The sequence below is a fragment of the Microtus oregoni genome, unplaced genomic scaffold, assembly GCF_018167655.1.
Source record: "Microtus oregoni isolate MIOR12 unplaced genomic scaffold, Mior012 000011F_ref0000422, whole genome shotgun sequence".
Lineage (NCBI taxonomy): Eukaryota > Metazoa > Chordata > Mammalia > Rodentia > Cricetidae > Microtus > Microtus oregoni.
In genome coordinates, this window is record NW_024543070.1 from 41,688,623 (window position 1) to 41,832,801 (window position 144,179).

Genomic DNA, 144,179 nt, shown 5'->3' on the forward strand with positions numbered 1-144,179 from the left:
GTGGAGAAAGGGGTACACTCATCCATTGCTGGTGGGAATGCAAACTTGTGCAACCACTCTGGAAAGCAGTGTGGCGGTTTCTCAGGAAATTTGGGATCAACCTACCCCTGGACCCAGCAATACCACTCTTGGGAATATACCCAAGAGAGGCCCTATCATACAACAAAAGTATATGCTCAACTATGTTCATAGCAGCATTGTTTGTAATAGCCAGAACCTGGAAACAACCTAAATGCCCTTCAATGAATCGTGGAAGCTAAACAACTCTGTACTAAATAACTACTGGGTCAAGACAGAAATAAAGAAAAAACCAAAGACTTCCCAGAACTCAGTGAAATGAAGGTACAGTACACCCTAGCTTACGGGACACAATGACAGTGGAAATAGGAGGAAAGTTCATAGTACCAAGTGTCTATATTTAAAACAACAACAACAACAACAGCTGGGTGCTGGAGCAATGACTCAGTGGTTAAGAGCACCATCTGCTCTTCCAGATGTCCTGAGTTCTCTCTAAGTTTGAGGACAGTCTGGTTTACAAAATAAGTTCCAGGATAATCAGGGCTGTTTCATAGAGAAACCTTGTTTCAAAACACCAAAAAAAAATTATAGCATCAAAGATTTATTTGTGGAAAGATGGCTCAGTGGTTAAGAGTACTGACTCTCTTGCAGAGGTCCCCAGCAACCACATGGTGGCTCACAACCATCTATGATGGAATCTGATGCCCTCCTCTGGCATAAAGGTGTACATGCAAATAGAATACTCATAAACATAGCATAAGTAAATAACTTTTAAAAAATAAAAAATGGAGAGATCTCATGCTAACAAGTTACCAGCACACCTGAAAGTTCTAGAACAAAAAGATGCAAGCACATCCAAGAGGGATAGAAGACAGGAAATAATCAAGCTGAGGGCTGAAATCAATAAAATAGAAGCAAAAGGAACAATAAAAGAATCAATGAAACAAAGAGTTAGTTCTTTGAGAAAATTAACAAGATAGACGAACCTTTATCCTTAACTAAAAGATAAAGAGAGACTATCCAAATTAACAAAATCAAAAACAAAAAGGGAGGCATAACAACAGACATTGAGGAAATTCAGAGAATCACCAGGTCATACTTTAAAAGCTCCAGAAAACTGGAAAAATCTAAAGGAAATGGATAATTGTTTCTATATATACCACCTACCAAAATTAAAGATCAGATTAAAAAATAACCAAAATAAAGCCAAGCAATGGTGGTGCACACCTTTAATTCCAGGAGTAAGGAAGCAGAAGTAGGTTAATCTCTGAGTTCTAGACCAGTCTGGTCTATAGAGTGAGTTCCAGGGAAGTCAGGGATACACAGAGAAACCTTGTCAAGAAAAACAAAAACCAAAAAAAAAAAACATAAATAGATCTATAACCCCTATAAAAATAGAAACAATCATTTATAGTCTCCCAAAAAAGAGAGAAAGAAAGAAAGAGAAAAAAGCCTATAGCCAGACAGTTTTGCACAGAATTCTACCATATTTTACAAGAAGAGTTAATGCCAATACTCCTCAAATTATTCCACAAAATAGAAATGGAACATTGGCAACTCATTTTATGAAGCCACAGTCACCCTGACACTCAAACCACATAAAGATTCAACAAAGAAGAGAATTACAGACCAATTTCCCTTATGAATACAAATGTAGAAATATCCAACAAAACACTTGAAAACCAAATCCAAGAACATGACAAAAAGATCATCCACCATGATCAAGTGAGCTTCATCTCAGAGGTGCAGGAATGATTCAACAAAGAAAATCAGTCAATGTAATTCACCATATAAACAAACTGAAAGAAAGAAACTCATATAATCATCTTACTGGATGCTGAAAAAGCCTTTGACAAAATCCAGTACCCCTTCATGATAAAGGTCTTACTGAGATTAGAGTTGCAAGTGGCATAACTAAGCATAATAAAGGTAATTTACAGCAAGCAAATAACCAACATCCAATTAAATGAAGAGAAACTCAAAACCATTTCACAAAAATCAGGAGCAAGACAAGGCTGTTCACTCTTCAATATAGTACTTGAAGCTTTAGCTAGAGCAATAAGACAACTGAAAGATATCAAGGGGATGTAAATTGGAAAAGAATATTTCAAAGTATCTATTATTTGCAGATGATATGATAGTATGCATAAGTGACCCCAAAAATCTACCAGAAAACTCCTACAGCTGATAAACACCTTCAGTGATACGGCTGGATACAAGAATAACTCAAAAAAAAAAAAAAAGCAGTAACCCTCTTACATACAAATGACATACTGAGAAAGAAACCCTTCACAATAGCCACATACAGTATAAAATATCTTGGGTAACCCTAACCAATTAAATGAAAGACCTGTATAACTAGAACTTCAAGTCTTTCAAGAAAGAAATTGAAGACCATATCAGAAGATGGAAAGATCTCATATGCTCATCGATCAATAGAATTAACATAGTAAAAATGCCAATCCTACCAAAAGCAGTCTATAGATTCAATGCAATCCCCATTAAAATTCCCACATGATTCTTTACAGATCCTGAAAGGACAATACTCAATTTCATATGGAAAAAAAAGCAGGGTAGTTAAAAAACATCCTGAACAATATAACAACTTCCAGAAGTATCACCATCCCTGACTTCAAGCTGTACTAAAGAGCTATAGTATTAAAAACTGCATGGTACTGGCATAAAAAAACAGACATGTAGACTGACAGAATCTAATTGAAGACCCAGACACAAGCCCACACACCTACATCTGATTTGAAAAAAAAAATTAAAGAAATAAGAAATATACAGTGGGAAAAAGAAAACATCTTCAACAAATGGCGTGGGTCCAACTGGATGTCTTCATGTAGAAGAATGCAACTAGACTCATATTTATCACTCTACATAAAACTCAAGTACAAGTGGATCAAATACCTCAGCATTAAACCAGACATGCTGAACCTGACAGAAAAGAAAGTAGAGAGTAGCCTTGAATGCACTGGCACAGGAGACAGTGATCTAAAGAGAACATGGATAGCACAACTGGCAATTAATAAATGGGACCTCATGAAACTGTAAAGCTTCTGTAAGGCAAAGGATACTGTCAAGAGGACAAAATAGAAGCCTACAGAATGGAAAATATTTTCACCAAATCCACATCCAATAGAAGGCTAATATCCAAAAACAAAAACCCAAAAAACTCAAGAAACTAGGAATAAAAAAACAAACAAAACAGTTAAAAATGGGGTACAAATATAAACAGAGAATTTTCAGTTGAGGAATCTTAAATAGCTGAGAAACACTTAAAGACATGCTCAACATCCTTAGTCATCTGGTAAATGCAAATCAAAACAACTTTGAGATTCCATCTTAGATCTGTCAGAAAGGCCAAGACTCCTAACAGAAGTGACAGTTCATGCTGGCAAGGATGTGGAACAAGGGGAGTACTCCTTTATTGCTGGTGGGAGTGCAAACTTGTAAGTCACTTTGGAAATCAATATGGTGGTTCCTCAGAAAACTGGCATTCAATCTACCTCAAGACTAAATTCTATCATGATGTGGAATGTGTCCTTTTATATGTGTTGCTTTTTAGTAGTTGATGAATAAAGCTATTTTAGCCAATAACTTATCAGAGTAAAGTCAGGCAGGAAATCCGAACAGAGATGGAGAAAGAGAGTAGGCAGAATCAAAGAGACACCATGTAACCACCAAAGGAGAAAGATGCTAGAACATTACTGGTAAGTCACAGCCTCGTGGCCATACATAGATTAATAGGGATTGGTTCATTTAAGATGTAAGAGCTAGGAATGTTGGCCAAACAACATTGTAATTAATATAGTTTCTTTGTGATGACTGGGACCTGGGCAGCCAGGAAATGAAAACTTGGTCTCTGTTTACACTACCACTCTTGGGTATATAAAAGATGCTCTGTTCTACCACAAGGACACTTGCTCAACTATGATCACAGTGGCTTTATTCATAATAGACAGAACCTGGAAAGAACCTAGATGCCCCTCAACTGAAAATGGATAAAAAAAAAATGTGATATATTTACACAGTGGAGTGGTATAGGAGGTTCTTCTGTTCATGTGTTGCTTTCATTGGTTAATGAATAAAGAAAGTGCTTTGGACCTGATAGGGCAGAACTTAGGGAGGCAGAGAAGACAGAACTGAATGCTGGGAAGAAGGGCAGAGTCGAGGAAGCCATGGATCCTCCTTTCTGAGATGAAGGCCAGTTAGAATCTTGCCAGTAAGGATGGCAATACACAGATTAATAAAAGTGGGTTAAATTAAGATGTAAGAGTTAACCAATAAGAAGTTAGAGCTAATGGCCAAGCAGTATTTTAATTAATACAATTTCTGTGTGGTTATTTTGGGTGTAAGCTAGCCAGGCGGCCAAGAAAAACAAGCGGGCCCTCTCTCCTTGCAACAGTGGAGTTGTTAGAAAAAAATGACAACATGACATTTACAGGCAAATGGATGGAACTAGGAAAAACATCATCCTGAGTGAGGGAACCCAGGCCCAGAAAGATAAACATAACATGTACTCACTCACTATAATCCTCAGACCCCAAAGGTTAAGTCACAAGGAGCACTCTAGGGATCTCCCTGGGAAGGAGAAACAGACTAGATCTTTCAGGTAAGGATAGAAAGAGGAGGATCGGGTGGTGGAGGGAGGTACAGAGGGAGAGTAAAGGGGAAACAGCTGGAAGAGGGGTCATTTAGGGGGCAATGTGGAAACCTACTTCAGTGGGAACTTCCCAGAAACCATGAAGCTGACCCTAGTAATAGAGGATATGGAGCCTGAACCAGTCATCTTCAGCTACTTGGCAATGCTCTCAGTGGTAGAACTGGGACACCAACCCAGCCACAAAACCTTAAATCTATACCTGTCCTGACCACAAGATATGCTGGGGCAATGGTGACACAGAGCATGTAAGAGTGGCCAACTGAGGACTGGCCTAACCTGAGACCCAAACCACAAGAGGAAGGCCATGTTCAACACAGCCTGAATAGCCAGAAACCAGAAGTTGGATGGTTCAGAGACCTAGGGTAGAGCCAAATATGACTGACCAAAAAAAAATCAGTAAAATGATTTCTAATGATATTCTGCTATACTCATAGATCTGTACTGAGCTTAATAGACATCAGAGGGGCTCCTTTCAGAGAGTGATGGGAGCAGATGCAGAGACCCACACGCATTAGGTGGAGCTCTGGGAACAAACAAGAGGAAGGAGGAAGAACTGTAAAAGCCAGAGGGGTCAAGGACACCACTACGCAGAGCTAACAGGTCACAGAGACTGAAGTGGCACACAAAGCCTACGTGGGTCTACTGCAGGTTCTCTGCATACATGCTGCAGTTGTTTAGCTTAGTGTTTTTGTAGGGAGAGGGGCTGTCTTTGACTCTTTGAGCTGCTCTTAGGGCTCTTTTCCTCCTACTGGGTTGCCTTGTCTCCAACCTTGATATGAGGATTTGTGCCTAGTCTTGTTGGAATTTGTTATGTCTTTTTGGTTGATATCCCTGGGAGGTCTGCTCTATTCTAAAGGGAAAAAGAGAGACTGTGGATCTTGAAAAGACTCCGGAGAGGTGACATGCTGGGAGATGTGGAAGATGAGGAGGCTGCAGTAGGGATGTATTGTGTCAGAGAATACATTTTTAAAAAGAAAAGAAAGCCAAGCAGTGGTGGCGCACCCCTTTAATTCTAGCACTAAGGAGTCAGAGGCAAGCAGAGCTCTGTGAGTTCAAGGCCAGTCTGGTCTACAAGAGCTAGTTCCAGGACAGGCTCCAAAGCTACAGAGAAACTCTGTCTCAATAAAGAAAGAAAGGAAGAAAGGAAGAAAAGAAAGAAAGAAAGAAAGAAAGAAAAGACAAAAAGAACAGACAGACTGGGGAAAAGGACACAAGAATTCAGAATGCTTCTGTAATATAATCTAGTATATCAATGAATAAGAAGGTGGTATGGTGGGTAGTTGGGAACACGGATAGCACCTGTAATCCTAGGCTGAGCCAGAAGTGCTGTGAGTTCAAGGGCTAGGCTACATAGCACAACTCTGCTTCAAAAAGTGAAAGAGGGGGTTGGACAGACGGCTCAGTAGTTAAGAGCACTGGTTGCTTTTCCACCAGACCAAAGTTCAATCCCCAGCACGCAAAAGGTGGCTCACAACCAACTCTAACTCCAGTTTCAGAGGACCTAACACCCTCTTCTGACCTCTGCAGGCATATACATGATGCACAGACATGCAGACAAAACATGCATACACATAAAATAAAAACTGCTTTTTAAAAGAAAATGACAAGGAAGAAATCAGTATGAAATTGAGAAGTATTATACAACCAGAAAGAAACTTAACCAGAATCACACATAAGATTTGTATTGGAAAAAAATTATGCATACCCTTAATTTCAGTATTAGCAGGAAGGAGATAATTCTGGGGCCATGAGGTTGCCTTTTGGGAAAACATGTGGTTGAATTAATACATCTTCTACATGGTATAGCAAAAATTTCACATACAAAAAAATACAAATCACAAAACTAAAATCCTCAGGAGCCTAGGAGATGGGTCCGCTGGGAGGAGCTTTTGTGCCAGAGGCTTGTCACTCAACCCATGTCAACACACCAAACTGGTGGTGTGCATCTGTAATCCCAGCACTCTTCCTACGAAATGAGAGTAGAGACAGGAGAGCTGCCTGGAAGCCTTCTGGCCAGCTAGCCTGGAGCACAAAACACAGCAGCAGCAGAAGAATGCCCCCAGAACAAGGCAGGACAGCAACAGCCAAAGAGTGTCCTTGTCGACATGTGCATGTTTGTCCTCTCCCTCTCACCCCCCCCCCTCTCTCTCTCTCTCTCACACACACACACACACACACACACAATTAATTAATTATTAAAAATAAGTAAGAAGAAAAATACAAAAAAAGCACATGTTTTTCACATGTTTTTAAACCAGTCTTTAAAAATCTTTATTATATTTACTTATTTTTTGCGTGTAGCATGGGGTGCATGTGTGGACAATTCAAGTTCTTAACTTGGCAGCAGGTACCTTTACTCAATGGGTTACCTCACAGCCCTTAGGAAGGATCTTAGTAGTAAGGAAGCTCTTTATAACCGCTGTACAAAACTCTATCACAGCGGTTCTCAAACTTCCTAAGCTTCTATCGACCCTTTAATACAGTTCCTCATGCTGTGGTGACCCCCAAACCATAACATTTTTGTTGCTACTTCATGACTGTAATTTTGCTACTGCTCGGAGTTGTAAATATCTGTGTTTTTGTGGTCTTGGCAATCTGCTCAACCTCCAAGGGGTGCAAAAGCCACAGGTTGAGAACCTACTGCTCTAAAGTCTTAAGCACCAATGAATTGAACTTTTTAAAAAATAAAAAATCTATTGTGTGGAACAATTTGAGGAGTATTAGTATTAGCTCTTCTTTGAAAATCTTATAGAATTTTGAGCTGAAACCATCTGGCCCTGGGCTTCTTTTGGTTGGAAGACTTTCGATGACTGTTTCTATTTCTTCAGCAGCTATAGATCTGTTTAATTTGTTTATCTGGTCTTGGTTTAATTTTTTTAGGTATTATTTATCCAGAAAGTTCTCCATTTCCTTTGAGTTTTCCAATTTTGTGGAGTACAGGTTTTCAAAATATGACCTGATGATTCCATGTATTTCCTCCATTTCTGTTGTTATGTCCCCTTTTTCATTTCTGATTTTGTTAATTTGGATATTCTCTGTCTGCTTTTTGGTTAGTTTGGATAAAGGTTTGTCTATTTTGTTGGTTTTCTTGAAGAAACAACTCTTTGTCTCATTGATTTTTTATATTGTTTTCTTTGTTTCTATTTTTAAAATGGCAATCTTAGCAAAAACAGTATACAGATTCAATGCAATGCCCATCAAAATACCAGCAAAATTCTTCACAGACCTAGAAAGAACGGTACTCAACTTCATATGGAAAAGCAAAAAACCCAGGATAGCCAAAACAATCCTGGGCAATAAAAGAACTTCTGGAGACATCACAGTCCCTGACTTCAAACTCTGCTACAGAGCTACAGTAATGAAAACAGCCTGGTATTGGCATAAGAACAGACAAGAGGACCAATGGAACAGAATAGAAGACCCGGATATTAATCCACACACCTTCGAACACCCGATTTTTAACAAAAAAGCAAAAAATATCAAATGGAACAAAGAAAGCATATTTAACAAATGGTGCTGGTATAACTGGATATCAACATGTAAAAGAATGAAAATTGGATCCATATCTATCACCATGCACAAAACTCAAGTCCAAATGGATCAAAGACCTCACTATAAGTACACTTGATTGTATTGGCACAGGAGACCACTTCCTAAATAGAACCCCAGTATCAAAGACACTGACAGAAACACTTAATAAATGGGACCTCCTGAAACTGAAAAGCTTCTGTAAAGCAAAGGACATGGTCAACAAGATAAAATGACAGCCTACAGAACGGGAAAAGATCTTCACTAACCCCACATCAGACAGAGGTCTGATCTCCAAAATATACAAAGAACAACAGAGGAATCTCAAATGGCTGAAAGACACTTAAGGAAATGTTCAACATCCTTAGTTATCAGAGAAATGCAAATCAAAACTACTCTGAGATTCCATCTTACACCTGTAAGAATGGCCAAGATCTTTTTGATCTTGTTGATCTGACAACAATTTATGCTGGAGAGGTTGTGGGATAAAGGGAACACTCCTGCATTGCTGGTGGGAATGCAAGCTGGTACAGCCCCTTTGGATGTCAGTGTGGTGATTTCTCAAAAAATTAGGAAACAACCTTCCTCAAGACCTAGCAATACCACTTTTGGGTATATATCCAAAGGATGCTCAATCATACCACAAGGACATGTGTTCAACTATGTTCATAGCAGCATTGTTTGTCATGGCCAGAACCTAGAAACAACCTAAATGTCCCTCAACTGAAGAATAGATAAGGAAAATGTGGTACATTTACACAACAGAGTACTACACAGCAGAAAAAAATAATGACATCTTAAATTTTGCAGGCAAATGGATGGGGCCAGAAAACATTATTTTGAGTGAGGTAACCTAGACACAGAAAGACAGTTATCACATGTACTCACTCACAGGTGGGTTTTAAACATAAAGCAAAGAAAACCAGTCCATAAATCACAATCCAACAGAACCTAGAAAGCAATGAGGACCCTAAGAGAGACATACATAGATCTAATCTATGGGAAGTATCTAATCTACATGGGAAGTAGAAAAAGAAAGAAAGAAAGAAAGAAAGAAAGAAAGAAAGAAAGAAGGGAGGGAGGAAGAGACAGGAGTAGTGGAGAAGCAGAGGGGAGGGGAGGGGAAGGCATGGGAGGAAAGAGGGAAGGTCCAGGCTCTGGGTGTGATTTTATAATAAGACACCTGCTATCGATTTTATCCCCAGCACTGTAGAAAGAGAAAGGAAAGATTATCTGGATATGTGTGCTCACATCTGTAATCCCTGCTACATTCAGGAGGTAGGAGCAAAAGGATCACTATACATTTGAGGCCCACCTGGTCTGCCTAGGAAGTTCAAGTTCCAGGCCAGACAGCACAAATGGGGTCACTGTAACAATAACAGTGCCATGAAAGGCTCCTTAATCACTCTTAATCACAAGACAAAAGCAAAACAAAACTCCAAGACCCTAGAGATTAGATGAGAATGTTTGATAGCAGGCTCATTGGACGAGAAGACAGATATTAGCACACACTGCCCTGGGAGTCTGAACTGGGATAGCCTCTGGATGAGCAACTTGGCAGAGCCAGGAACGGAAAAGTCTGACTGGGGTGTGGCTCAGTTGGCACAGTGCCATCCCCAACAGTGCATTAACAGGGTACAACCATACACACCTGACAGAGACAGGCAGATCTCTGTGAGTTCAAGGACTGCCTGGGCTACAGAACAAGTTCCAGGAGAGCCAGGGCTAAATAGAAAGACCCCATCTGAAAGGAAGGAAGGAAGGGAAGGAAGGAAGGAAGGAAGGAAGGAAGGAAGGAGTAAGAGGGCCTGCTTGTTCTTCCCAGCCGCCCAGCTAGCTTAGCCCCGAAATAACCACACAGAAACTATATTAATAACTGCTTGGCCCATTAGCTCTAGTTTCTTATTGGCTAATTCTTACATCTTAATTTAGTCCACTTCTATTAATCTATGTATTGCCACATGCAGTGGTTTACCAGGTAAAATTCCCAGCGTCTGTCTCTGGCAGATCCATGGCATCTCTCCCTGACTCTGCCTCCTTTCTCCCAGCATGCCATTTAGTTTTCCCCACCTACTTAAGTTCTGCCCTATCAACAGGCCCAAAGAAGTTTGTTTATTAACCAATGAAAGCAACACAGACAGAAAGACCTCCTACACCAAGAAAGAAACAAAAAGCTAATGAACACGAAGGCCAAAACATGTCACTTCCTTAGCCTTACACACAACCTGTGTGTCCAAACACTGGGGAGTGAGCCGGACACAAGGGTCAGTGCAATTCTTACAAGTACTGTGTATAATGCTCATGCATGCAGCATTTCTGGCAATGCAGTTATTGAAGTAATAATGGCAACAATGATGTAAACTGCAACAGTCACTCACCAAGAAGTCAGAGCCCAAAACACCATTGCCAAGATCTTGCAGACTGTTCCAGGGGAAAAATGACACAACAAAGCTCAGAGACACTGAACCAGTGGGGTATTCTTTATGCTCTCTGGTGTTTAGGTTTTGGGGTTGTTTTAGGTCTGGGGATTTGTTTTTAGGGTTGATTGTTTGGGGTCTGGGGATTTGTTTTCATTTAGTGTAGTTTGGGTTTTTTTGAAGCAGAATCTCATATAGATCATATTAGCTTCAAACTTGAGAAGGTTGACCTTGAATTCTTGATCCTCCTGTCTCAACCTCCCAAATGCCTGGATTACAAGCCAAGCCTGCCCCAGCATAGCCAGCATGGTGCCTTTAAGTGGAAATGGAAAGATACATGCTTCAAATTAAAAGGAGGGATATGGAGCCAGACTGTAGCCTTTGTGAGTCACCCCCTTGCCTGTTCCTCAGCAGGCTCATTTGTAAACAGGGGGTCGTAGCCTAGTTTATTTAGTCTGAGACACACTGGTTTCTGGGCAGCACTTGGTACAGGAATCAGCACATAAGTTGCAGAGGCAGTTCACTTGGTAAGATGCTGGCTATAGCTGGGCAGTGGTGGTGCTCACCTTTAATCCCAGCACTCAGGAGGCAGAGGCAGGTGGATTTCTGTGATTTAGAAGCCAGCCTGGTCTTCAAGAGCTAGTTCCAGGATAGCTTCCAAAGTTACAGAGAAATCCTGTCTCGAAAAACACAAAAAGATGCTGGTTATGCAAGCAAGAGAATCTGAGTTCGGGTCCCATAAAAGCTCAGGTGTTTGTGTTTGAACCCAGCATGAATGAGGCAGAGGCAGGAAGATCCAGAGGCTTGCTGGCTGGTAAATTTCAGGTTCCATGAGAGGTTCTGCCTCTAAATTAGGTGGTTTTATAAAGACATTCCCTAACAATAAAAGAAATTGTCTAAAGTTGCTCTGCAGACTCCACACATGTGCACAGCAGCCGTTGTGCTCCACACACACACACACACACACACACACACACACACACACACACAAAGTAATCCTCACTTCAAAAGTGCCACGTGAATTTACTATTTCCTCAGGTTGGTCTTAGAATGTTAAAAAGAATTCACAAAAATATAGTTAAATATGCTGGGGATGCATGTCAGCAGGCAAAGTGCACAGCTCCTGTGTTTGATCCGGAAAGCAGCAAGCTGGATTTGGTGGCGCAAACCTGCTAATCCCAGCATTCAGGAGACAGAGGCAGAAGCATCTGCTCAAGGCCAGCCTCTGCTATGTAGGCAATTTCCAACAATGAGAATGTGTCAAAAATAATTCTATTTCTACAGCTATACATAAGTGCATAAAGTGCAGTACTCTGTGTAGAAAATGGGATCCAGCAAGCGTTATCTGAGCAGAATTGTTTTGTCAGTCTAATAAAAGAACAACAGTCACAAAAATATGGACCAAGCTTGTAGTCAGAGGTGGGGAGACAGAGGAAACTCTGTAATAGCTAAGGAGGCACCAAAGGGAAACAATGAAGAATTAATTGTTTCTAAGAAATGAAAAACTCACTAAGACACTAAAGAGATGAGCCAAGCCAAGAAAAGCTGTTTTTTCCTACTCTGCAGACCCAGCGGCTGCCAGACTTTTCCATTTTCCGGTCTGGGTCCATATGGATGTGTGAATTTTCTGTGAAGGGTGAGTACCAGTGGCCAGTCTACCAACCCATAAGATCCATTCTTCCAGGACGCCAAAGACCGAAGCCCTGGGTGAGGAGAAAGGACAGTCTAACAATGGTCCAGTTCCATCAGCTTCCCTGTTTGGAGGAACCACAGACAGGGCTATAGGCCCACTACTGCCTCGGCTATTCTAGCAGTGGGACAGTGGGACACAAATGCAGATGGAAACAGTTCATTCTAAAGCTGTAAGATGCCCGGATCTTAAGAGAGATGGCCATTAATAATAGAAATGGAAGGATTTCTGTTAAGCTAACAGTTTCTTTAATTGCTATAGTTTAGCCATTTTTGCAATATTACTTTAAGAAAATAAAAGCCAAACTAATTAAAAATCTCTTCTAAATTAAAGACATCAGCCCTGTGACCACTGAGAAGATTCAGCTCACTGTGACACTGTGCTCTAGGGGTCATCAACCAAGATCCATTTATTCTGAGTCCCTATGAACTTGTCTTCCAAAAGTTTGTGCTGCTGAACCAACCAGAACATTACATCCTGTTGCGTGGCCCACAGTGTCTAGTGCCTTCTTATACCTGATTATAACCACCCAGGGGTCACAAAGTTGCCTGCTCACAGGTCAGCTGCTGAACACTCCCCTGCACAATCCATCCAGAAGCGTCAAGCAGATAAGAGTTGTAGGTGCCAAACTTTGACTGCCAGACTGTTTGAGAGATTTGAGTTGGGTCTGGTGTTACAGGCTTGTAACCTCAGCCTCTTGGTGGCAGGAAGATTGCAAGTTCAACAACACCCCCACACACACTGCTTCCGGGGCAACTTAGTGACGTGCTTTGAGATTCTGTGGCACTTTGCAGAAGTGAGGCTAAGAAGTGTCCTGACCTGGAGCCCCAGAGTGCATTCATTCTCAAGGAACGTTAGGGCTGGCTACGAGTCTGTCCTAAGGACCAAGCAGTGGTCCTAAGCAGGAGGCTCACAATCTCGGGCAAGGCCATCTGCCGACCTAAATAGAAGTGCTAACTCACTATTGTGGGCCAAGGTGCACGACAGCTCCCATAGGACAATTCTTTGAAATAAAGGCCTCACGGCAGGTCACAAGCAACACATGCTCTTCATTTTATGTGACAAGTCACAGACACACAGCAGCAAAACTAAGGAAAGGAAGAAACTCACTGTGAAGAACGCAAAACAATACCCTTTTTATTTCTTTAAAACTCTGGTGAAATAGGTTTCCATATGACATCCCATTAAAAAAAAATAATGTAAACCAACCTGTGGGTTAGTCACACGGTACAGACTTCAAGAGTGCTTATAGATGCGTAGAATATTTACAAATGCTATTCTTTAGGTAGTAAAGGTTTGTTGCAATCTCCAGCACTTTTTCCTCAGTAAAAGAAAGGGGGTTGTGTTGGTGTTGTTGTATAAAAATCCATAAATGGAGAAAAGGCAATTTTCCTGAGAGAAGATTTGTTCTTGAAACCTTTTTTTGGTTGGTATTTTTTAAAAACAATTGGGAATACAGAAATGGGCTGTTGGTGTAAGAAGCATGTCTAAGTTAACTTTTTTTTAAATTATTTTAAGTACCATTAAGTTAAAATGTTTACATTCATTATAAAAATGCTGTTAAATCTTAAGCAAATGATTTAACACTGATTGCTGCAACGCAAATTGCACTTAAAAATTATTGTGTACATGGAAGAAAAATATCTTGTTTGCTACCCTGTTTACAAATTCCAAGTGACCTCAGATCAGCCACGTGACAGTGAACGCTGAGAAACGTCAGTCAGCATCTGTCCGTTACAATTCGGTCTCGTCGCGGTCCCAGGACCGCACTCCGTCTCCGGGATGTACCAAATGGCTTCAATGCTCCTCTCCACGAATGCTTGTGAAACGTGCATGCCCATGAGCTATGAAGAAATTCTGGGATAACCAAGGTTGATCACAAGAAGCACGTGATTTGGGGCTATACGCATATAACATTTTTTTTTTAATCTCTCAATCTTCCTTAGCACGCAAAGCCCCAGTCATTGCTGCAGTTTCTGCCACAGGCGTGGGGCAGACCCAGAGGCGGGCTGGCTGGAGGTGGCCCGGGCTGATGGGAGCCCGGGCTGATGGGAGCAGGCCACTTGCCTGCTGTGCTGGTCCCTCTTGCAGGAGCCATCTCTTCTTACTTCAACAAGCTTCTTGGGAAATATATCTCTTTCAAAACAAAGGCACAGAAATCATGCATCGAAGGAATGTTAATGTCTGCATTTTTGTTGCCATCTGGACTGCCACACAAATTCAGACAAGTGGCGTGAGGTTCTCAGAGCCCCCTTGCCTCTTGTCAGCTCCAGCTTAGGCCAGAGCCAGAGCACACCAAGAATCCTGCCTTACGGAGGATGTGACTTCAGCGGGAGAGGACAGGCTGACGCCTATGTAGAGACCGTCTTGACCTGTGTACTTGAGGTCACTGTTCTCAGAGCTCGTGCCTTCTCCCACTGCAGACATCACCGGGGCACCTGCCTGATAGAAGACAAGAACAGACAGGGAGGAGAGGCAGTTAGTATAGCATCGCTCATTAGCTGACCCAATCCTCCTGCCTCAGCATCTGGAAACAAATGGCATGGTTGGCACAACTAAGGCCAGAGTTGCCCCGGAGACCAACTCAGGAGGAATAAAGCCAAGTTTGCTCTTCCTTGTCCAAAGCAAGGGCATCCACTGCACTGAGCACTGCCAGCCAGTGCCAGTGACCCGATCTGACAACACAGAAGATCCATGCTGTTACCTACAGTGACCACCTGGCAAGATGCAGGTGACAGGGGAAGGGAGCCTGACGGACTCCAATTTGTCAAAGCCACCGATGAAAACGAGCCACACTGGAGAGCTAAGCCACCTTGTGGATCTAGGTCAGATGCCACCAGGGCATCGACATTCACATCACAAAATGCTGTGGCATCAAACCCAGATAACTGGAATCCACTTAGACTACATCTTGAGAGACCAGCCACCTTTGACAGAGTTTCTCAAAACTCCAGCCACACCACGAACTCTCTAGACACACCTTTTCTCTCCCCAAATCTCAGGCACCCTAAGCTCTTCCAAGCTCAGGGCTCTATCCCTGTTTGAAACACATGATTCCTTAAAACTTTTCAAATATTTTTGGAAATACCACACCTTAAATTCCTCAAGCAGCCACACTGACGTTCTGACCATTTCTCGGCGACCTGTGACAGGTGCAGCTGTGTTGGATGGGCATGTGCAGAGCTGTGAGGCCCCAACACAGCACGGTCCAGAGAAACCCTTTCCACAGCAGGATCCACATTGTTCTCTAGCCCACATATACCAGCCTGGAGCTAGTCCAGTCATGTGACCTGCCCCTCCACACCCAAACTTTCCAACAGGACAGACCAAACCCACTGTCCACATCTCCATCTTTCTCTTTCCCAGCAAAACTCCAGGTGGACAAATAAATATGCAGCGAGAAGTTGGTCTGGAAACTGAGGCAGGAGGACTGAGAGCTCAAGACCTGGAGCCAGGCATGGCAGTGGATGTCTGTAACCCCAGCACCCATGAGACAGAAGGAGGGAGATTACTGTGAGTCTGAGGCAAGCCAGGGTAGCATGTCCTAGGTCAGCCCAGACTATAAAATAAGACCCAGAGAAAGGGGAGGAGTGGGGAGACACAATGATGCAGTTACTTCAAGGCTAATCTTGACAACTTAGCAATATCCAAAATCAAATGTAAATGTGAACAAGAAAAGAATGAAAAAGAGGGAAGGAGGGAGGGAGGGAGGCAGAGAGGGAAGGAGGGAGGGAGGCAGGGAGGGAAGGAGGGAGGCAGGGAGGGAGGGAGGCAGAGAGGGACGGAGGGAGGCAGGGAGGGAAGAAGGGAGGGAAGGAGGGAGGGAGGAAGGGAGGGAGGGAGGGAGACAAAAGACATTTTGCGATGTGTACATAGATGCTCTGGAAGCCTTTAACATAGATACACATGCATCAAGAAGATGGGGGGGGGGTGAGAAGCAAACTTCAAAGTTGTTGAGATGTCAAAATTTTTGTTTTATTTTTATTTTGTGCTGTTTGTTTTGTTTTGTTGTTGTCGGCTGTGTAGCCCTGGCTGTCTCTTGTAGACCAGGCTGACCTCCACCTCACAGAGATCTGTCTGCCTCTGCCTCCCAAGTGCTGGGACTAAAGGCATATGCCACATGCCCAGCTTGAAATACCCAGAATACAGATTCTTGTGAAATTGTTGAAATAACAGCAATAATGCTGTCAAACAACTGGATGTTGCAGAGAGCATAACACTTGTCAGGCTGGGAAGTAACTTCAGACCTTAATTCCAGAAACTCCAAAAATGTTACAAGCAAATCCAGGGCAGACCCACATTTCAGTCCCTGAATGATACAAAACTGAGACCCAATAAAAGAATCTATTGTGTTAGAAAGGCTCCACGATGGTAGATGACAGAGAGAGATTTCTGTCACACCCAGCTTTGCGCCAGTCCGCTTATTCCAAAAGCAGCGAATCTGCAGATTTCTGACCGTGTTTGGGTCTTGTGCAGCAAGTGTTATTTCTGAGAAATACAGAGGGTGCATGAATTGCTGGGACAGAGCTCAGTGCATCATGGCACTCCACAAAAGAGCATCATTAGCAAGGCTCCTATTGGGGCTGGGGCTAGGAGCATCCAGGAGTCAGGACGTCAGACAAGCCAGCAAGCAGCTCACCCGCCTGCCCTAGTTGACAGCTTAAAACACGTGGTAGGATGAGAGCCAAAGGCTGCTGCGTTAGGACCTACGTTAGCCTGCCTGGTCAAAGTTCTGGGTGGGACAGCTAGAGGGTGCAGTCACCTCCTGCCATCTCCTCTGTATACTGTTCTCCTGGCTCAGACATGGCTCAGGAGGTCATGACTGTAATCGCAAGGTGCCTTACTATGTGAGCATTCCACAGGGCGAGCTGTGCTCTTTATATGCAGTATTCATTTATTGATGTGTGCATGTACACATGTATGCAAATGGACGTGCTCACCACAGTATCTGTATAGAGATCAGAGAGCAGTTTACATGAGTCAATCTCCTCCACCACCCTGGGCTTCTCCTCGCTCAGCCATATCGCCCACCCACCGCTGTTAGGAGTGAGACAAGGATCTTCCAAAGAACGGGGTCTGCACCAGATCAGAAGCCTGCTGAAATCGGAGATGTGGCTGGAGGGCAAACAAGAAGGCTGATATCAAATGCCCTGTGCCTGTCTCCATCTATAAAATAGATATTTGGGGTTAGAGAGATGGCTCTGTGGTTGAGAACACCAGCTGCCCTTCCAGAGGACCCAGGGTTCAAGACACAGCATCCGCAAGGCAGATCACAACTATCTGTAACTCCAGTTCCAAGGGATTCAACACTCTCACACAGATAACACACACGAGCAAAACACCAACACACATAAAAGACAGACAGATTATAGATAGATAGATAGATAGATAGATAGATAGATAGATAGACAGACAGACAGACAGACAGGGCAGTTAGTGCAGGCCCATCTTAGAGTTCGAGGCCAGCCTGGTCTATGGAGTGAGTGTCAGGCCAGCCAGAACTAACATTGCTTTTGTTCCCAGACAGTGTTTGCTGTAGTCAGGGATAGAACTGAAGAGACAATAAATGGGGGAGAGCATTGTAACAATAGCTTAATAACAGAACTTTCTGTGTGTATAGCCTTTACTCTGGTTGGGTACCTACTATAGAGACTTTATATACAGTTGTGTAAACCAATAACAACAGTAACAGGTGCATTTAGATATTCATTTTATTTTATGTCATTTTGGTTTTTCCAGACAGGGTTTCTCTGGGTAGCCCTGACTGTCATGGAACTCACTTTGTAGACAAGGCTGGCCTCGGCAAAAAGAGCGGGAGTAAAAGCCAAGGGTCAGGCTATGTGTTTTTCTGCCTGCCTGCCTGCCCGTCTGCCTGTCTGTCTGCCCGTCTGCCTGTCTGCCTGCCTGCCTGCCTGCCTGCCTGCCCGTCTGCCTGCCTGTCTGCCCGTCTGCCTGCCTGCCTGTCTGCCTGCCTGTCTGCCTGCCTGCCTGCCTGCCTGCCTGTCTGCCCGTCTGCCTGCCTGTCTGCCTGTCTGTCTGCCTGCCTGCCTGCCTGCCCGTCTGCCTGCCTGCCTGTCTGTCTGCCTATCTGTCTGCCTGCCTGTCTGCCTGCCTGCCCGTCTGCCTGCCTGCCTGCCTGCCTGCCTGTCTGCCTGCCTGCCTGTCTGCCTGCCCGTCTGCCTTCCTGCCTGTCTGCCTGCCCATCTGCCTGTCTACCTGCCTGCCTGTCTGCCTGCCCGTCTGCCTGCCTGTCTGCCTGTCTGTCTGCCTGCCTGTCTGCCTGTCTGTCTGAGAAAGGGTCTTACTCCGCAGTCGTGACTGACCTGTAATTCACTGTTCGGATCAGGCTGATCTCGGATTTACAGAGCTCCATCTGCCCCTGTATCTGCCTCTCAAATGCTATGCATTTTGATTTTAGTGACAGCTCTTCACAAAGAGAAATACAAGACACTCAATAGCCACTTAAAATGACCCTTTGCTCCTAGCATTTTTGAAAATAAGTCATGTTTTAAAAGAAACTTTTTTGAGCTGGGCACAGCTCTTAGGAGGCTGAGGCTGAAGGGTACTGTGGGGTGGAGACCAGTTAAGGTTGCCTAGTGGAGTCCAGACAACCTGAAATACAGATGAGATCCTTTCTCAGAGGAGGAGGGAGGGAGGGGGAAGAGAGAGAGTCAAGTGTGTTGCCTCTAAGCCCAGCAGAGGAAGGCTCAAGCTCTCCCATGCACTAAAATCCACACATGCAACATGCAAACGCACATGAACACACACCACACACTGAATGCATCCCCAGCTCCAAAAATGGTCGTTAGTGTTGTTCTCACATCTGAACAATGATTCCAAGTTTCTGAGTAGTAACTGTCTTCTATATGGATATTAGGCATAGAGACAAGACCACAGTGCTAGAAAGGACCAAACCCCCAAATGCAGGATGTATGCACCTGAGAACCATCAGCCCTGTGGGAACCAAAAGCAACAGCTGGGTCTCTTGGAAAACACAAGAGAACTTTGTGCCCAATTCTTCATAACTTTTAAATATGAGTGTGCATGAGTGTGAGTGTGTGTGAGAGAGAGAAAGAGAGATAGACGAGGAGAGATTAGGGGTGCACAGGTACCACTCCATGTATGTGTGCAGATAATTTCATGGAATCATTTTTTCCTCTTTCTCCTTCCAACTTTATATGCTTTCTAGGAATAGAACTCAGGACACCAGGCTTATACTACAAGTATCTGTAGCCTCTAAGCCATCGTGCCAGCCCTAAGAAATTATATTTAAACATGAAACACAACACAAGAAGTCTAGGCGTGCTCCAGCACTATATTCTTGGGTGATGCTGGCAGCCTGGACTTCCTCTGTCAGTGGGCAATGACATCTTTATGGCACTACGAAAGGCTAGTAAACATGCCTGTCCCATCTGTGGCCCACGATGCTACATTTTGGTTTCGACAAAAGGCAATTAACATTGGTGTCCAAGGCCACTGAGAAGTTTATGCCCTGCTGAACTCAGAAATTTCACTTCCCGAAAGTGTATTACAAGGAAATAATTCAAAAGAAAGCAAAGGTGTTATAAAGGAAGGCTTTCATTACTGGGGTACTCAAAATAGATGCAGTCCTGGGAATAGTCTAATATGGAATTGTCTGGAAAAGCTGGGTCATCTGCTCCATGAACTATTATGCAATTATTAAAAATAATAAGATCATGTAGCAAGCTGGAAAAAATCCCGCCGCAATGGTGAGTCAGAAACAGCAGGACATGGCTTCTATGTCCCCCTGGGCATACTAAGCTCGAGTGTGACAAGGAAACCTGGATGGAGCAGGGCACAGCTGAGAGGACTGGCCAGCTGCTCCTTTCTCCGAGTATGTTCCTTTAACTGCTGTACTGGAGCAAAAGAGAACAAAAGCTACCAGCTTCAGAAAGCAGAGGCAGACGTTAAAGGCCCAGGTAGTAGAATAAGAGCACTAAATAAATGAAGAGTGAAAGAGAGTGAGGACACTAACATGGGAGGGGCCACCAAAGGGGTCCAGGGCATCCCCCAAACCATCTCCATGCCTGGGAGAAACACATCGCTCGACTCCAGTCCTGGAGCACCTGCGCACTGGTTAGAATATTCCCACAGCTGCATTTAATTGCAGAAAGAGTTACTAACTCTCCTGCAGAAACCTAGTTCTTCACTGTTCATCTTAAATCCTTTCCCTTCATAAGTCTTATTCATGGACCGTCTGAGGAGAAAAAGATCAGAAAGCATTAATGGTAACTTTGGAACCAGTGTGTGCACATAGTGACCAGGTATGGGACATGCCAGGGATCGCCACATTCTGGAAATGGAGGCAAAGGATAGAGACTGTGAGGCCAGCATGGACTGTATAGTAAGACCCAGCCTCTCTCTCTGTCATAGGCATGGTATCCCACACCTATAATTGCTGTACTCAAGAAGCTAAGGCAAAGATCAGCCTGGGTCTCAAGAAATGAGGAAAAGGAGAGCTGGGCACAGTGGTGAACCTCTGCAATCCCAGCACTCCGGAGGTAGGCAGAGGACAGGGGCTCGAGGCCATCCTCCCCAACTACATACTGGATTGGAGGCTAATCTGGGTAATGAGACACTGTCTCACAAAAAAAAATTCAGAACAAAAACAAAAAGTAACAACAACAATTATCTGGTAGGAAATTTAGTGGTGACATATGCCTTTAGTCCCAGCCCGAGAGGCCAGCCTGGTTAGGTCCATTGTTACAGGCCATTGAGACCCAACATCATAACAAACGAATCAAAGAATTTCCATGAGTTAACATTTTCCCATATCTAATTAAGCCCTTTAAAGGACTTTATCAATGGTGGGTCTCTCCGTATAGCAGAAGGCTCTTTCTGGACCCAAAACAAATGTTCCTGAGGGGAAGCAGAGAAGAACAGTTAGGATACCCAGAGCCTAACCATCCTTTCTCCCTTCCACAGCAGACAGCAGCTCAAGCCAGGCAGAAGTCGTGTGTCGGTGCCTCCCCCCCCCCCCCCCCGTGCCTCCCCCCCCCCACGTCTCTCCCAGATCAAAGTGCAATGAGGGTGGGGTAGAAATCTGTTCTGTGTTTCCATTCACTGCTTATCTGCCCTCCACCCTCCCACAGACAACTGAAAATGGAGGCACTTCCTGCTGAAAGAACCTGTTATCAGTGCCAGACTCGGCCTGGCTTAGCACAGCACGCAGGCCAGGGTAGGTGGGAGACAGTAGCTCCGCCAGGCCGGAAAATGCCCCTGGAAAGAAGTGCTTCCAGGGATAAGGGAGTGTGGAAACGTCCATTTGCTGTGAGACAGGCGCAGTTCACCTCGCCCTGTTGCTTCCTTTGGAAATGAACTCTGTCTCTGGACACCACTGGAAATGTTAGTAAAGACTTCAGATGGGACGCACTCAGGTGCTCATGGCACTAACACTCGTCCCTCCTGCCCCTGCCTTGCCCCTTCCACTGACAGAGAACTGGGAGAGCCTCCATGGGAACACAACAGAGAAAAGAGACTGCCGAGCAAGCCCGATGACCTACACTCATATTATAAACTCATGGGAAAGGAGAAAACAGCTCCTGAAAGCTGTCCGCTCCAGGGGTGGAGGAGGAGAGATTGGGAGAGCTTCCCAAGCAGGCAAGAAACTCCGAGTTCAGCCCCTCTTCCGCATAACCTAGCTGGGAAGGGTGGTGCTGCCTGTAATCCTAGCACGGGGAATAGTAAAGGTCAGAGGGATGAGGCCAGCACCAGTGGACCTCAAGGTCCGTGTGTCAGACCAGCAGCAGAGGGCTCAGCTGGAGGGCCACCACTCTCTGCTTGTGCCTAGGCAAGTTGTAGGGCATGTGGGCATGCTCGGAAGGAATCTCTGATGGGGATCACTCTAACTTCAAGACCCTGATCTGCCTCCCTGTGCAGCTGAGTGAGTGTGGTCCCCCTGTGAGGGGAATTCAGTCTCTCCCCAACCCTCACAAAGCTGTGGAATCCAACTCCCTTCTGCAAATCAAAAACCCAAAAACTAACGTGTGCATCCCAGGGAAGGGAAATCCTTGCTTGGAAACCTTCGCCTCCTCTTGAAAGCAAGGATGATTTTGTTTCAGATGGAGGGAAAACGGGACAAAACTCAGAAGTCAATAAGTTTCCAAGGCGCCATGTTAAAGGTACAGGAACACATGCCCCATGAGGATATCTGAGAACTGCCCCTCACAAGATAGTTCTCGAATTCTCCCCTCCCAAGGAGCTAGTCCTTCGGCCGCTGCCCTGACTCGGGGCTGCAAATTCCATCCTGGAATTTCACTGCTTGCCCCGGGGTCCAGGTTGTATCATCCTTGCTGTGGCCCATGACCCTTTTCTAGAGAGGAAACAGTTCTGTAGCCACAGTCCATCCAGGGCAAAGGAGAACGTGCTCTCTTGTGTGCCTGAGTTCCCGCTCTAAACAGGGTCATGAAGTGGGGAGGGAGCCGTGTGGGACTGCGCTGATAGGCAAGTGGACGCTGCCTCGGTCCATCCCTTCACTTGAAATCAGTCTGGAAACATTCTTGTGAAATCAGAAAGGGTCATTCTATTTCAGTCATCAAATGAAGCTGTCCAGGACCCTGAGGCAAACATTTTAAACCCTGTGAGTCATCATCATCATGGGCTTTTCAGGATCTGGGTGAGGATCCTAAACTCTGGGCTTCAGTGAGAAAACAAAAGTGAGATCAGAAGACCAGACATGTGGCCACTGTGCCAGGAACTAAGGAAACACGCACTGTAAAAAAAGGCTGTCAAAGAAATAAAAATCTTCAAACTATGGCTACTTCATATAATGCAGGAACCCTCCATTTTTACATTTCCCTTCTAGAAAGTAAAGATTTATTTCCAGTGTCTTGGGGGTGGGGCCCCATGAAAACGCTCTACTATCAACATTCAAGCATCTACTAAGTGTTTCTATTCTTCGTGGGCTTCAAAGCAATCTGTGGCACCTCTGCGATACAGTGCTCCGGAGCAGATGGGAGGAAATGCTCTTGCTCTTGTAGGAGGACAAGACTGTGGGCTCGGCGATCTGCAGCTATCTCTTGGCTACCTGAACCTACTTCCCTCCCAGCAGCTAATTCATGAACCCCAAAATAAATTTCAGATCATATTCAGGCTTCACTACAAATCAAGCACTAAATTTAATTATGGCATTGGTGCTTGATATAATAAAATACAGCTTGTAACACTGGTGAAAACTCCCGTAACTATGGAGAAAGCTGGCCATGCTGATAATCAGACGGGCAGCAGGCCGCAGAGTTGATCTCCCAGAAACACCAGATACTGTCTTGGAATTCTGTTTATCACATGATGTGCCTGTGGTGGCAGATTCTTGTCATGGCTGCCTCGGTCCGTAGGAGGTGGAGTTCCTGGCCAGCCTCAGCTACACAGCAAGTCTGAGGCCAGCCTGGGCTATATAAGATTCTGTTACAAACAGACTCACAAATTGAGTACTGGGCAATCCTAAAGTCAGATATGACGGTGGCTGAATTCCAAGTCTCTAAGCCTGACAGCGCCTGTCTGTAAGGTCCCTAGAAAGTGTTGGTATTTCAGAGAAAACAGGAACCCCGCGCACCAGCGGGGCTGCCAGATTGCATCTAATCCAGCCCCACTACAGGTAACCCTAAACATGAACAGGGCCGCCAGACTGCATCTAATCCAGCCCCACTGCAGGTAACCCTAAACATGAGCAGGGCCACCAGACTGCATCTAATCCAGCCCCACTGCAGGTAACCCTAAACATGAGCAGGGCCGCCAGACTGCATCTAATCCAGCCCCACTGCAGGTAACCCTAAACACCAGCAGGGCCGCCAGACTGTGTCTAATTTAAACCCATTAAGTCTTCATTTTGCTGGTAACCCTTTTGGCAGACACCCATGAAATACATAATAAATTACTTCGATTCCAGTAAAGGAATTCATTTTCTTCAAAGATTCATTTAGCAATAACATCTCAGACCACCCTAAGTCAGATTTCTTGTGTTTAGCCTTGTTTTCCCGTAACATTAGTTCATGTTTTCTGCCAATTTTGTTTATTTTTATGGAGGCAGGGATTTAAAAAAAAAAAAACAGGTGAAGAATCTTTAATTTGGATTAAAATCTTTCGTTTTAATCATCAATCATCAAAGATTAAATTACCAAATTAAAGATTAAAGATTTTTAATTTGAAAAGTCAAATAACAACTGTCTGTACTTGTGCTCTACCTAAGTCTGGTTTGGAGCTGAGCAGCAAGGGTCAGTTATTAAGTGACCTCAATTGGTGGTAACTTGGGTGGGTACACTCACAACAGGCTCTGGAAGTGCTGGCATTAGACCTGTTTTCTAATGTACATTCAAGGCCTTCAAGGCCACGGATAAGGACATAGCGGATGTTCTTATTGCTGCACGTGTGCGTGTGCGTGTGTGTGTGTAGTGCACGCACACACACACATACATACACATGTGCGCTAAGTTTAGAAAATGAAAGTCCAATTATTGAACATTCTCTGCTAGGGTGACTTTCTGTGAAGGCCTGTGTGTTTGAATAGGATTATACGTTACTAGAAAGGCTTAGGGCAGAGAGAGAGGGGGGTGCCTGGTACTTAGGGAATGTGAAGATAAAATGCTAACAAAATATATATGCTCATGGTTTGTAGCGTGTGGCAAGTGAGATATTAATAACTGAGTTGATTGGCCAACTCCCTGGGAGAGCAAAGGGCCTGACTCAGGAGACGGGAGACGTTGGTTCCAGTCCCCGCCTCAGCACCAGCTTGGTCTGTGACCTCATCCAGTCAGCATCCTGCTTTATAAATGAGGCCACGACAGTGCCCAAGCCCAGGGCTCATGACCTGTGAGAGGTTAACAATTTTTGACTCTTTTTTCATTCTTTACACAAGAGTGTTTGGGAGTATAAACGCTGAAACTAAAAATGGGCACTTACCTACTGGAAAATGTCTGATTAATGATTTCATAAAACTGAGGAGGTCTGGCTCAGGGCTCAGTGGGAAAAGACACTTGTTACCAACCCTGAGGAGCTGACTTCAATCTGTGGCTTCTGCACGGCGGGTACGAGGACTCTCACAAATTGTCCTTGACCCTCATACACGTGCAAGCCGTGGTCACGTGCACATGCTCATGCATATTGCCGTAAGAATCCGAAACAATAATTATTATTAAAGGCAATCTGCTGTTTGATAACATTAATTTTACTTTTACAAATAACAAAATAATTTCTACCTTATATCTTCCTGTTATACTCTACTATAAATTTTTATTGTCTATGTATAGTGTTGGATTAAATTTAGATTAAGAGGATGTGTTCATTGGTAAAGTCCTTACTTAACATTCACACAGTCTTGGGTTCAATCCCAAGTACAGAACAAAAGCAGCAGCAAAGGTTCTGGATGCATGCGTGCAGTCGTAGCACTGGAGAGGGAGAGCGCTTGCTGCTACGTCATGAGAACCAGAGTTACAATCCCAGAACCTCATTAGAACCTAACACCTGTAACTCCAGGCCCAGGGCCTCTAGAGGTTGCACATGCACACCTATGTATCCACACACAAGCAGACATCTGACATGTTATAACATCGTAGACCACACATGCACACCTATGCATACACAGGCAGACATGTCTTCACATTAATAACCGTTTTAGATGGCACGTGTACACCTATGTGTTCACACAAGCAGGCACGTCTGTACATGTAATAACATTCTAGAGAAATGGCTCGTTGATTAAAAGCACATACTGACTTCTCTTGCAGAAGAGTTGAGTTTGGTTCCCAGGACCTAAATTGTGCTGCTCACAAATGTTTGATGCTTTCTTCTGGCTTCCATGGATACTTGCAGTCACATGCGTGCTCACACATACACCCAGCAAAGACCAAACACATACTCCCAATTCCCGGGGAGGCAGAGGAAGATGGCGCTCTGTGAGTTTAGGATCATATTAGTCTCCAAAGCAAGTTTCTGGTCATCCAGGGTCACCTAAGCTGGACTTAGCTGTACACAGGCACACACATGGTCATGATTTCCCCCATATATATATATTGGTTTTTCGAGACAGGGTTTCTCTGTAGCTTTGGTGCCAGTCCCGGAACTAGCTCTCACAAACCAGGCTGGCCTCGAACTCACAGAGATCCACCTGCCTCTGCCTCCCAAGTGCTGGGATTAAAGGCGTGCGCCACCACCGCCCGGCTCCCCCATATATTTTAATGGAAAGATATTTGATTCTTAAATTACTCATTAAGACCAGTCAAATGTAAGAGAACATTATTTCCTTGGTCTGAAGATTTTGAAGAAATCAATGTTGTATTCTGGCCCAGGCCAGACCTGGTCCCAAGTCAAATTCATGACCATTACACTTGCCACATTGTCTTGGACCTCTTCCTTGCCTTTGTGCCCCACTCAGATGGAAACTAAACTCTTCCCCTTACATCCGCTAACTTGTAACTGAGAAAACAGCTGATAAACTATAAGGCTGGAGAAACGGCTGCTTTTGCGGAGGTTTTATTCAACACACAGATGGTGGTGCACAAACACCTACAACTCCAGTTCCAGGGGAGCTCCTGGGTACCAGGCACACGAGTGGTAAACAGACGTACATTCAGGCAAACCACCCACATGCAAAATAAAGAATAATAAACAGCTTTACTTCCCAATGAAGCAGCAGAGATCCAAGCTGGGAAAGGTGGTTCACGCGTGTAATCCACACCAGGGGGGCTGAGGTAGAATTCCCGTGACTTTCAGACCAGCACATACATACATACACGCATACATGCAGGCAGGCAGGCAGAGCACTATGGATGGATAGGAGTCATGTGACTTTTCCACTGTCTAGTTCCCAACTCCCAACACCCACATCAGTTAGCTCAGCAGCACCTGCAGCTCCAGAGGATGACGCCCTCTTCTGGCCTCCATCAGCATTACATGTGTGGTACACTTACAACCACACACACATAGACACAACAATTAAAAACACATGTATAGCAGGCCTAGCATTGTAGTCCAGGTTATAATGTAAGTACTTGCCGGGCATCCTCTAAACCGAGTCTGGTCCCCAACACCAAGGGGGATCAGAGGATGGTAAAAGTGGGAAAAATGATACTTTTCTGGCCCAGGGCCAGCAAAAAATAAGTCACACTGTTTGTACAGGCTAAGGCCTTTTGGACTGTTAGTTTGTGCCCTACAATAACATCTTGGTAAACCAAAATAATTCCAACACAGCAGAGAAAAATCTTCTAATGAAAATATAAAACTTCACATGGTAATCCCAGCACTCAGGAGGCAGAGGCAGGTGGGTCTCTGAGTTTCAAGGACAGCCTGGTCTATAGAGTAAGTTCCAGGATGACCAGTGCTATATGGAGAAACCCTGTCTTGAAAAACAAAAGAAAAGAAAACCACTTCTCAGCTAAGAAGTGAATCACTAAGGAATATGTTTCCTGATTTTCACGACAGGCTGCAAATGTCATACAGAACTTTTACCCGACAGGAGGAGGAGTTCAAGACCAGTGTCAGAAGAGTTTTAGGTCAGCCTGGACTACATAAGGCCATGTCACAAGAACAGTCAGGGGCTACAGAGATGGTTCAGCAGTTAAGAGCACTTGTTGCTCTTCCAGGGGACCTGGGGTTCAATTCCCAGAACCCACATGGTGACTCAGTGCCATCCATAACTCCAACTGAAGGGGACCCAAACCCTTTTCAATTTTTTAAGGCACCAAGCATGCGCGCGCGCGCGCGCACACACACACACACACAGGCAAAATATTCAGACACATAAATCTTTTCTCAAATGTCCATGGAAAGAACCTCAAGTAGAGTAACACACGCTCTCTTCTGAAGGCTTTAAAGCTTATTCTGGTCCGTCTTAAAAGGTGCCTGTGTCCCTAAGTCACTGCTGCTGATGAAAAACATGTACACAGCTCAGGGCTGTCTACAGCAGGGAAGGGGGGCCAGTGAGGCACAGAGCAGCCCAGGAGTACCAGAGAGAGAGCAGCTTGGACACCTATGAATATCCCAGAACTGATCCAAGAGGGGAGACCACCATGACTCAAACAGTGTTGAATGAGATTCAGGCTCTTCCGCCTCTTTGTGTGTGTCACCAACAAGAAGCACAAATGAGGAAACCTGTCCCCCAACATGCCAGTCCTCCCCGTCAAGCCTGAGGTTTAGAAATTACAACGTAAGGTGCTGGTTCCAGGGGAGAAGGAGAACAAGCAGCACAGCAGGCAAGCGCGGCTGCTGGCGTTGTTTGTTTACTTCAGTTACCAGATACTACCAACCGAATACAGGAGTCTAACGTATAGACACAGAAAACAACACACCTCTCATGGAGCCAGGGTTAGCAAAAGTTCATAACTCACAAATGAGCATTGTTTGAGCCCTTCTTACTGTTCATTTGAGGGGGATCTGAAATATTTTTAAAAAATCTACTTTGAGCTTTTTTTCCCCCTTCAAAAAACCTGATTCGTATTCCTGATGTCACGCCAAATCCAAACAATAGACCTTTGGTGCCATGATTGCTTTTTTAATTTATTGGGAGGATTGCTTGCATGTGAATGCCATTTCATTCATGTGGATATCAGGACAACTGTTGTAGGTTCTGTCTTCCCATGACCACCTGCATCCCTGGGACTGAATTCAAATTCAGCCTAGACTATAAGCACCTTTACTGAATAGCCAATCTCACCAGCTTTCCATTCCTGCAAATACCATACCCAACTAGGGTAGGGGATACATGAACAAAACTCTCAAAGAACTAATTTTTTTTTAATAAGAAAAATAATCCTAGCTAACTAGTGAGGCATAGTGGCTATAATCCCAGCACTGGGAAGGTACAAGTAGACATCAGCAGGAGTTCAGGTCATCACTGTCTACAGAGGATGACCTATGTGAAAGATGGCTCAGAACCCAGGGGCACTGACTGCTGTTCTGGAGGACCCAGGATTCCCTACAGCCTCATGGTGGAACACAACAGTCTACAACTCCATTGCTAGGAGGTCCCACCCTCTTCTGCCTCCTCAGGACTCCTTGGGCACCAGGCACACACATACAAGTCAAACACACAGCCATATGCAAAATAAAATCTGCCCAATCCATAAAGCCTTTCCAGCTCTGCAAGCACAGCTGACTGCTCCCTCCTTTGGCCCCTCTACTACTTTGCTTGTCATGGCACTTTCAAATCTGACCACAGAGAAGACCATGTATGTGGATATCTGCCACGCACCACCACCTCCACGTTAACATACAATCCCAGGTGTGGGACCTTTTCCTCTCCTGTACCTCTCATACAGCAATACTTCCTGACAACGTCCAGCAAAGCAGAAGGCAACTAAGAAACTTACCAATGACAGAGTGCAGTGTTACAGGTTTAATGATGCCTGTAATATTATAGTTTCAATATACTCAAGTCTTTAAGCAATTACTGATACTATTTTTAGGCCGCAAAATACATTCATTGCTCACACATTAACTCTCTCTATAACCCAAGCAGGCCTTAACCTGGATATTCCCGTCTCAACTTCTGAAGTTCTGAGATTACAGATATGGGTCACTCACTTTAGGCAGATGAGTGTCATAAGCACACAGACACGCATGCACGCACGCGCGTACACACACAGTATTTTCCAGTGTTAGCATTTTAAGTCAGAGGGAGAAAAGACCACACTGAAACTGAATATGTTAACATTTTACCCCAGCCGAGTGGTGGTGGCGCACACCTTTAATCCCAGCACTCAGGAGGCAGACAGAGGCAGGCTACAGAGAACCCCCCTTCTCGAAAAACCAAGAGAGAGAAAGAAAGAGAGAGAGAGAATCTACACAACTCGTCAACAACTGGAATTTTGTTTTTTGTTTTTGTTTTGTGTTGTTTTGTTTTGGGGGTTTGTTGTTGTTGTTGTTTGGGTTTTTAAAAGCAAGATTTCTCCGTGTAGTTCTAGATGTCCAAGAACTCACTCTGTAGATGAGGCTGGCCTCGAACTCAGAGATACACCAGATGCAAGGTGTGCACTCCTACACCTAGCCACAACAAATTGTTAAGATACGTCCTTGCTATGTACCCCCAGGAGACCAGGAACTCTCTGTAGATTAGAGCTGCCTTGAATTCAGAGGTCAGCATCAATGCTGAGATTAAAGGCAAGTACCACCATGTCCAGCAAATTTTAGTATTTTAGTATTCCATGGAGAATAAATGTCAAATTCTGTTGTAAATTTGGGTCAATTAAATGTTTTCTCCAGGCAGTAGTGGTACATGCCTTTATAATCCCAACACTTGTGAGGCAGAGGCAAGTGGATTTCTATGAGTTCGAAGCCAGCCTAGTCTACAAGAGCTAGTTCCAGGACAGGCCCCAAAGTTATACAGAGAAACTGTCTTGAAAAACAAAAAAAAAAAAAAATGTTTTTCAATAAACCTACAAATAAAAAAATGTAACCATAGTAAGACAGACCGTTGTCATGAAAATTAATCATAGTATATTTGGTAGCAAATGCAAGGAAGAAACTGTGCTTCTTCATCAATGCCAGGCTGCATACCAGGGAGTCTCCAATGCCAGTAGGAGAACACTACCTCCCTTCTTCCTGCAGTCCAGGCACCCCACACCAGTATAGCATACAGCTTCCCACAAGGAGAAACTGAGTCATGAAGTGACCAGGTTATGACTGAATGACTCACCAAAAGTCTCTTATTCTCCCAGACAAAGGGCTCTTTTCTTGTTTTTCAAGACAAGGTTTCTCTGTAGCTTTGGAGCCTGTCCCGCAACTAACTCTTGTAAACTAGGCTGACCTTGAACTCACAGAGTTCCATCTGCTTCTGCACCACCATTGCCCAATTGACAAAGGGCTCATTAAAACATAAATCAGAAAGTGAACCAACAAAATGAACCATTGGAGCATGGCAGAAGATAGATCTGGCCTAGTCAGGAATGGTGGCACGCAGAAGGCTCTCCTGGGATATGTGTAGAGTTCAGGGCCAGCCTTGCAACTTAGTAAGATTCCAAAATTTAAGCACATTTTAAAGACCAGACATGGTGATCCATACCTTTAATTCCAGCACTTGGAAAGTAGAGGCAGGTGGATCTTGGCTTGTATAAGACCATCCCACTCTACAGAAGGAATTCCAGGACAGCCAGGGCTACACCATGAGGCCCTGCCTCAGTAAAAAATAAAAATTTGTAAAAACTAACTACCAACTACATTTTAAAAGAGTTGGGGACATAACACTTGCCTAGCATCCACAAGGGTACCAGAAAATAGTACAACGTGTAAAGGATGGGCAGTAAGACGGCCAGCTGGAAAACCACCTAGTGTGATCCCAAGAATCCACAGTGGAGAGCACTGACTTCCCAAAGCTGTGCTCTGCCCACGGTGGCCTATGCACACACACAACAGAAATACACACGAACAATAAATTAAATAGCACAGAAAGACTGAGAGGACTCCTTCCCACACCCAGTGCCGCTGGGAAAGGATCTGGGATCTGGCTCATGCTTACAGCAGTAGACAAGACGGTCTCACTGTCCCTTGAGTCCCTTGGTCCCAGGATTCTTTGGCCAAGAGAACCCAGGAACCTGGGGCTCGTGTAAATGGTCCACAGGCAAGAAGCCAGCTAGAAATGCCACCAGTTCTGCCACCACTGGTTTCCTAAAGGGAGCCGGAGGAGAAGATGGGGTGGGTGGAGGTGCTGCAGCCCGGGGCAGTGTTTGACTTCCTGGTAGCTCATAGGCACTAAAGAAAGGCAGATGCGTCCTTTCCACCTCTCAGGACAGTGTCTGTGGCTCCAGCTCCCCCGTCTATGGAGATGGCACCTGAGATCGCCCTCCATTTCAGTCCAGTTGTTTCATCACCCCTACCGCCAGCACACAGCGAATCTTACTACTCAAATGACCACAGGCAGCAATGGAAAATCAGTGGGGGTCACCCACTCTTCGGAGATTTGGACCCTAAGCCAGTGAAGACATCGTTTGTAACGCCAAACATCCTTATACAGGAATCTCACGTTTTCTTCAACTAAAGTATTTCATAGACTGGAGGTAACCGCTCACCAGCAGGCACTGTGGCCCAGAAGGGGTTAGACACATTTCTGTCAGCACAGCTCCCTGCCAGTTGCTCACACCTGCCTCCCAGCATCCTCTACACAGCTGTCACACTGACAACTCACTCTGCACAGAGGTTCAGCACAGCCAGAGAAGGAACTGGAAAGTGCTGAGGAACCTAGAGGCCAGAACGAGCCCTCCTCACAGTCAAGTCAGGAGCAACTTATGGGGACAGCTATGGTGGGGTTGCCACGCAAAAAAAAAAAAAAAAAAAAAAAAAAAAAGCCTGCTCATCTAGATGGCAGCTTGGTACTCTCCCAAGGATTCGGGAGTGAGGAAGCAAGGCCACCAGGGGCAGATGGTAGGTGGCGCCAAGCAGCTCCCCCACAGGGAGGTTTCGGGGGCTCAAAGCTTGCAAGTCTACAGCCTTGTAAAAGGCCTCTCCAGAGCCCCCATTACAAACCCTTGCTGCTCAGCCTCCTGGTCTCTAGTCTGATGCTGATCTCTCCCTGAAGGGCCCAAGGCACTAACAGCAAGCCTAGAACCAGCCCACAGTTCCTGGGATCCTCACCCAGACACATTAGGCTCCTTTTCCAGTTTCTTGTTCTTTCCAACAGATTGGATTTATTAAGAACAATTTAGAATTTTTACATCACAGAAGCACAAGAACAAACCTGACTCCATTTACAGTAGCACCATTCCCCAGGCAAACACAGAAGCCTCCACATTAACATTGAGACTGGACACTGTCTTCACAGTAGCCTGTGGTTGATGGAGACAAGACACAGACAGGGGCCCCAAACCTGGCTGCTCCTTTATACCCCCGAAAAACCAAAGCATCATTTTACCTCATTTAGCTACAGGACTGGGGTAGTAAGGAGTGGAAATAATCTTAACCTGTCATTTCCCCCCCAAAAAAAAAAATAATAACACAATCTAATTAATTACCACTTCAGATGTTTAAAGTTGCATACAACACTCCAATTTAATTTATACAGGAGCCAGAGATAGTTCCGCAGAAAAAAGGTGCCTGCTGAGAGCCTGGCTACCTGAATTCTACCCTCTAACCCACATGAAAAAGAACAAACAGACTCCGCTGTCTTCTGATTTCCACTTGTGTATGGTAGCATACATACATCTGGACACATGAATATTCTACACATATATCAGGCATACATGCAATACTAGAGACACACACAAAGGCATGCATTCATGCACACAGGCATGTGCACACATTACCGTTCATACTGACAAGGGTTCAAAATAGTTTTTAACCTAACATTTGCAATAAACAGAACCTACTAGAAGGCTGAGCAGCACTGGTGCCTGCCTGTGTTCCCAACACAGGCAGAAGCAAGTGCACCACTTTGATGAAGCTTGGTTCTGTGCCACACAGGTCTGAGACCCAACCTCAAATATAAACAATGTAAAAGCTTCCGCAGCTCAGTGTCAGCACCGCATTCATTCGGCAGACATTTCTAGGAATGCATCACGTGCCAGTTACAACTTTCCTAATCTCTGACAATCTCATAGAAAAATGGTCATTTAAATCTGTTTTCATTAAAGGAATTTGGTCCAGAGAAATGATATGGAGTACTGTCTTAAATATGTTAATTTGGGCTTGAGACAGAAGGCCTGTTTGCTGTTCCTAAGCCCTCCAGGGCAGCACTTTCGGTTTGGCCTCCAGCTATTGTATGGAAACACAAATTCCTAGGCCCCACACCCAGAAATTTTGACTAAAAAAACTCCAGGGTGTGGCTTAGAAATCTGTAGTATTTTGAAGTACCCTAAACAACCCAGGGCCAAATTAAATATAGCCAATAATTACTAGCTAAACAAGATCCTAGTCTAGTCTAGGGAAGAATCTTGGCTGTGCACAACTGTAGGGTCCTGCCTTAGGGCTGGGGGTGTATCTCAACTGTGATGGCAATCACCTAGTGTATCTTGCCTGAGGGCGGGGGGGGGGGGATCTTTGGTGGAACTCAGGCTGAGGGAGGCCAGAAAGACATTAAAGTGGGGAAATGCTCTAGATAAAACCAAGTTCTCACCACAATGAGAGAACCCAGCAAGCATCATGTCACGATGCTGAAATAACCCTTCAGAATCAGTGACCACTGGGAGGTGGCAAGGACTCCCTGGATGAGGGAACCGGTTACAGGAAGGACAGTGGGAACAATAGCCGCGACCTTTGCTTTGTGCACATCTGAGAAAGCAAAACTGGAGCCAATAGACAGACGTCCCTGTAGATTTTTCTAATTCACCTTCGGAATACATAGTGACTCTGGCTGGGGGAAGAGGGAGGAAGGAAGGAAAGAGGGAGGAAGGGAGGAAGAAAGAAAATATAGCTGGGCGGTGGAGGTACACACCTTAAATCCCAGCACTCAGGAGGTAAAGGCAAGTAGATCTGAGTTCGAGGCCAACTGGTCTACAAAGAGTTCCAGGACAGTGGGGGGGGGGGGGGGGCTGTCTCAAACACAAAGCTGTGGGAGCGGGGAGGTAAATACAATCTGAATCTTTTGTAAAGTTTGCCATTTTGTTGACATTTAAATATAATTTCCTCTAAAAACTATTCTTATGTAGCAATTCACTAAACTGTTGGTTCAGATTATTATACTGCTGATAAGATAAAATTTAAAACAATCTGAGACAGAGCAGTCTTCTCAGGCAGCCCCAGCAGCTCACACTTACCCCTGAGGCAGTCGGTTGTGCTGAAGGAGAAGTGGTTTTGGTGCAGTCGTCTGAATTAGAAGAGGAAGAAGTTGGAGTCATAGGGACAGAGTTACTGCTGTTACCTGCAAGAGACGAGCTGTGAGTACATCTACCTCTGCTGTCTAAGCTGGAAAACACTTTCCAGATAAAATGGAATTTTATTACACTCACCGGAGCAAGCTTTGGACTTATTTATGTTTTTAGGTTTTCGTTTCCTGGTTTGAATTCCTTCTTTTTTCATAGCAAGTGGTCGAGGCACCTGAAAAATGTCCACAGAAATACCTAAGTATCACACTGAATGAAACAGACAAGATATGATTTTGGTACTCAAAGCCTTTACTCGAAAGTGGCAGAATGGGTTCCATCTCCAATCCCACCGGACGTGAGTCGTCCATTTCTCAGTACTGCGAACTCAGTACTGCTAAGAAAGCACACGGAGCCACATTATCCAGCTTTAAACGAATTAAAGACTTTGGTGTAAATTTCATCCGAACTAGATATGTAGATATTTATTAATACTTATAAATATTATATCTATTCTAAATGCATAGAGATTTACCCTTTTCCCCCAAAATAAAGATTCTTTCAGGGGAAAATAATGTAGTTTACCATGGACAATTTAATCTTTTCAACCTTATGGTTATTATCTGAAAAAACATTTTAATTTTAGAGACAATTATTTATTGTATGAATATTTACTTTTAATATCTTTTAAATAAAGAGATCAAATACCTTCTCCCTAAAACACAGGTTATTGCCTTTGTAAGACTGAACCATTATTAGCCAGACTGCTGGCTGATGTGGGGGACACCGGCATTCAGAAGGCTAAGGCAGGGGATGCAGCGCCCTGGGCTTTGAGTTTGAGGTCAGCCTAGGCTATAGAATGAGACCTTGTCTCAAAAACAAGCCAAAAATTGAGATTTATAAAAACCTCTACAGTCCTTTAATGAAGTATAGACTCTAACTGAAGATATCAAAGATAACTTCTTCAGACAAAAGTCTCTGTCAAATTTCTTAAAACTGAAGGTCTACAGTGATCATTATTTTGTTGTCAATTTTACATTTCTGTTTTTTCTTCTGGGTATGAGGCTTGTCTGTGTGGCCCTGGCCGTCTGGGTTGAAGGCACGCGTTACCACACCTGGCTCATGCTGACATTTCTAAAATCGGATGTTTTCACCAAAAATGTCAGTGTCAGATTAGTTGTGTTATCTCTTGGCCCTCCGTGGCTGAAACAAGTAGCTCAGTGCGGTGCACACACAATGCGCTCAGTTTTTCACTTTCAGATCTTTTTAACCCTTTTTTAGTTTGCTCATAAACAGAGCACACGGCATACCCCATGGAGCTTCATGTAGAGTCCGCAGGCATTGCACACGGGCTCGCCTTCGGCGTTTCTGCGCCACAAGGTGGTGGTTGTGGTGTGACAGTTGGCACAGGACAGTCCGAGCCGCCGCGATGAGGGCTAGAAAACAGCATGGAAGACACTAAGCAGAGAAATACGATTTTGCATATTTTAATGCTCCTATCTTAAATAAAAAACAAAAATCATATTTCCAGTTAGTTATACATGAAATGTCCCTTCAGAACAAAATCTGAAGTGTAATGAGGCAGACATTTCTGGACCAGAAATCTTGAGGTCTGCAGAGTGTGCTTGATCCCACAGGTGAGTCTCTCTCCCCTCGCCTGCTACCAAGAGTTGTCAGATAACCTTGAAGCAACTGGACGTTGTCCATGCAAAGTTATCCCAGCATCACACGTGTTCCCATGGTGGCTGCTCCTCCAAGAATTCAGGTTTCCACGTACTATTGCTGACAAATTAGATTTCCTGAAAATTGCCCCAAACAGAGCTAAATTCTAGAACACACCAAAAAATACAACCCCCTGCAGCCTGCTCGGTTGTCACAATATGAGATGTGAGTCACAAAACACAACCAGAGCCAGTGTGCTCAATGGCATTGGTCGTCTAAGAACTGGTGATAGCTACACCTATTTTCCAGGCACATGTAGAGAAAAATCAACCAGAAACCATAAAAAGATGAGTGAGAACCAGGCCGGTGGCAGAGCACAGCTTTAATCCCAGCACCGGGGAAGCAGAGGCAGTCTCCGAGCTGTAGGCCAGCCTGGGCTACACAGAGAAACCCTGTCTAGAGAAAAAAAAATCGAAAGAAAGAAAAAAAATAGGAACAATAGAAAAAAAGAAGAGCGAGAAAGAAAAGCTGAGGATCTTTACCTGTAACTGTCGTTCTGGTGCCTGAATTGTGTCTGTTTCACAGGGTCAAGCACTTCTGACAGCATTCTTTTAATATTAACGCTCTTTTCATATAAATAGTTAACTGGTATCGCCAGCCCCCCCGCCCCCCGGCTAATGCTACCCTTTATGTCCCTAACATTCTTGAAGAAATATATTTCCTCCATACCTTACATAAGCTTGTGAAAGGGATGAAAACAATGGAACCCTCTCTCAGAAAGACAAAATATGATTTTTTAGATTACCCAGTATAAATTGTTTAAAATTATGAAAAACAGGTTGTACCAATACCACATCTTATACATAATTAATATATATTAGTATATATATATGCTTATCTATACTAAGCAAAAATGTGGGAATCAAAGCAAATTTTAGGTGACAGAACTCCAAAGGTTCCCAGGTTCGGTTCATTTTAGAAAAATAACAATCCATTTTATAAAGAATAAAGATGTTGGGTATGCATTGGATATTCATGGGTCAGAGAATCAGGATTCCAAGTTTTTTTTTAAGATAAATAAAATTGATAAAACAGGATTTTGCATCTGTAGCTCACACCTATTCTATAAAATCAGAGGCACTTCATTCCTAAGAACTCGGAGCTACTAATTCTCAGAATTGAGAATACTTGGCTGATAGAACTACTTGACAAAGAGCTTTGCTAAAACAACAACAAAAATATTAGCAAAACCTTACACTCCGGCAGAGACTTTTCTCTCCCCCTTCTTTGGGGTTTCTCTACATAAACATGAAATTAGTGAAGGAGGCAGGATGACTGCTCTATGAACAGGTCATTTATGACAGTTTCCAGTGGAATTTAGAGCCAGCATGGAGCAAATTGTTATCAGAATTTGCCATTCCAACAAAGAGCTTTATGATCGTCAACTGCAGATCACAAGTGAAGGCAGTCTCCATAAAGATGTGAAATGAAGGTGGGTGAGCTATAAACCGCCTGCTAACAGCAACCTCGGTTCTGTTCTTCACTGACAAGGAATTCAGGCTACACCATAAACCTCTTATTACAAGTTCAAATTCACGGTGATTGGGTGACTGGCTCTGTACTGCTGGTTTAACAAACTGGAGTTCAATACTCTGTTTCTGAGAACTAAGCCAGAGCTACCAAAGCTATAAGCCCACAAGGAGAACTAATTGATAGTGACACGCCCTACAATTGGTATCATTTATAACTCATTCCCAAAGCCTATTGACTGACCTTGGTTACTGCCAAGACACCTGCCACAGAAAGAAAACTAATTGATTCACAGACATTTAAATTGTTTTTCTTGTGGATAACAAGTTTTACTGGTAAGTGCATGAAATAAATGGCGCTATCGAAATACAGTGCCTAGTTGATCAAATTTGTAATTCAACAAGAACCTAAAAAGCTACTACTCGTCCACCAAGTTTTTGCCCAGTTTTGAAAAACAATGTTACCTTTCAGAGCTCAGCTAGAGCTCCCCAAGAATAAAGATTTCCCTCCAGAAAGTTTCATTGTTCATGCTTTAAATGAAAGCAAGAGCTTCCACGGAATAGTTCCTGGCTACTTTCTTTTTAATTGAATACATAAGGATTAGAAAAGTTGGTGAATTGGTCACACTCTGAATTTAAGGATACCCTTTAAAGAAAACCCTAAACTGGAGAAATTGTACCACGTAAAGCACATTCCACTTAAATTAACCTTAGCTACTTTATTTTAAATGCATTAAAAACAAAACAATCATAAAACTAATTGCCTCTTCTTAAGGTGTCAGACTTAGGTTATGACGCAATTTTGCTCTAATCTAGTTAACACAAACAACATGTATAGCATTTGTTCTGCTAATTAGAGTATAACAATTAAATAAATTACCTGGGTCCTTAAGATGTCTGGCATCTAATTGCAAAGCATCTACTTTAAATGGCATTTAGAACACCGTCAGTTGGGACTAGAAAAGGTTAGTATTAAGGTGCAGCTCAAGAAAGTTTTCTTTTTCATTTCAGCTTTAAATGTCCTAACAAATGACTACTACACAACCTTAATCGCAGAAAAATTGAGAAATCCCCATACTTATTTTAAAAGATGGTAAATGTTTGAGTTGGTGAACGTTTTTACAATTTGAGACGTTCAAGTTCTGTGCTGTTCTCTGCAATAGTCAGATTTCAAAATAACTAATGTTCGCCATACTCAGGGCAATTTAAAAGTCAACAGGGCTCTCCAAGGAAAAGCAGCTGCCCCAGAGAGGTAGGCTGTGCTGACCGCGGAAGAGTGGGGCTTCCGTCCGACCATTTAGGCACTGAAATCAGCCCTGAGGACACAGAGCCAATCTTCCCTTGTCTACGTTTGCTGAGGACGTTACCTGCAGCCACAGTTTGAGTACCCATTATGTACACTGGCTAAAAGTATCTCAAGGTAAATATGTATCTGTACTTTTTAAAAATTATAAAACAAAAAGAGGCAGCACAGCAGCTGAAGATGAGATTCAGCAGCAGACACTAGTTTGCCTTGTGTTTTTCATTCAATACCTGGTACAGGGAGGGAGCGGAAGGGAGACGGCTACCAGCCACGCTTCTTTTTTGCCCCTGGGAAAGACCTGTCTTCCTGAAAGGAGTTCTGGCGAGAGGGCCTGGGGAGGGGTGCGGAGAGGGGGAAAGTGGAGGTGTAGCAGGTCTGCGCCCTGCGGTGACACTCACCACGCGCTTCTGCGGCTTGATGAGGGGCCGACTGAGGCCGTTCATCTTGCTGTAAAGGCCGCACGCATTGCACAGGTAGTGGCCTGTACCATCTCGCCGCCACAGCGGCGTCTGGATGGAGCCGCAGTTCACGCACTCGCGACTTTCGGACAAATCCTCCAGCAGATCTGTGGGGAGATCGAGAACCAGAGACCAGTGAGGTCGCCCGCCCCAGATGGGTGATCAGAAGTTTGAGGTGTACCCCAGGCTCCCCAAGGCACCAAGTTCTGGCCTTGGTCGCCTAGGATCAGCTGACCACTGTCCCACACTCCAGGGTCCGTCCCGACCACCACACACGGTGGGGCCAGTAGAAACCCCAGTGAAGTCAGAGGCCCTGAGAATGAGGTGACCGGGAGAAGATCACTTGGGTCGCCTTACTGCTCTTCCCGGACTGTCTAAGGTAAAACTGAGGTCGTCCTAATTATAAAATGCAACTTATCAAACCCAAGTGAGCAACAATCACTGATTGCTGACCTCCCCTAAAACCCACAAATAACCAGGACTCACTGCCCGTTTATTGTTATCAAGCAATTTTGAAGTATTTTTGTGCCCATCACACTTCGTCTTACATGTCTTTTCTTCCATTATAAAACGTATTTAAAATACTGTTATTAGCACTTATATTATTAATTATAATTATAAATAAGAAAATAAAGGCTTTTCTTGGGGAGAGGAGAGGCAGGTTATTAAGCACAGAGAATACATTTTCTTTTCATGCCATGAGGATCTAACTGAAATATTCTGATTTCTATCTAAAATCTATTTTAAATATGGTTCTATAGTTCTTCTTAGCAGACTGCATATTTTAAACATGTATTTTAAATATAGGTTTCCATCTTTTCAGATCATGTGGTTACTTTTGGAATTTGAAATTAAGCTAAGGCTAATTAAAAACAAATTGAAATAATCTTAATTAACAGAAATGATAGCATCTGCTATTCTCAAGGGGGTGAAGCGTGAAAGAACTTCAGTTCTCTAAAGCTGAACGCTACCACACGTAGACTGTGTAAGAACGGATATGGCTATGTGGATCCCTTTCTGCTACAGGGCTTGGACATTCTCCGAGAAGCAGTTGGGTCTTCTAAAGGTGAATAAACACTGTGCTTTGGCCTTTTATTTGAAGAGTATCCTGCCCGCATAGCACTATGCCCCCCACTCCCCTGATGTTCATAGTTTGTCTACGGTCAGTAATGTGGTAGGGATACCTAAATATGGTTTTAGCATTAAAATGCTTTTACCATTAATTTCGACCTTACCAAAAAAAGAGTGTCCTTCATTTCTAGAGTTATATCTTAGATGTAAAGGAAACTAACATCCCACACAAGTGAGTTCAAAGTTATCCTGGGGACACTGGAACTTAAAACACATCACAAAGATTTATTCTTCTCCGCCCTAAAAGCCACTATTGACCACGGTAATCAGTAAAATACTCAGGACTTCAAGGACACTGAAGTTAAACAAGGCATTTGTCTTTGCTGTTGACTTTAAAATGTTACCTATAAGAGAGCCAGCCCCTCTTCTAGAGTGGGGCATTCCCTGGAAAAACCTGGCCCTAGGTCTGGCCTCATTCACTGGGCTAGGAACAATAAAAAGGCTCCCTAGAGACTGTGTGGATGCCCTAGGTAGAACATAGTCCTCTGGAGACCCAGAGATAAAATTTCAAGTTCTAGGAATTTAACTAAATAATAAAAAAAAAAATCTAGTTCCTTTTCTGCCTCTCAGCAAGGCCCAGACAGCAATAATTCTAAAATGAAAGAAAATACACTGTAACCATAAAACCTGATTGCAGTGGAGGTTGGCACCTCTATCCTAAGTGGTCCCTTGGGGAACTCCTGGGAAGTGACAGACTCTAATCAGGTGTGGTGACTGGACTCACCAAGGAATGGCGCTCAGTAGGAGCTTAAAGAAGTCCAGGGATGGGGCTGGGAGGACCTCGGCTCATCTCAGTGTGAACTACTTCAGATCTATCCGCCAGGCAAAGGGTACAAAGCAGGCATGCAAGAAAACTCAACTGCGAGTCTGACAACAGAGTCTACCTCCAAATGTGGATGATGGTGATATTATTATTATTATTATTATTATTAATGTGGAGACAGGAAGATGGCAGCAAATTCAAGGCCAGCCAGCCAAGAGCTACACAGGGAGATCTTGGCAGAGGGTGATCAAGGTGAAGACACAGCAATGCCTGTGTGATCAAAAAATTGAGGCCACCCTTCTATCTAGCACTGCCTTGGTTGCTGCTTCTTTTCTCATGTCGGCCTTCACTCCAACCCTTTCTTAAGAACTGCTTAAGTCTACAGATTTTTCCCTACTCTGCAATGCTCAGAGACGGGTGGCGGAGTAATCTGGGAAAATATAGTCTAATTTCGAAGCCAAGACACTTCTATGTGCCTGTGACTGCATTTCTCAAAGGGGCTCAACTGCTCTCAACATCTAGAGATAGGGCTCTGTCTCTGTGCAAGCCATCTCAGTCAAGTGAGGTGGCACAGGCCCAGAGAAAAGGAATTTATAGAGAATGTTAAGGTGTGTTCAAACAACAGGCAGGGCAGAGGGGTGGCCTCAAACAGAAGGCACCCAGTCCCCACAAACTCACCCCTGACAAAAGCGCCACACCCAAGTCACAACTCCCTTCTCATTCTTTGAAAAATTTTAGTTTCCCAGTCTCTACCCTCGGGAGCTAAACACCCCAAGCCACAAGGGCACAGAAACAGGATCCTCCCTAAGGCTCTTCTCTAGCCAGGCAGGAAAGGCGCGCGAGTAAGGGGGTGGGGGGCTGAAATACCCTTTTCTCTTGGCCTTTCCCAATGTGACCACTGAGGCCCCATTCAGATCAGGTTCTCCTTTGGGAGCCAAGCTGAGAAACCCCCATTCAGTCTAACACATGAGGTGCCCTGAAAGGACTGTCCCTAAACCAAAGTGGAGAGGGGCTCCCAGAAGGCAAAGATTCTGTGGACCAGTATCCTCCGTTCCTCCTAAGACCGACTATCTGCCCTCAAAAACATTGCATTTTTTTTTCTGACAGAAAAAGTAGTTAAGTGAGTGAAAGCCCGGGAGGAGGATTTATGGGTGAACTCAGGGCTTTAAAAAGGGGTGGCCGAGGAAGAAAACAAGCCGGCCTCGTACCTGCCCTTGCTAACAGCGGGACCATTTTCAAAATAAGGTCTTTCTAAGGTAGTTGACGATAGTCCCTGGCACTGAAGAGGGTGGTGTAACTCGGCCCATCTGGCCAAAAGGAGCTGCATACCCAGTCCCACCCAGCAGATGCCAAGTCTGCACCAACTATCCTTAGGAATAATATCAAGGCTTACTGACCTAGGTCTCTTCTCATCTCCCCCTCCCCTCCCCCGTTGCTTGAGAGAACCGAGGCCTAGATCTTGAGGCTTTGGGAGTCCTATTTAAATACTCTCGTCTAAAGAAGCTCCTCAGCAGGCACTGAATAATGAATAGACTACCTAATCAAGAACCCGATATTCCAAACGCTACCCCTGGAATCTCACTCACCCAAACCAGACAGGATATATGTGGAGCTCTGACCTCACAGATCTCTCAAACTAAAGGGCATGTTTTCTCAATTGTCCGTCTTTACTCAAGAAGCTTCCCCCGCCCCGTGCACACCATCCCACCCCCAAGGCCTGAGATAATAGATGTGCATTCACTCTTTCCTGAACAAAAGTATCCCCACACCGTCAACTGCTAACCTGAGTATGCTGCCACTGATTTATAAAATCTTTGCTGGGGCCAGGTGGACCTCTGGTAAACAGCTGTTTCATACGCCCCTGCGCCCCACGTCCCTGGCCCGCTCTCCCACACCTCGGCGCGATCCTTACCTGCGCTGGGGCCTCGCGGTACCGGAAGCGGGGCTCCGGCGCGGCTCTGTAAGCTGTGCAGCACCGGAGTTTCAAAGGGTCCAGCTGGCCAGGCGGGCGTCAGCGGTGCACCCATGTAGGGCGAGTAAGTCGGGTGGTGGTGATGATGGTGATGGTACGTCCCGTTCAGCGGCCGCGCCGCGGACAGCGAGCTGTACTGGTGCTCCCGGCCGCCCATGGCCGCCAGGCTGCTGCTGCCACCACTCACGCTGCCCGTGCCCGCGCTGCCCCCAGCCACGTAGCCCCCTGGGTCCCGCGCGGCGCCGTTGGTTATGGGCGGGCTGGGCGAGTAGGGGAAGCGCGCCGAGGCGTGCGCGGTGGCCGAGCTCGCACCTCCTGGCCCCGCCGTCCCGCCGCCGGCTGTGCCGCCCCCGCCATACGGGGGACTGTCGGCGGAGGCCTGGGGCCAGCCCGGGTGAGCTCCCGCACCGCCCGCGTGGTTGCTGGGCCCGCTTCCCGCTCCCTGCAGGTATGGCAGGCCGGGCAGCATGGATCCCACTCGCGTGGTGGGGACGTAGACCGGAGAGCTGGCCGCAGCCGCCGCCGCCGCCGCGGCAGCCGCAGAATGCACGAATCCGCCGGGCGCGCCGTCGTAAGCGGCCGGCCCCTGGCTGGACAGGGCGGCGAGGGTCTGGTACATTTCCTCGGGTTGCTCGGTCGCGAAGGGGCTCAGCTTGGCGCCCCGACTGGACCACAACAGCTTGCTGGCGGTAGCGGCCTGGTCGAGGTCAGTGAAGAGCAACAAGTCCTCCCAACTCGACAGGGCGTTCCCGGGGCCAGGGACCCCGGGCGCCGAAGGTCCGTGGGCAGCCGCGAAGGGGTGCGAGGCGTAGGGGCTGAGCAACAGCGAGCGGCCCGGAGGTCCCGCCACCGCCTCGGTGTCGAGCTGCGGCGTCCTGCAGTTGCTGGCGCCGCAGGGACCACGATCCCCGCCCCGGGAGCAGGAGGAGGACGAGGAAGAGATCGGGGATGGCGGGGAGGAGGGCTCCCGCGCTGGAAAGGCCCCAGAGTCGCCGACGTCCGCAGCAGCGGCCCCGAAACGCTTTGGCAGGCACCAGCCGCCGTCAGTCAAGGCCATCCACTGTCCGGCGCTGCTCCAATCTGACTTTTGGTTCCTGAGGTGGGATTGAGGAACAAGACAGGAAGACTATAGATAAAGTGGGTTTACCAAAAGCGTGGACGGTCTACCAACACGCTCCACTCCCTCTCCCAGCTTAGGGCATCCCTTAATGATTCTGCATCTGCCCCGTGTTTGAGGGGGTTAGAAAACGGGAAACAAAATCTGCGTAGCAGCCACTGGGTTCTCGACGACCAATGTGCCCTCCTCCGTCACCCAGGACGCCTGTCCCCGCGCCCTCCCAGCCCACCACTCGATAGCATCCTTCCTCTGTAAGGCGCGCCACAACCCGGGAGTAACCACGAAGCTGACCGAGGTTTTCCTTCTGCCCCAGCTTGGCTAACTCTTGACCAATGACACGAAAAAATTTCATGTGTGTCAATGCTGTCTCATCCCGCCTTCTGGTGGGTGCCCCTCTCCTAGGACGCCTGTGAAAGAGTTCCGCGCTTGAAAATAGCTAGCAAAGGCAACCTGTCCCCGAAAACGAAACCGCCGCTTTTTCTCAGAGCTTCCCGGACCTCGCTGACCAAATCCAACGCGAGCTCTAGAAAAAGCCACCAGTCCAGAGAACGTGGGACGCCAAGGCAGACGCAGGAGCCCGGAAGGTAGTGTGGGAAACCCACCCGGCAAAGCCTCATACCCAACCGCGTCCAGGCCGACCGACCGCACACCTTAGACACGGACCGCGTCACTACCACCAGCCCGAGCACTCACGCCGGCCAGGCCACCCCCGGCCCACCCCGTGGTCAACCAGAGGGGAAAAGCCAAACCGTTCCGGAATTGGACATAGCAGGGTGGAGCAGAGCGCAGAGAAAAGGAGGGGGGAAACACAGGAGGGGAGGGGGTGAGACCGCCCCAAAGCCGTGGCCACCCCTAAGGGGAGAGCAGGAAGAATGACAAGGAGACTGAAGGGGGTGGGAAGCCAGGCCGGCCTCTACCCAGCTGCTTTTCCAAATCACTTCGGCTCATCGGAGATAACCACACTAAAATTAATGCCCACGCACAGACTCGGGCAAGATAGCAAGAAAGAAGTTTCTCTGCCCACTGGACTACGGGCTCCCGCCCCTTGGCGCTGAGATAACTCGGGAGATAAGGCTGCGGGCAGATAAGCACTGGGGGGAGGGGGTGCCTGGTCCGCGGTATCCCGGGAACCTGGGAGTCCCGGCAAACCTCCGGGAGTCAAGGAGGGGAACACCCTCGGAGGCGAGCAAGGCCAGAGAAAAGCCGGGAGTGCTGGAGGCCCTAGGGCCTGCGACTGGTAGGGTTGGAAGGAAGAGGGGGTAAACAAAAGAGGAAGCAGCCGAACCTCGGGCGAGCGACGTGCGTGAAGAACAGCAGCGGTGGAGAGTGCTCCCGAGCGCGGAAAGAGGCTGAGGGCGCCGGCGGGAGAGCGCGAGTCCGGGGTCTGCGAGTGGTTGCTGGCGAATAAAAAGGAGAGAGGAGGCGCCTCTTACTGCTCCTGCCGGAAAACTGCAGCCTGCGTTCCTGATTGGACTCACCGAGCTCTAAACAAACAGCGCTCGCCGAAGGGTGCCAGGCAGTGTGTGGGTCGGACCTGCTCTCTACGAGCGGCTGGGTGTGGAGGTGAAGAGAGGGAGGAGGGATCGGGGGGGGGGGGGGGAGGAGAAAAAAGCTGGTGGGGAGGGGACGGGGAGGAGGAGGGGAGTGCGCAGCCCTAAGCAGACAATAAGTGCTAGGCAGCCTGCGGGCGTGGACTGAGCAACTAGCCCAGTCCCCAGAGCGAGGCAAGTCCACCAAGGGGGCGCCCAGCTCTGGGACACCAGCGGGTGGTGAAGGCAACTGCACGCCCAACTTGACCGGCGACCCATATTCATTCAGCGGTGGAACACATCCTCGGGTCCCCAGTTTTACACACACACACACACACACACACACACACACGGGTCACACCCGGGGCAGAAGGGGGAGGAAAACTAGGCATGGGAGGAGCTGAGTCTTTGTAGCCCCTCACTGACCGCCGCTGCTGACAGGCAGGCGCGCCACCTCCTAGGTCAGCGCGCCCCTAAAGTCTGTGGGGAAAGTGCCCAACTGGCCTTCCTATCTCCCGCTTCCAAATTAAACCCCTCCTCCCTGCGCATAGTCGTTAGTGACCAACCTTAAACTTTCCCGACCCTATTTCGGGATGCTCGTGTAGTGGGGACCGTTTGGGATCCAGGGTGTCATCTGGGAAAGGTGACCTTGTGCACACTCCTACCTCGCCCCTGTCTTAAAACACACACTAAATTCCTGGGAGGTTTCGTAGAGTTCAGGACGACCTTCTCCAGCTAACCTTTGGGTCGTGTTGCACCGAAAGGTTAAATCTATGAGGTGCGGGGACCGCCATGGGATGAAAACACTGTCGTGTCCAGGAACACCAGAGTGGTTATCGCGTTCGCTCTGAGTTTTCCCTGGATTTGAGGTTACTCAAAGACAACACGTTGGGAAGGAGCAGGGTACCTTTCTGGGACCCAGAGAGAAACACCGTTTCTCCACCCCCAAGTCTCTCTCACACACACCCCTTAGTAGCTACCTCCAAACGGTTATCACAACTGTGTACAAACTGATACGGCCCTTAGCGGGCCAAGGACTGGAAACGAACGCTGGCGGGGTTATCAGTGTGGATCTGTCAGCAGCGAGTCACGCACTGTTCGTCCCCAGGCAGCAGCCTTGATAAACGTCTTGTTCCTTCGGGCTCACAAAAAGGATTTCTTCCGGCAAGCTGGACACCGGAAGATTGTGGAAAGGGAATTGGACAGGAGGAGCTCCCTTATGAAAATGGATTTTTATACACACTCACAAAAAGGATTTCTTCCGACAAGCTGGACACTGGAAGATTGTGGAAAGGGAATTGGACAGGAGGAGCTCCCTTATGGAAATGGATTTTTACACACACACCCCAGGTAAATCAAAGTAAACGCTTTCTATAGATCTCTCTGAAAGCGTTTGAACTGTTTTTGTTTTTGTCGTTTTAGTTTCATTTGATATTTATTTTCGTTATTTTTCCGATTAGAGAAAGGAGAGGGGTCCAAGCAGAGCTGAACATCGAGTCACGGGTGCGCTGTGAAATACGATTTCGAGAGGGTGTAAGACCTCGTTGGGAAGGGGTTCTTTCCTTGAACTGTACCCGTGGCTCTAGCAGAGAAGGGTCAGGGTCAGAACTTGCTGGGGAGGGGGAGGAGAACTCCTAATCCAGGAAGTTAACGAGAATTTTGCGTTTTCATTTCTTACTGAAAATTTCGGCCAAACACTTCCGAATTTTAAATCTGCTAGCGACCGTTCTCGTCTAACTGCGTCACTTTTTGCCCCCCCCCCCCCCCACTCCCCGTTACTGGGACTAAAAGGCTGAGAGATAGAAAACTCTTGAATGGAGACGCTAGCGGCTGGACTAGGACTTGGAGGTTTTGAATGTTAACCCGCACGGGGTCGAAAGGTACTACCACAAGAGACTGGCAAGGCATGGCCCAAATCCCACCACAGGTTCCAGAGGCTTGCTTTGGGTTGTTCGGTAAATTCTGAGCAAATTTTAAAGCGGACTGGGTTCTACGAAGCTCATTTGTAAGCTATTCATTAACTCTGGACAGCCTTTTTCCTTTGAGTTCAGCTGTTCAGAAATAACGTCTCAAGTTTGCTCTTCCATGCAATTTTTACAATTCATTTTTGCTAAAAATAATGATTTATCTAAGTAAATTTGGCGTTGTGGCTATGAACGGCCTTCAGGGCTAAGTGAGACCGAGTCACTTAGAGTGGGCGCAAGCTTGATTCCCTTGTCCCGGGTTTTATTTTATTTTATATTTTTATTTGAAAGTTCGGGGTTGCCCTGCGTAAATTTTCTAGTACAATGTAACACACACACACACACACACACACACACACACACACACACACTGATTTGCTTTCCGGAAAGCCGCTAGGCAGCTGAGCCTAGGGAGCACACTGCCCCTGGCGCCTCTGGGACAGAGGTGAAGGGCCCGGACCATATTGACAGATTCGACCACGTTCAGGTTCTAGGGGCTCGGGTACTGTCCCTCAATTCTATCCTCCACATTTCCAAACATTTTAGTAGTGTCCCCAAACAAAGGAGGAAGATAGATCATTGTTTTTCCTCTCATGGCCACAAAATTCACTTTCGAAAAAAAGAAAGAAAGAAAAAGAAAAGAGAAAGAAAGAAACACAGAAAAATAAAAACTGGCTTTCCGAACGAGAAATAGGTTAGAGAAATAATTTCTCATGTCAGCTAATGTAAAAATCAAACTGTTTAACCCGTTCGGCTGGCTAAAACAAGACCTGAGCTGTCTGGAAACTCACTCCAGTTTGCTACTTTCGGACTCCTGGACTCTGGCAACGACACCCTCGCGGAAAAGGCACGATTCAAAACCGTCCCCCCCTGGCCTCAGGCTAGCGGCTCCTGGGGAATGGAAGGCCAGCAGGATCCAGGGTGCTGAGGGAACAGAAAGCACCCCAAACTAGGGGGAATCCCAAGGTCTGGAGATGATCCCCATCATGTCCCAAATAACTCCTAGAAGTTTAAGTGTTTTTATGTTTTTTTGCTTTGTTATGTTTTGTTTCTCTTTCTTTTCCATTTTCTTTTGCCTCTCCTGTCTTCCCTTCCCAGTTTTGCTAATCTTCAACGAAACCTTTTCGCACAGAACTATTTCGCCCTGAGGAGCAAGCCCTCCAGGCGAACCTTATTCCTACCTCCGAAAGAGAGCAGGCTCTGGGGCATTGCCTTCCCCCCCCCCCCCCCCCCCCGCTCATTTATCTGGGCCGGGACACCCCACCAGTCGCCTTTCAAATCTAGCAAGAACGCAGCAGCCAATTGGGCAGGGGGCGGGGGCTCTGTAGCTGAAACGGAAGGGGTGTTTGGGGACTTGGTGGCGCTTGGCTTCCGGGGGCACCACAGACCTGGGCCTGGACGCGCGTCGCCATACACCTTTGGCCTGCAAACTCAAGCTTGTCATTTTACGAAGATTGTCTCTGTTTCAACGTCGATTCAGAAAGGAGAGAAAATATGCATGCAATTTCTGTCTTAAACAAGGTTTGGATTTTAGATATAAAAATATTAGGCTGAGGCTATAATTCACTGGAAAGTTACTTATTGTGCAAAGATGCAAGTTCGATTCCCACGCACTCCAAAATGAGAAGGAAATACACGTGTATTAAAAGAGCCTTGTCGATTATACCACATTTCTTACTGTCCTGGGGACTCTTCCACCCAACGATACAGGTCACCTTGGCTCTCCCCCATTCTCCCCAGTGTCCCAGTCCAGTAAAAGGGTGGATTGTGTCCCCATATGGAACACCAGAATACTCTTAGGCTTGCTTTTCCTTCCCTCCCTCTCTCCCTTCCGATGCTTCCTTCTTTTTCCTTTCTTTTAATCCCGCTTCTCCCCTTTCCTTCCTCCCCTTTATTCTTAATTTCCCATAAACAAACAAAACCGCTCCAGACGTGATCAGGTGGCGGAAGAGCGAAGGTCTCCCCAATTTCTGGTACAGGTCCCCGCCTTCCACTTGGCCTCGGGTGGTGGGAATCAAACCACGCAAGGGACCCCGCCCGGTGCGCGCCCAGTCCTGGGTGACCCCGGCCGGCAGCCACTGACTCAACGCCGAGGTGGGCTCGCAGCTGCCCAAAAGGTCATCGCGGTGGCACCCCTCTCCGTGCGCTGTTTACGTGACTTAATGTACTTCTTACGCGCTGTAAGGCGCGGTGCGATAAGGGGGGAGCCAAGGAGCGTCGCCGTAAAAGCCCCACGCTGGGCTCCTGCGGCCCACCCTCAGCCATTAACCTTTCTACTTTCTTCTTCCCTCTCTCTTAAAGCTTGTTATCTGGGCCACCCAATGACCGACGAAAGATCTTCCCTCCCCACGTCTCCCATCGCCGTTTTAAACCAAATAAATTTAGCTATTAAGGGCCGAGACGTCTGACAAAAGATCGAAAGGTGTCTCTCTGGGATCGCTTAAAGAAGCCAAGAAGCTGGCGACTCTCGAATCCCGATAAAGAAATTCCACGCCGGCGCCGACCTCCCTCCCCAGCCTGCTTGCACCCAACACCCTGAGATCAGGACCTCAGAGGTCCACTGGGACTTGTCTAGGGTCCCGAGACTGGGGCTGTTAGACTTTGGGAGCAGGGCACTGAGGTCCCTAGAGCAGTGATACCTAAAACATTTCCTGCCAAGCTTGCAGAAGAACCAAGGCCAAGGAAACCCAACCTAAGCATTTAAATTTGCTTCCCCTCTCCCCTTTTCCTTTGAGACAAAGTCTTTCATTAAGCATGGCAGGCTGGCCTCAAACTCATGATCCTCGAGTCTCAGGTCTGTGCAGTACTGGGATTCAAATGTAGCCTAGTCCCGCCGTTTTTATTGTTTGCTAATACTGAGTAATAAAGACAATACCCAATCATACCGGTCTACCTTCCCTGTGATTGACTTAGGAGCAGAGAAGCAACCCTTGTGTCTCGGGGTCCTGAGAAGAGCTGATCCCCTGGTAGAACTGGTGGTGGATCTGCACCCTAGGACAACCCAGGAAGGGTGTAGACTTTCTGAAGTTGGTTTGATCAAAAAAAGTATTTGGAGTCATGACTAATTATGCCCCAGCATGGCTGCTTGAAGCCCAAGGCTGTGGGCTAGCCAAAGCCACTACTTCCCTCTCTGAGGGTGAAGCCAGCAGGGCTCAGGAAAGCACTGGGAGCGCATAGCTGGGATGGTAGACAATGTTTCCATGTTTTCTGAGAGGTTGAGGGTGGGGATGAGGCACAACTGAGGTCCTTTGGGGTCCCAGTGGGCATGAACAGATCTTGTCTGCTCCCCAGTCTTCTCTCTGGCAGATATTGGACTCATTCATTTTCTGGTCACCTTATGCTGGGGTGTGAACTTACAGGCACCGCTTTTCCTCTTTCCTCTTTTCCTTCCCAAACCCAGCCTCTGGAAAGAGAGACAAGGAAGACTTGGAAAGAAAAGAGAAGTTCCACTTCCAAGAGACATAAATTTCCAGCCTCATGGGATGAGCTAGACCTGAGGTCTCCTTGGCTGTGACTGACGTCCTGAGCATGTAGGCCGAATGAATTCTGGGATCTAGATTCCACTGCTTTGGGTCCCTCCTCCCTGTTGAGAGGTGTGTACCCTTTTATTTATTTTTCCTAAGGCCAGGAAGAGATTGAGAAAGAGAAGTAGGAAAAAAATGAGTTTTTGAGAGATTTGCTAAATTATAAATGCCATCCTTGAGTCAGTGAGAGGGGAGTGACCGAGAAAAGTTACTACTCAGAAATATGACCTCTCCATTCAGTTATGTTGCAAATATGCAGAGAATTAGGACCAAAGGGTTTGACTACCACAGCCCTCCAGCTTCTTGCCAACAGAACACATCCGGAGTATGTATGGCAGAGAGAAGAAACAGAAGAGACAGCAAGCCGCAAGTGTTTACACCCCAGCAGGTTGGCACCTCTATCTCTAAAGAGCCCATTAGACAAAGTCCCACAAGCAGCTCAGGTCTTTCTCTGAAAGGGCTTGCAGACATCCTCCAGATGGCAAAGGTCCTCTAGCGCATACACTTAGGGAATTCCCAAGAGCTCCCCTGGGCCAGCCCAGGACTTGGGGCTACCATACCAGATCCTAACACTTGCCACCATCTGTTTTCTGTGTGATGAGGGCAAACAATCCAACTTCTCCATTCCAGCTCCCTCATCTGTTAAATAAAGCTTAGAAAACCAAGCAGGGTGTGCTGCCCTGCACACCACCGCGCTCAGAGGCTGAGATGGGGAACTAGGATTCTCAGACCAGCCAAGCCTGCATAATAACAAAAAACCCTGCCTCAAATAACAAACAAACAAACAAAAAACATTGGGGGGCTTGAGGACTCAAATGGCAAAGGCGCTTGCTGCCCATATGACCTGAGTTTCATTGAGACACACCATGGAAAGACACTCAACTCCACAACTTTTCCCCCCCGACCTCCACTTATGTGGGCACATACACACACAAATGTGATTTTTAAAAATTAAGGAAAGGATAGAAGGAAGAAGGAAAGAAAAAGAGGGAGGGAGAGGAAGAGGGAGGAAGTCCCTCCTTTTGAACTCATTAGAGACTAAAAGCTTTAGCAGTAATGCTGGTCCCTGGTGAGTTCTACAAATTCTTACAAACACCCTCATATATGGCGCCAAATTTCAACTTCATATGTGACCTAACTGCCCCTGGACTAAATGAACTCCCAGGAAAGCACTCCTGCTTGATTTCGGGAGCTCTGTATCCCAGCACCAGAGCTTTCATTTATGGCATTATGGTAGGAAGAGGGCGAGGGGTGAGACAAACATGGGGCCTTTGCTGGCTTTGGGGCCTTTGAAGAGGAGACATTCCTCATTCTTCCCCCCCTTGCAAAAGCCAGCAGCAGACTCCAACATCTCCTGCAGGACCAAGATAGCAATCTTGAGGCTTCTCAAAAAAGAATCCCAGCCCTCCACAGCAGCCTCCCTGCCAGCTCCTCTCAGGAGACAGATAGAAGGGAATTAGTCCCAGCCATTAAGAAAGGCAGAGGAGATTGGTGGAGATATTGGGGGCCAGAGTAACTCTCAAGTTTTATATATTTCAATTTAGTATTGTAAGAGATTTAACCCACTTTAATTTTTCGTTGTTTTGTGGGTTTGTTCCCCTTTTTTTTCTTTAGTTAGTGCTGGAGATGGAACCCAGGGCCTCATGACTGCCAAGCCAAGCAGGAGCTATACCAGTCATGGGAGCACACTCTCATCACAGGGCATCTTCACACTAGGCATCTTCAACCTTGTGTGCTTCCTAGTCCTTCTCTTCTTCCTCCTGCCACTGTGCGCTCTAAAGCAAGCTCCAACCCTCAACAGAGCATACTGTTCTGTAGCTAAGACAGTGGAAGAGAAGCCTCCTCCACAAGGCAGAGCCAGGGTGGGTGTGAGAGCCTTTCTCTCCTTTCTACCAGCTCTTGGTCCCATTTAGACCCAGAGACTGCTTGTCTTCCTCTGGTCCTCCACAGCCCTGATCTCCATTTGATTTACTGAGTGCTGTCATTTCTCCGCTCTTTACTTTCACAATCACACATTCAAACCTGATAAAGTTCAAGACCCTGAGTGCTTGCAGCTTCCCAAGATTGACAGTCCTCCCGCCCTCCACCCCAGTCCGTCAGCTGAGGCTGATTGAATCCTCATGGACAGAAACCTCCAGGGATCAGAAGAGCAGCTAGTCCAAGAGGGCCAGGGAATGCTAGTGTTCCCCTGTCACCTCCACTATCCCAGCAAACCTCAGTCCCTTCTGTCCATGAAACAGATTGTTGAAGGAGTGAAAGACCTGAGCTTGCTGCATGCAGAATGGGCTAAGATGAGAGGCAGAATCCTAGGCAACTGGAGGCAGTGCTGGATTTCTTAAACAGCAATGGAATCAAGGTCAAGACACTTAACCTCAAAGTGCCTCAGTTGCTCCATCCATAAAATGGTAAAAATATTGCTTTGCACCAACATCCATCACAGACTAATGACCAGGGTCCTCCTTGCCACAGGCTCTCTTTGAAGCTCCGTGGAGATGGCATGCATATCTGGCCTGGCTCTTTGGTTCTTGTCAGGTTCAATACAAATTTAGACGTTAATCTAAATACTACACTAGTAGGCTAAACAAAAGGAATGATTCATTTCCAAAGGCTTAACAGTTAACTTAGACTTGAGTTCCTAGATCACAGAAATGTCTTCTGAAGGAAGATACTTTTTTTTTCTAGACAGGGTTTCTCTGTAGCTTTGGAGCCTGTCCTGGAACTCACTTTGCATAGAGGAGACCAGGCTGGCCTTGAACTCACGGAGATCTAATTGCCTCTGCCTCCGGAGTGCTGGAATTAAAGGCGTGAGCCACCATCACCCAGAAGATACTTTACTTTATTTTCTTCCTTTAAATGTAAGTGAGCAAAACCAAAGAAGACACTAAATGTGACCCCGAGGATGGAGCCTTCCTTCACTCTTAGTGACTGTGACCCCGAGGATGGAGCTGTCACTCTTGGAGAGAACACCGTGGCGCTGGTGCAGTTACCAAGCACTTATTTATTGCCCAAATTAATGCTTTTATTTATCTTAAATTAGCAGAGTTTTCTGGGGCGGGGGAGTAGCCCAGTGGCAGAGTATACCCCTAGCATGCTCAAGGCCCTGGGTTTGATACCTAGCACTAACCAACAACCAAACAAATAAATACATCTAACCGAGGTAAAGTAAAGTAGCGGTGGCTCAAGTCAAGTGAGCAGCTGCCAATCTGAGTGTGCTCTCTCACCTTGGGGATCAGAGAGGAGAGAAGGTTGACACAGTGCTGTGGCTTGGTGGCTCTAGCCCCAAAGAGCTCAGATCTGAAATTTTTTCAGTCTTTCTAAAGAAAATGATGTCAAGCCAGGAGGTGGTAGTGCACGCCTTTAATCCCAGCACTCTGGAGGCAGAGGTAGGCGGATCTGTGAGTTTGAGGTCAGCCTGGTCTACAAAAAGACCCTTTGAGAATAATAGAGGAGCTGCTATTCCAAGACTATGAACTTTGAAAGATATAATTTACCTCTCTAACTCTTTCATCCAAAAGAGGTAAGCAGTGTCTAAGAGACAACTACTAACCCTATTGAGTAAACAGAGCGTCTGGGAGTGATGACGGTGGCCTATGAAGCCCAGCACTTATGAGGCAGAGGCAGGTCATCATACATGTGAGACCCTGTATGATGGAAAACCGGGCTGAAGAGATGGCTGGTGGTTAAAAGCACAGACTGCTTTTGCAGAGAGGACCGGTTTTGGTTCCCAGCACCCATGATGGCTCACAATCATCTGTAACTCCAGTACCAACGAACGGATGCCCTATTCTGGTCTCTGTGGGCCCCTTATGCATGTGTTAGCAGTGCATAGACATAGAGCACTAAGATTAAACAAATCTCCAAAAGTTAAAGAGAATCAAAGCAAACCCAGATGTCACTTTTTGCCTCTCTAGTCAGAAGATGCCATTTGTATATTCCAGAGTCGCTTCCTTCTGGCCAGTGCTGGCCTCTGCAGAAGTCAGATTGCTACTCCATTTACAGTACCACAAATTAAAGGCTTGTAATTATCCAACAAAAACAGTGTAAATGCTACATCATTTATGAAGACTATCCCATTGTAACACCTAGCCAAACCACAATGTAGACCCGCAAATAAAGCAGTCAGCCTTCACCTTTCTTTCTTTCTCCCTCTCTCTCTCTCTCTCTCCCTCTCTCTCTCCCCCTCTCTCTCTCTGTCTCTCTCTCAAGACAGGATTTCTCTGGCTGTCCTTGAACTCACTCTATAAACCAGATTGGCCTCAAATGCAAAGATCCACCTGGCTCTGGGATTAAAAGTGTGTGTCACCTCCACCAGGCTCTGGTTTCAAATTTCAAAGGCACCTTTGTGTCAAGAGTTTGGTGGCCAGGCAGTGGTGCCTCTGATCCCAGCTCTCAGGGATCTGTGAGTTCAAGGTCAGCCTGGTCCACAAGAGCCAGTTCCCCATGACAGGCTCCAAAGCTAGAGAGAAATGGCTGGGTGATTAGAAGGGAGCCTATAAAGAGCATCTGAAGGTGATAAAGAGCACAACAACCAACTTGAAGGCTGACTGCCTAGACTCCTGAGTTTAAACCCCAGAGGCACAGTTTGCTTTCTCTCACTGTGGTCCTTATGCAAATTCTTTCCTATCACTGCTTCCCATCTTCACCTGTACAAAAGTGAAAACCAGAGCAGTGCCTTCCATACCACCCGGTAGGCTGTTTGAATTGTTTTGGCAAGAAAAATGAGAAACTTCTATTTTAGGGTATTTATCAGGGATGGAAGTGAGGAAAAGGAGATATCAAGGGCTGAGACTTTAGAGAGGCAAGTTGATCAAAGGCATAAAGAGAAGAACTAAAACAAGGTCTTTGAGAAGATGAGATTTAACCTACTGGGGATCACGGAAGGCCATAAAGAACCTGAGTATGTTGATGGAGTCTGAGGAGGAGGAGTGTTTGAGGTCAACCTGAACTACGTAACAAACAAAACCAAAAATCCCCACGCAATGGGCAATCGCGAAGGCTCAGTGAGTAAGGGTGGGTGTATCAAGTTGAATGTATTAGTTGCTGCTGTCTAAAGAAACAGAACTAATAGAATAAAGGCAGATATGCAGACACATATATATTATATTATATGATGTATGATTGACTTACACAGATGGCTGGGTAGTCCAACACTGGAGACCTGGTAATAGCTCACAACGCTGGATGTCCATAGTCCCAACCTGGCACCACAGACATGGAGGATTACTGCAGAACTGCTGGTCCAAAGTGTACATTGGAAACCCAAAAAAGGTAGCTCAAGAATGTAAGAAGAACAGAAGACAGATTACCTGCCAGGGACGGAGTGGTGCCTTTATCTTCACTTCCTTCCATCAGGCCTGAGACTGCCTACTTGTTTTTATTTCTTTCAGAACAGGGTTTCTCTGTGTAGCCCTGGCTGTCCTGGGACTCTCTCCTACACCAAGCTGGCCTTGAACTCAGAGATCTGTCTGGTGAGTGCTGGGATTAAAGGTGTGTGCTACCACACCTGGCCCAAGAGTGCCCAGAAACTTGCATTTTAGAAAATCCCAGACCCAGTCAAGTTGACAAACAAGACCTGAGTTCTACCCTGAGACCATCACAGCAGAAGAATAGACACCAGCTGTCCTCTAACTGCCACAGGAACATCATGGTGCATATCTAAGTGGAAATTCGCACGCTTGTACACACATACACACACAAGAAAATGTGTTTAAAAGAATTTTAAAAGCCTTGATTCAGAGCTACTCTGAGCAGGTGTGGTGGTGCACTCCTAAAGCAGACCTTAGTAGGATTTGTGAGGCGGGGGTAGGAGGATCATATAAGAGCATTCTTGGTCACATGCTGAGGCCTACCTAATCTATATGAGGCTAATCAATCAACCAATCAATAAAAGTGAGGTTACATGACTTTGATGAGATGCATCAGCAAGTTGTTTCACTATAAAATATATTATGTTTTTCTCAGAAAATTAGGAAACAACCTTCCTCAAGACCCAGTAATACCACTTTTGGGTATATATCCAAAGGATGCTCAATCGTGCCACAAGGACATGTGCTCAACTATGTTCATAGCAGCATTGTTTGTCATAGCCAGAACCTGGAAACAACCTAAATGCCCCTTTGACCGAAGAATGGATAAGGAAAATGTGGTACATTTACACAATAGAATACTACACAGCAGAAAAAAATAATGACATCTTGAATTTTACAGGAAAATGGATGGAGCTAGAAAACATTATTTTGAGTGCGGTAACTCAGACCCAGACAGACAATTATCACATGTACTCACTCATAGGTGTTTTTTAAACATAAAGCAAAGAAAACCAGCCTACAAACCACAATCTCAGAGAACTTAGACAACAATGAGGACGCTAAGAGAGACTTACGTAGATCTAATCTACATGGAAAGTAGAAAGTAAAGACAAGATCTCCTGAGTAAATTGGGAGCATGAGGACCTTTGGGGAGGGTTGAGGTGGGGAGGGGAGAGGCAGGGAAGGGAGTAGAGAAAAATGTAGAGCTCAATAAATATCAATAAAAAATCAAAATTAAAAAAATATATTATGTTATCCAGCATGGTGGCACATACCTTTAATCCCAGCACTCCGATTGTAGAAGCAGACAGGTCTGTGAGTATGGTCTATATAGTGAATTCCAGGCTAGCCAGAGCAACATAATGAGACTATGTCTCAAAATAAAAAAAAAAAAACCAACTTCCGGGCTGTGGTGGCACACGCCTTTAATCCCAGCACTTGGGAAGCGGAGGCTGATGGGCCTCTGTGAGTTCAAGGCCAGCCTGGTCTACTGGTCTACAGAGCTAGATCCAGGACAGGCTCCAAAGCTACGGAGAAACCCTGTCTCGAAAAACCAAAAAAAAAAAAAAAAAAACTATTATACTCAACCGTGTCCTCTAAGACAAACAATAACTGTCAACTAAGAACAGAGAAATGATCAAATCTCTAAACTGTTGACTCGAAAATTTACATTAAGGATGAAACCCTCAACAGAGACAAATGCACCAATGAGGGTGAGCCACCACTGAGTCCCCCAAAGCTATCATAAAGAGATTTGGGACATTAAAGTGAAGCCCAAAACAGTGCCATTAGGATGTAATATTCAGGCTCAATGATGCTGATGAGGTTGTTTCTTCTCAAGGGTGTCCCCAGAGTCCAGGTCGGGAGTTCAGCACATAGGAGGTGCACACTATGAATGAATGTCACATTAAGACATATGAAGTCACCACCCCCATGACTTTGCCGCTTACTTCCCTCACACAGAAACATCATATCACCAACCTCCTAGAGATGCCCTCACAGGAGTGTCTCTGGGGATCTAAGTCTCCAACTCATAGGTTTGGTGAAGCATGGTGAGCTCCCTGCCCCTGCCCCTGCCCCTGCCTCTGCCCCTCCCCCTGCCCCTGTTTCCCAAATGCTGGGATTAAAGGTGTGTGGCACCACCCCCAACACCCACCTTGGTTTTTTAACCTAATGTGGCCTGGAATTTGATAAACAGCCTAGAAAGGCTTTGAACATAACATTCTGACTCAGCCTTCTGAGTAGTGGGAGTATGTCTACCTGAGCCCAGTGCCAAATTCCAAGGCTTATGGGGAAAGGGTAAGGGGAGGGGAGTTGAGTCAAGGTGTGGTAGCTAATCTTGGTTGTCAGTTTGGCCCCTCTAGAAAGAGGTACCCTAAGTTAAAGACTTGTCTCTATCAGGTTGGCCTGTGGGGTTTGTCTAGATTGATGTGGGAGGGGCTAGTCGCTCCTGGTTGGGTGGTCCAGAGCTATGTAAGGATGCTGACTGAAGGAGAGTGCTGGGAGTAAGGCAGCCTTCCTTCCATGGTCTCTGCTCCAGTTCCTGAAGCATCCCTGAGAATGTACTGGAACCTGGGCTTCTGCTGCAGGGGGCTTGTTCGCCTGTTTTTGTGATGGCATTTATCATAGCAACAAAACCAAAACTGGAATAAAAGGTCTGGTAGGACAGTCCTGGCTGGCCTAGAACATTCTCCGTGGGCCAGACTGGCCTTGAATTGGAAATGATCCTCCTGCTTCTGGTGCCCAAGCGCTAAGGTCACAGAGGTGTGCATCACACCTCGCTCTGCTTGTTTATTTGTTAGTGTACACGAGAAGGGAGGAGGAGAAAGAGAAAGCATTAGCGAGACAGAGAATGTCTGGGTGGTTTTTCTGCCTCCACCTCCCACCTCACCAGAGGAGTGCCTCTCGTGAACTTGGATCACATTTGGTTGAGACACAGTCTGCATAACTCAGACTGTTGTGGAACGTAGCCAAAGCTGACCTTGAACTCCTGATCTTCCCGCCCCTGAAGTCTAAGTGCTGAGACTTCACACTTCCTATTCAGTTTATTTGGTTCTCAAGATGGAACCTTGGGTTTTTCTTTCTTTCTTTCTTTCTTTCTTTCTTTATTTATTTATTTATTTATTTATTTTTATTTTATTTTATTTTATTTTATTGCTTTTTCGAGACTGGGTTTCTCTGTGGTTTTGGAGCCTGTCCTGGAACTAGCTCTTGTAGACCAGGCTGGTCTCGAACTCACAGAGATCCGCCTGCCTCTGCCTCCCAAGTGCTGGGATTAAAGGCGTGCGCCACCACTGCCCAGCTGGCTTTTTATTTTTTTATTTAACTTGTTTATTTATTAAATTTTATTATTTTATTTTATTGTGTTGTTTTTCGAAACAGGGTTTCTCTGTGCAGCTTTAGCTGTTCTGGAGCTCATTAGTAGCCAAGGCTGGCCTTGATCTCACAGAGATCCACCTGCACCCGCTCCAGAGGCTAAGAACCCTGGGTCTTATGCATGATGGGCAAACACTCTGCCAGCTGAGTCACATCCGCTGCCCACTTTCTTCTGGCTGTCTACGTCCTCACCAGGCCCTGGCCATCTCTCACCTAGGAACAGCAGTGTGAGTAGCAGGCTCGGCTGGAGCAGTAGACTCTTTCTTCACCTGACATTCACGCACTAATTCTTAATGCCGAGACTCTTCACCTCCCTCTCTTAGCTCAGGCTCCCTCCTATCCAACTCCTCCAGGTCCTGTAATTTTCCCCCTTCTCAAAATCTCGTCTGGGGAATCAGGACAGACACAGCAATCACTGCCTGGGTCCCTGCAGAAGGCTTTCTTCCTGAGGCACCAATACTCAGACATACTCTAGTGCAGATTTAATCCCCGCATACAAGAGTTCTACTTGACTGGTTGTGGCAGCACACGCTGGTAGGATTTGCTGAAGGAGGAAGAGGCAGGTGGATCACAAGTTCGCAGCCAGCCTGTTAAAAAGAAAAACAAAACAAGAGTTCTACTTGTCAGTTGGGTGATGATGGCGCACGCCTTTAATCCCAGCACTCGGGAGCCAGAGGCAGGTGGATCTCTGTGAGTTCAAAGCCAACCTGGTCTACAAAAGCTAGTTCCAGGACAGGCTCCAAAGCCTCAGAAAACCCTTGTATTGAAAAAGAAAAAAAGTTCTACTTGTCTCTGTGATAAGCACATCCTTGAAGATCAAATAGTTTTCTGGTTGGTTTAGACTACAGTTGTAAATTATCCAGTTCAAACTGATGAGTGATTGACTGTAAATTTCAACTTTGATGACTTAAATTGCTCCATTCCCTGTTGATTTTCCTTCAAGGCCCTACCCTAATGCTTAAAAAAATTAATATTATTTTGTTTTTTTGAGACAGGGTTTCATCTGTGCTCACATTGGCTTCAAGCTCTCTGTGTAACCGAAGGTAAGCTTAAACTTCTCTGAGTGCAAGGACGCGTCACTAAGCCTGGTTTTATGGGACACCAGGGGTCAAGTCCAGGGCTCTGCATGCTAGGCAAGCAGCCTACCAGCTGAGCTGCATCCCCAGCATGCCCTATTTTTACTAGATTACTGTTTCTCTCTTGCATGTCTGTATATGAGAGTGTGTATTACCGTGGTGTGTGGAGGGCAGAGAACAACCGGCAAGAGTGGATTCTGTCCTTCCACCATTGCGTCCCAGGGATTGAACTCAGCTGGCAGGCTTGGCAGAAGGTGCCTTCACCTGCTGAGCCATCTTGCCATCTCTGCCAGTCTGGTCTGCCTAGAAAGTTCCTGGCCAGCCAGGACTGCACAGCAAGGCCTTGCTTGTTTCTGTGTGTGTGTGTGTGTGTGTGTGTGTGTGTGTGTGTGTGTGTAGGTTCCATAGTGCACTGGGGGAAATCAGAGGACAGTTTCTGACAGTGCTTTTTTTTTCTTCTAGTACACGGGAGCTGGAGATTGTCTCAGGGAGTCAGGCTCAGCAGCAGGCCCTTCACACACCCAGCCATCTCCTCAGCCCTGTCACTAGTCAGTCTCCAGGAGCAGACATTTTTGTTACATACTTTGTAGCCCAACTTAAAAATGTATTTCCCAGATTTTCTTCCATTTGGAAGGGGGCAAAGAGACTGTGCTATAGACAGTGAATGTGTACAACCTTTGGATCATGCCCTTAACTGAAAAACAACCATGCCCTCCCTTCTCCCTTTTCCTAAATACACCTATGACCATAGTGCTGGGGAGGAGCAGGAATTCAAGACCAGCCTTGGCTACATAGGGAATCTGAGGCCAGTCTGGGCTATTTGAGAATTTGTCATATATATATATATATATATATATATATATATATATATATATGAAAATTAACTGTTAAGTCAACAAAAAACAAACTGTAGTCATAGAACCATAGAGGATAGGTTATAGTAAGGGACTAGAGTAGAGGTTCTTAACCTGTGGGTAACATATCCTGCATATCATATATTTTCATTACAATTCATAATAGCAGAATTGCAGTTATGAAACAGCAATAAGAATAATTTTATAGTTGGGGTCACTACAACATAAGGAACTGTATCAATGGGTCACATTGTTAGGAAGGCTGAGAACCACTGGACTAGAGAGTCCAGATAAATCTCATTAGAAAAGGGAAATAAAGTAGATAATTATTGATTCGGATGAGGTCGAAATGGGAGGATCAAGTTGAGAGGGGCAAGGGGGTTGAGGGAGGGAACAAGAGAGACAGCTAAAATTAAGGGGCATTTGAGGGGTGGTATGGAAACCTAACACAGTAGAAACTCCCTAAAATATACACATATATGAAGGTGATCTAAATGAAATTGCCAAATAGTGGGGTAGACAGTTGTCATCAAATGTCGCTTCCAGTCGTGGGGCTGGGTTACATGAATTCCCAGCAGCCCAGGCTGTTGCCTAGACAGCAGGCTGCTCTCCACAATCTGACAGCAAGGACCCATCGCTGAAGACAACACCTATACAGCTCTTTGAACACAAGAGAAGTTGAGCTGGTGCCTACACAAAGCCTCCACCCTTACCTCTAACATCTTTGGTACAGGAAGTCACACTGCACGTTACCAAGAGAAATAAAACACAAAGCCAGCCACAAACCCTTGGATTTACAATGGTGTCTGACCTGCAAGGTATGCCAGGGCACTGGTAACACAAAAGCTTGTGGGAGTAACCAACCAATATCTGATTTGACTTGAGGCCCATTCCACAAGATGAAACCCATACTTGACACTGCTTGGGTAATGAACCAGAGACTAGATAACCCAAGGACTTAGAGTAAAACCAAATACTGCTAAAAAAATGCAAAAAAAAAAAAACCTAGTGATGAAATGACACTCAATGACATTCTGTTATCCTCAGATCAGTGGCAATTGTTCAGGCACCATCAGAGAAGGTTCCTCCTGCAGCAGATGGGAACAAATAGGGAGACCTACAGCCAGATATTACCCAGAAGGTGAGAGACCTTGGAACATCCAGCCCTAAACGAGGTGTCCCCACCAAATCTCTCCTCAGAGCTCAAGGAACCTTCTCAAAGAGGAGGAGAAAAGAGTGTAAAGAGCTAGAGGGAATGAGCCAGGTAGTGGTGGTGCACGCCTTTAATCCTAGCACTCCGGAGGCAGGAGGATCTCTGTGAGTTCGAGGCCAGCCTACAAGAGCTAGTGCCAGGACAGGCTCCAAAGCCACAGAGAAGCCCTGTCTTGAGAAACCACACACACACACACACACACACACACACACACACACACACAAGAGTTGGAGGGAATGGAGAACACCAAGACAAGGCCTTCTAAATCAGCCTGAGCAGAGGAAGGCTATATGAACTCACAGAGACTGAGGCAGCCTGCCCAGGCCTGCACAGGTCTGCACCAGGTCCTCTGCACTGCCGAGTTGCGTGTTTTTCTGGGATTTCTGAGTGCCTGAATCTTTAGGTCTCTGATTCTTGTGCCTTCTCTTGGATTCTTCTCTTTCAGTTGATTCGTCTTGTCTCACTTCGATGATAGAGTTTTTTTTTTTATTTTATCGTACTATTTTTTATTTTGTTATATTTGTTATCTCTTAGAAGCCTGTTCTTTTATAATAAGAGACAGAAAGGGAGTGGATCCAGATGGGAGGGGAGGTGGGGAGGAACAGGAGGAATAGACAGAGGGGAACCCATACTCAGGCTATATTATGTGAGAAAAGAATCTATTTTCTTCCTTCCTTCCTTTCTTTTTTTTATTTTTTTATTTTTTTTGGTTTTTCGAGACAGGGTTTCTCTGTGGCTTTGGAGCCTGTCCTGGAACTAGCTTTGTAGACCAGGCTGGTCTCGAACTCACTGAGATCCACCTGCCTCTGCCTTCCGAGTGCTGGGATTAAAGGCGTGTGCCACCTTCCTTTTTTTATTTCTTCTTTCTTTCCCTTTGGTTTTTTTGAGACAGGATTTCTCTGTGTAGGCATGGCTATTCTGGAACTCACTCTATAGACCAGGCTGGTTTAGAACCAGATCTGTCTGCCTCTGCTTCCTGAATGCTGAGATTAAAGGCATGTGCCACGACCACCCGGTAAAAATCTATTTGCAATAAAAAGAAAAATATATATATAGTATATTATGTATAAATACAATATAAATATACAAGTACACACATATACATAGAAATTTTATCTTGTCAGGTATGTGTGGTTCATAAGATAACACTGAAAAAAAACCTGTATATTTCAAGAAATAATACACACACACACACACACACACACAATTTTTTTGACTTTTTCTAGACAAGATTTCTCTGTAATTTTGGTGCCTGTCCTGGAACTAGCTCTTGTAGACCAGGCTGGCCTCGAGATCTGCCTGCCTCTGCCTCTTGAGCACTGGGATTAAAGATGTGTGCCACCACAGCCCGGCTATATCTTAAAATATATAGCTTGCTTATTTTTTTGAGACAGGGTTTTTCTGTGTAGTCCTAGCTGACCTGGAACAAACTCATTAGACCAGGCTAGTCTGGAACTCAGAGATCTGTCTGCCTCTGCCTCCCATGCTGGAATTAAAGGTATGTACTACCATGCCAGCTTATAAAATGTTAATATTATTTAGCTGAGCCAGCAATATGGAATGCACCTGCCCCAAGCCTGCCGCCTGAGTAAATCTCCAGGACTGTAAAATAGAAGAACACTAATCTAACAAGTTGTCCTTTGATTTCCACACACGAGCTGTGTTGTGGCACAAGTGTACACACACAGAATAAACAACCTGTAGTTAATAATAAACAGTTAAAACTTGGAGCCTCTATCTCCAAGTTCTTTTTTTTTTTTTGATAATTTTCCCCTCAACACCCCCACACCCAAAAACAATCAATACATTTTTTCCCCCTCAAATAGATGTAGCTCAAAAATCTAGTAGGTGGTGTCTGGGAATATATACTCTCCAGGTGTATGTTTTTGATGACAGGAGATTTTAGGGGTCTCTGACCTTCAAGACTCAGTCCCCTGGTTCTCCAGAGAGAGCTGCTGCTTCTCCTATACAGAAACCCTGGTTAGATGCTTTTATGAGCTCTGCTTTGTAGTGGAGGCCCAGAGAGCTGTTGTGGAAATTGCTAAGGTCCTCTGCAGGGGCAGTGACGGAGGTGGTTCCAGGGCCTAGACCCTGCTACACTTCCTTTTACTTCTTTCCCTTTAGTTTTGCAGGCAAGGTCTCACAATTTCCCAGACTGGACTTCACCTGACTATCCTCCTGCCTCAGACTTTGGAGCCACTGGGATTATAGGCCTGGGCTTGACCAGGCATGCCTAAATTTATCTTTTGTTCAGTGATAGGGATTGCACTTGAGGCCTTGCGCATGCAAACGAGGACACGAGCTCTCTGCCCCAGGCTTGTCACGCGGTTTATGCCTAAGACTTTTGGTCTCAGGCTTGTCACATGGTGGTTTATGCCTGAGAATTTGGGTCTTGCTATTGTTTTGAGACAAGATTGTTTTGAGACTTGGCTGTCCTTGAACTCCCTCCCTGTAGACCAAACTGGCCTCAACTCACAGAAATCCACCTGCCTCTGCCTTCCATGTGCTGGGATTATAAGCATATGCCGCCACACCCAGTCACCCAAGACCCTCAAAGGCCTGCGACGCTCTCCTATCCCATTAGTAACTGAAACCAATTCAGAAGTATTAATCAAACCATTAGTTAAGTCTGGGCTTTTTCACCACACATGGGGTATACGCCTTGAATCCTCCCCCTCTTTGGTCAAGCCAGGCAGATCTCTGAATTGAAGGCCAGTGACTTTCAGGGCAACGAGGGCAACGGGTTTACTAGTCTCAAAAAGAAAAGAATAATCTGATCTTTTTTTTTTTTTTTTCTGAGACAGGGTTTCTCCATAGCTTTGGAGCCTGTCCTGGAACTAGCTCTTGTAGATCAGGCTGGCCTTGAACTCACCGCCTGCCTCTGCCTGCCTCTGCCTCCTGGGCAGTGCTGGGATTAAAGGTGTGTGCCACCACCGCCCAGTTGAATAGTCTGATCTTTAGTGCAGGGATGAGAATCTGTGGAGAACCTTCCAGACCAGGCCTAGAACAGGGTCCTCACAGGGAATCTGCTTCAAGATCATTTTATTCTCATCATTTTTAGACAATTGTTCTAAATATAATTTAATTGTTTTAAAAATAACTTAAAAGTCTCTCTTTAAAAATGTAGTTATTTTCATTCTTGAGCAAAGCAACTTGCCCCAGTAACTCAAAAAGCTGATTTTCATTTGCTATGGGACCCTGTTCAGTCACTTTCTGAGATATTTATCAGTGATTTTTCTAACAAAACAGATGTATACATTCCAGCTCTTGGGAGACTGAGGCAGAAGACAGACACACTTGGGAAGCCAGTTTGGGTGATAGCAAGATCCTGTAGAAAGAAAAAAAAAGTTAATCAAACCCTCCAGGCCTGTGCCTGCACCAGGGCTGATGACCTGAGCCAGTCCCCAGGACCTACCTGGTAAAAGTTGAAGAACTAAATGTCAAAAGTTGTTCTCTCCTGGGAAAACCAAGTACTACTGCTCTACAAAAGGAACACAGCAATAAAATGACCCCTAATAGGACTCATCTGTACTCATAGATTCCCGCCTTGCTCAGCCATCATCAGAGAAGCTTCCTTCTGTGGCAGATGGGAACAAACACAGAGACACAGCCAGACGATGTGCAGAGAGTGAGAGACCTTGGAACACTCAGCCCCAATTCCTCCTTCCAGGGCTCAGGGAACCCGAGGCTGGAAGACACCAAGAAAAGAAAGGCGTTGTGAGCCCAGCAAGACCAACACTCACAAACTCACAGAGACTGAGGCAGCCTGCAAGGGCCTGCATGGGTCCTGGAGCTCCCTAACCCAGAATCTTCCTCAAACTGATAACCACCTTGCAAATGAAAATTAATTTTTTCCCATGGAGTCTCACTGGGAAACAAACTATTCTTAAGCAGTAGATGGACACCAGAAAACAATTTCTTTCTTTCTTTCTTTTTTTTTTTTTTGGTTTTTTTCGAGATAGGGTTTCTCTGTGGCTTTGGAGCCTGTCCTGAAACTAGCTCTGTGGACCAGGCTGGTCTCGAACTCACAGAGATCCGCCTGCCTCTGCCTCCCGAGCGCTGGGATTAAAGGCGTGCGTCACCACCGCCCGGCCCAGAAAACAATTTCGATGGAGTCTTTGAAGGTTTCTTGTCTCATAATTCTGTATCAGGGATTTTTTCCCCTTCTCTCTTTTCACTCCTTTGCATATATATTATGACTTCCAGTTTTGTGTTTGCTTTTGCTGTTGGGTTTTGAGAGAAAGCTTCTCTGTGTAGCCTGGTTACCCTGCAACTTGCTTTGTAGGCCAGGCTGGCCTTGAACTCAAGGAGATCCACCTGCCTCAGCCTTTGGAATGCCAGGATTAAAGGACTGTGTCACAGTGCCTGGTTTAAAAAACAGAAATAACTGGGCTGTGGTGGCACATGCCTTTAATCCCAGCACTCAGGAAGCAGAGGCTGGCGGATCACTGTGAGTTCAAGACCAACCTGGTCTACAAGAGCTAGTTCCAGGACAGGCTCCAAAGCTACAGAGAAATCCTGTCTTGAAAAAATAAATAAATGGAAAAAAAAAAACAAAAACAAAACCAGGCGGTGGTAGCACTGGCCTTTAATCCCAACACTCAGGAAGCAGAGGCAAGCGGAGTGTGAGTTCGAGGCCAAGGCCAATCTGATCTACAAGAGCAAGTTCCAGAGCAGGCTCCAAAGCTACAGAGAAACCCTGTCTCAAAACAAACAAACAAACAAACAAAACCCCCCAAAATCCAAAAACAAAGAAAAAAGCCTATTTTCAATAAAAAAAAAAAGAAAGCTGCCCTATGGCCTCCCACTCAGGTGTCATGGAATACATACTCATAAATAAATGAATGTTGCCAGGCAGTGGTGGTGCACGCCTTTAATTCCAGCACTCGGGAGGCAGAGGCTGGGGATCTTTGTGAGTTCAATGCAAGCCTGGTCTACGAGAGCTAGTTCCAGGACAGACTCCAAAACTACAGAGAAATGCTGTCTCGATAAAACAATAAATAAGTAAATGTTAAAAATGTGTATATGCTTATATGCATAACATTGTACATTTATGCATCCAGATATTCCATGCTGCTTCCCCTTGACAGACAATCTGACTGGGTTTGAATCACCATGGAAACACACCTGTGCACACATCTGGAAGGGGGCTTCTAGAAAGGACAGCTGAAGTGGGAAGGCTACCCTGAAAGGGCTGCACCATCCTGTGGACTCAGGTCCTAGACTGAACAAACAGGGGAAGCCAGAAAGTGAGCCAGCACCTTTCCTGAGTTAGGAAGCAGCGTGAGATACCTCAAGCAATGAGAAGGTAGCTAACACATGTGGATATTTTACCACTGCTGTTCATTCTGTCCTGAAACCTATTAGCATGGACACAGTTGCTATAGGAAATAGATTAGATTTGTCTTTGTTACCTGCTTTTCTCTGTGTTTTTATTCTTGCATTGGTGTTTGGAGACATAGTCTCAGATAGCCCTATCTGCTGCCTGCCACTGGCTAGAACTTGTGAACTCCTGATCCCCCTCTACCTCCAGCCTCTTCCTCCTGAGGATGACAGAGAGTCAGACATCACCATGCCTGCTCCATGTTAAATTTCTCCGTGTTCTCTCTGTCCTCCTCCCCTTCTTCTTTAGGTAGGGTGTTATTTAGCTCAGGCTGACACCAAATCCACTATATAATCAAGGATCAATTTCACTTTCTGATCCTCCTGCCTCAGTTTCCCAAGTGCTGAGACTATAACCACATATAACTAGAGAAATTAAGTTTCTTTATAAGCCTCAAGTCACATTTCTGTCAGCCTTGTTTCACGGCAATCCCAGGGTAAAGACACAATTTCCTGAGAGTGTTGAGAGGCTCACCGTGGTTTTCTTGCACTGAGGAATACTAGACAGAAAAATCACAAAGACAAAAGCCCTGGCGCAGGGCGCCACCAAGGACCCTGAAAGGTACACTTATTTTCAGTGTAGAAGCTGAAAACAGAAGGTAGCCAGCCTTGACAGTACATGTCAGCAACTCAGATCTTCTTAGCACTCTGCAAATGTGGAACTCACAGATGCAGTCCCTCGCCATCTTGCAGAATGGGCGTCCGCTGAAGCACTGGGTCTCCATTAGGTCATGGGATACTAAACCCTCTGAGTTAAAAGTAGGAAATGCCTTGTTTTCCTTCCAACAGGCTATCCTCCCAATGACAAATGTGCCAATAATTTTAGATGTAAGAATATTTCCCCAGGTACCCAGAGAGAGGAGTAACCACGGCGGTGACAGCAGCAAACACTTGCTGTGTGTCTTAGTTAGGCTTTCTACAGCTGTGAAGAGACACCATGACCACAACAACCCTTACAAGGAAAAACATTTAATTGGGTGGCTTACATTTTCAGAGGTTTAGTCCATTATCATCTTGGTGTGACATGGTGCTGGAGAAGTGTCCTACATCCTGACCGCAGGAAGTGCTCTGAGACACTGGGCATGACTTTAGCATATGTGAGACCTCAAAGTCCACCTCTACAGAGTGGCACACTTCCTTCAACAAAGCCACACCCACTCCAACAGGGCCACACCTCCCATTAGTGTCATTCCCTGTGAATTTATGGAGGCCAATTACATTCCAACTACCACCCTACAAGCCAGTTCTTTGAATATTATCTCAATGTTATATTCTCCCAATGGCCCTGTGAGTTCTGTGAGTTAGGTTCTGTTATTATCCGGAGTCTCTAAGAAGGAAACCAAAGCCAGATGTCAGAAGTTTGGCCAGAGGATGGTCACACTAGTCTTCCAGTCCAAGTTGCTGGCAGGCCAACCCAGCTGGCAATCCCTTCACCAACTTGCCTCTGTTTCATGGACAAAGAGGCAGAAATGGGAGGACCAGCAATCAATACATGGGGCAAGTCTCAAAAAGACAACCTGACTCATCGTCACTATGTTCATTGACTCCCCACGTCTCTGAAATCTAAAGGGGTCCAACACGGCTCGTTCATCTTTTTTTTTTTGTATTTTATTTTTTTTTAATTTTATTTTATTTCTCATTCATCTTTTTATTCCCAGTGACTCAGGGTCAGCACACAGAATTCACTTTATGCTTGTGGGATGAGCTGATGACTTCGATGATGAGAAAGAGTTTAGATAAGACTCCAAGCTAAAAATATGAGTTCCAGGGTCATCCATAATACCCGATTCACACAACATACAACTATCTCCTTATACAACTTTACAATTTGGTTGTTGGGGGTTGAAATGGAAAGATGGCTTACTGGTCTAAAACACTTACTGCTCTTCCTGAGGACCCGAATTCAGTTGCCAGAACCCACACCAGGCAACTCACAACCACCTGTAACTCCAACTCCCTTGGATCTGATACCCTCTTCTGACCTCTTTAGACACACATCTCCCCTGCAAACAAAAATAAAGTAAAATAAGGAATTTATTACACATCAAGACCACTTCCAAGCCAGGCATAGTGGCACGCACCTGTCATCCCAGCACTCAGGAGGTGAAGGCTAGAGGACACCAAAAGCACAAAGCCAGTGTGGCTTACAGACCTCCTGCTTGCTTGTTTTGAAAGGCCCATTCTACTTCTTCATGTTATACCCAATGGAAAACACAGGAGATTGTTCTTTTTTCCCCTACTGGGTGATGTTTTGATTTTAGTTTCTTTTGGTTTGTTTGTTTGTTTTTGTTTTGTTTTTGGATTTTCTTTTTTTTTAATATTTATTATTTATTATATATACAATATTCTGTCTGTGTGTATGTCTGCAGACCAGAAGAGGGCACCAGACCTCATTACAGATGGTTGTGAGCCACCATGTGGTTGCTGGGAATTGAACTCAGGACCTTTGGAAGAGCAGGCAATGCTCTTAACCACTGAGCCATCTCTCCAGCCCCTTGTTTTTGGATTTTCGAGACACGATTTCTCTATAGTTTTGGTGCCTGTCCTGGAACTAGCTCTTGTAGACCAGGCTGGCCAGTCAAGGCTATATACCATGCACTTGAAGCACAGAAGTAACTTCCATTTCCTCTGCTGGACACAGGATACAGCCCCTTTTGTTTTCAGCTTTTTAATGTTAAGGTATTAGTTTCAAGAGCAACTTCCCAGAACCCTCAATGCATATGAACTTCCATCAGAAATGTACAATTAAAAGCTGAAGTCATATTAGGGTTGTTTCCTCCGAAACATAAATATGTGTCCACCAAAATGATGAATTTATAGGGCTGGAGATAGTGAATGGCTCAGCTGTTAAGAAAGCATACTGGGGAGGGAAGGACTGGGAGACTGGGAAGAGAGGAAGGAGTAACTGTGGTCGGGATGCAATAAAGGACAGTAAAAGAAGGAAGGAAGGAAGAAAAAGAAAAAAGCAAAGAAAGAAAAAGATAGAAAGAAAGAGTGCCCTTCCAGAGCACTCAGGTTTGACCCCAGCACCCCACATCAGGCAGCTCATAAGCATTTGTGAGTCCAGCTTCAGGGATCTGATGCCTCTGACCTCCAAGAACACCTTCTCACGTGCACACACACACACACACACACACACACACACACAATCACACACCCACCCACACACCCACACACCACAAAAGCTTTAAATAAATCTAAAAAATGAAGTCAACTTAGAAACTAAAATCAGCTGGGCGGTGGTGGCACACGCCTTTAATTCCAGCACTAGGAAGGCAGAGGCAGGCGGACCTCTGTGAGTTTGAGGCCAGCCTGGTCTACAAGAGCTAGTTCCAGGACAGGCACCAAAAACTACAGAGAAATTGTGTCTCGAAAATACAAAAACAAAACAAAAACAAACAAACCAAAAGAAACTAATATCAAAACATCACCCAGTAGGGGAAAAAAGAGCAATCTCCTGTGTTTTTCATTGGGTATAACATGAAGAAGTAGAATGGGCCTTTCAAAACAGGCAAGCAAGCCAACGATGGTGGCGCACATCTTTAATCCCAGCACTCAGGAGGCAGAGGCAGGTGGATCTCTGTGAATTCAAGACCAGCCTGGTCTACGGAGCTAGTTCCAGGACAGGCTCCAAAGCCACAGCGAAACCCTGTCTCGAAAAACAAAAAACCAAAAAACAAGCAAGCAGGAGGTCACACCACAGAAGGAAAGAGAGCAAGTGCAGCAAAGGTCGCCCTGAAGAGCTCCTTCAAACACAATGTGGTTCCCTTTCCCTTTTGCTGAGGTCAGCACGGGACCGTTATTGCTTGTCTCCCATTGTTTTGTTCAGGGCAGCCCAGCTTTCTCCCCCTCTGGGAGAAGTGCTCCCTGTAAGAATCAGTGACCTATTTAAGGAAAGTTATTCATCATGTGCAGCAACCCCCCTTTCCTGGAGCTCTCCCAAATACATGGGAAACGGGGCAGGACATTCAGAGGAAGCTGGGCTCACACACACCCTAAATAGTAAGAACCAAGGAAGTGTATCTCACATAATACTGTGGAAAGCTGGGCTGGGACTTCATGCTTATAATATAGCACTTTGGAGGTAGGGACGGGAGAATCAAGAGTTCAAGGTCATCTTTTGCACATTGGGCCAGCCTGGGATGCATGAGACCCTGTCTCAAAACAACACAACAAAACAACGAAACAAAGATGAGAGCTGAGCGGGTGGCTCACATATTTAATCGCAACAGTTATGCTCCTAAGTGCTGGAACTGTGATGTGTACCATACCACTTAGCTTGACAGGAATAATAGATCAAATTTAATGTCCCAGTTTTGATCACTACTCAGATACTGTCCTGTTAGCATTGAATAAAAAGTTCTTATCATATTTGTATGTGTGTCTGAGAAGAAAACCTACCCAAGATATGTAAAAAGCTTTCTTAAAATAATATTTTGTGTGTGTGGTTTTTGTTTGGTTTCATTTTTCGAGACAGGGTATTTCTGTGTAGCCTTAGTTGTCTTAGAACTAGCTCTGCACACCAGGCTGGCCTTGATCTCAAGAGATTTGACTACCTCTGCCTCCTGAGTGTTGGGATTAAAGGTGTATGACACCATCACCCAGCTTTATTTAACAGAGGAAATAACCAGCATTTCTAAAGCCCCTGTTAAAGGAATAGAGAAAAAGAAGTTATTCTAAGAAGGGTTTCCGTTTTCCTTTGCTAAACGTAGAATTATAGAATCTGTTCTAGAAGGTTCCTTAAAGACACTTCTGATCAGAAAGCCGCCAACAAGAGCTTGTTATTATTGTGAGACAGGTCTCGATGTGTAGACCAGGATAGCCTCCAACTCATAGGATCCTCCTGAGTGCTGGGGTTAAAGACGTTCGTCACCATGTCCAGATGATCTCTTTTTCTTTTTCTCAGGTGCTGAAGATCAACAATGCCAAGAACATACTCTGGCACTGAGCGGCACCCCTGCCCTGTCTGCCAGTCTGTTTGTTGATTGCCCTAAGGTCATTTCAGACTATTCCTGCTGTCTGTGGCTGCTGTCACCATTTCCAGTGTCTACAAGTCTTGTATATATCTATAATCTTGTAAGTCAATTGGGTCTTGTATATATCTATAGTCTTGTAAGTCAATTGGCAAAGGGAACCACTCAGATACTTTTTGTATTTTTAGCCCAGACTCTCCAGCTTTAGCCTCACGCGCTGACTGAGGTCTAAAAGGTGCACTACGATCTGCATTTGTTTTCTTTTAACTGAGGCTGCTAGTTAGCTAAAAACACTCAGATTCATTGTACTGTCGTTTGTTTAACCTGTTCACCATTCAAATGTTGTTTGTTTGGGGCTTTTGAGACAGATCTCACTGTGTAACCTAGGCTAGCCTCAAACTTGCTATCCTTTGCCTCACCAACCCTCCTGAGGGCTAGGTTTACTGAAGTGCTCTGAGCTACAGGCCAAAGAAATCATTCAAATTTAAATGTCCATATCCGCCTGGGGCAAAACCAAGGGCAAAACAAAACAAAACCCAAGGACTAAATTCTTTAATTCACATTTCTGCTAGGAATCCTCTACTGCCTGCTGAATCATCTCTGAAAGAATACAAGTAATATCATTTTTTTTAATTTAATTTGTACATAAGAGGACAGCACCAGCCTGTAGCTGCAGTGGGGCAGGGGATCGGACCTGACCTGTCAGCGTGTCTTCAGGTGCTCCAAAGAAAGCCTGTGCCACTCAGAGGCCAGGAGACATTTCTAGAATCCCAGGATTCTAATGCTAACATCCCTTCCTGTGGGTGTTCTGCTATGCCCTATAGGCTGGTAGACTGCAGGGCTGAAGTGAGATCCAGCCACCCCACCCCACCCCACCCTACCACCCCACCCCACCACACCCTCCACACCCTCTTCCAGCTTCATCTGCACATTTTTGTGTAAAAAGTTACCTAACCGGGTCTATCCAGGAAAGTTTCTTTCTAACTTAGGAAAGGAGAGCTGTGAGCAACACCCGGCCCAGTCTCTGCCCTCCACAAGGAGACTAGCTAGCCTTATTTGAAGGACTAGCAGGAAAAAAGTTTGTTTTTTTTTTTTGTTTGTTTGTTTTGTTTTTTTAAGTTTTTCAAGACAGGGTTTCTCTGTAGCTTTGGAGCCTGTCCTGGCACTAGCTCTTGTAGACCAGGCTGGTCTCGAACTCACAGAGATCCGCCTGCCTCTGCCTCTGCCTCCCGAGTGCTGGGATTAAAGCAAGAAAAAAGTTGAGAGCATATTTAAGCAAAGCAAGCAGCCGAACCAGCTCTGCTTATGAAGAGATTATGAAATTTAGGTACATGAGGGCAGGTCACTAAGTGAATGTGAAGAAATTACAGCAAACGTGGCCAAAGGAGGGAGGACTCTCCTCGCTGCACCTTGACTCCCTCCACCAGTTCTGGGCATTGGAGGAAATGTCACCTTGTGAGAGAAATGGAGTTCTCTCTTCCTTTCTCCTTCCTCCCTCCCTCCCCTCCCCCTTTGGAGAGGTTTCTCTACATAGTTCTGGCTGTCTGGAGCTCACTATGTAGACCAGGCTGGTCTCAAACTCAGAGATTCCCTGTGCTACTCCACCCCATAAATACTGGGATTTAAGGTGTGTACCACCATGCCCAGTAAATCCTGATTTCTTAATTTTCTTTTTATTTTTGTGACAATACACACCATATCATTCTATATGACCTCCAATTTGTAGCAATGCCCCTGTCTCAGCCTCAAGGAAGGGGTTTGACATGTGTGTGACTCTGTATCAACCTGAGTCCTGCATGCCTTACCACACCTGTTCTCCTTCCTGAAAATCTACAGGCAAAACTGCTAAATTTCACCCAAGACTCTTGGTCAGCTTCACTGTCCCCTGGAGGCAGCAATACTGTCACTGTGGGTTGGTCCTGCCCGGCCACACACTCCTGAACACTATTAGGCCTCTGGAAAGAGTGGGAAACTGCCCTGGTACTTTCTGAATCATTTTCTTGTAAGTTGCCATTCCACAAATCTAACAGGTCAAGTCAGATCTTCGGACATTCACCTATTCTGTTTGCTTTTCCTGGAAGAGCCCAGTTGTTTGAGACATTCTCTGTTGTCCAGCAGATAGAGACCCCTCTCTACCTGCAACCACAGAACTATAGCCAGGTCTGTTAAAATATTATCAGGCTATATCATAGGTTTTTTGGTTTGATGGTCTTCCAGTTCCCATAAGCCATGAGCAGCTTAAGCTCAGGAACTGACTCAGCCCTTTTCCGCGATGCAAAGGCTATCAAGGCGCCTAGAGTGCAGGGTGTGCTAAAGAAATGTGCTGGGCCAGGCGCTGGTGCAAGCCTTTAATCCCAGCAGAGGCAGGTGGAGCTCTTTGAGTTTAAGGCCAGCCTGGTCAGCAAAGTGAGTTCCCCAACAGCCAGGGCTGCTGGGTAAAGAAACCCCGTCAAAAAAAAAAAAAAAAAAAAAAAAAAACCAGAAAAAAGAAATGTACATTGGGACCTGCAATGGCCCAGTGGCCCAGCAGTGAAGCAGTGAAGGCACTTACCGCCATGCCAGGCCTGCTGACCTGAGCTCCTTGCTTCCTGTGGTAGAAAGAGAACACTGACTCCCAGCAGGTTTTTCTCTGACCTCCACATGTACAATTGTGGCACACGCTTCTACAAATAAATATGTAGAGGGAAATAAAAATAAGACATAAGCAAGCATTTGACCGAGACCCAGTGCTGCTTTGAATTTGTTGGGTGTAGGGAGTGGTTACCAAGGGAGGGCAGAATTCGGGGATGGGTACGATGAAAATACATTACATAATACATTAAATCCTCAAGGAATAAATAAAATAGTATTTATTTATTTATCTCTCTTGTTAACATATTTCTCTATTCCAGTGTTTTGATTGTTAGTAACAAGTAATAGTTAAAATAAGGTACAGGTGAGCCAGGTGTGGTTTAATCCCAGCTCTCAGGAGGCAGAGGCAGGTGGTTCTTTAAAAGCTCCAGACTAACCTGGTCTACATAACTCTAACCAACGCAACATAGTGAGGCCTTGTCTCAAAAAAAAAAAGAAAGAAAGAAAGAAAGAAAGGAAAGAAGGAAGGAAGGAAGGAAGGAAGGAAGAAAGAAAGAAAGAAAGAAAGAAAAAAAGAAAGGTTGACTCTTGCCTGTGATCTAAGCACTCAGAAGGCCGAGAGACTAAGACAAGAGGATTGACACAAATTAGAGGGTAGCCTGGGCTACACAGAAAGTTCTGGGTAAACCTGGGCTGGAGAATAGAATCCAAGTACATCTCCTTTGAGTTTGCTTCTGGAAGGAGTTCAGTGGCCTGGTTCTGCAGCAGAGTGAGGTGATGCAGACTGTAGTGAGCTGCCACAGGGCTCCTTCTGACACCAGGCAGGGTCTGTCCCACTTGCGTTCAAGTCAGAGTTGCTTAGTGGGGGCCACAGTTTCATGCCACATTCCTCCAGAGCTCCAGGTTTCTGTATGACAGGAGGTGGCTTTGGGGACTGCTGGTGAAAACCAGGAGCCATGAGGACCTGTTCTGTCTCATTTTGCCCCTGAACCACTCAGAGGCCTAAAGATTACATTATTTAATATTATTTTTTAACTGCATAAATCTAAAGATTTCAAAGTTTCAGTAATGAGAATTGACCCCCAGGTCCTAGAGCATGAAAGCTCTAGGTTGTACCCATGCAGCAGAGTGTGGAGCCAACCTCCCCCGCACAACAGAGCTTTTCTCTTCCTCCTCCTTCTTTTTTTTAAAATATCTATTTATTTATTATGCATACAATATTCTGTCTGTGTGTTTGTCTGCAAGCCAGAAGAGGGCACCAGACCTCATTACAGATGGTTGTGAGCCAACATGTGGTTGCCAGGAATTGAACTCAGGACCTTTGGAAGAGCAGGCAATGCTCTTAACCACTGAGCCACCTCTCCAGCCCCCTCCTCCCTCCTCCTTCTATCAGACTGGCCTTGAACTCACAGAAACCCACCTACCTTTGCCTCCAGAGTACGGGGGATTAAAGGCCTAGCCATCACCCCTGGCTTACTTTTTCTGTTGAGCTTTCTTTCTTTCTTTCTTTCTTTCTTTCTTTCTTTTTCGAGACAGGGTTTCTCTGTAGCTTTGGAGCCTGTCCTGGAACTCCCTTTGTAGACCAGGCTGGCCTCGAACTCACAGAGATCCGCCTGTCTCTGCCTCCCAAGTGCTGGGTTTAGAGGTGGTGGGATTAAAGGCGTGTGCCACCACCACCTGGCTGGCTCTTTCTTTCTTTCTTTCTTTCTTTCTTTCTTTTCTTTCTTTCTTTCCTTCTTTCCTTCTTTCCTTTTCTCCCTCCCCTTTTCTTTCCTTTCTTCCTTTCTTTCTTTTGGTATTTTAAGGCAGAGTTTCTCTGGGTAGCAGCTCTGGCTGTCCTGGGAACTTCCTTTGTAGACCAGGCTGGCCTTGAACTCAGAGACTGGGATAGTTTTTTTCTTTTTTAAAATATGGGTCTGAGCCGGGCGGTGGTGGTGCACACCTTTAATCCCAGCACTCGGGAGGCAGAGGCAGGCGGATCTCTGTGAGTTCGAGGCCAGCCTGGTCTACAAAGGGAGTTCCAGGACAGGCTCCAAAGCTACAGAGAAACCCTGTCTCGAAAAACCAAAAAATAAAATAAAATAAAATCTGGGTCTGTACCAGGCTGACTTTGAACTCTTGTCTCATCAATCCATGTGCTGAGCAAGCCCAACTTAACCTATGTCTAAGTTCCCATTTTTTTTTTTTTAAAAAAAAGCAAGCCATTTGGAGGACTGTTGTGGTGTCCCAACACTCTGGAGTCTGAGGCAGTAGGATTACAAGTCCAGCCACAAAGTGAGTTCAAGGCCAGCCCAGACTATTTAGTAAGATCCTATCACAGAATTAAAAAAAAAAAAAAAAAAAAAAAGGACTGTGGCTAGAGCTCGGTTTCATGGCTCCAGAGCACTCACTCTCTTAGCATGTTTACGACTATATTCATCCCAAACTCTACACATGTGTGCACACGCATGCACACATGTGCACACACATTACATGCACACACACACACGCTCACACACGCACACACACACATGCACATACGTGCACATGCAGTGAGGTGGGGAGAGAAGAACAAGGCTGGGGATGAAGCTCTGTGACAATGTTTATGTGAGGTGCTCAAAGAATGTTACATCTCAGCACCACAGAAACAAACAAACAAACAAACAAATAAAGCTTTAATATTCCAACCCAAAGATATTAAGGTGTATTTGAAAGGTTTTTGTTTGATTTCCTCTTGTTTCTTTTCTTTTTGGAGGTGCAGAAGATGAGAGTTGGTATGTGTTAGACAGGTCTTTAGCCTTAAACTCCACCCCTAACAGTGTTTTCTTCATTGTGTGGTTCTGTATAACCTAGAACTCACTGTATAGACCAGGCTGGCCTAGAAATAACAGAGAGGACCTGTCTCTGCCTGCTGGGTGCTGGGCTTCATATTAAAGATCAAAGGAGAATGCTCTTGCAGCACCCACCCACCCAGCGTTTGGAGGTGGCAGTCCTCTTGGTGACTGACCAGGCAGCATCAGGTTCCAAGGCTTTTGGGAATTTCTGGTCCTTTCCAGCTACCAGTGTTAAATAATCCTTGAATCTTGTCTCTATCCTATTCTTTCCCCAGTGTCCAGGCCTCCACCAAACCCTCCCTTCCTGTTAAATGTGTTTAAAGCTCCAAAGTCATAGACTTCACAGCCTCTGACACCCTCTACACCCTACAAAACCCACTCTAATATCTGTTTTGTTTTTAATCTAAAAACAAAATCACTATCTCAGTCATACTTGATGGTGTTTTCCTGTAATTCCAGTACTCAGGAAGCTGAGGCCAGTAGATCATCGAGAATTCAAGGCCAGCCTGGTCTATGTAGCAAGTTCCAGGCTAGCCTGAGTGATAACAGTGCCTGTTGTCACGGTCCTCCCTCCCCCGCAATAAATAAATAAATAAATAAATAACAGTGTGGCACAGAAGAAGGGGAAGAGAAGGAAAGAAAAAGAAACCAGATTTGGGGGGGGGCGTGCTGGAGAGATGGCTCAGTGGTTAAGAGCCTGCTCTTCCAAAGGTCCTGAGTTCAATTCCCGGCAACCACATGGTGGCTCACAACCATCTGTAATGAGGTCTGGTCCCCTCTTCTGGCCTGCAGACATACACACAGACAGAATATGGTATGCATAATAAATAAATAAATATTTAAAAAAAAAGAAACCAGATGAACAATATCTCAGTATCTTGTCCTCAGTCCCACTGAGCATAGTCTGTCCTCCCAGGCAGCCATCGCCCTTGCAGTACGGTCTCCGTTCTCCTTTACAGCATCACTTCCCAAACATCTCTAAGTTACATTTACTTGTTGAACAGCAATAGTTGTATTTTTGGTGTGACTAAAACACAGTTAAGACCACCACAAAGAGACCTCTGTATGTTCTTATTCTCTCTAGGTGCTGCCTCCCCGGGGAACTAGGCTCCAGTCAAAGAAGCAGCTCAGAAACCAGAGGTGTAAAGAGGGGTTTAAATTCCCCTGTCTCCTTTTATGGACCAGTAGTAAAAGAAATGACCTGTAACATCAACAGTAACAAAAAGTAACTGCTTGGGGCTCTGGTTTTCTCAAGACCTAATTGTCCCTCCCCTTGTCTTTTATTATGTCTTACTCTGTAGCAAACAAAGCTTTAAGAACATTAAATCTAAAATTGTGCCAGGTATGGTGGTCCACGTCTGTCATCCCAGCACACTGGAGGCTAAGGCAGGAAGAATTGCCATGAGTTTGAGGCCAGCCTGGGCTACATAATGAGACTTTATCTCAAAACAAACAAAATTAAAATCAGCCAAAAAGAACATTGAAAATCAGTCATTGGGTCAGGCAGTGGCTGCACAAGTCCTTAATCCCAGCACTCAGGAGGTAGAGGCAGGAGGATCTTTGTAACTCTGAGGTCAGCGTAGTCTACAAAATGAGTTCTAGGAGAGCTAGGGCTACACAGTGAAACCCTGTCTTGAAGAGAAAAAGCAAGGAAGGAAGGAAGGAAGGAGGGAGGGAGGGAGGGAGGGAGGGAGGAGGGAGGAGGAGGAGGGGGGAGGGAGGGAGGGAAGGAGGGAGAGAGGGAGGGAGGGAGGAAGGAAGGAAGGAAGGAAGGAAGAAAAAAAAAGAAAAGAAAATCAGCCACCAAGAAGAACAGTGAGGGGCTAAAGAGAAGATGGGTCAGCAGTTAGCAGGGTTTGCTGCTCCCACAGCCAGGGTGGCTCTCATCTGAGTAACTTCAGCTCCAGGGAATCTGACACCCTCTTCTAGCTTCTGAGGACACACACAGGCACGCACACACAGGTTTAAATAAACAAGTCCCTGTTTCTAGTACCAGCAAGGACCTTGCCTTGTTCTGTTATCATTGGTTTCTGTTGCTAAGTAGTATAGTGGCGTGTAGGCTATCACTCTTCAGCCAATAAGGAAAAATATGCAAAGAAGATACTGTTCCTGGCCCTCTCCTCTTTCTAGTAAAGTTGCTGAAAGCGAATGTACAACTGAGGAAAAGCTGGTTAAAATGCTGTTTCCAGGACTCTAGTTATTAAGAGTCACTGTGGGCTAGGAGTGATGACCACAGACTAATCCCAGCATGCCTTAGGTAGGGTTTATTGTCTTTCATTCTTTTTATTTTCTTTCTTCTTTGTTTGTTTTTCTATTTTGTTTTATTTTGTTTCATTGTTTCAAGGCAAGGCTTCTCTGTGTAGCCCTGGCTGTCCTGGAACCTGCTCTGTAGAACAGGCTGACCTCAAATTCAGAGATCCCCTGTCTATTCCTCCTGAGTGCTGGGATTGAGGGTGGGTGCCACCACTGCCTGGTGGCATATTCCGTTCTAAACCTGGAAAAAAGGAGACCCTTTGCCCCTAATAGGAAGGGATTTGAATATACCACTGTATTCCTTTATCCAAAGAAGGGCTGAGCACTGAAATGAAAGAGGCTTGTCTTTGCAAGCATACAAGAGCAAGAACAACTCACTCACATAGTCATTAGAATCAAGTGTACTCGGGGTTCAGAGATACAGGAGAATCAAGAAATCTCAAGGCCAGCCAGGCAGTGGTGGTGCACACATTTATTTATTTATTTATTTATTTATTTATTTAGCCTTTTCGAGACAGGGTTTCTCTGTGGTTTTGGAGCCTGTCCTGGAACTAGCTCTTGTAGACCAAGCTGGTCTCAAACTCACAGAGATCCGCCTGCCTCTGCCTCCCGAGTGCTGGGATTAAAGGCGTGCCTCACCACTGCCCGGCTGGTGCACACCTTTAATCCCAGCATTTGGGAGGCAGGGACTGGCAGATCTCTGTGAGTTTGAGGCCAGCCTGGTCTGTGAGAGCTAGTTCCAAGACAGACTCCAAAGATACTCAGAGAAACACTCTCAAGAAACAACAAACAAACAAAAAGAGAATCTCAAAGCCAGCTTAAGCTACTTTGCAAATTTGAAGTTGGCCTGGGCTGCTTGAGACCCTTTCTCAAAAAACAAAAACCAAAACCAAGGGGACAGCTCAGTGACAGAGCACCTGCCTAGTACATGCAGTTCCGGTTCAAGCTCAGTGACAGAGCACCTGCCTAGTACGTGCAGTTCCGGGTTCAAGCTCAGTGACAGAGCACCTGCCTAGTACATGCAGTTCCGGTTCAAGCTCAGTGACCGAGCACCTGCCTAGTACATGACACCTTGCCTGGGTAACAATTTTTAATTATATGAGGCAGAAAGAAGAAGGAAGAGGAAAGAAAACAGAGGTGTGCGTGCGTGCGTGTGTGCGTGTGAGAGAGAGACAGAGACAGAGATAGAAAGCAGACCCACTAGTCTGGCCTTAAACATACCAACCTTATACTTGAGACCCTTCTGCCTCAGTCTCCTAAGTCCTGGTTCTCCAGGCTACAATGCCTGCTCTATTGATGAATTATGGCTAACACGGTAGCATGATCAAAGTGTCTTCGTTGCTCTTTTCTCCTTTAGGGCCTCTAAAGCAATTGTCCGCAGTCATTCTGCCTAGTGTAGAACTCTCAATGGCTCCCTAGTGCCTATAGACAAAAAAGGCCGAGCTTTTTGGCTTTGCACATACCCCAGCCTAAGGAGGCTTGTTTGATTGTTTTAGCACCGTTGTTTTCTCCCCAACCTTTAACATTCTCTTCCCTGGATTTGCGATTTCTCCTGGGTGTCCCTGAGCTCACATTCTGTAGGACTCTCTTCATCTTGCCTCTTTTCTGATAACCTCCCACACCAAGAATGAGAATGACTGAGGCTGTGTTAACTGGTCAGCTCCCTCTGTGAGGCTGTGTTAACTGGTCAGCTCCCTCTGTGAGGCTATGTTAACTGGTCAGCTCCCTCTGTGAGGCTGTGTTAACTGGTCAGCTCCCTCTGTGAGCCTTAGGGGGCTATTAATGATTGGCCTGCTGTCTCTGCCACTACCCTGAAATCTTAATACCCAGGAGCCTGGTGCTGATGGAGGCTTGTCTTCAAGACTGAGCCAGCAGGCTATCAACTTTCTTGGAAAATAGCAGGGGAATGAAATAAAAAATCAGCAGCACTTCTCAAGTTGTTCATGACATTCGTTTTTCTAGGATTTATTTGTTTATTTATTATACACACAGTATTCTACCTGCAGGTACACTGCAGGCCAGAAGCTCATTACAGACGGTTGTGAGCCACCATGTGGTTGCTGGGAATTGAACTCAGGACCTCTGGAAGAGCAGCCAGTGCTCTCAACCACTGAGCCGTCTCCCCAGCCCTGTTTATGACAGTCTTCTCATGTGGATGGAGTCAGGGTGTAGCAGACACAGCCTAGAATGCGTACTGTCCAACCCACCAGCAGCACCTGCCCATGAACTGTTTCTGTGAGTGCTGGGGTCGCTCTCCACTTTGCTGACTCACTCCCCCAGTCATGCTGAGTTCATGGAGTTAACTATCTCGGCAGTAGAGCTGCAGAGGAGAGGAGGGGTTTGCAGGCATGCTGTGGATGCGTTCTGGAATTCCTGGCCCCTGTTCCTGACATTCAGCAGTCTGTGGCTCACCTTCCTCAAGTCACCCGGGGAATATTAACCACTGGCCCAGCCCACAAGGTAATCAGATCCAGGGGAGCCGGCTGATAACATTCCTGGAGTTCAGTCAGAAGCTCTAAGAACTCACCAAGACGCAAGGAAAATGGCGAACATGGAAATAAATTAGGGGTTCTCCTAGCTTTTGAAGATCTCAAGTTGATGTGGGCAGTGGACAGGTGTTAGAATTTGATGGGCGTTACAGCAAAAGGACAATGGAAGGAAGGGACCAGTGGGTGGCATCAGAAGGGCCAGGGGGCAAGGGCTCCGGAGTATCCTGTGCCTGTCCTGACCACATGTGATCCATGGATTATCCTAGGTCAACCTTCTAATGGTGCAAATTAAAGAGGTTTAGCCCAGAGACTGAGAGGCTCAGTCGGCAAAGTGTTTGCCACACAAGCATGATGGCCTGAGTTAGAACCCCCAACATTCTCATTAATAAACAAATAAAAACCAGGTGCAGCCGTGCACACCTGTAATCCACGCACAGGGAAAGTGGAGACAGGACAATCCTCAGGGCTTAATCACAACCAAGTCTAACCAACTAATGAGATCCAGGTTCAGTGTGAGACCCTGCCTCAGAACACAAGGTAGACCAGGTACAGTGGCAGACACCTTTAATCTCAGCATTCAGACAGGGTCAGATGGATCTCTCAGAGTTCCAGACCATCCAGGGTTATATAGTAAGCCCTATCTCAAAAAAAAAGCAATTGTTTTAAAAAGAAAAGAAGGAGGCAAAACTATTGAGAAGAATGCCCAACAAAGACCTCTGACCTCCATACCCACACATGTATGCATGGACACACACGTGCATGCCTACAAACATGCACACACACATACATATATACATACACACATGTACATACACATACACAAGCTTCAGCTCAACTCAGTTGAGTACTGTAAGGCTCAGTGAGGTCAAGTAGCTTTTTTTTTTTTTTTTTTTTTTTTTTTTTTGGATTTTTCGAGACAGGGTTTCTCCGTAGCTTTTGGTTCCTGTCCTGGAACTAGCTCTTGTAGACCAGGCTGGCCTCGAACTCACAGAGATCCGCCTGCCTCTGCCTCCCGAGTGCTGGGATTAAAGGCGTGCGCCACCAACGCCCGGCTTTCAAGTAGCTTTTTTGTTGCTGTTTTATTCTGTGTTTTTGTTTTGATTTTTTATTTTATTTTATTGATATTTATTGAACTCTACATTTTTCTTTGCTCCCCTCCCTGCCTCTCCCCTCCCCCTTGTTTTGTTTTTCAAAGTAGGTTTCTCTGTGTAGCTTTGGGGCCTGTTCTGGAACTAGCTCTTGTAGACCAGGCTAACCTCGAACTTACAGAGATCTGCCTGCTTTTACCTCCCAAGTGCTGGAATTAAAGGCATGTGCCACCACTGCCTGGCAAGGTTAAGTAACTTGACTGAATTCTGGACTTCAAATGCTGCCCTTCTAAATCAGTTCTCCAATTCATCTCCAGGCTGGCTGGGATGCCCTCAAGGACATAGTGAGAGGGAGTAGAGAGGACTGAATGTCCCATGGGGAAGGGATGTGGGCAAAGACGCAGAGGGAGCCAGGCCTGGAAGCACACATCTACCAGCGCTCCGGAAGCAGAGGCAGGCAGATCTCTGTGAGTTCGAGTCCAACCTGGTCTACAAGGGGAGTTCCAGTACATTCAGGGCTGTTACACAGAGAAACCCTGTCTCAAAAAAAAAATTACAGGGGCTGGAGAGATGGCTCAGTGGTTAAGAGCACTGACTGCTCTTCCAGAGGTCCTGAGTTCAATTCCCAGCAACCACATGGTGGCTCACAACCATCTGTAATGAGATCTGGTGCCCTCTTCTGGCACACAAGCATACATGGACGGAATGTTGTATATATAATAAATAAATAAATCTTTAAAAAAATTACAAAGACGTTATGCTATTTTATGCTATTTTTCAAAACAATCACTACAACCCAAACCAATGAGCACATTCAAACCTCACTTTCTGTTGTGTTTTATTTTGGGGGGTGGGATCTATGTTCTTTCCTAGTAAGTTTCAGCCTAGATGCAGTGTTACTAATTATAGTCGCTGTGTGGTACATCTGGTACATCTTACCTTGAGACTGCATCCATCTTGCCTCACTGAAACTTAGTTCCCTTTGACCAGCATCTCCCATCCCTTGGTCCCTTGTCAATCAACACTCTACTGTTCAATCGTGCAAGTTCAGTGTGTTTTAGATCCCACGTGTGAATGATTTGGTGCTGAACTCATCTTTCTGTGTATGACTCACTTTGATTAGCACAGAGTTCTCCAGGTTCAGCCATCATGCCAGACAGTTCCTTTCTGGTTTTCTTTCTTTAAAAATTTTTCAGACTTACTTATTTTTTGTTTCATGTGAGTGGATGCTTTGCCTACATTTATATCTGTGCATCATATGTGTGACTAGTACCTTCAGAGGCCAGAAAGGGAGTTGGATCCCCTAGAATTGGAGTTACAGATGGTTGTGAGCCACCATGTAGGTGCTGGGATTGAACCTGGGTCCTCTGGAAGGGCAACAAGTGCTTCTTAACCATTGAGCCATCTCCCCATGCCAATAGTTTCTCTCTCTCTCTCTCTCTCTCTCTCTCTCTCTCTCTCTCTCCCTTCCTTCCTTTCTTTTTCTTTTTTAGATGTTAGAAATGACCCTCAGGCCCCTAGAGAGATTTTTCACCTTCCAGATACTGTCACTACCTCAACCCCAATCTTCCCATGATAGTCAACTGCTCTCTTTTTTTTTTAAAAAAAAGATTTATTTATTATATATACAGTGTTATACATGCATGTATGCCTGCAGGCCAGAGGAAGGCATCAGATCTCATTACAGATGGTTGTGAGTCACTATGTGCTTGCTGGGACTCAGGTCCTCTGGAAGAGCAGCCAGTGTTCTTAACCTCTGAGCCATCTCTCCAGCCCACAGACCAATAGTTTCTTAATCCAACTTAAAATATTATATATGTGTTATCAAATTCCCACTGGTATCTTTCCCATTTTATAAACTGAAAATCTTGGCTAGGAGATTGTTTGAGTAACACATGCAAAGTCATAACAAGAGACAGAGGCATGCCTTCACCACACAGTGCCTATAGTCTCCAGGGCTCTACACAAAATGATACAAAGCTCAAGCCTCGGTTTCCTCATCTCCATAAGATAGGGATGATATCTACTGGTTTGTTTCAAAAGACTTCTGCAACTTTACCAGATAGCACACCGGTAGGATGTCTTGTGGACAAGATAAGCAAATGTTTTCTGTAACCCAGGAAATCTCTTTAGGGCCCTCGGGGATAGGACTCTACTCTCCAGAGTCTTCACTTAGAAAGCAAACACCTACAATTCCAAGGCCTGGGTTCTGGAGAGGAAACCATCAGCCTTTGCACGTCAGAACCGCTAACAATGGCTTGTTGCTGAATGGACTTCTTTGCTCCTAGCGGTAGTGCTTTGTCAAACAGGAAATCGGTTTTTAGTGCAATGAGGTCTCTATGAGTTCAAACTTCTGTTTTTGAATGTTCTTACAAGATGGACAGTTGGCACCGATTTACAGGAAATATTCAGTTGGAATCAGAAGGTGCTGGCTTCAATGGCCGTTAGAGTGTTTACAACTGCCAGTGTGTTGGTGTGTGAGCAACAGTCTTGCGTGGAACCAAAACATACTCCAAGGGTGTTTCCAAGACCCAAGCGCACTTTGCGCAGGCTTAGGAGAAGAAGGGGAGGACAACGCTGGAGAAAGGCTGGCACTGAGTTCAGTGACATATTTATGAGCCCAGCATGGCTTGTGCGATAAGTGCTGGTCACTGAGGGAAGGAAAAGTCGCCTTTGTGTATATGAAATGTACAAGATTCTCAGTCTAAAAAGACTGAGCAGGAAAGCATTGGGTAAATAGAGGATATCCCTTCAATTATTATGTGAAAGTTAAATTGCTACAAGAAGGTAGGCGTTTCCCTCTGAGTCAGATGCTGAGAAAATGAGAGACTCTAAGTCGAAATCAAGATTTTTCAGTCTTTGGGTTTCAAATCTAGGAAGATAGGACGAAGCAATTCTTCCTGCTGCAAAGCTGCGGGAAAGCGTCTGGTGGGACTGACCGTTCTCTTGCCGCTCTGCTTTGGACCATTGGTTTTCCCAGAGCTCGGCAATCGTGCCAAGAGATGTCTCTAGTGTTCTCAAAGAATTCAATACAGCTGTGTGTAGTGGCACGGGCTTGTACTGATGGAGACAGAGGCAGGGGGAGGAATGTTAGTTGTCATCCAGCCTGACTTATAATAGTAAATTCTAGGTTCTGGTCTATAGCATCTCAAAAAAACAACAAAACAAACCAAAAAGGGGCAGAGTGGTGGCAGTGGCAGCGGGGCAGTGGGCAGGGCAGAGTGGTGGCAGTGGCAGCGGGGCAGTGGGCAGGGCAGAGTGGTAGCAGTGGTAGAGGGGGCAGTGGGCAGGGCAGAGTGGTGGCAGTGGTAGAGGGGACAGTGGGCAGGGCAGAGTGGTGGCAGTGGCAGCGGGGACAGTGGGCAGGGCAGAGTGGTGGCAGTGGTAGAGGGGGCAGTGGGCAGGGCAGAGTGGTGGCAGTGGTAGAGGGGGCAGTGGGCAGGGCAGAGTGGTGGCAGTGGTAGAGGGGGCAGTGGGCAGGGCAGAGTGGTGGCAGTGGTAGAGGGGGCAGTGGGCAGGGCAGAGTGGTGGCAGTGGTAGAGGGGGCAGTGGGCAGGGCAGAGTGGTGGCAGTGGTAGAGGGGACAGTGGGCAGGGCAGAGTGGTGGCAGTGGTAGAGGGGACAGTGGGCAGGGCAGAGTGGTGGCAGTGGTAGAGGGGGCAGTGGGCAGGGCAGAGTGGTGGCAGTGGTAGAGGGGACAGTGGGCAGGGCAGAGTGGTGGCAGTGGTAGAGGGGGCAGTGGGCAGGGCAGAGTGGTGGCAGTGGTAGCGGGAGCAGTGGGCAGGGCAGAGTGGTGGCAGCGGCAGCGGGCAGGGCAGAGTGGTGGCAGTGGTAGAGGGGGCAGTGGGCGGTGGAGTGGGGTGGTGGTGGTGATACATGCCTATAATTTTAGCATCCATAAGGCTGAGACAAGAGAATTGTGAGTTCAAGGATTCAGAATGATATCTTGCCTCCTAAAAACAAACAAAAATCAAAACAACAACAACAAAATGGCCTGGAGAGATGGCTCAGCTGTTAAAACAGTTGCTGCTCTTACTGAAGACCCACGTTGTTTCCAGTGCCCACATGGTTGCTAGCACCATTAATTACAACTCCAGTTGAGGAGATCCGCACCCTCTTCTGACCTCCTTAGGCACCAGGCACAAATGTGGTACAAAGACATGCAGACAAAATACTCATGCATGTACACAAAATACAAAATAAGTAAATCTGAAAAGAAATAAAGACAGTAAAATCTTAGTCCAGAGCACTTTTGTAATAGGGATGTGGGTTTGGCCAGAAGAAGGATGTTCCCTGGAAATTCTATCAAGATAAAGTTCCCTTGTCCTTGATCAACCTTGGTCCATGGTTACTGTTCTTCTCCCAATTTACACCCCCCACCCCCCATTCCCCACCCCGCGATAGGCTTTTAGAGTCTTCAAATCCACCTAACCACGGCCCTGGATTGGGCCTCCTGGTACTGACCAAAGTCTTCCCCTTTATCGAGCACCACCAAACCACCCCCCACATCTGCTCTTCCCCACTTCCTCTGGGAAGCAGTTAGAGCACCATCTGATAAGCCTATCTCCTTTGGGAATGAAGTTTGCATATCTCAGGGCCCTCCCATGGAATATTCAACTGTAGAATCCACCAACCCATCTGCCTCCATTCCAGCACAATGGTGAGTTTCTGGGCATTGATATTTTGTGACAAATGTTCTTCCCTTGGGCTGCCTTAGAAAAGATTTTCACCGGAAGAAAACAGACTGGAAAAGGCCTTATCTTTGCAAACATCCCTATGGTACCGGGATAAACTACAGACTTGCATCCAGCAACTTCCCCATCCTTGGATTCTACAGTTTGCAGTCTAAGACTTGTGCAGGCTTGTTCTTTGTATCATGATTCCCTAGACTATTCAGAACAGCTCCTGTTGAAAACAGATGTGATACTACTTTCCTGTAATCCCAATACTTGGGAGCAGAGGCAGGAAAACTGGGACAAGTTGGAGGTCAGCCTAGGCTATCTTGCAAGTTCTAGGTCATTAAGGCTTATAGAGATGAGGTCCTATCTGAAAAGCAAAACAAAAACCAATAAACAATAACAACAAAGTCTTTCAATAAAGTGTGTTGAAAGTATATGGAGGTTGGTGCTGGTTAGAGGCCTCTGAGGGTAAAGGCACACACCAAGGCCGAGAACCTGAGTTCTGATGACAAGCCTCTGAGGACACACTCAGCGGAAGGAGAGTCTTTGTCCTCTGGCTGACACACACAAATTGTATGAAAATAAACAAATGCTCCCGAAATGATATAACTAAAATCTAAGCCTCTACAGGAAAATATATGTACATCGCATGCGAACACTGCTCTGACTCAGTACTTCTGTGGCCACATTTGAGAATCCTGTAGAACACAGCCCCCTTCAGGGCCTTGTTTCTTCTCCCAAAAGGGCCCATGACTTAGTTCCTCACCTTTGGAGGGGAGAGAGATTGTTTTTGTCTGTCTGTCTGTCATTGGTGAGACAGCCATGTTATGTAGCCTAAGCTAGCCTCAAACCCGTCCTCCCTACACTGCCATGCGAGGCTCTGCCATCTTACTAGTGAGGTCTCTCTTGCTGCCTAGTTCACATTGCACCTAAATCCTCACATTTTCTATGTTCATATTCTAATTTACTTTTCTCTGTATCATAAGCCACCTATAACTAGCGTATAAATGCTCACTTATTTTATTTTATGTTTCTCATTGTGTTTTATAGAATGTGGCTCCATGAGGGCAAAGGTCACGTCTGCTCACTCTTTGGTCTCTGGTGATCAGGACAAAACCTAGTTGCCCAGCATTTAGCAGACCTTGGCCAGACTCCGTGCAGGAATGAGTAAGATGGACTCCTTCAGGACTGATAGTCACTGGAGTGCAGTGGGGGTCAGGCCATGCCGCGTGGGAATCGTATCTTCCATATTTTACTAGCTGTGTGACCCTGAACAGAACACCGTCACCTCAGGACCTTAACTTGCCATCATTGAAGTGGGATTGACGCCTTGTGTTTGTGTTACTGAATCAAGGCACAAGTGTTCTACCACTGAAACGTTTCAGTGAGTGCTAACTAAGCCAACCCTGGGCCCATCAGCACAGCTCCTTCCGAGGCCAGGCAGTGGGACTACAAGGCCTGCCTGGGGTCAGAGCAAGTTCAGAAGCAAACCAGCCTGAGGAACTCGGGGCACTCTGTCTCAAAATAAAAGGTTAGAAGGACTGGGCATGTAGCTCAGCTGTTAGAGTGCTTGACTCGCACAGATGAAGTCCTGGGTTTAGTTCTGAACACCACATATCAGGAGTGATGGCACACATGAGCAGTCCCTGCACTTGGGAGACAGGGGAAGGAGGCCAAGAAGTTCAAAGTCTGTAGCCTTGGCCACACACATGTAGCCTTGGCTAAATGCTACACGAAACAGTGAAGAAGGAAAAAAATGGAAAGAAAAAGTGCAAGATCTACACCCAGAGTGTTGGTGTATGCTGATGAACTGGGAACTTTGAGGCCAATCAAGGCAACAAAAGAAAAAACTTTGTCTCAAAAAACACTTAAAATAAATAAGTGCTAGCTGCATTGCTATCCTTATTGTTACTGATTTTATTATTCTGAAGTGTCCTGATATCCAGGGTAAACTCTTCAGCCTCTTCAGCAAGAAGAAAAACCTTTGCATCATCAGCTACCAACCGGAAGAGTGGGTGCTCCCTGGGACTCGCTAGAACTGTTCGTTCTCCAACTAGGCATGGCTGCCCACACTTGTAATTTCAGTGCTTGGGAGGCTGAGACAGAAGGACTCCTAGGAGTTTGAAGCCAGCCTAGGTCACATAGTGAATTCCAGGCCAGGTTGGAACTAATAAATGAGTCCCTGTCTCAAATAAGCAAACAAACAAACAAACAAACAGAATTCAGGGTATGGTTGTACATGTCTGTAATCCCAATACTTAAAGGTAAAGACTAGTTGACCAGTAGCTAAAAGTCTTTCTGAACTATCTAGCAAATCTGAGGCCAGCTTGGGATATATAAAACCCCATTAAAAATAAAAATAATAATAAAATAAAGAAGCTTCTTATTGCCATGATGATGAAATGCGCCACCAGCAACGTTCTTAGAGGAACAGTAAGAAGTGGGGCACAGAGACATGCGTGTATAATTCCAGCACTCAGGAGGTGGAGGCAGGAGGACTACCAGCCTTAGCTGCAGAGACACCCTGTGTCAAAGATAACACACAAGGAGGGATACCTGAAGTTGAAAGCAGAAAACTCTTTTCTTTCTTTCACTTTCTTTTTACTCCTGCTTTCTTTGTTACTCCTTCTTCTTTTTGGTTTTTCAAGAAAGGGTTTCTCTGTGTAGTCTTGGCTGTCCTGGAACTCGCTTTGTAGACTAGACTGGCCTCGAACTCACTGTCTGGCCTGCCGCTGTCTCCCAAGTGCTGGGATTAAAGGCATGCCCCACCATTGCCCAGCTTCTTTCTTCTTATTTTATTAATCACATTTATAAGCTAACATTTAATTAGTGTGTGAGTGTGAGTGAGTGAGTGAGTGTGCACACATGTGCGTGCACAAGTTAATTCTCTCCTTCCTGGGGTTTGATTTCAGATTGTTAGACTTGGAAACAGCCACCTTAATTCACAGAGCCATTCCACCAGCCCCAGCTCTGTTGTAGTTTGTTAATTTGTTTTAAATAGAGTATCCTGTAGCCCAGGCTAACTTCACAGTCATTAGATAGACAAAGATGGCCTTGATTGATCCTCCCGCCCCAACCTCCCAAGTGTGAGGATTACAGGAATGCACCAGCACAACCCAACGTGGAAACCCATTTTCTAACCACCGAGCCTCCCGAAATCATCCCCCTGCTTTAGTGAAATGTCTTCTTCTTCCAGCAGGGTTTCTCAAGAATTCAACAGTGGAGAAACACAGAGCTAAGCTGCGCTGAATTCATGAAAAGATGTTTATTTCTACCTTGTTTATTTGACTTGAAGGAGATCTTTTAGGTCTCATGTCAATCAGCATCCACGTGTATTTAATTTGGTGTTTGCATGCATGCAGAGGAGTCTATGCCATGCCATGATTCAGGCATAGAAATCAGAGGACAACTCTCAGGAGACAGCTCAGTCCTGCACCTTGTGTTCCAGGGACTGAACTCGGCTTCTCAGAAGTGCCTCTGAGTCGTCATTTCACGGACACTACTGTGTCTCTTTGATTTTTATTTTTTATTTTTATTTTTTTATGTTTGTGATCTGGATGCTAAGAGGGACACTGAAGGTCCCTGACAGTGAATCAGGACCAACAGCTTCTCTTCGAAAACTCTAGCAGCCCAGGACAAGCACCGTGTCAGGATGGGACTTTAGTCTCAGCAGAGATGTATGTATTACTTTAAAGACAGTCCAGCTGGGTGGTGGTGACTCACACCTTTAATCCCAGCACTCGGGAGGCAGAAGCAGGCTAGTTCCAGGACAGGCTCCAAAGCTATAGAGAAATTCTGTCTCAGGAAAAAAAAAAAAGACAGTCCAGTGCACTTTCTTTTTGATGCTGTGTGGTGAACGGATAAATGATGTAGCAAAGTGTCCTTGAATGCTGTGTCAGTTCCATGGTAACAGACAGGCAGGCAGGCAGGCAGGCAGGCAGACAACAAGTCTGTAGGAAGCAGGGACACTAACTAAAATACTGAGGGCTGAGTGTGATGACTCTGGAGACTTGTCGAATTCTGTGTCTCATCAGTTCAAACAACTTCCACTGTGAGAAGGCTAGTTCCATGACTGGAGAGACGCGCAGTGGCTAAGACAGCTTGTTACTCCTGCAGAGGTCCTGGGTTCTATTCCCAGCATTTACGACTATGCATAACCACCCCAACACCAGTTCCCAGGGATCCACCATCCTCCCCAGGCACTGTACAACCTATATGGTACACAGACAAACGTGCACACAAAACACTCAAAATAAAATAAAAAATTTCAAATCTCAAAAAAAAAATAAAATAAAATTGAGCTGGGTGGTGGTGGTACATGTCTTTAATCCCAGCATTCGGGAGGCAAAGGAAGGTATATTTCTTTGAATTAGAGGCCAGCCTGGGCTACAGAGAAAGCTCTAGAACAGTCAGGGCTACACAGAAAAACCTTGTCTCCAAAAACCAAAAATAAATAAACATAAATAAAAAATAAAATATAAGATTGAAAGAAAAGTAAAAAGTATTATTTTTTAATAAATATTTACCCAAGTTGTGTCTATAGGCCTGTTCCAGTGGGACCCCCACCCACCCATCCACCACCCCTCTACCACCCAGGGAAGCAGGTGAGATTTCAGAGACAGTGGCCTCAGCCTGCCATTTCCAGGAGATCACCCCAGTAATGCCCTTGTTTGTTAATTCCAGAATACTTGAGAGGGGTCCTTCTTTTCTAACAGCTTCGTCATTTAATCCTACACTTCAAAACAAAACAAAGCCTTTACCATGTTCTTCCACCGAAACTAACACTGAGGACATGTGTGGATCATAGACACGAGAACAAAAGACACCCCCACCCCGAAAGGAAATGCAGAAAGGATTATCTTTTTTTAAAGGTGCAATAATGAAATACTTTCCTTCCCCTGGACAGGCAATTTTATCAGGGTTCATGCAAGGGGAACAAGACTCCATTGTCTTGACTTAATTGGCATAATATCTCCCCCTCCTCCAAATGATCACTCAGAGAGCTGCAAACACCTTCTGCCTGCAGATGCAATCCTTTTAGGCCCTGAACCTTTCACCTGGCGAACACCCAAGCCCTTCCACAAGGCTCCACAAGGAAGACTTCTTGCTTTGGCCTGGCTTGGGAGCCCCTTTCTGGCCCCATTGTCTTTATTCCCCCTACCCCATCCCCCACAGCATGGGTATCAAACTGGCCAACAAGGTCAGGCAGTCCTTGGAAAGGTGAAAATTGGAAAACTAGATGGGGTAAGCATTCCAGCTCTCCCCTGAAGCTCCACAGCTAGAGAGGGGACCTGTGGGCAGGGACCCACTGTGGGGAGGCACTCACTGAAGGAGAACTCTGTGATAAAAACCTCAACCAAAAAAAAAAAAAAAAAAGAAAGAAAGAAAGAAAAGAAAGAAAAAAAGAAAAGAAAGAAAAAGCCCAACCTTTTTGTCGCTTGGACTAGAAGAAAGGAAAGAGTTGAGCAATACCCAAGGAGTCCGGCTGGCCAGAGCATGCATGACCTGCTTGAGCCACCTCTGCCAACCCTCTTCCTTATTGTTCTTGCCGGACACTGGCCAGCTGTCCCCTTAGCCTACTAAGTCTGCCTGGCTCCACCAGGGCAGAACTGGGGTGGCCACAGCTCCTGTCTCCACCACCTTCTGAAAATGTGGAGGTGAATGTCCAGGGCAGCTCCTGCTGGTCCCTCTGGGAGGCTAGTTTTCAGAAAAAAAAAATTTAGAACAAAGAAAAGTGAAAGGGAGTGGGCTGGTGAGAAGTCCACATAATAGCAGGAACATTGGGGTGCCCAGATGTTTGAGGGGCAGTATGTCTTGTTGTGATGAATGGGCTCATCTCACCTAACCCCAAACCATCTACTGAAGACTTAGCTCCGGTTAGACTACTGTCAACCTAGTACGCTAGTAAGTTCCAAGGTCAAGCTAAGGAGCTGTGAGGTCACCACTGCTCCTGTGAGTCATTTTACCACCGCACCCACCCACCAGCTCACTCCACAAAAGGACTGAGATCTCTAGCAGCTTCTGCTCCAGGCCAGATCTCCTCCTGCTCCAGGCCAGATCTCCTCTAGCCCCACTTGCCTATGGCTACGCTTCAGCTGTATCTCCACAGCTCACTGGACTTACTAAGAAAAAACACACAGAGGAAGTCAGGCCTCCAGGTCAGATTGCTGTATCCCAAATGATAGCCCCAAGGGTTCAGCAGCAGAAAAGAGATGTCCATAATGTGTTCTTATGACATTTAGTTTGGAGTTAAATGGAAATGGGTTTTCATTGTGAGACAGGGGCCTAGAGCAGGGCTTCATTTCATGAGTACAGTCCAGTCTTCTGTTAGTGAGCTGGGGAAAGGATAGTGTGGGCAGAGAAGTGAATTTCTCCTCACTCAAGCCTGAGAAAAGCATTCACATCCACACCAGATGACACACTGGTGATAAGGGCAGAGAGGAAACTACCGGGTCTTCATGGCTTGGACCAGCGTCCAAGAGTTACTATACAAGCCTTGCTTCTTAGGCCCAGATGGTCTGGCAATGAGCCATGTAGGAGGTCTAATTTTCTCAGGAAGCAAAATCACTGAGTGAAAAGAATAATGAAGATTCAAAGGCAGCAGGGATAGACTGACCTTTAAAACAACATATGCCATTCACAGGCCTTTTCAGTTTCATTTGCCCTTTTGATGTTTTGATTCTATCATTTTGTTTTGGTTTGTTTTTCTTTTTTTTAAATAGGGTGTGGCTTTTGGTTCAAGTTGGCCTGTGCTCAGGTAGACCTCATACTGGCAGAGTGTGCTACCATTCCTGGCTCCATTGGCCTTTGAAAGTTCATTTCATAGCCATGCCTGTAAAAGATACTAAATGCTTTCCCAAAACAACCCAGAAAAAAATAAAGCCAAGCTTTTGTATCCAAATGCTAAGTACAACTGTGGAATGAAGAATCGAGAATAGATCAGTACCCAACTACCAAGTCCCCAGACCTGGCTCCCTGGGATCACACTTATTTCGTTCCAAGATTTCAAGGCCAAGTTGCTCCTGCCAATGAGCAAACACGTTCAGCCATTCTAGATAACTGCTTTATTAGATAGCTACCCACCAGGGATGGGGACACCTTGTGTTCATGTCCCAGTTAAGAATCATTTATATGTGTGCATTTTGTTTGTTTGTTTGTTCTGAGAGAGCATCTTGCTTTGTAGCTCTAGCTAGCCTGAAATTTGAAGCAAACCTCAAAAGTCAGCTCCCAGAGTCTCGGAATTACAGGTGAAGCCATGACTTCTGGCTTACAGATTCCCAGTTATTGCCATCTTCTATTACCAAGCAAACAAACAAAAACTTGAGCTCCCACTAGCAACACTAGTGATAGCAATAGTACTGAACATGCCACCGTTCCATATTGACATGTTCCCACAGGTCATTCTACCCCATGAAAGTGTATATCATGTACAAAATGGTGTAAAATGCTGTATGAAATTACTTTCAAAGTAGAAGTTATATGTAAAGCACAAATTTGGATTTTTTTTTTTTTTGGTTTTTCGAGACAGGGTTTCTCTGTAGCTTTGAAGTTTGTCCTGGAACTAGCTTTTGTAGACCAGGCTGGCCTCGAACGCACAGAGATCTGCCTGCCTCTGTCTCCCAAGTGCTGGGATTAAAGGCGTGCGCCACCACCATACAAATTTGGATTTTGCACTGGGTTCCTTCCCAGAATTTCTTACAATGTATGATAAGCCTTTCTTGAAAAATCCTGGCCCAATACAGGTTTCTATTTCACTTTCATAAATCATGGTGGATTTATCTTCTTAGATAGTCTCTGCTTTTCCACTTTTTAAAAAATGGACCTTTCTCCTCCTCCTCCTCCTCCTCCTCCTCCTCCTCCTCCTCCTCCTCCTCCTCTTCTTCTATTTTTTCGAGACAGGGTTTCTCTGTGTAGTTTTTTTTTCTGTTTTTTTGAGACAGGGTTTCTCCGTAACTTTGGAGCCTGTCCTAGAACTAGTTCTTGTAAACCTCTAACTCATAGAGATCTGTCTGCCTCTGCCTCCTGAGTACTGGCATTAAAAGTGTGTACCACCACCAGCTGGCTCGACTTTTTTCTCACTTATAAAAAAATTAACATTCATTTCTGTTTGCATACTTGTACACGTATGTGTATGCATGTGTGGAGGTTAGAGAACAACTTTCAGGAGTTGAATGTCTACCATGTGGGTCTAAGGATCAAACTTGGGTCCCCAGGCTTGGTGGCAAATACCTTTACCTACTGAGCCATTTTCCCCCACCTCTTCAAATGGACTTTCTTTTTGTCCACAAATCAAGTCTATATATAAGAAAGCTGCTCACAAGGAGGACGTGGGGCTCATTTCTATCCTCACCCAATCAGCATTTTGTATGAACCAAGGACAGGGATAATGTGATGGTTATGGCCTGGGGTCTTGGACCATCTAGCTGTGCCATTAAAATCTGGTCAGGAAAATATACAGGGACATCTAGGGAGGAGGACAGAGTCAATTTCTCAATGACCGTAGCTATAAGTCAAAGGTTCTGCATGTCAGCAAAGAGACTTTAAAACCCTCTGATCCCTGCTGTCCCTATGATTATCCTTACGTTTGGCCAATAATTATCAAAGAAAGAAATCATTATTATCTATTTTGAAGCAGTAGAATCAGAGAGGTAGCTGTTCTGATGTGTCCTAGGTTCTGATATGCACCTTTGTGAATACATTGAATTCATAATAATAGATAGAAAACAGGCTGCCAACTCTCTGTATGTCCTCAGCCACAGACGGAAGGTAAACCTGCATGCTTCCGAGAAGGATGTGACGGCAAGAGAACGGTGCAAAAATTACCCAAAACTGTGAAGAGATGCTGAGCCAGTGAGGTAGCTCAGCAGGTATCTGTGGCATTAACATTGTCATTTCAGCCACTTAAAGTCACCCTCCCTTCCGTTTCCATTTTTTTTAAATATTTATTTATTTATTATGGATACAATATTCTGTTTGCATATATGCCTGATAGAAGAGGTGCCCTCATCACAGATGGTTGTGAGCCACCATGTGGTTGCTGGGAATCGAACTCTGGTCCGTTGGAAGAGCACGCAATGCTCTTAACCGCTGAGCCATTTCTCCAGCCCCATCCTGCTTCCATTTTTATACGCTGCTGTTAGGAAGCAACTTACTAATCATAGCCCACATTCAAGATAAGGATGAACTTAGCTTCACATCCCGCTGAGGGGAGCATCCTTATAAATGACTTGGCATTCTATAAGAAAAATTGATATCTCTGGCCTGCAAGACAGCTCAGTGTGTGAGGACTCCTGGAGCCAGGCCTGGAGATCTGAGTTCAATCCCTGGGATGTATATGGAGGAAGGTGAGATGGACTACGGAAGGTTGTACTCTGCCGACTGTGCTTACTATGACATGTGCAATCGCGCGCGCGTGCGCACACACACACACACACACACACACACAGAGAAAAAAGTGTGTTACTTAAATAAAAAAGGAGTAAAGTAGGAATGAATAATGAAATTGGTATATAACTGTCATCACAGAACCTTCATGAAACAACTGCTGGAAGCAGAAGCATGATCCACAGCAAAGCCCAGGGCAGAGTGTAATGGATTAATTAAAAATGCAGCGGATCCCCAAGTGGCTTCAGCAGCACAAACACTGCAGGTTCCTGAGTGGACGGGCAGGGACGGCACACGAGACCACCCCCCCCAATAGAGCAGCGAGCCATGGGCAGTGGCAGGCAAGAGACAGACAGATAGGCATGCCATGCAGAGTGAGTGAGGTTGGGTATTTATTTAGTGGGTTATGGAAATATGGAAGGGAAGAGGGAGAAGGAGAAGAGGAGGGAGAGAGAGAGAGAGAGAGAGAGAGAGAAGAGAGAAGAGAGAAGAGGGGGAGAGACAGAAGCTGCCTCTTTGGAAAAGGGAAGAGACTCAGGCTGCAAGCAGGAAGGAAGATCTGCCTGCCTCAGCAGACTGGGGGAGGGAGTGGGCATGGCTTGTCTCTTAAAGGGACAGAACAGATCATTATACTGAGCTCCTGGAGTCCAGTTGAAGAGACAGAGGAGTGAGAATATGAGCAAAGGGTCAAGACCATGATGGGGACACCACAGAAACAGCTGACCAGAGCCAGTGGGAGCTCACTGACTCTGGATTGACAGTGGGGTGAGGGGGGGAGGGGATATACATAGGGCCAAACAAGGTGCTCTGAATATGGGTGACATTTGTGTGACTTGGGCAGTCTGTGGGGTCACTGACAGTGGGACCACGATTTATTCCTAGTGCTAGAATTGACTTTTTGAAGCCCATTCTCTCTGGAGGGATACCTTGCTCAGCCTAGCTACAGGGGGAGGACCTTGGTCCTCCCTCAAAGAGATGTGCCAGACTTTGTTGACTCCCCATGAGAAGCCTTATTCTCTCTGAGGAGTGGATGGGGTGGGGTGGGAGAAGGTAAGGGGAGCAGGAAGAGGGGAGGGAGAGCTAAAATTGGTATGTAAAATGAGAAAAGATTGCTTGTTTGTTTTGTTTTTTTTTTTAAAGAAAAAGCAGTGAATAGCTAAAAATAAATAAATAAATAAAGTAAAATGACCTCTAACTCCCTTATATATTGGTATCTGCAGGGACTCTTCAGGGCTTCCTGTACATGCCACACTATCGGGATGCCTTTGGTTTGCCCTGTGTACAGGACACATGTCATGTTGGTTGCTTTCTTCAGCATGTTGTCCTTCAGACACGACTGAGTATTTTCATGTGCATACCTACAGCCTCTCTGGCAAACCCTCTGCTCCACGGGGATGAAGCTGTCTCACATAGATATTTAATTCTCAAAATCACATTTATCTTTTTATCATTATGTCATTACTGATTGCATTTCTGTTTATTGATTGTGCACATGTGTGTGCACACACTTGGGCGTGATGGGCGCAGGCAGGCACACAGGGTCAAGGACCTGTAAGAGCTGTCTCTCTCTTCCCACCCTATGGCTCCCAGGGAAGGCACTCATGTGGCCAGGCTTGGTGGAAAGGGCCTTGACTTATTGGGCCACATCACTGGCCATCCCACATATTTTATGTTACTTTTCCTAGATCCTAAAATACATTTGATCACCAGTGACTTTATAACTACTAATTAAATGAACCCACAGGTTTAAAGCAAAAAGTCATTGTTGATGAATTTTCTACTGGGCTTTTGGGAAGGTTCTCTCTTTAGCATTATATTTCCTGGTTTTGTATTATTGTTATTATTATTATTATTATTATTATTATTATCATCATCATCATTTTGCCTTTTCCAATCTTAAAGGTAAAAACAATAAAAAAAGACATGTCATAGTTATTTATTGATTTATATTTTTCAGAGTGTCAAACCCGGGGCTTCCCAAATGCTAGCCAAGAGCATTAATGGTTCTGATCCAGGTAATTCTGATACTCAGGAGACTGGGTCAAGAGGGTCAAGAGTTCAAGACCAGTCAGGGATAATAGCAAGACTATATCCCCCCAAACAGAAAAAAAAATAACAAAAATTTTAAATAGAACTGGGTAATTGTGTTTCCTTGTCCTTTTTTTATTGTTTGTTTTTTGAGACAGGGCTTCTCTTTGCAACAATCCTGGCTGTTCTGGAACTTGCTTTGCAGACCAGGCTGACCTCGAACTTATAGAGATCTGCCTGCCTCTGCCTCCCAACTGTTGGAATCAAAGACATGTGCCACACTGCTGGGCTCCTTGTCCTTTTTTACATTAGGGTTTTCATATGAAAATTGAAGACAAAGATAAATCCATTGTCTTTTCTCCACAAACAGTAATTTTTCAGGGTTTAACACTTCCTGTTTATTATTGTTGCGATCTTTTTGTTGTCATTATTTTACTACGTAGCCCTGGCTGACCTGGAACTGGCTATGTAGAGCAGGCTGTCCTCAAATTCATAGAGATCTGCCTGTGTTAGGGTTTCCAGTGCTGTGACAAAACTCCATGACCAAAAAACAAGTTGGGGAGGAAAGGGCTTATTTGGCTTACACTTCAGCATTGCTGTTCATCCCTGAAGGAAGTCAGGACAGGAACTCAAACAGGGCAGAATCCTAGAGTCAGGAGCTGATACAGAAGCCATGAAGAGGTGTTGCTTACTGACTTGCTCCACATGGCTTGCTCAACCTGCTTTCTTTTTTTAAATTAATTTATTTATTTATTAAAAATTTCCACCTCCTCCCTTCCTCCCATTTCCCTCCCACCTCCCCCCTCTCTCCCCCCTTCCCTCTCCAGTCCTAAGAGCAGTCAGGGTTCCCTGCCCTGTGGGCAGTCCAAGGTCCTCCCCCCTCCATCCAGGTCTAGGAAAGTGAGCATCCAGACTAGTCTCCCACAAGGCCAGTCCATGCAGTAGAATCAAAACTCAGTGCCATTGTCCTTGGCTTCTCAGTCAGCCCTCACTGTCAGCCACATTCAGAGAGTCCAGTTTGATCACAGGCTCCATCAGTCCCAGTCCAGCTGGCCTTGGTGAGCCCCCATTAGATCAGTCCCATTGTCTCAGTGTGTGGGTGCACCCCTCACGGTCCTGACTTCCTTGCTCATGTTCATCCTTCTGCTCCTCATTTGGACCTTGGGAGCTCAGTCCAGTGCTCCAGTGTGGGTCTCTGTCTCTATCTCCATCCATCGCCAGATGAAGGTTCTATGGTGATATGCAAGATATTCATCCGTGTGGCTATAGGATAAGGTTAGACAGGCACCTTCTCCTCTTCAGCCTGCTTTCTTATAGAATCCAGGACACCAGCCCAGAGATGCACCTCCCACAGTGGGCTGGGCCCTCCTCCACCAATCACTAATTAAAAGAATGCTCTGGAGTCTGGCCCACAGCTGAACTTGTGGAGGCATTTTCTTAACTGAGGATCCCTCCTCTCAGATAACTATATTTTATGTCAAGCTGACATAACGCCAGCCAGATCATGTCTCCTAAATGCTAGGTTGGCCACTATAATGTGTTTCTCTCTCTCTCTCTCTCTCTCTCTCTCTCTTTTACTAGGGGTTCTCTATGTAGCTTTGGAGCCTGTCCTGGCATTTGCTCTGTAGACCAGGATGACCTGAACTCACAAAGATCTGCCTGTCCCTGCCTCCTGAGTCCTGGGATTAAAGAAATGTGTATGCCACCACCACCCAGCACTGTGTTAGTTCTTAATTGCATTCATCTTTTTAGATAATTGAACTCTAAATTTATGGGGCATGAAATGAGTACAAATATTCTATAATAAGGAATGCGTCTGTTTGTCTAGGCTGTTGTAACAAGTCTTTTAGAAGTAAAATACCCACATGCCTTTCCATCTGTATCAGCATGAAGAAGTAGATAACTATATACAAAAGCTGCTCTCATGGCCAATTTTTTTTTGTTTGTTCATTTTTTGTTGTTGTTGTTTCTCTGTGTAACAGTTCTGGCAGTCCTATAACTCTCTTTGTAGACCAGACTGGTCTCAAACTCACAGAAATCCACCTCCCTCTGCCTCCTGAGTGCTGAGATGGATGGTGTGCACTACCACAGCCCAGCAACAGTCAAATTTTTAAAATCAAAGACAAATTTCCACAATTATTAAGGTGAGTATCGTGACTCCCACATAGAATCCTAGCACCCAGGAGTCCAAGACAGGAAGATCTAGTCTAGGCTACAGCACCAGAGCCTGTATCAAACAAGAAAATAAACACAAAATTGCTAGGCAGTGGTGGCGCACACCCTTAATCCCAGCACTCTGGAAGGAGAGGCAGGCTGATCTCTGTGAATCTGAGGCTACAGAGCAAGTTCCAGAACACCCAGGGCTACACACAGAAACCCTGTCTCAGAAATTTTTTTTTTTTGCATAATCATTAGCAATGACTGTTTGGGAGTTATAGAGATTCTCCCCACTCTGCCTTGTGGATTTGAGAGAGGATATCACTCTACACTTCAAAGCTGCCTTGATTTGTGTTAGTCTGCTGGCCTGGCCTGGTGCTGGGATTACAGATAGCTCCCACATTCTTCTTTCTTCCGGAAATAGTGTTTGATGAGTGTCATGATAGATGATTGTCAACCTAGGACTTGAGAGGTGGGGGCAGGAGGATCAGGAGTTCAAGGCCTGTCTTGACTACATATATAGGAGGTCTGAGGTCAGCCTGGGCTACATAAGACTCTGTCTAAAAAATAGTAGGAAATAATAATAACTAAGAAAAAAAGTTTAAGTTTTTTTCTCAGATGAACACTTACTTACAAATAAGGAAAATATTTATTGTTAAACACCATAATTTCTATTTGCCAGAGATACTTGGCCACAGGCCACAAAGTGTCTCTCCCAAGGTGACCCAGAGGTGCACAGTTTATTGTCCTGCCCTTCCAGAGAGTTTCTTGGCAACCTGTATTCTATCCCAAGCTATCAAAAAGTATACTTTCACACCTCACTGGAGATAAGAAAAAGGCGGGGACTCCAGACTCGCATAAAACAAATCATACAACAGCCGTGGGCTAGGCAACAAAATGCCATAATCAACTAAATCCTCATATCCCAACATCATGACGGTTCTGCAGCACCATCTTGAGCCAAACAATGTATTCCTCTTAGCTATCAAAGTGTCACATCTCCCAGTGACCAGTGGGGAAATTCATAGCCTGCTAATCCCATCCAGAACATACTTGGAAATGTCACTTGCTGAAGCCAAAGGTTCTGAGAACAGAATAGTGGGCCACAGTTACTGGTGAGGGACTCCAAAAGTTATTTAGGGATGACTGTTTCCATGGGAACATCAGAGCGTGGAGCGTTCCATTCAGGGAGGATAACTCTGTCTGTTCTGCCACAGGCTCACCTCTCAAGTCACCCTCCATGGATGATGTCTCACCGCTCCCCCCACTTCCCTTGTTTTCGAACACGAGAATGCCCCAAGCAAGCCTTCACACCAGAATGCCTCCTGTTTCTCCCTGCTGTGCTCTCTCCAGGAGAGGTAACAGGGCTGTCTTGTAGGCTGATTTCAAGAACTCATGTCAGTGAAGTCTACCTGGTCCAGCGATGGCCAGAAAAAGGTTCTAAGGGAACTAAGAAGCAGGAGGAGGGGCAGGGCTTCTCCATCTCTTATGCTTCTGAAAGGTGGACCACTGCCCTCCTCTAGCCTGGAGTGACAGTGGCTTCATTTCTCCACTCTCATTCATGGATCTACAGTCTGGAGTCCCGGGATAGGAATAGGCAGAGTGGATTCCATTTTCTCTGACCCAGGCAGAAATTGAGGCTGTTGTCCCAGAAGTCTTCTGTCCTGGTTTCATTTCACAGACCCCCCAATATAGGCAGAAATCAGTCCGACTGAAGGCATGCACTTTATGGGCAAGAGGCCTTCCGGAGAAGCCTGGCTCCTCCTGTAGCTCCCTCATCACAGGAAAGTGGCACACTGTACCAGGCGCAGAACAGTACCACTGCACACAACCACTGCACTCATGGTAGCTTCTGCAGTCTGCCTGCAAAACCTGGGCAAGACCAGGGCTGGGTGTATAGCTCTGTTGGCTTTGCTTGCCTTGCATCCAAAGAGACCTGTGTTTAGCCCTCTATGCCTTAAATGCTAGTTCTCAAGAGGTATAGACAGAAGGATCAGAAGGTTAAGGTCACCCTCAGCTACGTAAGTGCAGGACCACCTTGGGTTACATGAAACACTGTCTTTTAAAAAAAAGGGGGGGATAGCAAGATGACTCAGGGGTGAAGACACTTACTGTACAAGGTTGACCAACCTAAGTTTTATTCCCAGAACCCAGGTAAAGGTGGAAGGAGAGGTTCAACTCCATAAAATTGTCTTTTGACTGTCACATACATATGTCCCTCCCCAATTTCAATCTCTCTCTCTCTCTCTCTCTCTCTCTCTCTCTCTCTCTTCCCCCCCCCTCTAAAATTTTTAAAATTTTAAAAAGAATTCCAAACTTTGGAAAAGTCAGTTTTATATGGCCAACTGTGTGGACTGAATGTCATATCCTTACTCCTTCCCCAAAGAAATGCCTTCTTGGGGATGTCACTTCTGTCTGGCACCTTGCCAGATAACTGTCAGAGGTTGGTCAGAAAAGGCTCAGTGTGACCTCCCAGAGGACGAAGGAAGGCAGAGGGCATCAGGGATCATTTGTACAGGTCTCTGGCACTCACAATCCTGAGATCCTGGCCCACCCCCTGCGCATCTGCAGCAACTCTGGGCTGCACAACAGGGACGTGCCCTTTGCAGGGGCAGACCCTCTGCATTGGAGCAGCAGCAAGTGCAAGATCAAATGAGTTTCAGGTCAAGTGAAGGGCTCTGTTGACTGAAGATGTTTGAAGCCAAGGCCCCCAGGGCACATTTGTCAAGCTCTCAAAAACTAGAGAAGGGATCAAAGCAGAAGCACTTTCCAAATACAAACATTTGTCACCTACTCTTGCTTTTGATGTGCCCCATTCTGAATGCATTTCTCCTTTATAAAAAGGACAGTTTAATCTTTCCGTGCACACACTCAGGCCCTTCAAACAGAGCCTGAGGACAATTTGGGCTAGATAGGGGGAGGTGAGAAAGGAAGTTTCAGTCAGACAAAATAAGAGAGGAGGAGAAAAGAGCGAGGCAGGAAGCCAGCACTTGCAAAGCACCGTCGCTTTAGGTGTTCGTTCACATTTTCCTGCAGATTAGCTGGAAAGAGGCATCGTTATTCCTGACTTGAAAAGTGTTGACATCAGTTATGAATCCAAAAGAACAAGAGTCAGAGTCAGAATTTCCTCAGTCATGTCAGAGTCGGAATCCACCAGATCCTCTTAAGAGCAACCTCAGAGGTGAGTGAGTCCACTCATGCCTACACCTGTGGAAGGATGTCCAAGTCCACGTCTGTGGAAGGATGTCTATGTCCACACCTGTGCAAGGATGTCTATATCCACACCTGTGGAAGGATGTCTATGTCCACACCTGTGGAAGGATGTCTATGTCCACACCTGTGGAAGGATGTCTATGTCCACACCTGTGGAAGGATGTCCAAGTCCACGTCTGTGGAAGGATGTCCATGTCCACACCTGTGCAAGGATGTCTATATCCACACATGTGGAAGGATGTCTATGTCCACACCTGTGGAAGGATGTCTATGTCCACACCTGTGGAAGGATGTCTATCTCCACACCTGTGCAAGGATGTCTATGTTCACACCTGTGGAAGGATGTCTATGTCCATGCCTGTGGAAGGATGTCTATGTCCACACCTGTGCAAGGATGTCTATGTTCATGTTTGTGGAAGGATGTCTATGTTCATGTTTGTGGAAGGATGTCTATGTCCAAACCTGTGAAAGGATGTCTATGTCCATGTCTGTGGAAGGATGTCTATGTCCATATCCACACCTGTGGAAGGATGTCTATGTCCACACCTGTGGAAGGATGTCTATGTCCACACCTGTGGAAGGATGTCTATGTCCACACCTGTGGAAGGATGTCTATGTCCACACCTGTGGAAGGATGTCTATGTCCACACCTGTGGAAGGATATCTATATTCACATCTGTGGAAGGATGTCTATGTCCACACCTGTGGAAGGATATCTATATTCACATCTGTGGAAGGATGTCTATGTCCACGCCTGTGGAAAGCACCATGCATTTGAAGCCAGGCAGCTTCCTGATGCATCTCTCATCCTGCATCTGAGTTCTGCTGTTCAACTCTAGGAGCTTTGATTCTACTTTTGAAACAACCAAGTTCTGTCACAGGTTCTTACAAAATGGCACCAAAGGACAAGTTCCTGTCAAATGTGTGTGTACGGGTGATACAACATTTCCCTTACCTATAGCATTCTCATCTTGTGAGTTCCTCTCGGAGGCTCAAGAATCACTATCCCCATAAAACCTTTTGAAACACATGAGCACCCATGCTCATCTTCCAAAATCTACTGTCTTATGCACTTGGCCTTCTTAGTCACAAGGTAAGCCACAGGGTTCACATTGTGTTCTGTATTCTAAGTAATCCAGCGATGGTTTGAATATATGGGCAGACAGAGCTGCAGCTCAGTGGTAGGACACTTGCTTAGCATTCATGAGAGGCTAGGTTCAATGTTCAGTATTGCAAAAAGAATAATTTAAAAGAAGCAAACCAGAGGATATATGTTGACAGAAATTTCTGTCCCGCCTGGTCCTGCAGCCGTTCATTCCCAAAGAAACACACAGAGGTTTACATTAATAATAAACTGATTTTCCTGTTAGCTCAGGCTTTTTATTAACTAATTCTTACATCTTAAATTAGTTCATAATTCTTGTCTGTGTTAGCCATGTGGCTTGATACCTTTCATCAGTGAGGCCTTCCTATCTTGCTTCCTCTGTATCTGAGTGACGACCACAGGATGACTCTTTCCTCTTCCCAGAATTCTCCTCTTCTTGTTGCTCCTCCTATACTTTCTGCCCGGCTACTGGTCAACCAGCATTTTATTAAAACAATACAATATAAGTGACAGGGTACAGACCATTGGTCTACAGCACTTTGCCTCCCCCCCCCCACTTTTTCCCAAAACAAGAACTCTGAATCTAATCTCCTTTGTTTTGCTTTCTTTCTGACCATTATCCATAATAACTTGTAACCAACACTCTACACAAAGACAAACATCCATAATCCATTTTTTGGGAATGTGGGTGTAGTTTTCAAGGCTACTTCCTGCTGATTAGGGGCACTGATAATCTTATAGGGACCTAAAGAAAACTTGGCATTATGGTCAAGTCCTGACTGGAATATTCTGTGAAGCTTGTTCATCTTCAGGCTGTTCTGGATGTAGAACTCAGAAGAAACTCCAACAGAGATCTCGTAAAACATTGGATCATCTGGGACATCTACTCCTATCAGAGATTTTTCCAGGGTGTCTTTCTTGATTAAACTTGATTTTTCTGAACCCAGAAAGAATCCACATCCTCTTATTTCCTGTGGAAACAAAACAAAACCTCTCCTCCAAAGTAACATTTTTTGACTTAAATTTTGAAGTTAAAGCATTTTCAAATATATATGTTGTATTAATCCAGCAGCATTTGTAATCATATATCTTTTAGTAGCTGTTGTTCCTTCCTCAACTGTCAAACAATTCAAAGACACACAATAACATACAGTATCCAGACTCTCTGTGTATTTTTCATCTTTATATGGCTTTATTTTAAACTCCATTTGTTTTATTTTTACTTTTTTGTTTTTTTTTTTTTTTTTTTTTTTTTAAATATTTATTTGTTATATATACAATATTCTGTCTGTGTGTATGCCTGAAGGCCAGAAGTGGGCGCCAGATGGTTGTGAGCCACCATGTGGTTGCTGGGAATTGAACTCAGGACCTTTGGAAGAGCAGGCAATGCTCTTAACCACTGAGCCATCTCTCCAGCCCCAATTTTTGGTTTTTTGAATCAGGAGTTCTCTGTATATCTTTGGCTGTCCCGGAACTCACTCTGTAGATCAGGTTGTCCTTGAACTTACAGAGATCTGCCTGCCTCTGTCCTCCAAGTGTTGGGATTAAAGGTGTGCACCACCATACCCAATCTCTCTCTCTCTCTCTCTCTCCCTCTCTCTCTCTCTCTCTCTCTCTCTCTCTCTCTCTCTGACTTTATTCTTTTTCTTTTCTCTCCCAAGCCTACATATATTTTTAAACACACTCTAAACCGTTTAGAGGTTTTTTTCATCTGAATCTATCCTTAATGTATATTTCTCTTTTTCTGACCTCCTGAGGCTTTAATTTGCTAAGTGATATGGCTTTAATGACTGGATCCACCCCATTCCTTACCTTTCTGAGAGTCTAGTCTCGTGGTGAAGGGATCGGCCAGAGCCTTGTTTATTGCCACAACTCTAGAGTTTCAAGGTCCCTGCTACCACCAAGAATCATGCTGTCAGCTATTCATAAACACCATTTAGGTGTTTGATGGTCGGTCTTTTTAAAACAGCTGCAAGGTTTATGCAGCTAAAACTGAGTCAGGATGCCACTCTTAAATGGGACATGCTTGCCCCTAGCAAACAAAGCCCACCTGAGAAAATGCTGCTACAAGAAGCCATGCTTAACTCTGTTCTTTTTTGTCTAGAATTATTCTCGGGTTTTATGTGGATGCAGTTGTCCATGTTGGGCACCATTTGTTGACAGAAGGTTCTGTGCCACTTGGTCCCACAGCTGTTTTGTCCCCCTAAAAATCATACAGAGGTCTACATTAATCATAAACTGGTTGGCCTAGTAGATATGCATAGGTCACAGGCAAATCTACGATCTCATTTCATTGTCTGTTTTTAGGTTTAGGGATGGTTCACAGGGGCTCATGAATGCTAGGCAACCTCTCTACTACTGAACTACACAGCCCTAGACCCAAGCCATTTTATTTTACTTTAAAAATTTTATTAACATATATTAATAGCATATATATTGTGTCATTCTATTCATGCATATGATGTATTTTGATGATATTATCTCTTTTTCTTGTCCTCTTCCCAAGTGCTACCAATCCTTCCCTCTTTCCAAATAGTTCCCTATCAATTTTCAGTGTGTGTGTGTGTGTGTGCGTGTGTGTGTGTGATATGTGTGGTGTGTGGTATGTATGTGATATATATATATATATATGGTGTGTGTGATACCCATGTGTGGTATGTATGTGGTGTATATGTGGTATGTGTGATGTATATAGTATGTGTGTTGTGTGTGGTGTGTGTATATCTGGTGTGTGTGTTGTGTGTAAGATGTTTGTATAGTGTGTGGGAGTATATGTGTGGTATGTGTGACATGTATGTTTGGTGTATGTGGAATGTGTATATGGTGTATGTGTGTGTGTGTGTGTGTGTGATATGTATAGTATGTGTGGTGTGTGTATATCTGGTGTGTGTGGTGTGTGTAAGATGTTTGTATAGTGTGTGGGGGTGTGCATGTGTGATCTATGTGGCACATGGTGTGGTGTGTGTGTTTGGTGTATGTGGAATGTGGGTATGGTGTTTGTGGTGTGTGTGCTCCAATAGCCTTGCTTACAGGAATGCAGGTGAGGTGCTATGCAGAAGAACATGGCCACTTACCGGTGACCATGTCACTGAAGAGAATCTCTCTCCCCTAGTAACTATCAAGGCCCTATACCTCCTCAGAGAAGGTGAGGTGTCAAGAGTGCCACCCTCTCCTGCCAGAACAGTGCTGGGCCAAGTCTTATGCAGGTTAGCTCTTCTGTTGTGAGATCCAGAGTGCACTGTTTGTGTCACGCTCAGAAGACAGGGCTGCACAGTATATCATCCCTTCCTTTTATGCTTACATTTTCCTGCCCCCCTCTTCTGTACTGTTCCCTGAGTCTTGGAGGGGTGATATTCACATCATTTTATAGAAGGGACTTGAGTGCCCATAGGTTTTGATATTGACAGGAACCTGGAACCCAAGCTCACTGACGCCAGAGCATCTTTATGGATTAGACTCTCCTTTAACGGGGTAGAAGTGACCAGAAGTGCTCTGAGCACAGGGGACACATTTCAGCCAGGGACAATGCTGCGTGGTTCTAAGTTGAGGTGATGTCGAAGGACTGAGGACTTGAGTCCAGGACACTCATGCTCACGGTGATCGGCGGTCCCTACTGGTCAAAAACAGAGACAGCCGATTCTGTCTCAGCCCCTGAGCTGAAAGCTTCACTTTTACAAGAAAAGAGACCAGGAGTCAGGAATAAGTGGGAGGAAGATGGGAAAGAGAACAAAAGGAATCTTCTCCCTGCCTACCTCTTTGGCTGGGCCCCAGCCCACTTCCTGCTACCCCAAATGAGAAACACACCTTATTTTTGCTTCCATGAACCCAGAAACCGGCATCCAGATTCACCAAGGCCACTCTAGAGACTTGCCTACTTGATAGTTTCCTTGTGATGAAATTTTAAGATACGTCATTACACTCAGAACTCAGTTCTAACTTAGGAAGTTCGGTCTTGGATGTGCACAGGAAATCACCGTCTAAACACTTGCAGATTCTTCATGATAAGGCCCATCTTTTGTGATGAGCTGTGTCATGGAACCTGTGGCAAGGTCCCTGGCAGGGTTTCAAAGTCATCAGGTAACAGTAGGTGAGCTAGAGTCGTTTCCAGCTGCTAGGATTTGTGGGAACGTTGGCACCCAGATGACACATTGGATAATCTTTAACAGAGGAAGTCTGGCCTGTGCCTGCTCTTTGTTCCAGCTCCACTTTTATATTTGAGAACCCTTGTGATAGACCTGTTATTTCAGGCTTTCAGGCTGTCACAGCAGGGATGGTGGATGCTGGGCAAACAGCCCCCGTCCATGGCTGGGTCTCCCTCCCTGAGGTACAGAAGTCTTGGGCAGGTTGTGTTCTCACTTGGTAATGGCTAGCAAAGATGGTGAGGAGAATTTTCCAAAGATATATTCTAAGTTTTGCTTAAAAATAAGTAACTCTGACTTCTGTCTCAGTCTCTCAAAGTATGATAATGGGTGCAATGCACCCATCAGTCCCTTGAAGATAGACAGTAACGAAGGACTCGGGAGACAGGTCAGAGTCAGAGGAAGTCTCTGGATATTAGCAATCAGGAGCTCATGCATGAGGAGCAGAGTCCCAGGACAGGTGGGGATGAGCAGCAAGACACTGCTGAACAGAAGAAAGAGAAACAGGGAGTGGGGGATAGAGAGAGGAAGGAAGGAAGGAAGGAAGGAAGGAAGGAAAGAAGGGAGGGAGGAAGGAAGGAAGAGAGGAAGGAGAGAGAGAGGGAGAGATAGGGAGGGAGGAAGGAAGGAAGGCAGGAAAGAAGGAAGGAAGGAGGAAGGAAGGAAGGAAGGAGAGAAAGAGAGAGGGGGAGAGAGGGATGGAGGAAGGAAGGCAGGAAAGAAGGAAGAAGGAAGGAAGAAAGAAAGGAGAGAAAGAGAGGGAGAGAGGGGGAGAGAGAGGGAGGGAGGAAGGAAGGCAGGAAAGAAGGAAGGAAGAAGGAAGGAAAGAAGGGAGGAAGAAGGAAGGAAGAAGGAAGAAGGAAGGAAGGAAGGAAGAAGGAAGAAAGAAGGAAGGAAGGAAGGAAGGCAGACTAGTGCATACCTGTAATTCTAGTACTTGGGAGGTAGAGTCAGGAGAATCAGGAGTTCAAGGCTAGCCTTGTCCACATAATAAGTTCAAGGCTAGCTTGGGTTATGAGACCCTGTTTTATTAAAAACAGAAAACAACCTCCCAAACCCACTACCTTCCCTCCCCCAAAAGCAAAAATGAGGGAAGGAGAAGGAGAAAGAGGGAGGAAGAAATGAGAGAAGGGGGAGGGGGAGGGGAGAGAGGGGAGAGGGGAATGATGGGGAGGAGGAGAAGAAACTTTGGAAAGAGTTCCTAGGATACAAACAATTGGCGTGACAGCTGCCCTGTCGTAGAAAGGCTTTGAGATGCACAGCATAGGCTTACACTTTACCAAATGCAGCTTTTACTTATCAATGGCAATGAGAATAACCAAAATGATTTTTATGGGTTATCTTTCTTTCAATGCCTCATCCCAAAAGGATCAGGGTTTGGTCCAAATCATGAGGCCATTAGCTCTCTTTCTCAATCTCTCTCTTTGTGTGTGTGTTTCCTACTTCCTTTTGTCATCTTAGTTAACTATAAGTCTTCCAAACAGAGGCTATTTCGACCACTACTCTGGCAGCCACCCCTAGGGTAGGATCTATGTCTCTTCAGTAAGAAATGACTAAAATGAGAAACTTGCTTCATTTTGTACGTATTATATTCATTTTTCATACAGCCAATGGAATATCACTTCATGCAGTGGACATATTTGAATTGCCCTCGTGGGGTTAAACACAGACACAGCCACTGCCATTAAAAGGCTTTCTGGGGGAAGGCGTGTTAGGAAGTCATTCAAAAGAATGGCTTGGTGTGGTCCAGGCTAGGAGTGGGAGAGTGGCAGGGCTACCCCAAAGCAAGAACTGGCAGAAGAATCCACCCAGTGGATTTCTGGGCCTTTGGTGCTCACTCGTCTCACAGAGCAAAACCTCAAGAGTATTAACCACTAAGGCCCAAGGCTAGGAAACAGCCGGAGGCTGGTTAGCAGAGCCAAGTGGAGAGGAAGTCAGGCCAGTGTCGCAGCCTGGGCGCTTAACTCTGGGCCATGAGTACCTCGCAGATCCACAACACCAGCAATGCCGTCAGGATCCCCACTGGCCTGCCCCCAAGGCACTCACCCCCATTGCTGTGCACAGCAGGCTTGAGGCCATGCAGAGGATTAAATGATTGTGCCCACTTCACTACACACGCTGAAGTCAAGAGAGGTTGCCTGGGCTTCTGGAAGTAAATTAGGTCATGAAGGTGGAATCCTCGTGGATAGGATTGGTGTTCTTTATTATTTCTCACTGTGTGGTTTATGACCGTGAGCTCCTTCTGTAGACTGACCTCAAACTCACAGAGATGTGCCCGCTTCTGCTTCCTAAATTCTGGGATTAAAGGCATGTATGTGAAAGCTGGCTAGAATCAGTGTTTCTATCAAAGATCCCAGAGATCTAACACCTTCACCTGGCCTTCTCGAGCACTGCACATGTGTGGCACACGCAGGCAAACACTCATGTTATTTTACAGGTAGCAGTAAAGGGGGAAGGGGATTCTCAGAGAGCTCACTGCTCTCACGTGGAGGAGTGAGGTGGAGCTGGTGTCACCGTCGACCAGCCTCAGGACTGTGAGAATCACCCAGGTTTTGCTCCTCCCCTGCAGTACTCCAAAGCTGAAGACAGTGTCTGGGGGTAGGGGACAAAAGTTTAAATGCCCAGAAAATGCTCAAGGACCAAGAGAAGAATGAGACCCAACAACACAAAATTCACTGAGCAGCAGATTAGAAGCCTGGGGCTATGGCGGCTTTCCCTGGAAAACTTTCACCTCCAAATGCCTTCCACACCAGAGAGAATGAAGGTCACTGTGGAAGTAAATTAAGGACTGCTTTTCCTTTCCTTAAACAAGCACCTCACATCACGAGGCTGGCCTGGGGCTAGCTACCGACCAAATTTAGACTGGTCTCAAATCCGAGGTTTTCCTCCCTCTACCCTCCAAGTGCTGACTTTACAGGCAGGAGCCACTGGGCCTGGTTGTTTCGTTGCCTCTTCTGGTCCCACCTGTGATCCCAGAGCTCAGGAGGCTGTGGGAAGATGTTCTGTGCTTCAGGCCATCCCAGGTAACAAAGACTCTGGAGAGGGTGGGTGCAGCTTATTGGCAGTGTTTGCCTTGCTTGCAGGGCACCCTGGGTTCAATCCCCAGCACCCCATAACCAGGCATTTGGTACCCAACTGTAATCCCAGCCATTATTATCTTAGCTACTTAGGGAGTTAGAGACCAACCTGGGCTACAAGACAAAAACAAACAAATAAACAAACAAACAAAAAAACCTCTCAAAAGATTTCTTTCTTACTTGGGAGGTATTTCTCTAATTAAACTATCAACTCTGTAGAACATTTTGTGTATTCTTATGGATCACATAGAACATTGTCTGGGAGGGGAATTCCAGAAGATGAGACTTTGTGTTTCTCCAAACTGTAACCCTGCCCGGGATCCATCCCTTCAGGTGTGAAAGGAAAGATTGAACCGGTGACGGCTGAGATCTTTTTCTCATTGGCTTCTCGGCCCTAACACACTGCTTTCCCAACCAGTCATCTGCAAAGCCCAGTAATGGCTTTTCACTCAGTTGGTGTGTGTCCTCATCACCAAAGGGCCTTTCTCATGGAAGAAAACTAATAAGGAAAGAAACAATAAGGAGAAAAAGAAGAAAAGAGCCAGTGGCCACCTCTCCCGGGGTTTTTCTGTCAGGGCACTTTGTGCCCAGCGATTTTCCTGTTGTGTTTAGATTACAATCACACTGTAAAAGAGATGTTATCAGTCCGTTTCTGTTTTAACTCAGCGACCTTTGTCCCCGTATTAGAGAAGTTATAAATACTACACGAGAATGTTTACATTTTAAAAATCTATTTTCCTTGATCATTTGTAGAAGACAGGAAAAAAAATCCCCAAACTAACCCACCCATTCACCTCTACTTTACAAAAGCTGTTTTCTCACAGAAATTATATTCTGCCCAAAGCCACCTTCCATTGAGTGTTCCTTAAGAGAAAGTTCAAGGCCAACATGAAGGACTTAGTGAGCTTAGCAGCAGGGTGCTTTTATGCGATCCATCTCCAGGATCGCGTGCAGGTATGGAGGATTACCTGTGGTTTATTTCTGAACCGCCCTTGGGAGCAGAGACTGTAGAGAGAGGCTGCCTTTGATTTTAGCAAGAGGAGAAACGAAGGGAATGGCGCCTGAAGCTGCGCTTTCCTGCCCTGCCACAGTCAGCACACGGCAGAGCCTGTGTGTTCTCTTTTGAGTGACCATCCTTGGTCTGCCCTCAGTCATGGGAGAAAGACACCTGGATTCTCATGTGCCAGTGTCAGTGTCGAACAGGACCATGCTGAGCCGCATAGCCGGGTCTTCTGAGCTAGGCCGCCGTGGTTTTCCTTCCAGGCAAGGCAGAGGAGGCAATGGGGACCAAGGCAGATGAGACTTGGCCGAAGATGAGGTAATGAGCTCTCTGGGGAGCAAGTGACAGTTTCAGTAAGAGTTCCAAGGAAGAGAGGGAGTCTGGCGCACGGCTTGTCTAGTATAGAGGCCCTGAATTTAGTGGGAGAGAGCAAGAGAAAGAACAAAGGAGAGTGAGAGAGAAAGGGAGGAGGCGGAAGAGAAAAAGCAGAAAGAAGTTACCATGAGAAGCATACTGGAAGCTGATTTGGCCAAGTAGGGGCAGGTGGTAGAGAAAGGGCGTGGGGAGATGTGGGAGTAAAGAGAACCCGTGAGGAGGGCCCAGGCCTTGAGGAGGACCCAGGCCAGGAGGAGGGCCCAGTTCCCGTGAGGGGGACCCAGAGGCAAGGGTCCTCACCAATGGCAGACTGTCAGGGAGGCAGCCATCAGTTGCCCTGCTGAGTAAGGACTGTGGCTTTATTCTACACTACAGCAAAGGGCAGGTTGAAAGGGGCAAGGACACCATCTGGACAGAAATTCTGCTTCTGGGGGGTGAGAGCGCAGGGGCACCAGCTCTGAAGGAAACAAAGTAACTGAGTAAGATCTAGGCTAGACAGACACCAAGGACTTCCTCCTGGGAAGAAGCCCACGAAAGGGACGAGAGAAAAAGGAAACCAGATGGGTCCAGAAACCAAGGGAAGGGTGTACAAACGCAGAAACAGGAAGAACTGGGCTGAGGGACCCACTACTGTATTTTGCCCCAAGCCACCTACAGTTGACCTTGGCCAGAGCAGATTCAACTGGGCGGTGGGTCTAAACCAGATTCCAGAGGTTTGAGGTGTAAATCAAAGTGAGGAAGCAGAGATAAATGTAAACAATTTTTGCCTGAAGCTGGCAATTAAAGGGCTCTGAGGGCTAGCAGGTGAGGCCTGGGTGAGGGTAAAAGCAAGGCTTGGTAACCATGGTGTTCTCTAAAACCTGCTTGGCTTTATTAGAGCATGAAGCTACACCAGTCCACACGGCCAAGAGCCACCTCCCATCTGTGCCCAGTAGGGCTTGTGCCAGCGCACACCACTCTCATTCTTCACCGTGGTTTTGTGAGGTTGGGATTATGGGTCCAGTCAGAGAAGCCTCCGCTACTGAATCTGAGTCAGCAATTAAACCACTTGTGTCTGTCTCTGAGGTCCCGATCCTTCTTTAAGCCAGGCTGCCCTACTGTGTTGTGGACACATCTCCCTTCAGATGTCTCCCAAAGGTCTTACCTGAAGTCCCGGTGACAGTGGCTCTGTTCATCCATGCTATGCTATACCCTGACATTACTGGAGGATCGCCTGGGTGCCAGGAACACGAATACAGTGTGGGTTTTATTGGACCTGCGTTCAAATTCTGAACTAATTACCTATCCACGAACAGAAAAATAAATAAAAGTTCCAGGCTGCCCAAGGAGACATAGCAAGATCTCACAGGAAGAGGGGAAGAAGAGGAAGAAAGGGAAGGAACAGGAAGGGAAGGAGTGAGGAAAAAATCTATACTGCTGGTATATACCTGTAATCTCAGCACTGGAGAACTGAGGCAGGAGGATTAAGTGCTCAAGGACAATAGGCTACACAGTAAGATCATCTATTTTTTATTTATTTATTTATTTATTTAGGATTTCTGCCTCCTCCCCGCAACCGCTTCCCATTTCCCTCCCCCTCCCCCGATCAAGTCCCCCTCCCTATCATCTTTTAAAAATGTGTAAGAGGCTGGGGAGTAGCTCAGTTGGGAGAGTGTTTGACTGGACTACATGAAGCCCTGGGTTTGGTTTCCAGAATCCTCCCAACATTTGAGAAGTGGGAGCAGGAAGGCCAGGTGTTTAAGTTATCTAGCTACATAGAAAACTAAGCTACACAGGGAGTCGAAAGCCAGCCTGGACTAGGGCTGCATAGAAAACGGGGCTACGCAGGGAGTCGAAGGCCAACCTGGGCTAGAGACTTTGTCTCATAAATAAATAAGTAAAGAAAGAAAGAAGAAAGAAGCCACCCGATGTAGTGGTATACTTCAAAATAGTTAATCAGGGTCAGGAGTTCAAGGTTATCACCTACACAGTGAGTTCAAGGCCCCTTTGAGCTAAATGAAATCTAAAGACAACACAGGAAAAAAAAACTGAAGCAGATACCAGCTGTCTGAACCTGAGCTCAGTGCATGAACCAAAAGTTCCCACCACCTTGTTCGTTGACTTTTGGAAAACATTTTTCATCTTCCAGAATCCCGTATTTAAAACTGTTGGGTTGGGTGTGGAACCTGAGAGGTGGCTCAGTAATTAAGAGTATTTGATGTTTTTTTTCCAGAAGGCAGAGCACAGTTCATTGTGTCCACGTCTGAGGAGTTACAGTCACCTGGACCTCCAGCTCCCAAGGATATAATGCCCTCCTCTGGCCTCTTTGGGTACTGAATACAAATACATCACTGCGCGCGCAGCACACACACACACATACACACACACACACACCACCACCACCACCACCACCATCACCACACCACAAGCATGCATGTACTCACAATAAAAATTTTGAGTAATGAAACAAAATAAAAATAACAAATTAAATATTTTTAAATGCAAGAACGGGCCAGGGAAGTAGCTCTGCTGGACGCTCCCCTAAAATGGACAGTGTTGTCTGTTCCAACACCACAGTATGGTGGTGCACATTTTCAGTCCCAGCACCTGAGGGGTGCAGGCAGGAGGGCCAGAAGTTCAAGGTCATCCTCTAATGATGTAAGGAGTTTGAGACCAGCCCAGTAAAAATCCTCATCTTTATTTTTTCTCTTCTTTTCTCTCTTTTTTCTTCTCTTTTCTTTTCTTTTCTTTTCTTTTTTCTTTCTTTCTTTCTTTCTTTCTTTCTTTTTTTTTTTTTTGTACCTGGAGGGACAGCCATGGGTGGTGAGAACCGAACTCTTACATTTTTGGTTGTGAGCCTAGCCTAAAGGCTAGTCATCCCTCTAGGACAAAATCCTCATCTTAAAAAATGAAAAAAAAAAAAAAAGAACAGCCTGGGTTTATCAGTAAGAAAAGAAAAAGACTGGCTGGAGAGATGGCTCAGAGGTTAAGAACACTGATTTCTCTTCCTGAGGTCCTGAGTTCAATTCTCAGCAACCACATGGTGGCTCACAACCATCTGTAATGAGATCTGGTGCCCTCTTCTGGCAAGCAGGCATACATGCAGACAGACCACTATACATAATAAATAAAAATCCATAAAAAAATTTAAAAAATGAAAAGAAGAAGAAAAGGTTGTCTGTGGTACAGCATTGGCCTTAGGTTCAAACCCCAGCACTGCCATAAAGACAAAATGCAAACATCCTAAACAAAGACAAAACAATCGCCCTATACAAAATTACACACCCTATACAAAATTACACACAGACACTTGAGGCTGCTGCTCAGTCCCCACATTCACCCTCAAGGGCTAGACCCTTTCTGTGGAATCAGTAGCCTCATTCCTTGACCAACAACTCCAATATGACCTCAAAGTCTGCATTTCATGAGATAGAATCTTAGCAATGGAATTATTTGGTTCAATTTGTTCTTAAAAACTGTGGTTAAAGAATATACCTTCTTCTTAGGACCTAATGGAACCTTCTCAAAAATTGACCACATACTCGGTAACAAAACAAACTTTAACAGATACAAAAAAAAAGTTGGAATAACCCATGTATCTTATCAGATCACCATGGCTTAGAACAAGAATTCAACAGCAATATTAATTCCAGAAAGCCCACAAACACATGGAAATTAAACAACGCTCACCTGAAGCATCAATGGGTCAGGGAAGAAATAAAGGGAGAAATTAAAGACTTGCTAAAATTCAATGAAAATGACCACACAACATACCCAAATTTATGGGACACAGTGAAAGCAGTGATAAGAGGAAAGTTCATAGCATTCAATGCCTACATAAAGAAGCTAGAAAAATCCCAAACTAGTGAATTAACATAACATTTGAAAACTTAGAACAAAAAGAAGCAAACTCACCTAAGAGAACTAGATGGCAGGAAATAATCAAATTAAGAGCTGAAATCAACAAAATAGAAACAAAGAAAAAATACAAAGAATCAATGAGACTAAGAGCTGGTTCTTTGAGAAAATAAAAAAAAAATAGACAAACCTTTATCCAAACTAACCAAAAGGCAGAGAGAAAGAGAATATCCAAATTAACAAAATCAGAAATGAAAAGGGAGACATAACAATAGACATTGAGGAAATACAGAGAATCATCAGGTCATATTAAAAAATCTGTACTTCAAAAAACTAAAAAAGGAAATGAACAACTTTCTGGATAAATACCACTTATCAAAATTAAATCAAGACTAGATAAGCAAAGACCGATAACTGCTGAAAAAATAGAAATAGTAATCAAAAGTTTCTCAACCAAAAAAAAAAAAAAAGCCCAGGACCAGCTCAGAATTCTACAAGACTTTCAAAGAAAAACTAATACCACTATTCCTCAAATTGTTCCATACAATGGAAACATAAGGAACATTGCCAAACACTTTTTATGAGACTAAAATTACTCTGATACCCAAACCACACAAAGACATTACTAAGAAAGAGAATTACGGACCAGTCTTACTCATGACCATTGATGCAAAAATACTAAATAAAATACTGGCAAATTGAATCCAAGAACACATCAGAACCATCATCCACTATGATCAAGTCAGCTTCATCCCAGAGATGCAAGGATGGTTCAACATATGTAAATCTGTCAACATAATCCACCATATAAACAAACTGAAATATAAAAACCACATGATCATTTTATTAGATGCTGAAAAAACTTTCAACAAAATACACCATCCCTTCATAATAAAGGTCTTGGAGAGAGCAGGGATACAAGGAACATACCTAAACATAATTAAGGCAATATACAACAAGCCAACAGCCAACATCAAACTAAATAAAGAGAAACTCCCAGCAATTCCACTGAAACAAGGAACAAGACAGGTTGTCCACTCTCTCCGTATCTATTCAATATAGTTCTCGAGGTCCTAGCTAGAGCAATAAGACACCAAAAAGAGATCAAGGGAATACAAATTGGAAAAGAAGTCAAACTCTCACTATTTGCTGATGATATGATAGTTTACATAAACGACCCCAAAAATTCAACCAAGGAACCTCTACAACTCATATACACTTTCAGTAATGCAGCAGGATACAAGATTAACTCAAAAAATCAGTATCCCTCCTGTAAACAGATGATAAATGGAATGAGAAAGAAATCAGAAAAATATCACCCTTCACAATAGCCATAAACAGCATAAAATATCTCAGAGTAACTCCAACCAGACAAGTGGAAGACTTGTATGACAAGAACTTTAAATCTTTGAAGAAAGAAATTGAAGAAGACACCAGAAAGTGGAAAGACCTCTCATGCTCTTGGGTAGGTAGAATTACATGGTAAAAATGGCAATCTTACGAAAATCAATCTACAGAGTCAACGCAATGCCCAGCAAAATTCTTCACAGACCTAGAAAGAATGATATTCGACTTCATATAGAAAAGCAAAAAACCCAGGATAGCCAAAATAATTCTGTACAATAAAGGAACTTCTGGAGACATCAAAATCCCTGACTTCAAACTCTACTACAGAGCTACAGTAATGAAAACAGCCTGATATTGGCATAAAAACAGATAGGAGGACCAATGGAACCAAATCAAAGATCCAGATATTAATCCAAACACCTTCGAACACCTGATTTTTGACAAACAAGCAAAAAATAACAAATGGAAAAAAGAAAGCATATTTAACAAATGGTACTGGCATAACTGGATATCAGCATGTAGAAGAATGAAAATAGATCCATATCTACCACCATGCACAAACCTCAAGTCCAAATGCATCAAAGAGGTCAACATAAAGCCAGACACACTAAATCTTATAGAAGAGAAAGTGGGAAGGACACTTGAATGCATTGGCACAGGAGACCACTTCCTAAATAGAACCCTAGAAGCACAGACACTGAGAGAAACAATTAATAAATGGGACCTCCTGAAACTGAAAAGCTTTTGTAAAGCAAAGGACACGGTCAACAAGACAAAATGACAGCCTATAGAATGGGAAAAGATCTTCACTAACCCCACATTAGACAGAGGTCTGATCTCCAAAATATACAAAGAACTCAAGAAATTGGTCATCAAAGAATAAATAATCCAATAAAAAATTGGAGTACAGACCTAAACAGAGAACTCTCAACAGAGGAATCTAAAATGGCTGAAAGACACTTAAGGAAATGCTCAACATTCTTAGCCATCAAAACAACTATGAGATTCCATCTTACACCTGTAAGAAAGGCCAAGATCAAAAACACTGATGATAACTTATGCTGGAGAGGTTGTGGGGTAAAGGGAACACTCCTGCATTGCTGGTGGTAGTGCAAGTTGGTACAGCCCCTTTGGATGTCAGTGTGGCGATTTCTCGGAAAATTAGGAAACAACCTTCCTCAAGACCCAGTAATACCACTTTTGGGTATATGTTCAGAGGATACTCAATCATGCCACAAGGACATGTGCTCAACTACGTTCATAGCAGCTTCGTCATAGCCAGAACCTGGAAACAGCCTAAATGCCCTTCAACTGAAGAATGGATAAGGAAGATATGGTACATTTACACAATGGAGTACTACACAGCAGAAAAAAATAATGACATCTTGAAATTTAGAGGCAAATGGATGGAGCTAGAAAACATTATTTTGAGTGAGGTAACCCAGACCCAGAAGGACAATTATCATATGTTCCCACTCATAAGTGGTTTTTAAACATAAAACAAAGAAAACCAGCCTACAAATCACAACCCCAGAGAACCTGGACAACAATGAGGACACTAAGAGCGACTTACATAGATCTAATCTACTTGGGAAGTAGAAAAAGACAAGATCTGAGTAAATTGGGAGCATGGGGACCATGGGAGAGGGATGAATGGGAGGGGAAGGCAGGGAGGGGAGCAGAAAAAAATGTAGAGAGCAATAAAAATCAATTTAAAAAATTTAAAATAAATAAATAAATAATTTTAAAATAAAACCTATGGTTAATACAAAATTGCCGTTAGGTTGAGTGTGGTCCTGACAGATGCCTACAATTCCAGCATCCACAAGGCTGAGGCAGGAGGGCCACTTTGGGCAAGTCTGGACAGGTAGGATCTCAAAACAGAAATAAACAAAGTCCTTTAACAAGACTTTCCTTTCTTCCTTCTGAGGTCTAGAACTCCCAGACTTCACTTGGATACCATGGTGATCTAATATGATCCATTCAGGAAAATAACACCAAATCCCCAATGGTCAGACTTCATTTAAAAAGTACTTAGAACATTTTAGTAAATAATTACCAAGAGGTGGTCTACCACGTTATGCTACTAGGGACAAAACTCTAGGAGTTCCATGCCTGCGGTGGGATTGCAAACAGATCTGGACTTTTAGGAAACTCACAGTGAGACTGAAGTGTAGCTCAAGGTGGAACGCGGCTTGCCAAGTAGGGAGAGTTTAAAATAGGCCATTAGCTAATGGAAGAGAGGGAGGATGTCTCAGAGTTCTGCAGAAAGGAACCTAGAAAGCCTTCAAGGCAAAAGGATAGACAGACCCTTGTGCCCTATTCCCCTGGTAGGTGGAGGCTAAGGGGACCGAGTCCTGAAGGTTAACAGGTCTCTTGAAGGTCATTGGGAACTAGTTAGAGTTCAGGTTTTTTTTCTTTTTTAGTTGTTGTTGTTGTTTTGCTTTTACTGATAACCGAGCAAATAGAAGCGGTAGATACCTCAGAGTGAGAAAGGAAATTCTCTTGGAACAGGACACCTTAGGCCATAGCCCTGCCGTGAGGACAGTCCCTGAGAGAATACAGAAGGCCCTACAAGACCTGGCCTTGGGCTGTGGAGGACCTCCCTGACTAGGGCTGTATCTCTGTCTCACCAAGAGTCCATTTTGGGATTTACAACTCCCTTAGCAGCCTTTGGAGGCGGCGTGGAGCAAAGTTTGCAGCACAGTGTTAGCTAAAGCATGATTTGTTGATCCATGTCTGTGATTTCATTTCTAGGAGGCCAAAGGCTCTCAAATGTGAGGCCAGCCTGAGCTACACAGTGAGTTCAAGGCTGTGCTGGGCTACAGAGCGAACAAACACCTCCTCCCCCAATAAATAAAATAAATAAATAAAAATCAAAACAGAACAAACCCCAACTGTTGTGCTGCATAGCTACAATCTTGGCACACTGGTGGTTACGGAAGGCCTGGAATTCAAGGCCAGTCTCTGCTGTGCAAGGAACTGGGAGCTAGCCTGAGCTTTGTTGCTCCAGGTTTCAAACACTGAACAAAGCAACAGTTAAAATTCTTCAACAGGATCCAGACTGGTGGAGTAAGGCTGTAATCCCAACACTTCCTCCTGGGGGCAGGAAGGTGCCAAATTCAAGGACATCTTTGGCTACACCTTGAACTGGAGACTAGGCTAGACTACCTAAGACCTTGTCTAAACAAAGCAGTTTTATTTTTTCTTCAACAAACCATGACTATGATTTACTTAAAACAATTTTGGGGAAATTCTCTATAATAAGCTTCAAGTATGTCTTTTTCACATATATATATATATATATATATATATATATATATATATATATATATTTTTTTTTTGGGTTTTTCGAGACAGGGTTTCTCTGTGGCTTTGGAGCCTGTCCTGGAACTAGCTCTGTAGACCAGGCTGGTCTCGAACTCACAGAGATCCGCCTGCCTCTGCCTCCCGAGTGCTGGGATTAAAGGCGTGCGCCACCACCGCCCGGCTTTTTCACATATATTTTGAGTGACATCCAGACCCTCGAATTTCCTAAGGAACTGACTTGGAGTGTACTCTCAGCTCACTCCTGAGAGACAACCAGCTTCTTAAAGAACCCAGGCCTCGAGTTTCCTCTCTGCCACCAACCTGGTCAGAAACTTGTTTTCTGAGGGCTGGAAATGAGCTCCCCTCCCCCAAGGGTGTAATTCTGTCTCACCTCACCAAACTGCATCTCAGGACTCCCTCCAACGCTGGCTGAATGCTCCCACATGCTCCAGAGACTAACAGAGGTCAGCGCTGTAGTCCCCATCCCCCAGATGAATCAATGCGAGCCAGTTGGTGTAAACAGACCCTCTGCTCCAGTGAAGCCACACAGGAACATCAAGAGGCCGGTAACAACGACACTTTGTGAGGCTTCTGGCATGATGCCATCTTGCTCCTCACTCCCAAGAGGGCAGTGAACAGCTCAGGCAGCCCTCTGTGCATAAGGCTCACTACACTTTTGGGAGGAAATCACGAGCCATTTGAATAGATCTCCAGGACACAGGTTTAACCCAGCCAGAGGGGAAGACCCCCACATAGTGACAAGTGTTTTCGCCTCTGTTTCTGATGCAGTAGACTGGTCTTGAATGAAGCGAAGCAAAAACACATGTGGCGGGGGTATCTGAGGCGGCAGCCTGCCCTCATTTCCACCGTACACAAAGACCCTCCTTCAGGCTGCCAGTCTGAGCCACTCGGGTTCTGTTTTCACACCTCTGCCCAGAGATAAGAGGTAACGCTGGGGACTCACATAACCCGGTTGCGAAATGAGCCTGATCGGCTAAAATTGACCATTTTGAGTGCCAAAGTGGGAACTAGCTCGGTAGGCATTCAATGGGGCCCCTGTTTTCCTTCCTCCTCGCCCCGAGCAGCACTTTTCTGTCAGCCGATCATTGGCTAGCCCATTGGCCAGGGTTGCGAGCAGCCAGGGCCTTGTGCTCAGTCAAGTGCACCAACTTTGACTTGGAGCCCTTTGGAAAGACTGGTTAAAGCCAACACCAGGAAGCTGCCTCTGGCCCTCCCAGCAGCATAGGTAACTGCTCTGACAGGCGCACCTGCCAAGGGCTCCAATTCCCAGACACTGGGAGTTTCGGTCGATGAAGTCTCTGGTAACAGGCCCCTGGCTCTTAGTCTCCTAAGTACAATTTCTGGGATATTAACAGCCCAGAAGAGTCAGAAAAGCATGTTGTAAGCTCTCGGTTCCAGCTCAATCTGCTTCATGAACTAGGATGGGGGCTCACTTACGCCCAGCTGTAGGGGCAGAAACTGTAGGCGAGCATATTCCTTGGAGAGACAAATGTCTTGTCTGATCCTATCCAACCTGCTGCTTGCCCAACCCCCCCTCCCCCTTCCTGTCTCCCTCCCTTTCCCCCTCTTTCTTTCTTTCTTTCCTTCCTTCTCTCTCTCTTTCTTTTTTTTAATATTTATTTTTTTTTAAGTATACAGTATTCTGTCTGCGTGTATTCCTGCAGGCCAGAAGACGGCACCAGATCTCATTACAGATGGTTGTGAGCCACCATGTGGTTGCTGGGAATTGAACTCAGGACCTTTGGAAGAGCAGGCAGTGCTCTTAACCTCTGAGCCATCTCTCAGCCCCTCTTTCTTTCTTTCTGAGACAAGGTTTCATGTAGTCCAGGCTGGCCTCAAACTCTGTGTGTAGCTAAGTATGGCATTGAACTTCAGATCCTACTGCCTTAATCTCCCTCTGCTTTGTGAGACAGCAGAAATGAAACCCAGGACTTTGTGCAGCTACCACGTGAGTGACATTCTCGGCCTTATTTATTATTTTTTAAGGCAGCCTTACCGTGTAGGACTTGAACTCAGAATCTTCCTGCCACACTTTCCTGAATGCTGGGATTACAAGTATACACCACAAGGCCTGGCCCATCTTGTTTCTATAGTCTAGTCTGGTTACAGCCTTTGCCTAGACTCTGCCTTGTTTGAACTTCACAGCTGCCTTCTCACTCCTGCTGGCTGCTCTCCTAGCCCATGGGTTTAGGACGCTTCCAACCAATAGGTCCCAAGCAGCCTAATTCCAGTTTATTGTTGGAATGGTTAGAGAATCAGAATCACCATCCCATCACTGCTACTCAGCTTAGCACTGAGTTTCATGCCTGAATTTATAGACATCACAGACCATGCACAGCCAAAAGCATGCTAATCAGAGAGAACACTGCTGGTGGTATCCCTGTATCTGACCTCAAATTATACTGCAGAGCCATAGGGAGGGCATTCATTGTATTGACACGAATACAGACCCGGGGACCAGCGAACAGACTGGCTTTGAATCTGCAATCCTCCTGCCTTCTCTGTCACAATTTTATTCTTTCTTTCTTGACATAACCTGTTTCTCCTCTCAATCGACAAACATTTTGGAATGGTGGAACAGGAGACTCTTATTTTTGTTATCCATTATTCATTACTGTAGCTCTGTAGTAGAGTTTGAAGTCAGGGATTATGATGTCTCCAGAAGTTCTTTTATTGCACAGTATTGTTTGGGCTATCCTGGGTGTTTTGCTTTTCCATATGAAGTTGGGTACTGGTCCTTTGAGACCTTTTAAGCATTTTGCTGGGATTTGATGGGCATTTTGTTGCATCTGTAGATGGCTTTTGGTCAGTATGTGCTTTTAACATGCGGAGTCGCCTCAGGGACAGCTGTGTGGAGTTCTCAGACTTGGACTCTATATGGATCTATTTTATTTTTATTGGTATGTATATGTGATGTGTGAATATCTGCCACAAGTGTGCAGGTGCCTACAGTGGTCAGGAAAGGGCACTGGCTGCCTGGAGCTGGAGTTACAGGCAGTGTGAGCTGTCTTTAGTGCGTGCTGGAAACCCAACTCAGGCTCTCCACAAGAGCAGCATGTGCTCTTAACCACCACGCCATCTGTCCACCCTCCACCCAGAAGGGGCTTTTGGGTTGTCTCTTATCTAAGTGCCAACTTACAGGTTCCCACTATCTAGCTTTGGATGGTTTTATATCTTGTGGCCTTCCTGCCTCTGTCTCCTGAGTGCTAGGATTACAGGTATTGTCATCTAGTCTGCAGAGACTCAGATTCTGAATTCACAAACTCTGAAGAGGTTCAGGAACTGGTTCTGATCTTGCCCACCACAGGCTCAGTGTGACAGGGAGGTGGGCAGCCCACTAGGCAGCCTCATGCCTCCAGCTCCAGTTTATCTGATCCTCTTTCCAAGGACCATCACCATGTGGTGTCCCACAACCACCTGGACCTCTAGCTCCATGAGAACTGGTGTCCTCTCTGGCTTGGGCACTGCATACACATGGTGCATATACAATCACAGACTTAAAATATAAAGAAATAAACGTCTTCTAAAAACATCTTCAGTTATGGTTGACAGATTCTGAAGATATATATTTCATGCTTATAGAGGGTCAAGTGTACACAACTTCTGATGCTGAAGGAATTTTTTAAAATCCAAAAGTCAATAAGGATAAATAGACGATGTATCAGGCACACCAAAGCAGCTCTCTTTGTAAGCGCTAATGGTGAAGACCATAAAAGCCCAACTCTAAACCAAACACTAAAGTCTGAACAATCAAACCCCAAAGAAATCTGTTCCCTTTCCTGCACCTGGCCCTGAGCCCTTCACAACAGTCACCACCTCTGTCTCCTGTTGGCTCATGTTCCTCCACGACCCTGCTTGGATTTTGACTCCTTGCCCGTGTCCAGGGCTGGAATCTTGGAGCCCATGCATTAGAGGGCTATCTGCAGAGACAGTGTCCTCCTCTTCTACATGCCTGACTCCTCTAGAGCTCAAGCCCACGGCCCTGGTTTGTTCCATAGTTAGGGCTCTCCCCAGGCTCGCTGTCCTAGATCCCTGGGAGAATGTTTCCTTATCTTTATGAGGAAAGTGTTGCCCACCCTTCCTTGTCTCCTGAGTTTTGTAGTATACAAGCTCTGGTAGGAAAGGGTTTGTTCATCAATCCAGGCAGAGGAGGCTTCAAATGGAAGACTGTTTGGACAATTGGTGCCTTTGGGAAACGTTCCTCCTGCTCACCCTGTCATTGTTCTTCCTTCCTTCACTGCCGTCCGTTTATTCCTTCCTCCTTTCCTCTTTTCACTTATTCCTTCCCTCCCCCTCTCTCCCTCCCTTCCTCCTGCCATCCCTCTCTCCCTCCATCTCTCCCTCCCTCCCTCCCTCTTCCCCCTCTTTCTTTCCTTTATGAGACAGGGTCCTATGTACCCTAGTCTGGCCTCAAACTCACTAAGTACACTGAGCATGAGCCTGAACTTATGGTCTTTCTGCCTAACTTCCCATTGCTGGAATTCAGGGTGTGTGCGCCACTATGCCCAACATGTATGATGCTGGGAATGAAACGTGGGGACCTCATGTAAGCTAGGAAAACACTACACCGAGTGAACAACATTCTCAAGCCACAGTTCTTTTCCTTCGCTTTCACTTTTTCTCTTCTCTCTCCTTTCCATTTCTCTTCTACTTCTGCTCCTTCTCCTCTTCCTCCTTCTTATGTTCTTCCTTCCTTTTCTCCTCCTCCTCATTTTTCCCTGCCCCCTGCACCCCTCCCCTCTCATTGTTTATGTCTCACTCTGTAGCCCAAACTGGAATTGAACTTGCAACGATCCTCCAGCCTTGGCCTCTCAGCTGCTGGAGTCACAGGCATGAGCCTCATGAGTCTCTATTCCCATTTGGTACTTCCCACCTCTACGATTTTGCTTATGCCACAAATTCCATGGCAAGACCTTTGAGTGGAAAAAGAACAGTGACTCTTATCACAAAGTTCTAAGTCCCCAGAGAGACGAATTCTCACACTCTAGTGTTTCTTTGATTTGTGCATAGAGACTGGAATAATATCTTATACATAGTAGATACTCAAATATTTGTTGATTGATAAGATTCCAAAGCTTAGGTGGAAATGAATGCACAAGATTTGGAGAAAAAAATAAGTAGTTTTTATATACATAACCTCTTCATTTTTCTTATCTACAATAGTGAACATTGTAATTTACACTAAAACATTCAGATACAAAAACCCAGTATCCCAAAAATATTTTATATAATTTAGACTTTATTTGTCAAACTATAAGCTATTGCTTATTTGTTCATTGGCAGACATTGGTCAAGGGCACACACTCACCAGACACTGCTCTAGGAACTCGTGAAATAAAGGTGCAGAGAGTACCTGTCCTCAGCTTACACCCTGTTCCTGAAGGCCGGCAGGCAAACAAAGAGATGGACTATTAAAAGCTAATCTGTTTAATGGAGGTGTCAGGAGGCCTGCAGCCAAGTGGAACTGATGATCTGCGCCCAGGATGGACCTTAGGTAGAACTGATTTGGGGTGGAAGTGGCACCAGACTTCAGCGGGCTCACAGCAGGCTGATATGGAGGAGCAGAACACCTTAGGAAGCCATTGAAAGTTCAAATCTCTGTGTACTCATTGAGAAGGTGATGCTGCCGGGTGGTGGTGGTACACGCTTTTAATCCCAGCACTCGGGAGGCAGAGGCAGGCGGATCTCTCTGAGTTCAAGGCCAGCCTGGTCTACAAGAGCTAGTTCCAGGACAGGCTCCAAAGCTACAGAGAAACCCTGTCTCAAAAAACCAAAGAGAGAGAGAGAGAGAGAGAGAGACAGAGAGAGAGAGAGAGAGAGACAGAGAGAGAGATATGCTAAGCTAGGCACAGTGGTATAAGCTTGTCATCTCAGGGCCAGGGTGGGGGGGTGGGGTGTGCCGGGGTGGTGGTGGTGGAGGTGGTGATGATGATGGTGATGATGGTGGTGGTGGTGGTGGTGGAGGAGGTGGTGGCGGTGGAGGATGTGGAGGAGGTGGAGGTGGTGGTGGTGGCGGTGGCGATGATGATGGTGGTGGTGGTGGTGGTGGTGGAGGTGGTGGCGGCGGTGGTGGTGGTGGAGGAGGTGATGGTGGAGATGGTGGTGGTGGCAGTGGTGGAGGTGGTGATGATGATGGTGATGATGGTGGTGGTGGTGGTGGTGGTGGTGATGGTGGTGGTGATGATGGTGGTGGAGGAGGAGGAGGTGAAGATGGTGATGATGATGGTGGTGGTGGTGGAGGAAGAGGAGGTGAAGATGGTGATGATGATGGTGGTGGTTGTGGTGACTATTAGCAGCTCAAGGTCATTCCTGGCTACATAGTGAATTTAAGGCCAGCTTAAGTTACACTATGACACGTCTCAAAATTAATTCACGGAGAAACCCTGTCTCGAAAATCCAAAAAAAAAAATTAATTCATTGAAAACTAAAAGGTGAAGATGCTGAGATACCTCAGCAGTTTAGAGTACTTGCTGCTTTCTAGGTGATCAGAGTCTGGTTTCCAGCATCAGCACCAGATGGCTCACAACCACCTGCAACTCCAACTCCAGGGACCCTGACACCTTCTACCAGGCACTGAAGGTACCTACACACAGGGCATATGTACACACACACACACACACACACACACACACACGTAGTAACATAAATAAAATTAAATAATAAAATTTAAAAAGACCTGGGTGTGGTGGTACATGCCTTTATTCCAAGAAATTGGTAGGCAGTGGCGGCGGATCTCTGAGTTTGAGACCACAGTGGTTTACAGAGTGAGTTCCAGGACAGCCGGAGCTACACAGAGAAACCCTGTCCTGAAAAGAAAAAGAAAAAAAAAACCCACAGAAAAAACTTTTAAAGAAGTTCTAATAGCACTAGGTATGGAAGTATATATCCCAGCACTGGGGAGGAGGATGCAGGAAGATGGTGAGTTTGCGGCCAGCCTGGGCTAACTAGCAAAGACCTGTCTTAAGAAAGAACAAATAAATGCAAAATGAGTAAAACATGATGACGGGCTGGGGACCTTGGACTCTTCTTCTAATAACTTATTCATTTTTTTATTTTATGTGCATTTGTGTGAAGGTGTCAGATGCATTGGAACTGGAGTTAACGAGAGTTGTGAGCTGCCATGTGGGTGTTGGGAACTGAGCCTGGGTCCTCTGGAAGAGCAGCCAGTGCTCTTAACCACTGAGCCACCTCTTCAGCCCCCAACCTTGAACGTCCTGGAGAGTGGCACTTGTGGGCGTGGCTATGATCAGACCAAGCTGTTTGCTTAGGAAATGAGCCAGGTTCATCTGACTTCTGTTCCCCAACACTGAGTGGATGTCATACACGAGGCTGTGCTGTGGTCAGTCAATCACACATCATCCCAGGGCCCCTGGCACTTGGCTCAAGCCTGGGTCAAATTCTTCCACACAAAACCCGTCCAAAAGGCTCATCAATATCCACTCTCCCAATTGCGTTTTTCTTTTAGCCTCGAAGAGCCTGGAGAGACAAGGCAGGTGAAGGCCTTGTCACCGCCCTGAGTGGGGCCCCACGGAGCGGGACAGCTGACTCCAAAAGGTTTTCCTGACTTCTATGTGTGAGTGTTGGGTAAGAGTAATGACACACATACAGAAAAAGTAAATAAAAATAAAATTAAAAGATAAAATAGGGGCTGGAGACATGGCTCTGAAGTTGAGAGTATATCTTGTTTCTGTGCTGGACAGAAACACATGAAAATTAGTATAATAAAAATAAATTTTAAAAAAAGTTTGTTCAAGTCTATTGTGCGCTTTGAGCACAGTTGACCCAGTCCCACGTCGTCTCGGGCTGGCATCTCGGGCTGACTCCGTCCTCTCCTCAGGCAGCCCTATTCCATTTTATGCCGTATGTGTTATACATATATCTACACACACACACACACACACACACACACACACACACACACACACACACGTTTTACTTTCCTTACTTCCTTTTTAATTTTTTTGTTTGTTTTCTTTGTTTCTTTGTTTTTTGAGACAGGGTTTCTCTGTAACTTTGGTGCCTGTTCTGGAGCTTGCTCTGTAAACCAGGCTGGTCTCAAACTCACAGAGATCTGCCTGTCTCTGCCACCTCAGTGCTGGGATTAAAGACTTACACCATCACCACTCGGCTTAAAAACTTTTTTTAATGATTTATTTATTTTTATTGTATGTGTGTTGGTGTATTGCCTGTCTGTGTGTCCGTGTGAGAGTCCTGGACGCCCTGCAACTGGAGTGATTGACAGCTGTGAACTGCTGGGATGGACCAGCGATCCCAAGTGCTGAGCCATCTCTCCAGCACCTTACTTTCACACACGCATTCGTGCCCCCCCACACACACAGAGTTTATATGATATAATAAATATTTAATTTATCTTTTAAATGTATTTTTCTAAATATGTATGCATATATCTCCTAGGTTTTATATGTATATAAAAACTAGATTTTCCATATGAAAGAAATGGATTATTATTTGGTCTCTAGCTAGAATTTCCTGCAAATGCTATGCACAGATGACCTCAAACTCTAAACAGTCCTCCACTTTCAGCTCCCCGAGGGCTAGGGTCATAGGTATGACCCACTATGTCTGGCAAAACACTTAGGACATAGAAAGATCCAGTGTTCTCCACCTGCCTTTGTGCCTCAGAATGAGTTTTCTCAAAAGAAAAAAAATTCTAGAAATTTTAGTGTTAATCACCATTATGTTCCCAACAATCATCACTTGTTGAATGACACAATTAATTGCTCTCGAACCCTGTGAAGAGCTGGAAGTAGATCCACTTGGAGACCTTGTCTGGATAACACAATGTGGGTGGAGTCAAACATCAATGCTGATGTGAAATAATTATTGTGATTGATCCACCTGCTCAATGTTCTACTTTCTGTGTATTCTAACCCACACTAGCCCCATGTCCATCCATCTCCCTGAGGCAGAAACCACAACCTACGCAAATCTTAGACCTTGATTGACACATTTACCTACCGCTAAGGCCCTGTACAGCTTAAATACTGAATGATACCATAGCCCATGGAAAGTGCGGCTGAGAGGAGTCGGGGGGGGGGGGGGCAGGAAGAATTGCAGAGTTCCTCCCTCAGAGAGGGTTCCAAAATAGTATAGATTATTGACAATGGTTTATACTTATTACAATAATTAAATATTCCCATCTTAACCCCCAGAAATAGCGACTCAATAGTTCTCCCAGCAAGCCACACCCCTGCCCTTTCCCTGAACTACCCTCCTACCTCAGGCTCCATAATGCTCAGGCTCCAGCACCATCTTGCTCCCAGCTTGTTGATGTTTGTATTTGAACCCCTGATCCTCCTGTCTTCACTCCCCAGTGCTGGGGTTACAGAGAGGGACCAGTTACATCTAGCTAACCAGTCAGCTCTTAATGAATAGAGAGCCAGCAGGGTGGCTCAGGTGGTAAAGGCACTTGCCATCAAGCCTCACAACCTGAGCTCAGTTTCTCTGAGCACACATGGTGTTGCTCTTTGACATTCGCGTATACACCACGGTATTCAGGTACATGAACATACACAGTGTTTAAAACAACAAAACAAAACTCAAAGCTAGAAGGTGAACTGAACGAGCTGAAGGGTTCATAAAGGTCAGAGCTGAAAAAGCACAAGCCCTGTGTTTCCACTCAGGTGCCTTTGCAGGAAAAACACATATTCAGACTAAAACGATGAACAACAAGCAAACGAACAAATGAAAGCAGTGGAAATGGAGAGGAAACTTGAAGAACAGCACAAGTAGGCTTTTCAGGCAAAACGTTCTCTCTCTCTCTCTCTCTCTCTCTCTCTCTCTCTCTCGTATGTGTGTGTGTGTCTTTGAATTCATTTGTCTCTTTTAGTTTGAGGTACTGTTCTCTTTTTCTGCGGAGGGATGTTGAGAGGGGGTCTCCCTGTGTAGTCTTGGCTGCCCCGGAACTCACTCTGTAGGCCAGGCTGGCCTTGAACTCAGATCCTGCTACCTCTGCCTCCCAAGTGCTGGGATTAAGGGCGTGTGCCAACACCTCCCGCCTAGTTTCTTTAAAATATTCTGAATCTGCTTATTTCTGATCACTTGTTAGGTTTGAGAAAATTATCTTTGTGTCTGCATAAGAGCAAGTTTGTATATGACGTGTGTGTGTGCACATGTGAGTGGGGTGTGTACCACAGAACAGGGTTTTTTTTTCCTTCAGGTGCTGAGTATCAAAAGCAGGAAATCTTAGGCAAGAATTCTACCACCAAGCCACACTTCCAGGCACAGAATCTTTTAATTTCTACAAAAGACTGCTCCTTCCTTTCCTTCTTTCCTTCCTTCCTTCTGTCCTCCCTTCCTCCCTTTCTTCCTTCTTGTCCCGCTTCTTTCTTTCTTCCCAAGAGGTAGGCACAGGTAGACTAGTTTGGCCTTGAGCTCACAGCGCAGCCCAAGATGGCCTGATAAACGGTCCTCTGTGCACCTGATAAAGTGCTCCCACCCTTCCCCCACGCTGTAACAGCTAGACACCACCACACCTCTTCTGTGTTGGGCATGGAACCCAGAGCTTTGCACATCTGGGCTGTCACTTTATTGACTGAGCCACCCACGCAACGGCAAACAAGGTATTGAATGGTGGGGACCCACAGCAGAGGTCCTCTCACCTCCCAAGTGTTCTGTGGTACACATCCCACTCACATGTGCACACACACACACACACACATCATATACAAACTTGCTCTTATGCACACACAAAGATAATTTTCTCATACATATTTTATTTTTAGTTGTTATGCCATGATACAAATTAAGTTCTCACTCTAACTGAGCCCCATACTCAGCAGTATGGTGGGAAATAATAGCTCTCTCTCTCTCTCTCTCTCTCTCTCTCTCTCTCTCTCTCTCTCTCTCTCTCTAACTGAGCCCCAGACCCAGCGGTGTGTCCGGGATAATAACTCTTTCTACTCCCAACTTTGTTCCCAGGATGCTGGAAATGACTAAGACATCAAAACAATAAAATATAATCCCTGGGAAGTTAAACAGTTACTTTGTGTCTAGAACCAAACAGAAAACAGACAGAAGTATGTACCCGAGAATTTACCGCAGGCAAGGCCTCGCCTTTTTATTGGCTTTTTGTCAGAAAGGTGTGGACTTGGGGGAGATGGAACTGGACTGTAAGTGTGGTCTGCCTACTTTTGCCTCCACTCGTCAGGAGAAGGAGAGGCTACAATCAGGGGAATTAGGGAGAGCTTTATTCTTTGAGTATTTTGCAACAATAAAAAATGTTGGAGAAGCCAGACATAGATCAGTGCTAGGTCATATGTCACACACACACACACACACACACACACACACCAAACAAAATTAAAAAAACACTTAAAAACACGTTAAAATGAATTACACATCCTGTATAATAGCAGAAGTGTGGGAGAATGTGGGAACTTTAAACATTTTGTACAAGTCGAAGGCTATAGCAGACTGTTTGCAGAAATGGCTGACCTTGTTCCTTACCTTTTACATGTGGGCCAGGTTTGTGATTTACTTCAATCTATAGAATATAGTAGAAATAGTATTAGATAATTGCTTTTTGTTTGTTTGTTTTTGTATTTTTGAGACAGACTTTCTCTGTGTAATAACCCTGACTGTCCTGGAACTCTGTAGACCAGGCTGGCCTTGAATTCCCAGAGATCCTCCTGAGTTCTGGGATTAAAGGCGTGCACCACCACGGTCCAGTTGTATTGAATAATTTCTAAGTCATGATTATAAGACACTTTCAAAGCCCACGAGAAGCCCAGGCTAGCCTCCTGAGCCTGAGAGAGCAGGTGGGCCGACATTCCCAGTAGTGACCCACTGATTCAGGCTTGTGACGGAGGCCACTGCCAACCTGCCATGTGACCACACGCACACAAGTCGCCCTAAATGAGTCGAGCCAAAACTGATGTTCCTCAGAACCGGACAGTGACACGTTTGTACAGGCTCATTAGCCAGCAATAATCACTGATATAGCACTCTACCAGAAGTGGAAGGCTGCCCCCACAACAAAACAAATGTTTGATTAGTTTGATCATTGTTATTATTGTTGTTCTTGTTACTTATTCCAGCAACCTATACAATCCAGGCTGGCCTCGAATTCATAAACTGGAGAATGACCTTGGATGACTGATCTATCATTTTCTCCCAAGAACTGGGGATACAGGTGTGGGCCACTGCAGTCCCCCATAACCTTTTAAGGGGATTATACTATATTGGACAAAGAGGGACAGAGTCAGTTTAAAATGCAAGGACAATTCTGAGTCCCCAGCTTCCTGGGCAGAGTAGAAGCTATTCATTTGAAGCCCGGAAATCCTCAGAGAAAATGACATCACATCTCAGATGGTTGAACCAGGAGCCATGAAGGTAGGATGGAGAATTGAGGGCATGGGCAACAGAACCAACTCCAGGGGGCAAGATGGTCCCTAACCAATGGAAACTGATTACTGTGTGGGTCAGCTTCCCACTACTGTGACAAGTGCTTGGGAGGAAACAACCCATGGAGAGAAGAGGTTACTTGGCCAAATGACCTCAGAAGTTTCGACCCCTGATCTCTCGGTGCTGACATTTTGGACAGTGATAACACAGAAACTATGAGAAGAATAAATAGCGAAATAAGGCTACAACCTCACGATGACACGGGAACAGGAGCCAGGGCAGGGCTGGGTCCCAGGGTCCCTCCAAGGACAAGCTCCTTCTTCCCAGTTGGCTCAACTTTCTAAAGATTTGTTTTTATTTATTTATCTGTCTGTCTGTCTGTCTGTAAGACTGGGAAAGTGTGGTCTGCAGGGGCCAGAAGGGGGTGTTAGATCATTGTGGTCGCGAGTCTCCTGATGCGGCTCCTCTGCAAGCACAGCAGCATCCAAACTGCTAAGCCATCTCCTCAGCCTCACTTTCTGAAGGTTCCCATGTCCCTGCAGCGCCAAGTCAGGAGCCAGTCCTTTAATGGACTCCAAGAAACACTGATCTAATCTGTAGTGCCCCCCTTAGAGAAGAGACACCTGGAAATGTGCCCAGATGGATTTCAGCATTATCATGAGTCAATGAGCATTGAGCATCTGCAGTCCTTCCTTTTTCTGAATAGGAATGTCTAGCCATTGATGTCTGGTCCTCCCCCACACCCACTATACTGTGTTTGGAGGCAGAATGATGCAGGCTCCTGTAAGATGGAAGGATAAGTTATCTGCTCTCCACGCCTTCCTTTTTCTGTCATAGCTGAGATTTTTATTGGTTGAAGATCAGCACACAGACGTTTCAAGTCTGGTATACCAGAAAGGCCACATCCATACCTGGAACTAATTGTGATGACCGAATGCCCTAATGGGTGAGTGTTTGGAGACTCGTATTTCTCCTGAAGGAGGGATGTAGTGTCGTGTGCAGAGGTGGACTTGCATGGTTAACCTGCCAAGGCAGACCCAAGGCCTTCTCCCTGCCCTGCATTCACACACTTCATAAGCTCCCTTTGCTTCCTTCGCCATCAACAGGTAGACTGTGGAACCAGACCAGATTTCAGCAGCTGTCATGGAAGGGACATTTAACAGCACTGAGCCCAAGCTTCAAGCCTTAGCTTCTGCTTCGACCTCCTCGAACTTCTGCCACACATAAGAAGGCCAGGATGAACTTCCCTGTGAAGTTAGGGGCTGGCCAACCCACAGGACCAACTCACAGACTCACAGGTGAAACGATCTGAGATCTGTCATTTCCACCAGCTGACCAGGCAATAGCAGCCAAGCCATCCAAATGGGCTGAAGCCAAATCACTGACCCACAGAGTCGTGGGTAAATAAAAACAGCCCTTTTTTGGTTTGATTCACTTTCATAGTGGTAACTAACAGGACGGAGACCTGTCTACCACACAAAGAAAACACATTTTCTCACTCCCTTCAAGTAGCTCCTGTCCTATTAAGTGGTGGGTACGATGAGGAAGGTTCAGGTCAGGTATCATGGCTTATGTTGTATTGTTCCTTGTTGAACGTCTTGGCTTTCCATAGAAGACAGGCATATGGAGTACTCTGCTTACTGCTTGTGAGCTGGGCATTTTCAGGAGTGGAGAAAAACAATGGAGGCTTGAACACTCAGTATCAGACACAGTGCCAAGCACTGGCCTTGGGTCTCCCAGTTTAACAAGGGGTTCTATTGTCACTATTTCCATTGGAGGTAACTGAACCTTGCAGAAGGTATTTTGATGAAACACAAGCCTAGTTTCATTCCAGGGGACTGAACCATATAGTGCTAAGACCCCACCTTCCCTGGAACGGAGGATCACAGAAACGGACAGTGAGCGCCAGAGGGCTGAAGGTAGAATATGGAAAAAGAGTTGATACAGCTGCTAACTTAGGCTTCTTTCTCCAGACTCTCAGATCCCCAACCTGGTGACTTCCCCTGTTTCTGCAGTGGGACATTTCTGAAAAATTGTTTCCAAGGTCTGGCAGCCAGAGCCAGGAGGACTGTGAATTTGAAACCAATTGGGGCTACATAGTATATATGCTGACAGTCCATGTCAACTTGGTACACAAACTAGAGTCATCTGAAAGGAGAGAGCCTTAACTGAGAAAAAGGCCTCAATGATATCTGGCTGCAAGGCATTTTATATTTAGTGTTTGATGTGGGAAGGTCCATTCCATTGTGGGTGGTGCCATCCCTGGGCTGGTGGGCCTGGGTTCTACAAGAAAGCAGGCTGAGCAAACCATGATGAGAAGCCAGTGGGCAGAGCAAGCCAGTAAGTACCTCCATGGCCTCTGCATCAGCTCCTGCCTCCAGGTTCCTGCCCTGTGTAAGTTCCTGTCCTGACCTCCTTCAATGTGAGCAGTGCTGTGGAAGTGTAAGCTGAATAAATCCTTTCCTCCCCAAGTTGCTCTGGTTGTTGCTTTGCTCTTGCTGTTTTATCACAATAAAAGCAAACCTAAGACAGTATAACTATATCCACTTTATGAATAAACATACACATATATACGTTTTGTGACCTTGTCATAAAGTAAAATGATAACATAAAGTAAGGCCTCATTTTTATATCAGTTCCTTCTGTGTAGCTAAGAGCAGATATCTGAACGTTAGGGAGCAACCTCTGCGTCTGGGTCAGGGTCTCAGAGCACCGGTCCATGGCTACCTGACTGAGTACGCTGGAGCGCAGCTTCATGGCTGTTGTATTTTGATTGCATTCTGATGTTTCCAAGACGGACAATAAAGCTTGTTTTGAATCAGAGGGTGGAACACAGCTGACCAAATTTAACCATAGAAGTTTTAGAGGACTGAGGACAGGAAGTGGTGGGGCAGGGCTGAGAGATGGTCTCTGCCCCTTTGGATTGAGGAATGGGGGGGGGGGGTCACTTCTACCATGTTTCTCTGATCATTCAGTTTCTTGCCCTGATATCTGACTGCCGAGTTTTTGTTGATAAAAGGAAATTAGATAAATGCCTCACATGGTAGCAGGGCCATCTGTAGACAGCAACTCTTCACAGACTGCAAATAGTAACAAGAAGTGACGAGGGAAGATGCAGCCCAAGGAACTTATTCCAGGATTCTAGTTTTGAGGCCAGCCTGGTCTACATGAGACACTGTCTCAAGAAAAATTAGAAGATCCATTAGAACGAAGGATACATTAGAGAAAGAAGTAAGAATGTCGTTGCACATATCTGTAATCCCATCCACTGGGCGATGCAAGCAAGAAGATCCAAATTCAAGATCAGCCTGAGTGCCATGGTAACAGGGTGTCTCAGAGAGAGAGGGGAGAAATAGAGAAATGAAACATTTTACACATGTGTGTGTGCACACGCGCATGCACACACACGCACATGCACACACGCACATACACACAAACACACACATGCACACGCATGCACATGTGTGCACATGTACACATACACACAAACACACATGTGCACGTGCACACACACACATATACACGCGTGCGCGCGCACACACACATGTGAGCACACACCCACGTGCGCGCACGCACACACACACACAAGAATTGTTCTCCACTCTATCTAAAGGCTGATGAAAACTCAGACCTCTATCTCCCAGTATCAGCACCTCCCCAGAAACAGCTCTCACACGCGTGCCCACACAGAGTGAGGCAGCCCATCAGAGAATCTATGGCCTGCCCCACAAAGCCCTGCTACAACTTCCCTGCTCCCCTGTTTTTCCTAAGAGCTTCCCAGGCCCTCTGCAAAGGGCAGTCTCTCTGCTCTGCTGAGCCTATGAGGTTGTCCTCTTCCAAACATTTTCTCCAGCCTGACAGCCAGGGATCTGCCTAATCAAAGAGAGGATTCTCTGTATTTACAGGAACTGTATCAGTGGGTGGCCCACTGGGTTGAACCTTGATGGAGGACAGAAAACAAGAAGGCTAGGGTTTTGCATAATCACAACTACTCTAATACCCCTTTGGAAAATGCATGTCTGAGGGAAATCCCAAGCATAGTTTCTGAGGAGTCTGGTTCTTTCTTCTGAGTTCCACACTACCCACAATTTCCACGTCATATTTGTTTGTTTGTTTGTTTGTTACTTGAGTCATATTTGTTTGTTTGTTACTTGAGTCACAGTTCACACTGTAGCCTGGGTTGGCCTGGCACTCACTTTGTACCTTGACAGGTCTCTCAAGGGCGGGGATTACAGGTAGGAGCCACCTTATCTGCTTCAGACTTCACATTCTGGAGACTTTAGAACAAAGATTCACCAATAGTACAAAGAGCTTCTGAGCTCCTAAAAACAAAAGCAAACAAGCAAAACCTTAGTGTATTCTCCCAAATGATGCAAAAGAAACACTATTTACTAAAAGAGACAAGTGCTAATTGCACAAATTCTAATAAAATGATGTGAGGACGCTGCCCACGGTGGCCCCAGTGCCCACCTCCCGTCGTGGAGGCTCATAAGCACTGCAGTTGCATGCAGTCTTTGTTCGTTCATTTGTTTGTTTGTTTGGCTTGTTTTGAGACAGGATTTTTCTGTGTAGCCCTGACTGTCCTGGAACTCACTCTGTAGACCAGGCCTTAAACTCACAGAGATCCGCCTTCCCCTACTTCCCATGCTGGGATTAAAGGTGTGCACCACCACGGCCCAGCTGCATGCAGTTTTTAAACTTACCAACAAAACCTAAGCACCAGTCTCGATGTGTTTATTTCCTCGGACACACTGCCTTCCTCCTCTGAGGACTGTATCCTACCCTTGCTTTGTGGTGAGACCCTGATTTCAGAGGCGTGACCCAGGTGCTCCCGGATGCCCCTGTTCCCAGGAGCCTTCAGCAAGCACCCACTTGATCGGCACTCTATTCAGCTGAGCACAGGAATGCAATGGCTTCCATCTTTTTTTCCTGCAAGCACAAAAACAAACACTAGAGTAGAGCCGGCAGTGTGGTGGTCTGTGCCTCTAATCCCAGGGAGAGCATGAGTTCGAGGCCAGCCTGGGCTACACAGTGAGACCATGCTTCAAAACAAAAACAAAAATGAAACAGTCTCTAAAAATTGATGAGGAACTGTGTCAAAGGTCACGCCCTGGAAACTGCACCCTCCTAGTATTGGGGAGAGCAGCGATCTGGTGCCTGAGGTCACCAGCCCTGGAGGGCTGGAGGGCAGGAGGAGGACAGCAGATGTTTGTCGCCGATGCTGATTGGTTTGGTTTTTGTCACCATCCTAAACTTACCCATGCTCTGTGGAGCAAATATTTTGTGAGATTTTCCAGTGGACTTTAATAAAGATATTATATAATTTTAGCATAGCTATAGTTTGAAAAAGCCCAAAAGCTAAGATAGACTTAGCTAATGTTTGAGTTCACTAAAGATCCAGACACACCATCCATTCAAGATGCAGTCTTCTTATTTTGTCTCCCCTCCATTGCCTGATGCGGAGGGCCCTTTAATCACCTGTCCCTGAACTGCCACAGCCACTGCCAGTCACTGCCTGTGTGCATCTATGCTGGTGAGCCTGCTCCAGAGGCTCCCACAAACCCAGCTGCCATCTCTCCCATGCACTGTGCATATCAAAATCATCTTCCCTAGACCCAGAAGACACAACGCTTCATGGGCAAGACCTCCTTTGTTCTCCTAGGCTCTGAACTCCAAATGTCCAGACAGCATCTCCCCACAGCCTGTAACTTCCATACGTCCTTCTGAGGCCCTCTTTTCCTGTGATTTGAGTATCCTGATTCCTCTCCATGAAGTCTGCAGTGATGAAGAGAGATAGCTGTTGAAGAGCCCAGCACCATGTCCAGAATCACCAGAATGGCCCCCAGAAGTCCATTTTCCCACCTCCTGTTGGAGTGCGGGGCAAGTCTTCTTCTTTTCCTCCCAACACATATAAACATATAAACATATGGTTGGGTCATGTTTTCTGTGAGAGGAATGTAGCTCAGCTGATAGACTCTTGCCTGGCATGTGTAAAAGCCTTGCTGTCTATATCCAGCAAGGCATAGTGCATGACTTTAATCCCAGCACTCAGGAGGTGGAGGCAGGGAGATAAGGAGTTCAAGATCATCCCCAGCTATGTATAAAGTTCTAGCTCAGCCTGGGGTACATAAGAACCTGTCTCAAAATATTAACAAGAAAAGTTTCCCAAGCAGGGACTTTTGACTCTCAATTGGTTATGCTCCAGGTTTTTAACCATTCGCTTTGTGGAATTCAGATGTTCCAACAATTCCATTTTAATCTTTACATGTATTTATTTGTTCTGTATGCGTGTACACATTTACCTGTGAGCACTAGAGCATGCATATGGAGGTCAGAGGACAATGTGCAGGATTGAACTGAGGCCATCTGCTGTAGCAGCCCGAGTCTCTATCTGCTGAACCATCTCCTCCATCCTCCCAGCCGGTATTGAACACAATACTGGCTGAGCTGTGAGGTGCAGAAAGAGACAGGAGTCTGTGATATGTGACGTAAGCCAGGAGTTGACATTTTCAACTAGTAGCTCATAGACTGCAGACAAAACCAGTTCTTTCTTAAAATATTTAATTTATTTTTATTTTGTGTGCATTGGTGTTTTGCCTGCATGTGTATCTGTGTGATGGTGTGAGAAGCCCTGGAGGTAGAGTTACAGACAGGCGTGAGTTGCCATGTGGGTGCTGGGAATTGAACCCACATCCTCTAGAAGAGCAACCAGTTCTCTTAACTGCTGAGCCATCTC

The 144,179-nt window shown here is 45.5% G+C and overlaps 1 protein-coding gene, 1 long non-coding RNA gene and 1 other non-coding gene across 3 annotated transcripts; 1 reads left to right on the plus strand and 2 right to left on the minus strand.

Annotated features, from left to right (window-relative positions):
- Window positions 1–13,439: 13,439 nt before the first annotated feature.
- On the minus strand, window positions 13,440–46,506 carry Gata6 (GATA binding protein 6). Its single transcript, XM_041660606.1, has 7 exons — window positions 46,279–46,506; window positions 43,817–44,970; window positions 39,951–40,117; window positions 36,369–36,494; window positions 35,206–35,293; window positions 35,014–35,117; window positions 13,440–14,764 (listed from the first exon to the last, which is right to left on the minus strand). The coding sequence occupies exons 2-7, from the start codon at window positions 44,931–44,933 to the stop codon at window positions 14,597–14,599; spliced, it is 1,770 nt and encodes a 589-aa protein (XP_041516540.1). The 5' UTR covers window positions 44,934–44,970; window positions 46,279–46,506; the 3' UTR covers window positions 13,440–14,596.
- Window positions 46,507–47,132: 626 nt separating this feature from the next.
- On the plus strand, window positions 47,133–51,368 carry LOC121453565. The gene is made up of 2 exons (XR_005975030.1): window positions 47,133–47,872; window positions 50,788–51,368. It is a non-coding gene; the product is annotated as an uncharacterized LOC121453565 (long non-coding RNA).
- Window positions 51,369–93,625: 42,257 nt separating this feature from the next.
- On the minus strand, window positions 93,626–93,756 carry LOC121453743. The gene has a single exon (XR_005975060.1). It is a non-coding gene; the product is annotated as a small nucleolar RNA SNORA3/SNORA45 family (small nucleolar RNA).
- Between the last annotated feature and the right edge of the window lie 50,423 nt (window positions 93,757–144,179).

Coding starts and splice junctions, on each gene's coding strand:
- Gata6 (XM_041660606.1), bottom strand. CDS start 44,933: ATGGCCTTGACTGACGGCGGCTGGTGCCTGCCAAAGCGTTTCGGGGCC. Junction 40,118..43,816: donor ACCGCGAGGCCCCAGCGCAG/GTAAGGATCGCG, acceptor ATCTCCCCACAG/ATCTGCTGGAGGATTTGTCC. Junction 35,294..36,368: donor TCTACATGAAGCTCCATGGG/GTATGCCGTGTG, acceptor GACATTTTTCAG/GTGCCTCGACCACTTGCTAT.